Source organism: Dasypus novemcinctus, chromosome 1 (genome assembly GCF_030445035.2).
Source record: "Dasypus novemcinctus isolate mDasNov1 chromosome 1, mDasNov1.1.hap2, whole genome shotgun sequence".
Lineage (NCBI taxonomy): Eukaryota > Metazoa > Chordata > Mammalia > Cingulata > Dasypodidae > Dasypus > Dasypus novemcinctus.
The window spans coordinates 172,554,123-172,698,301 of record NC_080673.1 but is presented as its reverse complement, the minus strand read 5'-3'; the positions used below and the strand labels follow the sequence as shown (position 1 = coordinate 172,698,301).

General features: G+C 35.5%; 1 pseudogene; it reads left to right on the top strand.

Moving 5' to 3' along the window:
- Window positions 1-60,477: 60,477 nt before the first annotated feature.
- LOC111765273 (RAB6A-GEF complex partner protein 2-like) lies at window positions 60,478-108,603 on the top strand (annotated as a pseudogene).
- The last annotated feature ends 35,576 nt before the right edge of the window (window positions 108,604-144,179 follow it).

The window sequence follows — 144,179 nt, the reverse complement described above, 5'->3', positions numbered from 1 at the left end:
ATGGTGTTCTAGTAAAGACTTATTGTGATTTTAGCAATGGAAGAACTTTCATCATTAATGTGCAGGCAGTGGCCACTGGAGGTTTTGAGGGGAAGGAGAGGGAAAAACAGGGATAATATGGAAACATTTTGGGACTTGAGAATTGTCCTGAATGACACTGCAATGACAGATACAAGCCATAACTTACAAAAATTATGTGTGAGAGACTGTAAACTACAAGGTAAACTATAAGCCATGTTTAGTGGCAATGTTCCAAAATGTGTTCATCTCCTATAACAAATGTACCACACAAATGAAGGATGTTGTTAATGTGGGAAAATGTGGGACGGGTTGGAAGCGGGGCATGTGGGAATCCCCTATATTTTTAATGTAATATTTATGTAATCTAAATATCTTTAAAAAAATTTAAAAAACTATATTTTAAAAAATGCAGCTTAAAATGATCTAATTCAATGATAAAGAACAGATATTATCTATCCAAAGAATGATTTAATAATCAAGATTTACCAACAGATTAAATGCAGTTTTAATTTGTGAGAAAGTTTTAATTTGTTTCTTTAGGAGTATATACCTTTTTGTGGGTGTGTACATTTTCTCATTTTTGTTTTATATTTGCCATGCATTTATAAGAACTTTATAATGGTAAATATATAAAAAATTTATGAACAATTTTGAAATTTGAAAAAAAATGACATTAACCTAGAAAAAAATCGTTTTTGTTATCCAGTCAAGGTAGCCATGTAAATGAAAAGAAGAGGACTTGTAAGAAGAAAAAAGAAGAGCAGAGGCTGCTCTATGCAAAATAGAAAGAGCTCCTGAAGGCAATGGCCCTCTCTGAAAAACCCTGAAAATAACTTCATGCTTTCTCCTATTCAGATAGACACTTTAATAGTTTTTAGTGATTTAATAACTCATTGAGTTTGATTTGCATCTTCAGACTTCATAGAGAAAATAATATAGCCATGAGAAACATAAAGTACAATCCACCTTCTGTTCTGATTTTATGTTCAACCCATTCTTGTTTCTGAATCTCAGAAGGAATAGAAAGCTAATTAATTAGATTTTATGAAATATTATGTATACACATTGGAATGCACACATATAAGCAACAGCAATTCTAGGTAGGGCACACTAAGCTTTCCTAAGAACTTCTATTGTCAAGTTCCACTGATGAGGCTATAACTCTACCTAATATTACTGCATGGTGTAAAGGCAGGAAAAGGAATAATATTCTGTTTTTTCTTACAATACCTCTATGAGTCTGAAGTATTTCAGATTTCTCATCTTGAGCCTATTAAACTTCTATCAATTTCACAGAGAAATAATTCAGGGAAGATAGTAAAAGCCCATAAGTCACATACCAGGCTTAGAGTAACTCCATAGTGCACGTAACTGAATATGTCTGACTTGTTACAATTCTTTTTCAGTACAACTTAATTTTTTTTCAAGTAAAACTTTTTAGCACCTATTATGTGACAGAAATATTGTAAGAAATTTGCAAAATAAATGAGTATGTAATATAGATGTTGTGTTTTCAGAATCACAGTCCAGTTTGGGAGAAAGATATAAACAAAAATAAATGGGGATATATGCCCATTGTTAAAATTGCACAGTGTCTATAAAACATGATAGCTTCAGAAAAGAAACTAATTCAGGAAGGTTGTACAATAGAGATGCTATCTGAAATGAAGTTCTTTTATTTATTTTAAGGTTTTCAGGTATTCACTATCACTTAGTTCATATAGATAGATAATTGATTTAGATAATTGTTTATACAAATAGATTGGGGCACAAACTTTTAAAATTATTAATATAACAATAATGACCAGTTTTGTTTTCTTCAGTTCTCCTTTAACTTGAGGTTCAGTTGATGTGGTAGATTGAATTATGTACACCAACAATGATATGTTCTTAACCTGCATTTCTGTGGGTATGAACTAAATTGTAAATGGGGCCCTTTGAAGATGTATTATCTGGTAAGGTGTGGGTTTAATTATGAATAAGATCTAGCATCCTATTTATGTGTGACCAGACTGAATGAGGACAGTCCTTAATAGAAATGATTGGAGACCTTTTTAAGAGAACACATATAGATGTAGTCTCAGGAGTCAGAAGCCAGAAGTCCACGGCAGAAATCAGAATAGCCGCATGAAGGGAGGCAGATGTGCAAGCAAAGGACCTCCAAGGATTGCAGCAAACTAGAACCAGAATGCTACAGACTTTTGGGAGGAGCATGGCCTTGCTGATGCCTTGATTTAGGACTTACAGTCTTTCAAATCATGGTACAATAAATTCTTGTTGTTAAGACAGAACATTGTATGGTATCTGTCATAGCACACTTGGCAAACTAAGACATTTTTTTGTACCAGAATGTGGGGTGCTATTATAGATGCCTAAAAATAGAAAAATGGCTTTGGAATTGGGAATGAGTAGAAATTGGAAGGAATTTGAGGTGCTTGACAAAAAAAGCCTAGATTTATTTGACGAGATTACCAATAGAAATATGGGCTTAAACCATGATTCTGGTAAGGGCTTAGAAAGAAGTACAAAGAGCTATAGATAAAGCTTGTATCATCTTAGAGAATATAGGCATTGTCATCAATAGAATCTTGGGAAAATATGGATTTTTAGGTGCTTCCAGTGAAACCTTAGAAAGAAATGATAAATGTTATTGGAAAGTAGGGAAAAAAAAAGGTGATCCTTATTATAAAGTAAAAGAGCTTGGTGAAACTCTTATATGTTGGATGGAAGACAGAACTTGTAAAAGATAAAGTTGGATCTTTAATTGAGTTGATTTCTAAGCAAAGTGTAGAAAGCACAGCCTCATTCTCCTTGCTGTGAATAATAAAACGAGAGAGGAAAGAAATAAACTACAGAAAAAATTCAGCCTATCTACATAGTACGCCCTGAGAAAGGGTCAAAAATAGCTTTATCTAGACCCTCCCTGAGGAATCAGAAGGTGAGGACTCAGAAAATTGTGCCCCATATGAGAATTTTGTTATCTACCCTTTGCTAAGGAGATTAGGCATATGATTCCTGGATCCAGTCTTAGGAAGTCAGAATGAGAAATGAATTTATCCAGGAAAAATACGTAGAAAATAATTTTGTCTGATGGCCTAGACCCCCTTGAACTTCACACAAAACTGACAAAGTTTACAAGAATTTTATATGAGCAGAAGCACTGCTGGCTTAGACTGAAAAAGAGAGAAATGGGATGAAGTGAAGGAGAAATGATTTCAAGAACAGAATCTTGGAAGCAAGATACTGGAACAAAGATTTCTTTTCATGCAAAGAGAGAGAGGCTTCTGTCCAAGCCCTTGGCTAAAGCAGGGTTTCTGCCCTGGTGCATGGAGGGAGCAAGCCTTGTTTCCCAGTGTTTGAAGAGCACTGGCCACTACCATAATGCATGGGGAAGGTGGGTTTCCAGGCAGAGCATGGACACTACTTCAGTGTCCAGAGAGAGGCAGGCCCAGGCCTTCATGTTTGTGCAGAGCTTGTCCACTGCCCAAACACTGTAAAAGGTAGGGTTGCCACTCTAACAGGTCCAAAGGACAAAGCACTGATCCACAAATGGTTATCAGATCTTGAAATCTAATGATGTTTGCCTTGCTGGATTTCAGACTTGATGGAGAGCCATGGCATTAATTTTCCTTCCAATATCTCCCTTCTGGGATTGGGGTCTATCCTATGCTTGTTCCACCATTGTATTGGTGGAAGCAGATAAATTATTTTCTAGTTTGCATGAGTCCACCAATGGAGAGGAATTTTGCCCCATAACTGATTCTGATGATACTTTGAACTTAAAATTGCCACCTAAATGCCTTAAGAATGATATTGGGAAAGGGAGAATGAAGCTTACACATGTGAAGAGCGTGTACTTTTAGAATCCAGTGGGTGGCAGTGTAGATTGACTTACTTCTCCAAAAAGGCACACTCTTAGTCTTAATGCATATTCCTGAAGAGATGAACTAATATTTAAATAGGATGTTTTGAAGATGTATTATCAGTTAAGGTGAAGACTTATCTATGAATAAGATCTTCTAAGATTCTATTTAGGTGTGACCAAACTGAAGAAGGGTGGAACTCAATCCTCATGACTAGAAGCCTTACTAAGAGAGAAAATTCAGATGCAGCTGGAGAATGCAGAGAAGTCAGCAGAACTGGAAGGGCAAGCACAAGGAGAAAGACTGTCATTTGAGGGGAAGCAGGGATGTAAGTCAAGGAACCACAAAGTTTGTGGCAAGCCAGTATCAGAATACTACAGACTTGGAGAGAAACCATGGCCATGCTGTCACCATGGTTTTGGAGTTCTCACCTTCCAAAACATGAACCAATAAATTCTTTTAAGTCAAGGCCTTGTGTGGCATTTGTAGTAGCATACTTGGCAAACTAAGACAGCTGATATTACAGAAATATCCATATAGATATCTGTCATCATCACTTCAGATATATACAGATTAGTCAGGATTTTAAGTTGTCAATTGTCTAACATGCACCCCCGTAACACACAAATACAGAGGTATATACACCTACACTCAAGAACCAGCATTAGCTTGGGAGTTGACTGTATTCAATGATTTGGAAACTGATTACATGTAGCTTAGAGTGCCTACAACTGCAAGCAGGAAAATTGCATCCATCAATCATGTGGGATTTAAACCCAATCTCAATATAGAGGTGGAGTGGACATCACCATCCGAGGGTCCACAGGATGGAGGGATAAAATATGGATTAGAGTGACTTACTGATATTCTACTATACAACTATTGTGACTAGTAATGGAAGAAATTGTAGCATTGATTGAGAAAGTAGCCACGGTAGTTGCTGAAGGCAGAGAAAGGGAAGAAGAGATGTGATCTGGGACATGGAGTTGTCCTAAATGATATTGCAGGGGCAGATGCTGGACATTACATATCCTGCCATAACCCACTGAGTGTACTGGGGGAAAGTGCAAACTACATGTAAACTACTTTCCATGCAGTGCAGCAGTCCTATAAAATGTATTACCAAATGCAAAGAATGTTCCACAATGATGAAAGAGGCTGTTGATGTGGGAGGAGTGTGTAGGGTGGTAGGGGGTGAGGTACACGGGAACCTCTTATATTTTTTAAGGTAACATTTTTTTGTGATCTATGTATCTTCATAAATACAATTAAAAATAAATAAAAATAATAAAAATAAAATTTACATTTGGCAGCATAGACTCACTTTCTAGTGATAAATGTATTTATATAGTCAGAATATTTTGAACTAAATTCTTAGTTTTTAAAAAGCATGGCTTGTGGATTCCTTTAAAGACTGTTGGACTTAATTACACTTTTCAGTTTTCACTAGAAAATGTCTATGTGGGTTGTAAAAATTTCTTAAGATAAACAACTGCTGAATCATTTTTCTCTTTAAATAAAGGCTGCTTTTTAGCTTTTTAAAATATAAAACATACCATTTTTCTTCACAGATTGAAATAAAAGTCCTACTTCTTTTGGACAGTTTAGGTTCCTGTTGCTTTTAAAAAAATAAGGATGGCATAATAAGCTAAAAATTTGCTTTCTTATTTACCATTTCTGCTATATCTTTCTGGTTTTCTTCATAAATAACTTCAAAAATCCTTCAGCTAAAAGAATGCATAAAGTTCTTTTAATGTCCTTTTCTTTTAAAATGGATACTTCAGTATTCTTAAAAATATTGTCTTGGTTGATCTCCAATATACATATATGATACCTATAATTTAATGAAATAATTGAAAGGATCTTGATTTAGATTTTTTAGATTAACATTAAGTAACAACTTTAAACTCATACAAACAAGTATAAAAGGACAAAGATTACTCAATACATCTTGGAAAATTTACCTTTAAAATTTCTACCATTTAAATGAAATTTAATTCCAAAATAATATTTTTAAAAGAGATACTAAGAACAATAATTTACCACATAGCTTAGCTTTGACAAAACTAGAACTTGTTCTAAAACAAAAACATGCTATTTGATTTGAAAATATGTAGTCTAGAGCAATTAATTTTTTAGAATTATATAGTTTGATTTTCCTCCCCATTAAAGAACTTTACATGACTATCCAGAGTGATTTTCACAATATGAAAGGCTTTAACTCTCTAAAAGTAGAAATCATAAAAAACTGCTCTTGAAAGCCATTGGTAGTTTCACAAATTAGAAAACTCTAAGACTAAGAGGATGGAGAGAGGGGAAAACTTATTTTAAATACATAAAATTCATGAAAATCACATAATTAAAAATAAAGGTTACTTATATGCATGGTTTTATTCTAATCAAATGAAGGAAATACCGGTGGCTAAATAATAAGTCATTACCATTCTCTTACTAAAATAAGCATATAACACTTATCTAATTAGAAAAATAAAACAGTAAAGATATTTTTGAAGAGATAATACAGATAAATAGAATATTTAGAGGATCAGCTGTTTTAATTAAATTAAATTACGATGTACTCTCTGTTGTTAGGTGGAAATGCAAATCCCTAAACCAGAAAAGCCAACACACTGCATATTTGTATGTGACTGGCTCTAACCATTCTACTGAAATAGAATGAGAAACATAAGAAGACATACTGAAATCCAGTGCCTACAAGTCCCACAGACAACAAGCACTGAGTGAAAATTAACAATAATAATCAACAAGCACTGAGTGAAAATTAGAAGTTACATACACAAGAAAGTGATTCAAAAGTGAATTACAACCAGGCTCCAGGCATTATTTAGATTTCGTTAGTTTTCCCACTGTCATATTTCTCTCAGGAGCCCATACAGGATGTCACATTGCATTTAATCATTATGCTGCCCTAATCTCCTCTAGTCTGTGGAAGTTTCTCAGGCTTTCCTCATTTTTAATGACCTTGACCAACTTGAAGAGAGCTTGTGAGATATTTTGTGGAATTTTTCTCAAGTTGGATTTGTCTGAAGTTATTGTTATGAGTATCTGGGTAGAATAATACAGGGATAAGAGAAGTGTCTTCCTTATCCCATCATATAAACATATGTAATGTCCAAATGTCATTTTTTATGTTAACCTTGATCATGGGATCAAGGTAGTATTTGCCAAGTTTCTCTACAATACAGTTACGCCTTTTCTCTTTCCACACTTTGTTTTTTTGGAGGCATAAATAAATTCAGCCCAGATTCACGGGAGAGGAGAGAATAATCTCTACCTCCTAGACCTAGGAGAGATAAGCATCAATACATATTATATGAAATAATTTTGAAGGAATTTCATTTTTAAAAATGGCAGCCAATATAAATAAGCCTTTGACTTTTTTCTTTTATTTGTGTTCTTCATTTTTTCCTTCCTTCTGTTGAAAAATAAGAAGTATAACCTTGCAGAAAAAATGTCTAATCAGCCACTCCTGCCCCTGCTTCTGTAAATCAGCCCGTGAGAACATGGCCATGCAGAATATGAAGCAAATGACTCCTGTCCCCTGTTTCTGTAATCTAACAAACCATTCCAGACTGCTGCTTCTGTAAATCAGCCTTGCACCTGCATTCTGCTTCTGTAACCCTGCTTGCAAAATTTCACCTAGCAATATGTTAGCCAATGAGCAAAAATCATGCTGATTCCACATAAAATTCTATACAAACCTATAAAAATTGAAAAATGGGGCTCAGAATTTGGAGATTTACTCTCCTCTGGGCCTGCACATAATAAATCTGCTCCTCTACCTCTCCGAGTGCTGTCTTGGGTTTCTTCTGCAGTTCAGAACTTCTGGCTTTGCTGCAACATTTGGTTCCCTGACCGGGAAATCCAACCAAGCCAGCCCTTTGAGCCTCCGGTTTGGGACTGGCAGACGCAGCTGGCAGAGATCTCCACACATGAATGAGGTGGCACCACCTGTCCCCTTGATGGGGTCTCCTTTGGGGAAAGGATCCCTGTGGGTTGCGTCCTCCTACCCAGCCTACGTGGAGAGGGGGATTGAATAACATCAGTAGACATCAGTAAGGTAAGGCTCCAGGGTTCTGAGTCCCAGTTAGGTCCGTCTCTGGACGGAAGAAGAGTCTAATCATCTCCCAAAATCTCAAGATTAGAGATTCCAGGATAGGGTAGTCCCTTAGGTGGGACTGTGAATCCTCTGATTGATTGAATGAATGAATGGGAACTGCAGAGGCTTGCCTCTGCTGATCCAGCTTGTAGCTCCATGGTCTGTGCTATGGAGTCTGAGTGGGTCCCAATCGCATTCTGCACTATGTCACATGGGTTAACAGCTAATCTAGACTCTATACAGATGCCTTAGCTAAGATGAGCCTAAATTCTTGCAAAAGACACGGATAGGCGGGCATCTGAGTGGCCTTGTGAGAGGCTCTCCTCCTGTGTTTGTCCTGCAACTCTAGTTCTGGAATGGGATCATCGTAATCAACACTCACAGTCTTAGGTTGTATGTGAAGGGACTGTGTAATCTAAGTGATTGAGCGAATGAGTGGGGATTGCAGAGGCTTGCCTCTGCTGGTCCAGTTTGTGGCTCCACAGCCTGTGCTTTGGAGTCTGAGTGGGCCCTAACCTGAGCTCTGTCACAACGTCATACGGCATAGTGGCTAATCTGGACTCTATATGAACCCCTTAGCTAAAACAATCCTAAATTTTCTTGAGAGATGCAGACAAGGGGGCATCTGTGTGGTCTCATGAGAGGTACCCTCATTGGTTTGTCCTGGGACACTGGTTCAGGGATGGACAATCCAAACTCACAGTCTTACATTATATGTTAAAAATTTCAAAACAAGATTTTTCTGTGGATTATGGTGTCTTTATGTTCCCCAGAACTCTCTGGACTCTGTACAAATTGGATTAGCCTAAATTTGGTGTTAACTAGCTCTCAGAAGAAACCCTAAAGATGACCAAGGTTCATGTAATTTGGCAGCCTGTCACTGGGACCCCCGGCCACCCTGATCAGTTTCCTTATATCAATTCTTGGTTAAAAATTACCCAAACCCTGCCCCTTTAGGTTCAATTCTGTGTTGAAAGGAAGGGTCAGATAGGGTCCTGGTAATTCAAATAGCTGGACCTCAAAAACCTATTATTCTACAAAAATTTCCAGAAGAAAACCCACTACCCTGACTGTATATTCCAGTCATTCCAGGACATCTCCCTGCCCTGGAGCCTCCACAATCAAATCTCCCAGAAACTCCTCCACCTTCAGTCTCCCTGGGCCACCAGCACCCCACCAAGGAGGATGCTGAAATTCCTTTGGCAAAAAAAAAAAAAAATCTGGTCAGTGCAGCCTGCACTTCAGTTGCCCCTCAATGAAACACAAGGTCCAGCCCAGTTCAGTGCAGGTGGAACAGCCCAACCTGGGAGGCCAATCCTGTTTTACCAGCCTTTCAAACTGCAGATCTCCTAAACTGAAAGCACCAAAACCCTTCATTTCAGAAAAGCCTCAGGCTCTAATCAACCTCATGGAGTCCAATTTCCAAACCCATCGCCCCACTTGGAATAATTCCTGCCAACTCCTCTTAACCCTGTTCAATACGAAAGAGAAACGGCCGGATCCTCACGGAAGCCAGAAAGTGATTACAAAAACAGGTCCTCTGCAGGTGTCTTGAAGCCAGAGGAATAGGCTTGAGAAGTGGCACCAGAAGCTCAACTGACCTGGAACTTTAACACAGATCAGGGTCAGGCTGCCTTCAGCAGTATCAAAAAGCCCTCTTCAGGGGGGTACAGGAAGGAGCAAGGTAGCTCACAAACATGTCCAAAACAGCCTCTGTCCCTCGAAAGCCTGAAAAAAATCTCTGGGAAATTTTTATGAGCAACTCTGTATAGCCTTCAAGATTTGCACCCCCTTCAACTCTGAAGCCCTGGAAAGCCAGAGAATGGTCAATTCAGCTTTTGTCACCCAGGCGGCACTGGACATCAAACAAAATCTTCAGAAGCTAAACAGGTTGGCAGAAATAAACATTTCTCAGCTCCTCAAAGTCGTAAACAAAGTATTCCTCAATCGGGACAAGACTGCTGAAGGGGAAGCAAAAAGCAAATAAAACAGCAGGTCTCCCTGTTAGCAACAGCCTTAAAAAACCTAAATCCAATCAACCAAGAAAAGTCACGCCAAAAATGAGGGAAGACTTTGCCTTGAAACACTCTGCTGCTGCCAGTACCATCTAGCGCCACCTGGTTTACATGTCTGGATTTAAAGAACACTTTTTTCTGTGGGTAGCTCCCTAGAGCCAGTCTATTTGCTTTTGAATGGGAGAATTCCCAGGACTCAACAAAAGACAAGAGCTAGCAAAAATGTTAGGAATTAAGTGAAAGCTCCACATAGCATATAGGCCCCAGAGCTGACAGAAAGTAACACTCATAAATGAAATCCTCGAAACCACCCTAGCCAAGTTCTGTAAAAAAAAAAAAAAAAAAAAAAAGCCTTCCCGAAATAAATCTGCTCCCATTATCCCTCCTTAAATTCAGAAACACCCTAGACCCTTCCACCCCCAATTATGCAAACCTCCAAGGGAAAGCTCAGGCTCCTAGGAAAAACTGGACAGGATTCTATTCTCCAGCTGTTAAAAATCCCTAGTCCAAATACCCCAAACTATCCTATCTCAGGATCCCATCCCATTAGGCCACCTTGTATACCTCCAGCCCATCTGGAGGGACCCACATACTGTTATGCTTGTAACCCCCACTGCTTTCAAAGCTTCAGGTATTGCCCCTTGGATTCATCATACTATAGTCAAAAGGACACATTCCAACAAGAAAACAACACAACACGACTGAAAAACTCACCCTGTACCTGACTGTCCCTTGAAAATCCAAATCGCCCAAAGCCACGGAGAATCACTATCACCTGACTAGATAAACTCCTGTTCCCTGTACTTCCTGCTCCTTTTACTGTTTGGGACTGAACTAACAACTACCACTCCCAAAGACTGGAATGTAGTTAAAAAAATACTAATCTTAATAACGTACTTATGTTTTGTAAATTGCTTTATTACTTTAAATTGTTTTTCCACTTAACTCTAGTAACACCCTATAAAAAATTATAAGGACGTTAAAGTGGGGAATTGTTGAAAAATGAAAAGCATAACCTTGCAGAAAAAATATCTAAAAAACCACTCCTGCCCTTGCTTCTGTAAATCACCCCCTGAGAACATGGCCTTGCAGGAGGATGTCAACTGAATGACTCTTGACCCCTGTTTCTGTAAACTAACAAACGACTCCAGCTCCCCCCTTCTGTAAATCAGCCCGCAACCTTGCACCTGCATTCTGCTTCTGTAATCCTGCTTGCAAAATTTTGCCTAGCAATGCATTAGCCAATGAGCAAAAGTCATTCTGATCCCACATAAAATCCTATATAAACCTATAAGAACTGAAAAACGGGGCCCAGAATTTGAAGATTTACTCTCCTCTGGGTCCACAAATAATAAACATATTCCTCCCCATCTCCGAGTGCCATCTTGGGTTTCTTTGGCACTTCAGAACTCCTGCAACACTTCCTTCCATCTTTCCTTCCCCTATCCATATCTCCCTTTTCCATTTTGACACTGTATCTATATTATTTATAAGTACATCTCTATATTCTGTGTGAGTATATTATTACTGTGATTATCACAAAAGCAAGATAATAATACTGCTCATATGATTATGGTGGGACATAAATTTCTCTAGAAATTTGTTTTCCTACAGTAATTGCATATTATTTTACTTTAATATTCTTAAATCACTGACATTTTAATTAGCTGATGTTGAAATAAGAAAAATAATGTAAATAATAGCAGAAGTTATGAGGAGATGTAATTTTAAAACAAAAGTTTTGTAGCAATAAACTAGTAAATATAATGTTTCCCATTTGTTGGGTCCAAAAGTGAAGGATTGGTATTCAATTAAGAATCTCTAATGCTTGGGAAAAGTTTATTCAAACAGGTGACAACTGAAAATTTGATGGTTGGCTGTTGGAATTTGAAAATAGTTTTGTATTCTAAGTAGCAAATATTTGAATATAAAGAATCAATTTAATATGAATTGAGAGAAAAAAAGCTCTATGTACTGACATGATCAAATATGTGTAAAGGAGTAAAAGGTAAGGGATAAGAATTATTTGTATGATGAGAAGACACTCACTATGTACCCCTATTATGGGTTGAATTGTGTCTCTGAAAACGATATACTGAATTCTGAGTCACTGGTACTTGTGAATGTGGCATTTAGAAATAGGATCATTTCAAATGGAATTACTTAAGTGGAGTAATTCTGGAGTAGGGTGGTTCCTTAATCCAATATGACTGGTGTCCTTCTAAGGAAAGCAAATTTGGAGTCAGAAAGAGACACACAATGATGACAATCATGTGATGATTGCAAAGACTGAGTTATTTTGCCACAGTCAAAGAGCAACAAGATTTGCCAACCACCGCCAGAATCCAGGAGACTGGCATGGATCAGATACATTATTACAGATCTCAGAAAAAGTATGCTACTTCTGAAACCTTGATTCTGTACTTCAGACCTGCAACACTGTGAGAATAAGTTTCTGTTGTACTAATGTACCAGGTTTGTACTACTTCGTTATGGAATCTTAGGAATCTAAAGCACCTCTTTTTTGCTACAGTCTGAGAAAGGGAAACGTGTTGTCTTTGGTGAATTTGAGAAGTTTGAAGATTAAATTGAACTATATTTTAAGTAGTTAACTGAAACCTTTTTAAGGGTTCTGAGAGAATAGAGTACTTTACCTGGAAGTGAGCAGAAAAATCCTGGAATTTGGCCTAGTTTAAGTACAAGTATTAAGGAAGAATTAGCTATTCAGAAGATATCTATAGCTCCTCTCATTCTTCAAGTCTCAACTCAAATACACCGGTTGAAGATAACTTGAATAGGCCAGGTGCATTGTAGTCAAAATGGCAATGAAAAGAAGAGTTCAAAGCTGCAAGCAAAAAGCAGATTTGCATGAATGATTTTTGTTGTTGTTGTTAAGGATTTTTGCATCTATATTCAGAAGGGAAATTAGTCTGCAACTTTTTTCTTCTGATGTCTTTACCAAACTTTGGTATCAAGGTAATGTTGACACCATAGAATGAATTAAGACGTGTTCCTGTCTCTTGAATGCTTTGAAAAAGTGTGAGAAGGATTACTCTTAATTCTTCTGTGTTTGATAGAATTCACCATTGAAGCCAACTGGCCCTGGAATTTTCTTTGGTAGAAGGTTTTTGAGTATTGATGCAAATTTGTATTCATTATAGGTTTGTTGAGGTTTCCTATTCTTTTTTGAGTCAATTTGGGAAATTTGTGTATTTTTATGAAATCTTCCCTTTTGTCTAGATTATCTAATTTATCATACAACTGTTCATATTATTCTCCTATACTCCATTTGTTTCTGTAAAGTCAGAGGCATATAAGCATTTTCCGATTCTGACTTGAGTTATATGCATCTTTTGACTTTTATGCTTTGTCAGTCTAGCCAAAGATTTGTCAGTTTCATTGCTTTTTTTTTTTCAAAGAACCAGCTTTTCCTTTTGCTCATTCTCTCAATTGTTTTCTTATTCTCTAATTTACTTATCTCCTCTCTAATTTTAATAATGCCTTCCTTCTGCTAAATTTGTGTTTACTTTGCTCTTCTAATTTCTGCAGATGTGCAGATAGGTTACTAATTTGAGATCTTTCTTTTTTGGTAATATAAATGTACACAGCTATAAATTTCCCTCTGAGCAGTGCCTTGCTGCATCTCATAAGTTTTGGTATTTTGTATCTTCATTTTCATTAATCTCTAGGTATTTTCTAATTTCTGTTGTGATTTATTGTTTAACACCTTCTTTGTTAAAAAGTGTGCTGTTTAATTTCCCCTTATTTTTAAATATTTCCAGTTTTCCTTCTGTTGTAGCTGCTTTCCTTTGTGGTAAGAGAAGTTACTGGTAAGATTTCAATATTTTTCAATATATTGCAATTACATTGTCCTCTAACATATGGTGTATCTTGAAGAATGATCTGTGTGCCCTAAAATAATGTGTAAATGTGTATTCTGCTGTTGTTGGGTGAACTGTTCCATATATTTATGTTATAGCTAGTTATTTTGTATGTTGTTCATTCCTTTATTTCCCTGTTGTAATTCTTTCTTGATGCTCTCTCCATTATTGAAAGTGATATTTTGAGGTCACTGGATATCTGGATATTAATGTACAACTATCTGTTTCTCCCTTCGATTCTGTCAATGTTTGACTCATATATATTTGGTGCCCTATATTAGGTATATATGTGTTTATAATTGATGAATCATCTTGATGGATTAATCCTTTTATTGCTATATAAATTGTCTCTTAAAATAGTGTTGATTTAAAATTTGTTTTGTCTGATATGAATGTAACCATTTCAGCTCCCTTTTTTATTACTATTTGCATAAAATGTTTCCCATTCTTTCATTTTCAACCTATTTGTGCCTATGGATCTATGTTGAATCTCTTGTAAGCACCATGTAGTTGGCTCATATCTCAACCAGTCCTGCCAATTTCTGCTTTTTTAAGGGAGATTTTAATCCATTTATATTTAAGGTAACTAGTGATAAGGCAAGACTTTTGCCAATTTTCTAATTACTTTGCAATTCTTAGAGCATTTTTGTTCTGCCTCCGTACTGCCTACATTTTTATTTAGATGATCTTTCATAATGAGCCATTTTGAATCATTTTTCCTTTTGTTTTGTGTAGATTTTTGAGATACTTTATTCATCATTACCATGGGTATTACATTTAACATTCTAAATATATACATTTTTGTTGGTATTGATACCAACTTGACTTCAACAGGCTTCACAAAGTCTCTTTCTATATTCCTCCATACCTCCCTTTTATGTTGCTTTTGTCACAAATTGTATCTTTGTGCATATGTTCCCAGTAATAAAGATTATTTTTATGCATTTGAGTTTTAAGCCATATAAGAATTAAAAGACAGCATTACACATGAAAAATATAATAATTGGCATTTGTGTTTGCCCATAAACCAGCTATATTAAAGGTGTTTATTGCTTCAGACAGCTCTATATAAGTCTTCAATGTCCCTTTCTGTCAACATGAAGGTGTTCCAATTGCGTATCCTATAAGGCAGGTCTAATGGTAATGAATTCCCTCAGTTTTTATCTGGAAATGTCTTAGTTTCTCTCTCATATTTGAGGACAACATTGTCAGATACATGATTCTTAGTAAATTTTTTCTTTCAGCATTTTAAATGTATCCTAACTACTACCTTCTGGCCTATATAGTTTCTATTGAGAAATCAAGTGTTAATCTTATTAAGGATTTCTTATGTGGGATAAGTCACTTTTCATGTTGTTAATATTTTGTCTTTATCCTTAGAATTTGACAATTTGATTATAATGTGTCTTTGTAGTAGATATCTTTTGGTTCATCTAGCTGGGTGTTCATTGAGCGTCTTGGATTTATATTTTTGCATCTTTCAAAAATTGTGCTGGGGGAGCAGATGTGTCACAACCAATTGGGCTCCCATCTACCAAATGGGAGGCCCTGGGTTAGCTTCCCAGGGCGTCCTTGTGAGGGCAAGCTTGCCCACGCCAGTGGAGAGTTGACAGGCTATGTCCACAGAGAGCTGACGGCCTGTGCCTGCAGAGGTCTAACAACCCATGCCCGCAGAGAGCTGACACCCCACACCTGAAGAAAGCTGGCGCAGCAAGATGACGCAAAAAAGAGAGACAAGCAGACACAGAAGAACAAAGCAAATGGACACAGAGAGCAGACAGCAAACAAATGGCAAGCGGGGAGGGGGGGATAAATGAATGAATGAATGAACGGTTTCAGCCTTGACAGCAAAATCTTCCAGCATCCCTGATCATACCTCAGGGATCTGCCAGATCAAAAACACACACACACACAAAAAAAAAGAAAGGAAAAAAAGATCTTAGAAAAAGAAAGAAAAGAAGAGAAAAGAAGAGAAAGAAGCACTGGTTCTTCATGCCATGGTAGATGCTAACATAAGACCACAAGATATTGCTGCCAAAAGGTCCAAAACGGAGGCTTTTGTTTGCAACAAGCTTTCAGGAATCAAGAGACAAAACTACATGAAACAGGGAAAGAAAAAACCCAACCCCCCCAAAAAAAATTGTGCACTAGTTCTTGAAGTACTGATAGTTATGGGTATAAGGCCTGAAGCCATCTCTGTTGATAGGGCTGAAACCTAGCCTTGTGTCTTGACTGGGTACTCAGGAATCCATCAGACCTAGAAACACCCACTCACAAAATTTTAAAAAAATCAATGAATATACTTTCACTGCCTCTTTATTTCCATTGGATTTTAGTAAAGGGCCCGAAGTGTCTTTTGCCCAGAGAGCGAAAGCCAAGGGTCATTCATGCTGGGTCCTCAGAGACCCACTAGACCCAGAAATACCCAACACTAAAGAGAAAAACCAGGAAATAAAGGTGCACTGGCATTTTACTTCCCGCTCCTTGCTTCCTCTGGAATTTCCGTATTTGTTCTAGATGTTCATTCTGATTCCAGGGTTACCACCTAGTTAATTTTCATCTCTTTTACCAGCTCATTCATTTTTTCTAGTGGAGGGAGCAATCTGTAAAATTGCTGCCATTTTGTGCCTCTGATATGACAACTTCTCTATGTAATAGAAAAATGTCAACAGCAATTTTTCCTAAATAATAAACTTTAAAAGATCATTTTTTCTCAAGAGAGCTCTGATTTCTCAAATGTTCTAATGGTACATTTTTTTTTGGTTTGTCTTATTTTTTAACATCAGGAGAAACTTAACAAAATACCAGTTTCTTATGTTTGGCTATTTGAAAGTTGACAAATGTAATATTCTTTAACTAGTCACATTTTATTCATTTCCTAAGAAAGAAGCATTCTTATTTTCTGGAGCTCAGTCATTTTATTATGTTTAAAATCAAAATGTGTGATAAAACTCTTCATGCTAAGCTTCTTCTTGGATATTATAGGTATTTGTGTGTGGATATATAGAATTTCTGGCAGTGCAGTTATTCATATTTCCTCTGAAAAAGTTGAATAAAATGCACCAAATATACTAAACATTCTAAATCCTGCTTTTCCACAGAAGAAGTTTAAATAAAAGTTCACTGGAATTTCTGCAAAAAGATACAGAGTTCTAATAATATTTCTAAGGAGAAATCATTTTTGTATTATAAAATAATCTGCATATGCACAATTTTGTTTTGCCATATGGAGGCAAAATCCACATTGAGCATGTATTGATAGCTCTATCTAAACTTCCTATTAGAAATAATGGTGTCCTGAATGATAAACTGAGTATGGAAAAACACAAATAGGAATAAGGATATAACATTAGAAATAAATTCTTAAGAAGAAAATATTCAATCAACAAAAGAAGAAAAAAAAGAAGTTGAATTTTGAACTCCAAATAAAGAGAATATGCTTTGGAAGTTTTATTGCAAAAAAAAAAAAGTGACACAATAAGTGCCACATCAAAGTAAAACAAGAGGAATTTACAATTTGCTATCCCCCATAATACACCCAAGTGGCTGCCTACACACTGGAAGCCCATTTGTTAGATTCGCCTCATATAGACTACAATGATGCTGTAACAGACAAGGTGAGTTTAAAAGGGCATGCTTTCCTACTGAGCTTCAGTTTAGCTGAATAGACCTCAGACTCCCTCAACAACCACGACCAACATAGTGAAGACGGGCTTGGTGAAGCATCTGATTTTCAAACACTAGTGCTGTGAAGCATGGACAAACTTATGTAGCGGTTTTATAGATGATAATCACAGAGCATCTCCCTATAAGAAGGTATTGTAAATGAGTATAAAAATAATGAAACTTTCCATACTTATGGAGCCACCATACAGTTTATGGAAACGCCATAGTAGCCTGTCCTTCGAACAATATGTTCAAAGTCATAATTCTTGCCTCCTGGTTATAACAACTTTGAGCTCTAAGTGTAGACAAGAGAGAGTTAATTTCATGTGTCAACTTGACTAGGTTACAGTGTCCAATTTTTTTGATGGGGCAAGCACTGGACCAATTATTAATGTGGGAGTATTTCATAGATAAATTAAAATCATTAGTTATTTGCATACATGGCTAATTGCATCTACAATTAACAAAGAAGCTTGTCCTCAGCAATGAGAAGAATATCCTCATCCAATCAGTTGGAAGCCTTTAAAGAACTGAGGATTTCAACAGTCAGAAAGGAGAATTTCTAGCTCTACTTCAGTTAGTCAGCTTCTCCTCGGGAATTCAAGATCACCTTTATAGTGTTTCCAACACGGGGAATGCCCCAGAGAATACAGACTTGCCAATCCCATGGCCATATGAGTCAATTCCTATAATAAATAAATCTCTCAATATTTATGTTTGTGTATGTATGTATATCCTGTCAGTCCTATTTCTATGGAGAATCCTAATACAGAAGTGCCTAAGATTTGTTTCTAACCAATAATACATGGCAAATATGGAACTATGTGATCTTGCATACATAATTATATTACATGAGATTCTTACCCTTCTCACTAAGATACTCTCTCTACTCCTGGCTTTGAAGAAGCAAGTTGCTTGTTGTAAGCTGCCATATGGAGAAGGCTACACAGCAAAAAAATTGAGGGCAGCCTCCAGCCAAGACCCAGAGAGAAACAAAGACCCTCAGGCCAGCAGCCTCCATGTATTTACCAAATGCTGTCAAGATCCACAAGAGCTTGGAAGCAGGTCCTTCATCAGTTGAATTCGTGTGAGACTACAGTCCTGGCCTATTTGATACAGCCTTATGAGACTCTGAAACAGAAAATTCAGCTAAATCATATCCAGACCATGTCTCTCAGCAACTGTGTTTTAATTCATGTGAGTTATTTTAAGTGCAAAGTTTGTGGTATTATTATTATGCATCAATAGGTAACTAATACAACCTCATATATCATATTTATACCCTATGCACTGGCTTACTGATCAGAAATTTTAATACAAAACAATTAACCTACATACAAAATCATATCCCTGTGTGTGCACCCATCCACACAAACACATAATATTAATATATTCACACACACAAATATTTGACTAGAAAAGAGGTAGTTCTGCTACTAATATAAAAATCTTTACTTATACACTATTAGATTATTCAAATAACATACATTACCTTTATGTTCCTTAGCTCAGAAAAAGAATTGAATTTTTATAAATAATGAGAAACCTGGTAAATATCTTCTAGCAATTTGGCCAAAAAGTTGAGTATCTGAGGCTTTGACAATTACTAGCTTCCAGAAAATGCCAGATTCAGAGGTCAGCGTTGTTATTACAAACTATGAAAATATACAAAAACATTTTAAAATTCTTATTGTGATAAAATGTTAAAAGGTAAAGTATGTGTTGCCATGACAATAGCACTTTGTTTTTAATGTTTGTCTTTTCCAGAACTTGTTCTTTAAATGTAGGAAAGACCACTTAGTCTTAACATTTTATTATACTTGAAGCTTTTGGTAGTGGAATAATGTTTGTTCATTTTATATAGTAAATATAAAGTGTTCCACTGCTCATTTTGTCCATTTATTAAATGACATTGGTAGGCTTATTATTAAACTAAATACCTCTAAAGAAAATGATTATGTACTAGTTAATCCAATTGAATCCATGTAAATACACTACTGCACTCTAAACTTTGGCAAATATAACAAAATACTTCACTAAAATACAGGATAGAATGTGATAGATAATGTTTTGCTTCAAAACCATTCACTATAATGCCAGAGCTATTTCATTTTCTTATTTCTCTTACTTTCTGATAAGCTGTCTTATTCAGGATAGGATAGGCACTGCAATGATAATAACCAACTGTAAAATTCCAGTGCCTTAAAATATCTAGCAAGTATTCCTTGTTTTCACAAAATCTGCAATGGTCTGGTGACACTCCATGTTATACAGTCACCATGCAGTGTTTCAGTGATGGGAGATGCTTTCATTCTATTCTACCATCCCAACGCAAAGCCTCATAGTTGCCCTGGTGGGGTAAGTGAAGAATGTTAGGGGATATTGCACTAGCTCAAAGGGACACACACCATTTCTGCTCAAAGCCCTTTGACCATACATGCCCTTCCTAACTGAAAGGAATCTGGAACAAATACGGAAAACATTTGCCAAGTTTCAGTCATCCTCCCACTTCTATCATCCAGGTAAAATTACTTATTTATGTCATGGGCTATCACATTCTAGGAACATTAACTTTTGGTTTTTGTTTTTCCACTAGTCTCTCTCTTTGGTCACCTATACTTTTGAATCTGCAATGCCAACCTCATCAATTGTAGAAGAAAGCAAATATTTCACTCTATTAGTCTAACAACTGACTGAATTTCCTGAAATGATAAAAATAAAATGGATCTTTTGAATACTGCATATGAATGTATTCATAAAAATATGAACTCAAGGACTGCTATTTCCTTGACTCAGCTTACATTCCCTTTTATTTTTGAGATTACAAATCCATACACTATTTTTTAATACAGTTAATGCTTCAGTGCTGCTTAAATAGAAAGGCTTTTCTTGTCCACCATTTCCTGTTCCATGCTGCCATAATATCATGTGCAATGCAAAGATGTATTATATAATTTATCAAATTTTATTATTCTCTCTTTCATTCCTATCTCCTGACTTACCCTTGCTCTCGTTCTTGTTCTTTAATACTCCACTGTTATATTGTTGCTACACTGTTTTCATTAACATTGTTAAGACCATAGAATGTTAAGTTCTCATGTAATGACTATCAGTGCTTCATAAAGGGTATAGGAAAACACAAACCACATTTTGGATTGTTGGGATAGCTAAAAAGTTTAGCATACTACTTATGCATATTTAAGTGCTCTATAAGTGTTACTTCATTGCCATTAAAACAAAATAATATTTGAAAATGGAAGAGATTCTAACTTAAAATAGCATAGACTTAGAATATCACTTCTGTATACATTCTCTTATTTACAAGGATTATCTTTCAAATACTATAACTCATTTGGTATAACATTTCCTACAAATGAACAGATCAAACATAAATACATTGTTTTATGTTTGTAATTACTTGGTTTCAATTCTTTGATAAGTGAGAGAGAGTATGAACAGAAGTGTAGAATTAGAATTTAAAATTCTGTTTTGGTGAATAAGTTGAGAACTTTTGGAAAAAGATCTCTGATAGGAAATAATTACAAATAATAACATGAAATAACTAGGTAGGTGAATTATTTGAGCCTTTTTAAAAAATTGGTAGGTTGCTACCAAGAGCTGCATAGAGTGTCAACAGCATATTTCCTCAAAATGCAAAACTTAAAAGTTTTCTGAGCTCCCTGATCTTTGCAATCTCTTCTAGTCTAAATATCCTCTAATTTTACATCAATCACCTAATGATCTAGATAGAACATTGCCCACAGCTCCATTTTCATATTTTATATGGTTAAAAGAAAATCAGCTTTTCATTGTGAAAATGCATAGTGTTAGTGAATTGTGAGATTGTGAGGTATAATCCTGTAATTACTGAATATTGGCTCTCCACAAACATGTTGCTTCAACCGAGGAAGATTTGCCAGGGAAATTAAGTTTCTCTCTTCAGTAGTCCATCGTTACAGCAACAATTGTGGAAATCAAGTGAATATGGAACCATTTTTGATTGCTTTAAATGGCACATTTATACATGCCAGTAAGAATCTATGCCTCTGTATAAATGGATAAAGGAAAATGAAACAGTCTGTGGATGTGGACTGTCTCAGGTTGAATGTAGGTGGATCAGCTTGTACTTAACATCTGTTCAGACTGGAAATGCAGGAAAAGCTTAATATGTTTACTCAATCATACTGATTTCCTGGGTGCCAAGGCAGAAAATCTAAAACATATGAATTCTCTTCACACTATGAGGGAGTCATTTAGAACAAAGGTGATGATCCTGGAAGTAAATGTGGAGATGCTATCTTTGATGCCAGCACAGTTGGAATTCATTGCTGCCAGCAATCAACAGCCCTTAAACATCAACATTGCAGGCTTTTGTACAATGTACAATGTAATGTACAGTGCATCTAAAAATATTTAAGAAGGAATGGGAAACAAAATCAGTATATAACTTATAGCAAAAGAATATCAACATATGGCCTCCAAGCTATTTTGACTTTCCCCCAATGACACTATACCAAATTATAATACATTTAATATAATACTCTCAATTGAAATAGTTTGTGATTCTAAAGTTCAGATACTCATAGGAAAATTTTTCTGCACTCAAATATTGTAGCTAGCCAGGTGGCATACTGCTGTAGAATCAAAAGGGGACCTCACAAGCAACACAATTCATATATAATCCTCTTTCCATCAAAAATCTTGTTAGACAATCATAGAATTGAAATTAATATTAGGAAAAAATATCATTAAGTTCTTTAAAATTGTTTTTATAAATATATCGTGCTTCTTACTAGTTACAATTCAGATAATAGAAAGCTAGGGATTTTGTCTTGGTGTTTTTAATCAATTTCCTTCTTACACGCCCAAAATTGTTATCGTTTTGGTTGATGAAACATCAAGATAGTTGATATAATTTGGTGGGATTTAGTACTTTACACTTTTATTTGATTGGGGAGTATAGAAAGGTGTCACAAGCTGGATAGCAAAGAGTATAAGAAAATGAGGGGAGGGTCTTTGGAAAAGTCATGGATGCATTAAAAGCCATAAGATTTTAAATAATGACATTAAGTTGGAATTGGGTATACATTGGGTGGAGGGGTAAATATGGCAGGAAAAATGGCTGAAAGATAGTTGAGAGATTATTGTCAAGGGCTCTGATATCAAACAAAGGATTCTGCATTTTATTGAGGAGAGTGTTCTCCAAAGTGGGGTGTATTAACCTTCATTCTTCTGGCTCCTCTTACTCATGAACAATTTCATCACACTTCTCCCCCCTTTACTTTTTACAGCATACTAACAACATCCTCATTACTTTTTCCCATGTGTAGTATTAGATTAAAACATTCTGGTATATACATTCAAAAGAAAATGTTACATATATTGTATTCTAAGACTAGGCCAGACATAAAAGAACAGATATCATATTATTTCTCTTATATGAAATACTTGGAATAAAACATTCATAGAGACAGAAAGCAAAATAATGGTTAGCAGTGCTGGTGGGACAGGTAATGGGGAATCATTGCTAAATGGGTATGAGTTTAGGTTTAGGGGGATGGAAACAGTCTGGAAATAGATACTGGTGAAAATTCCAAAGTATTGTCTATGCCGTTAATGACAAAGAATTGTCCACTTAAAATATTAAGATTCATTTTATGCTATGCATGTTATTACTCTTTAGTTCCCTTGGCTGCTCAAATCAATTACCATGAAATGGTTTGGCTTAAACAATGGGAATTTATTCACTCACAGTTTTGAGGCTGGGAAAATGTCCAAATCAAGGTATCATCAATGTGATGCTTTGTTCCTGAAAACTGGCTGTTGGTGATCCTTGGCTCCTCTGTCACATTGCAAGGTACATGGCAGTATCTGCTAGTCCCTCCCTTCACTTCTAGGTTTCATTGATCTCAATATCTTGCTTCCATAGCATTCTCTCTCTCTCTCTTTCTCTGTATTCATTCCATTTATAAAGACCTCCAGTGGAAGGATTATGACCCATCCTGAATGAGATAGGTCACACCTTAACTGAAGTTGCCTCATCAAAAGGCCCTACCTTCAATAACCACATCCACAGGAATTGATTAAGTTTTAAGACCATGTTTTTCTGGGGTACACATAGTTCCAAACCACCGCACTTACTACAATTAGAAACAAATAAGGTAATTATTTTTAAAAAAGGTATGAATTTATGTCATTATGATAATGAATAAAATTTTAATTGTTGGGCTTCAGAAAATAGTATTTTCTTGTCATGCCAAAGTTTCAAGAAACTGTGTTTCTCATGGTAGAACAGGGAAAATTTGGAGATTTTTGTAACAGCCAATCAATAGTCAAACTATTTTTATCTATAAATCAACTTTTAGTTCAGGTAGAGAGCTTTAACTGGGAAAAGGTATTTTATAAATATGATTTGAAGAAAATTGGTTAAAATAGTTACTTACATTGTATAAATAAAATATAAATAGGAGGCAACAATATATATCACACACAGAAGCTCTATGTGACGAGTTTTTTAAATTATTAATCTTATAATTTAGAACAGTTTTAGTTTACAGGAAACTTGAGAAGTACATATAGCAAGATGCCATATACTCCAAATCCCCCACTACAAACACACACACATATTCACATACATAATTAGCATAAACACACGCACAGATTCCCTTATTAGCATCTTGCATTAGTGTGGTGCTTTTGTTACAATCAAACTGAAATAATGCATTATTGTTAACCAAAGTCCATAGTTTACATCAGACTTCATCCTTTGTGTTGTATAGTTTGGTGTGTTCTGACAAATTATTGTTATATATCCACAATTACAGTATCATTCAGAATAGTTTCACTATATTAAAAATCCTCTATGTTCCACCTATTCATCCTTCACCCCTCCCCTTTCGTCAAGACCCTGGTAACCACTGATCTTTTTATTGTTATTTTGTCATTTCCAGAATGCCATATAGTTGGAATTATATGGTTTCCTCAGACTGGCTTCTTTCACTTAGCAATATGCTTTTAAGATTCCTCCATGTCAGTTTGTGGCTTTACAGCTAATTTATTTTTAGTGCTGAATAATATTCCATTGTATGGATGTACCAAATTCTTTTTTACCCATCCAGCTATTGAAGGACACCTTAGTAGTTTCCAATTTTGGGAAATTTTGAATAAAGATGTCATAAAAATTCATATTCAGGTATGTGTAGATATCAGTTATTTTTGAAAAATAATTATACTTGAGTAATTCAATTGATGTTTTTAATAAAATTGATGACTTTTTTGATTGACTTTAAGAATATACTTATATAAGCAGACTGTTTTTGTATTTACATATTTTAAAATAATATAAATTAATTCAATTATATTTAATATTTATTCTGTTACCATAAAAACATTCCCCTTTTTAATCACATTCAGATATATATTTCAGTGCTTTTACATTACCATGTTGTGCTACAATCACCACCATCCATTACAAAACATTTCTACATGCACTCACTTTGAAGGAGAATAGACAGACATAGATTGGTAGGTAGGTAAGTAGATAAATGGATGTCTAGATGGATCTACCTATATACACGCATGCATAGGATATATATATAAATTATTTTAATAAGCAAATGAAAATTAAAATATAAACTATAATATCTATGTGATATATAAATATATTTGGGTATGAATCTATTTCTATATCTATGTAACTTCCTATCCACCTATCAGTGTCCATCTATTCTTCAAAGTGAGTACATATATTTGATATAATAAAGGAATAATGGGTGAATAAAATTGAAATCATCGGAGAAAAAGTGATAGAAAAATAAGAAATCTATGCATTATATGAAAACTTCTCTTTCTGGCCTTACATTTTAGACTGTTTTCTCACATTTGCCACACATAAGCAGAGAATAATATTATATTTGAAAATCTGGTAAATACGGACCGCATGGTTTGAGATTAAAATTAAGCAGGCTTTCTCTAAAGGGGTTTCAGTTTGAAATTTGACCTTGTTTAAAACTCATCTCAATGAATGACAGGTATTTAATTACTTAAATGAACAAGCAACACCAACAACAAAACAATATTTTTTTTTTTCCACTGAGGTGACAGTTAAAATATTTTGTGGTAGTGACAAATTAGCATACTTGGCTTTTCCCACAAGTTACCCTTGACTGGCTGTTTGGTATTGTTTATGAATTCCAAAAATAAATATTGGATTGCCTTTTTAAACTAATCTGTTTCTCCGGGCATATTAGATTGTATTAGATTCAGAGGTTTCACTTTTATTTTATTAAATCAAGATTAGGGCTTTTATTCGACTATAGCATTACAGCAATTCAGTCGGCACCCTACCCCTTTGTGGGCTATATAAATGAGTGCTCAATTAAAGACAGATAAGCAGATATGTGAGGAATAAAAATCTCCATTAGACATGGCAGAGGCCTGGGGGAGAGAGATGAGCCTTATAGTCTACAGCTGACCTTGTGAAGAGACAGAGCAGCTGAGCCCAGAAAGAAATGAGCTTCGGGGAGAGTGATGAGCCTTATGCAGGCCTACAGCTGAGATCGGAAGAAGCTGGGACCACGATCCTTAGGAGGAAGAAGGAAGGCTGAACTCTCATAGACATCTCCCTCCATCTTGCTTCAACACGTGGCAAAAGACTTTGGGTGAGAAAATACCTCTTATGACACCTTGAGTTGGACTCCTTAGGGCCTTGTGACTGTGTGCTTCTGACCCTTGTGACTGTAGCACCTCTTTGGCTGACTAATATGTCTTTTAACCAGGGAAAATTCTTAGGACTATTTATAGACATCTGCTATTTTCAATGTACTTGAAACCTTAAATGATTGTTTCATTTTAGAGCAATTTTAAAAAATAACTAAAAGCATGAAAAGCTTTGTTAAAAATTGTATTCACTATTGGGTTAAAACAGCACTTAAAAAATTCCATAGCATACATAGGACTCAATAAATAATAACAGTGTTTACCATTCAGAGGTAGATGGGGTGACTAATATCAGGGCCTGATTATTAATGCCAATATGGTAAGGTATAAATTTGCTATAGGAAGAGGCTAGAGAAAATACCTTGTGGCAAGAAACCAGGATGAGCAATGTGTTTCACACCTACCACAAAGGAATGTATACAAGACAATTCAAAAACTGAAGTAGTTTCTTAACAATATGCACATATGCATTGGGTTTTAATTTTTTTCAACTCTCCTCATGAGGACAATTAGATTACCAGGCTAAACATGCATAAAATATCAATAGATGGACTAACTCTAATATTGCAAAATCTTAAATATAAAAATGAGTTTAATTTTAAATGATGTCATTTTGAATGTGGACAGTCGATATGTTGGAAGCCCAATTTTGAAAATGATTCCATTTTTAAATTGACATGTATTTTATATACTTATGACCAAAATTATATATCTCATAATATTATATATTTATTTGAAAATGTGTTTCTTTATACAAGGAAGTCATGTTCATAGATTGCTGCTGTAGGCAATACAAATCTAGGTATTGGTACTTCACAATTAACAGAGATAATGAATTTCAGAGAGAGAGAGAGGAGAGAGAAAAAAAGAAACATTATTATAGCAATGATCATCAAAGTGAAAAACACTCACCAACACAGACTGTCCCTTTTGTACTGCCTAATGAAAAACTAAAGGCCATCCTATAAATCCATTAAAAGTCAGTGATTGCAAGGCAAATTTATAATTACCAGTTTTGAGATATCTAAACATGTTACTTAAACTAGACTCCATCATAAAATGACATGCTAAATGAGATTTAGACTGGTATAAACAATATACTGATTAAAATTTAAATGTTAAATTGACTATTCATTTTTAAGGATATTTCTTTACAGTTCTTATACCACAGTTTTGCACTCTTTGACAAAAATCATAGTGAATTTAAACCCATGACAGGAAGCAGGATAAAGTCAGTGAAACAGCATTATAATATATTGTCTTGCTCAGTGAAGTAATACTTAAAGAAAAACGACTGCTGAGAAAAAACAAAACAAAACAAATCACTGACACCCGAGAACTGTCAGGCACTTCTGCCTCTTATACAATGTTATTTCAGTTCCACTATATTTGAGGCATAGCCAGCTAAGTACATGTCTTTTAGAATAAGTTAACTTTAAGGGTATTGTCCAGCTCAATATTTTCATTCCATTGAATAATCGTGGTTTGGTAGAATATTATAAAACTGAACATGAAGAAATGCTCTATATGGTTAGGCCTATCCAGATTTTTGCCTGTAAAACTGTTAAAAACTTTTCCAAGGTGCTTTAATTAATTTCCTATAAACTGGGACACTAATACCTACTTTTTCTTCCTAACAAGGCTGTTTTAGGAATGAGATGGAATATTATTGTTGAAAGTGCATTTGAGATAATAATTTTACTGTATCAATAGAAGGAATAGCTATCAAGTCCTTGATGATCACATTACTTTAAATTTTGTGGAATTTTCGAGATTATTAAATTAAAAATTTTTTTGAGATAGCATTCTTTTTTGAGAGAAGAACATACGAACTGTTGTTCTGACCTGGATGGACAAATAACTTAATTCCACACAAAAGTGGAAATTGATGAGTATGTTTTAGAGAAGTGAAGATTGAAAGATATACAGCAACACGTTGTCTTAAGATACATGGCATTTTTTTTTTGAGCTATCTGATGTGTTTGATATTAAACAGTGTCTATTTTCGTGTTTAACTATAAAACTACCAAGCAGACTTTATGGAAAACCTAGGAATCAAATTTTAACTTCCTTACCATTCTATCTTACATTTTTTTTATTTTCAATATAAATTTTAATACCTTTAAACTCCTTGCACATACTCAATTTCTTCTGTTAGACTCTATTACATCTATGGTTACCAAGTAGCTAATCGGGGTCAGTCATTTACATGCTCCTCCCTATCTGGATTTATTTGACTACTCCATTTACTGACTTTTAACCTTTTGGTTCTTGGCCAATTTAAGCTATTGTAAGAATATGTCAATTCCCATCAAAGAAAGCTTGATTATCACCCCATTGTACCATGACAGATCTGTCATTAATCTATCCAATCATTCAAAAACATTTCCTCTTAAATGTCCTTGAAGCTAATTATATTTTCAATTTCACTTTATTTATGGAGAGATGACACAAAAACACATGTGGAATTCCTCATGTTCTTGTTTTTACTCATGGTATTTCCAAGAAACACTTTGAAATCTTGATGTCATTTCAAACCCTTCCTTTTTTTCTCTTCAATTTGAACCTTCATACTTTCCCTTTTATTCCTCCTCTATGCCCAATTAGGTTTTTATGAACTGGTTAATGGGCTTTTAGAATGAACTCCTATTGTTTCAAGCATTTGAGGATCTACCTTTATAATCAATCGAAACCTTCCATATAAGACTAATCTTTCAGAAACAATAACTTGATCACATCTCTCATTCTTTAAAACCCTTCAATCTGTGATCATGCTGATTATCCAAGTTCCATCTTGCTTTGCTAGATACTGAGAATTCTCTGAAAGCCTGTTCTCAATGACCCTTTCCATTCTTAGTTCTGACAAAGTTCCAGTAGATACGTAACTTCCCTCAAAACGAATAGATCATAGTTTTCTGGGTGCTATCTGTACATTCTTAACTATGTATCTGCTAATATTTTCCCCTGGCATCAGTTCTCACTTCTCTCTTTTTAGAACTCTCTTTTTATGAGAATTGTTTATTATCAAATTTCAAGGAGAAGTTCTGCTTAATCACTCCACTGAATACTCAGTGATGTGAAGCAGGAAGTCAGGAAAGAAATAAATAAGGTTACCAATTAAATAAATGCTTTATTGGAGATTGCTGCAGGGAAAATAGAATGCCATGCAAAAAGTGATTGCAGCCATTTGGGTCTCCTCAACAAAATTATATTTCTTTAAGGTAACAGATCACATCATGCCCCTCTTCCTCCTCTTCATCTTATCATTCCTTATTAATCTTCCAATAAAATGCACTCAATATATTGTATTACTACTTAATTGTCTAAGTCCAGAGGTGTGTCCTAAAAAGGCAAAACCCTGGGCAGAATTATTTTAATTTGGTCTCATTTATTGCCTCAAGAGACCCTTCCAAAGCTATATCCATAAAGCTCCCTTTTTATGCTATGTCACCATTAATTAATTATACAAATAATTACTGACAGATTTAGATTGCTGAAGAAATGGTAGTGGGGAATAAAAATGTCCCTGCTTTCAATCAATCATGTTCTTAATGTTTAGCTAATTTTACAATTATATTCATTGATTGATATATATATTTACTCTCCACATCTACATAGTTTTTCCATCCTCAGGGAAGAGATCTGTTTTCACTCCCCACTGGAAAGCCACCATTAATCACAATACTATTTACATAGTACACACTCAGGAAATGCAGTTCTTTTGAACAGCATGAATGAAATGCATGAATATAAATATCACAATCTATATGACTATTTGTAATTAGTCTGATGTCGAGTTCACTGCTGTTCTCAATATGAGAAAATTATCTTACTTGAAGTTAGCATTTTCTCTCTCCTATCAGATATGTTTAAAAGGAATAATTTCTTGTTCAAGATTTTCAAGTTCCTAAGGCTCATCTTGATTAAACACCCCCTAAGCACAAGAAACCTCTTTAGAATGTGTTAGCTTTTAAATAGTAAAGAAATATTTCCAGAGACTATTGGTGATTTCTACAATCAGGTGGATTGGTGCAAATATGTTAACAAAAATACTGAAATTGTAAAAATTGTAATGTGTTTTCTATTGTCTATCATGATAACTACTGAATTACCTCTTTGCTATTAATTACCTTGGAAAAAACACAGCAGAATGCACTCAGCCCACGTGTCCGTAACTCTCTACTTGTCAGGATAACTAATTCTCAAAATTAATTTTAAACTTGCTTGGATAATGAATGAGAATGCTTACTTATTTTGACCTTGAAATCATTCATGACTGCTTTCTTTTTCTCACATTGCTTATTCAATTGATTAGGAAATCCTTTTAACATTACCTTTAGCATAGCTGCAGAATTCAAATAGTCTCACCATCTCCATTGTGTCAAGTCCAGTTTAGAGCCACTGTAATCCCCAAACTAGACTCCAAAAACAGCCTTTTAATACATCTACTTCCAGCCTTGCACTTTTTCTTCGTTGCAGAAATCAAAATGATCTTTTTAAAAAATGAGTTAGTTAATATAACCCAATTGTTCCAAATCCCGCATTCCAATCAACATAAAATCCAACATTTTCCCAAGGCCTATGAGTCTTTCTTTCCTCTCTGCCCCTCTGATCGTGTATGATCCCTCCTCCCCTTGTTCTAACACTCGTCACTCACCATGACATGACTTGGCCTTAAAGCCTTTGTAGGCCTTTTTTTTTTTCTCAGCTAAAACACCCTTCTCCCAGAATGTTGTTGGCTTCTCCTCTCCTTCTGTCTGTAAAGGCCTCATGATCTGAAAGGTCTTAACAGACAACATTATATAAAATAGCATTCACTCTATACTATCTGTGCTTTCTTTCAAGTTTATTCTCCTTCTTTCATTTTTACCACTTGCCTTACCATATTTTCTTATTTATGTGTTTGTTGGTTCGTTCATTCATTCATTCATTCATTCATTGTTTCCTTCTGTTCCTTTTGTCAGGAAAGGAATGTTTTGCTTTTGTGTTACTTTTGTATAATCAATGTTTAGAAGGATGATTTGTGAAAAGTAGGAAATTGATGAATATTTCTTGATTTAAATATATTTATGTTTGAAAAGTGTGGTAATCTTTACTTTTTACTTAAGTAATTTTAATTCAAAAGCTTTTTCTGTGATTTCAAGTAAGATTGGCCTGTCATTTAAGTGAAATAAAGGTTTTAATAGTCCAAATGTTAACCACTGTAAAGAAATACATTTCTGAACTTGTATAAATCAACAACAATGAACTATGGACTGGAACCACCCAACCAATGAAATAGATCTAGAGTTCTTGATCTAAGTCATGTAGTAGACATTTTATAAAGTCATGTACTTTGAAATGCTTTGCAATGCTAGTGGTTATCTACAGTTAAGACCAGTGAAATTGCCTAGTACTGTCATTATAATCTTCTCCATTTTTAAGATTGGCATTATTTTTAAAAGTTTTAGAATTGGCAGAATTTGGAAAGTAAAACAAAACAAAATTTGAAAATACAAGAGTTAAAATGTATTAAAAATGTGCTTGCCTTGAATATGTATATGCTTGTGTGTGTATAATATATACATAAGAACATAATACATATATGAGAGAAAATGAGAAAGTTATTTTGCTATTCATTAAAATAAGATTATATCATACACAGTTTCTTAGGGAGAATTTTGTTACCATATTGTAATCTAGCTGAGCTCTATAAAAATTCTCAGATTGTGCAACATAAACAACAGTCTTTTTATGATTTTTACTGATCTGACATTTACTGTCAAGATCTTCATGACAGAAATCTATCTTCCATACTCAACTGTTTCCAATAGCCTTTCTCATTTACAGTGTTACATTTTTTTTGAGAATGAACTTTATATTTCATTGTGTAATGTGTCAAGTCTTGCTGGAAACTCAAGTCTGTTTCATTAGAAGTAGATAGATAAAACTTCACCTTTACATAACAAATAACAGGAATATTATGTCTTTCTTTGATAGAAAATATCTTAATTTTTATATATTTTTATAAAAATTATTTTTATATAGAATACTAACTTTAAATAGAATGGTGACACTTAAAATATTATGAATAAAAATATATCAGTCAAATGAGGGTGTATAGATCTCTATTATTTTATGAATAGTTACTATATTAATTTTTGATCATGGAAAAATCACGAAATCTGCATAAGAGCTAATACTAATTATTAATTTATTAGGAACATGCAGTTATCAGTAACATTGCCTTTCCTATGATTTGACTAGAGTTATTTACTGACTGTTCATTTTCTGGATAGCTGGAAATGGGAAAACTCATCTGGAAGTAGCATTTTTTCATTTTTTATGAAATATGAGGAGTGAAATAACTTCTAAAGTCTAAAATCGCCTTGATAATTGTATATATTATCATTGCAGATAAATTCACCGTTCATTTTATAATTGTAGGTCTGGCAATCACTTAAAAACATTGCTTCTATGTTAAAGTATATGTTATCAAATGATACCCAAAATTACAACACCTTGAAATAATTACAGCAGACAATAAAAACACCTTATATTCCTTTAATATCAAAGAATCTTAATGCACATGGTAAGTGTCTATCAGAACATCAGCCAAAAGGCATTGACATATGTATTTCCTATTGAAAAATTTAACCTCCCCCCCTTTTTTTTTCTTGGACTACTGCTTAAGAGCAATGATTTTTGATGAGCTATGAAGGTGCATGAAATTTGCTGAAATGATTAGGCAAGAGAGAGAATGATAAAGAGAGAAGAAGAAATAATATTAGGAAAAAATGGAACTTCCTTATATCTGAACAAATTTAGTACATACATGTATTGATATGTAATACTACAATTGATAGAAATGATGGTTAACAAAAATACAAAGATGTATGATATCTAGATGTTATAAAATCGAAAATATACCTCTTAATGCATTTACAATTTGTTTTTTATAAGGTTAATATTTAGGGAGTACTTGCACATTTCTGAGTGGATGTACGTGTAATAATGTTTAGGTGATTGGCATAGAATCTGGACTTGTGTGCAAACCTACTGTTCTTATATAGTAAAAGTCTATTAATAATTAGTTATTATTTCAAATAGCAAAAACATTATCCTTGAGTAAACTCCTTTTATCAAATTAAATACATAAAATATAGATTAATCTTTTAGACAACTAAGGTATCTTTTTTCAAAAATAGAACTGGCAAAATTACTAAAGTGTTTGACATACCATATTGGTCATGGCCAACAAAGTTGTGACTGACAGCCTGCCTAGCACCCCAGAGACAAATCTTTAGAAGAAGGGTAGTATCCAAAGGCAGAGTTCAAGGAAAAGGTCTAGAACAGAGCAAGACTAATACCTCAGAGGATAACAAAAGCTGTCAAGGTCAAATTAAAATCAATCCATCAGTTTACAGGCAACTCATGTGGCAAATACAAGGCCAGAACCCTATGACTCCATCCCCACACAAGCAATAAAAAGCCATTTTTATAAATACTACAGAGAGTAAGATATCTTGTGATAGTAACTGGCAAACTGTCAGTCTGTCTCAGGTGTTTGAGATGCTCTCTCCTTTCTGCCCCAGGAAGACATTTAATTTTGTAGAATCAATTGGTGAGACCATTTCAGTGTTCCTTGGAGATCTTTTAACAGATCTTTAAAAATGATAATCCCTTATTTCATAATCTATATCATATCAGAAAGTTAGAACTGTATGGCTGATATCCTTGGCTTTAAGGAAAACTTTGGTTTGAATTACATCTCTGCCACTTAAGAATTAAATAATCTTGAGCTTCAGCTTTACTCCCTCAAAAATGATGAGGGTGACAAATGACTAGCAATGTTGACATGAAGATTAACTGAGAAAATGAAAGTAAAATATTTTAAGAGAACCTTGAAAAGAACTAAGTTGGCTATTATTTCATTGCATATTTCTCTTGCAGGCTTTTGAGAAACTAATATTCAGTTGCTACACGTAATTCTGTTGGTGGAAGATAAAAATTATAGACTTAGGATGGCATAGAGCTTTCACTTCAAGTGTTAATGCCAATATATTTCTAGTGATTGCCTCCTGCCTTGTGTTATGAAAAGTTGTGGAGTAACATGAAAGACTATCATGAAGCATTTCTGATTAACCGTACTTGATGAAAAGGGGTAATGGCATAACCTTATATGTAGACCCTGATGTAGAGAGTCAGATTGAATTTATCCAGTAGAAATTAACTTTTCTTCTATCTAAATTACCTAATATGGAGTGTTTAGAATTGATTGATTATGTAGGTTTCATATTAGCTATGTCTCTAGGAATCAGATAAGCACACAAAGGCAAAATAATCCAAATATTTACAGCATTGGCCATCAATGCTGTAAATATCACCACAATTAATCATTTAGATTTCTCCACGAGCTATCTGGGTACTTTCTCTTGGAAATAAGAAAGAAAAAGGATGCTTAGAACAATGCTTCTCAATTCAGCCCTAAATCAATAGAAAACTGTGAACATTTAGAATATTAAAAATACTTGGAAACCACTTAGGATAGTTTGAATTAGGTAAGGTGTTTCTCTAAATACCTAAGGTAATTCTCATGTTGAAGAAGTTTCCTTCTAAATTTTATCATTCATGTAGAGGTAGTGGCCACTGGAGGTTCTGAGGTCAGGGAGAAGGAAAAACAGGTGTGATATGGGAGCATTTTCAGGACTTGGGCATTGCAATGACAGATACAGGCTATTACATATCTTGTAAACTGTAATCCAGGCTTAGTGGCAATGCTCCAAAATGTGTTCATTAATTGTAATAGATGTACCACACTAATGAGGGATGTTGTTACGGGGGAAAGTATGGGAGATATGAGGAGCTGGGCATGTGGAAATCCCCTATATATATTTTTTAATTTATTTTTTCATTATTATCTTTCTTTTTAAAGATACATAGCTCATACAAAATGTTACATTAAAAAATATAAGATGTTCCCATATATCCATACTCCCCCTCCGCTGCTTCTCCCATATCAACAATCTCTTTCATCAGTGTGGCACATTCATTGCATTTGATGTAATTTTTGGAGCACTGCTACACAGCATGGATTACAGTTTACACTCTCTCCCAGTCCATTCAGTGGGTTATGGCAGGATATATAATGTCCTGCATCTGTTCCTGCAATATCATTCAGGACAACTCCAAATCCTGAAAATGCCCCCATATCATTTATGTAACATTTTGTTATCCAAGTATCTATAAAAGATGAAAATCTAAAAAATAAAATAAAATAAAGTAGAATGTGGAGATTGGTTTGATTTTTAAAAAAGTTTCTTTTTCTAGTTTGATAAGAGTTTTTACTGAAAGGGGTTTTGGATTTTGTCAAGTACATCTTCTGTAGCAATAGAAATCATGTTTTGTGTTTTTTCCCCTTCATCCTGTTATTGTTATTTTTTATATTAATTGATTTTCTTATATTGAACCACCCTTGCATATGTGAGATAAATTCCATTAATTGCAATGTGTAATCTTTTAATAAGCTGGTTGGATTTGATTTGCTAATTTTTTGTTCAGAATATTTGAACCTACATTCATAAGAGATATTGGTATGTAGTTCCCTTTTCTTATGGTATTCTTATCTGACTTTAGTATGAAGGTGATGTTGACCTTGTAGAATGAATTAAGGATCATTCTCTTCACTTATTTATTTTTTTGTGTGGAAGAATTTGAGTACGATTGGTGTTTAATTTCCTTGGAATGTTTGGTAAAATTTCCCTGAGATAACATCTGGTCCTCTGCTTTTCTTTGTTGGGAGGTTTTGGTTACTGATTCTATCTCTTTTCTATGTATTGATTTGTTGAAATCTTTTATTTCTTCTTGAGTCAGTGAATATAGTTCTTATGTTTGAAGAAATTTGTCCATTCATCTAAGTTATCTAATTTATTGGTGTACTGCTCTCTATAGTATCCTCTTAAAATCCTTTTAATTTCAGGGATGTTGGTAGTAATTTCTTTTCATTTTTTATTTTAATTATTTGGAATCTCTCTTTTTTTTCATCAGTCCAGCAGAATGTTTGTCAGTTTTATAGATCTTTGCAAAGAACCAACTATTGGTTTTGCTGATTCTCTCTTTTTTTTAATTCTCTATTTTATTCATCTACTTCCTGCTTTCTTTTATTTCTTTCCTTCTGCTAGCTTTGGGTTTAGATAGCTACTTTTTTTTTTTTCTAGTTCTTTGGGTTTTTAGTTTAGGTCTCTGATTTGAAATCTTTCTACCCCAAATCTTGAGGAAGAGCATTTTTATGTCCCTTTCTTGCTTCAGCAAAGTATGCCATGGACCAGACCCCACTGTGGTCTGCTGTGAGAGTGGGCGATTGGGCACTCATAACCACAATGTGGACAGAGCAGTGTTTTTAATGTAATTTACCAGTCTCTTCCTTCGAATCTTCTTTGAACATTATACTGTGCTCTACTTGAGTTTGGGGTTTTGACATAGTTGATTCTGACAGTTTCTGCCCCTTTTATATTTGTTATGTTGGAGGTACTGATTCCTGGAGCTTCCTACTCCACTATCATCTGACAATCCTCCTGTATAATCTTTTGATCCCACAAAAGAATGTATTTCATGCTAATTATTTCCCTAATGGATGCTTCTTCACATTTTATGAATATTGGAAATATACAATTGAACCTTATCCAGGATTAGGATTTTGAAATTTTTCTTACCAAAAAAATATGTAATTTAAAAAATTTATTCCTAGGCTTTTATTTACCTCTATTCTTGGTTATATATATGCCTGTGTTTATACATATACACATATGTAATCACACATATGTATCTATTTATCAATATTCATACTTGCAAATGTATATTCACTTAATTTGAGGATCATATGTTTTAACCTATATTAAGTCAATAAGCCACACACACACACACATTGTAGGCACAATAATGTTCTCCATAGGTATTTTATATATTGATTAAATGATTGAGTGGATAATTATAATAAGCATATAAACAAAGGATCAAACATAGCATCTGAATAATAATTTTTAAACAAGGAATTCTAAAACCTATGAGTAAATAATTTAAAAATGCTAAATTCCTTGCTATTATATACAAATCTCCTTTATAACTCCCTAACTCCTCTCTCTTCTCAGCCTATATCAGTTTGGGCCATCTTAAGATACTTGTGTTATTCCAAATTAATTAAATTTTCCTTTCAATTCTTGCTCATGGTACTTTCTCAGGAACAACATTCACTTACATCTTTCATATTTGACTATCATTTTTTCTGATTCTAGTGTGATAAAATGCATTCTGAGATGTCATTTCTGAATATCTGAGCCTGACTTTAGTTAGGTTCTGAAGGGTTTGCAAAGTACTTTGTGGATAATTCTCTCATAGAACACATCGTCTATAAGAAGTACTACAGGACCCTCATTATTTTTCTATTCTTTTTGTTGCAACGTAAGCATTTAAGTGCAGAATATTTGCTTTATTTATTAGAAGATATCTCAGAGCCTAGTGTGATATCTGGCAATTCACTCACTCAAAGTATTATTTTCTTAATTTATAGGAAATGAATAATAATAATAATAACGTATTAGTCAAAGGGGAACTGATGCAAAATATCAGAAGTATGTTGGTTTTTATAAACGGTATTTATTTCAGGTAGAAGCTTACAGTTACCAGGCCATAAAATGTAAGTTTTTTCTCTCACCAAAGTCTGTTGCCACGTGTTGGAGCAAGATGGCTGCCAACATCTGCAAGAGTTAGGCTTCCTTGGTTCCTCTTTTCTCGGGGCTAGTTTCTCTTCAGGCTCAGCTGCTCTGCTCTCTCCACAAGGCCAGCTGTAAACTATTAGGTGAAAGGCTCATCTCTCTTCCAGGGGCCTCTGCCATGTCTACTGGAGACTTCTCTTGTTCCTCACATATCTGCTTATCTGTGTGCTTACTTCCAGGCTCCAGATCAAAACTCCAACCTGCCTTCTCTGTGGTGCAGTTTCTCTGTGAGTCCTTACCCACCAAGGGGGCAGGAACTCAGAGTCCTACTAACATGACCCAATCAAAGCTTTAATCATTATTTAATCAAGTAAAAATGAAACGTCTGAATTCAATATCTATTTTTGGTATTCATAAACAATATCAACCTGGTACAAATAGCAATGCTACTTTATAATATATGTAAAAATTACTCTGTTGACTTCATCCAATCTTTCATCTATTCATGAATTAATTCAATAAATATTTATAAGGTGTCTAATAGTTTTCAGTCACTGTGCTAGAAGATGAGACTACAGCTCTTAACAATAACAACAACGAAATAAACAGATCTGTGTCATTGTATTAGTCAGCCAAAGGGGTGCTGATGCAAAATACCAGAAATTGGTTGGTTTTTACAAAGGGTATTTATTTGGGGTAGGAGCTTACAGATACCAGGCCACAAAGCGTAAGTTACTTTTCTCACCAAAGTCTATTTTCACTTCTTGGAGCAAGATGGCTGCCAACGGTTGTGAGGGTCCAGGCTTCCTGGATTCCTCCCTTCCAGGGTCTTGCTTCTCTCTGGGTTTAAGATTCCTTTCTTCCTGGGGCTGGCTTCTTTTTCCTCTGCGAGCTTAATTCCTGGGGCTCCAGCTTAAGTCTTCAGCATCAAACTCCAACATCAAAACTCCAATATCAGAAACCCTCAATTCTGTTCTTTGCTATACCTTTTATCTGTGAGCCCCACACACCAAGGGGGGGACTCAATTGCCCTAATCTTAATCATGCCCTGGTACAGATCAGATTACAAACATAATCCAATACATATTTTTGGAATTCATAACCATATCAAACTGCTACAGCTATTATTGAATTTTCCAGTGAGGTGAGACAGACAGTGGAAAAATATGATAAGTAAATAAGACAATTTAAAATTTAATTAAATGCTGTGAAGAAAAAAAACAACAACATGATAGTGAGATTTTATGATCATAGGGTCCAATTTACAAAAGGAAGTCATCTCTGAGGAGATAGCATCTGTGTTAAGATTAGGATAATAAAATGGTGACAGGGAATAAATATTCAACCAGTGGGAGCAGCAAGCCCATCATTCCTATGACATTCATAAGAATTGTGGGTTCAAGTAAATGACAGAGGGCCAGGATGTCCAGAACACTGTGAATAAGGACAAAATTGAGAGTGAATTTTGCTCTTGCTCTAACTTTTACTAATTATAAACATAAGAATAATATGTTTTACCTTTTCAGAACAGTAATTTAAATTCCCTAAAATAAATATCTATTCATGAATCATAAGCAAATTAAGGAAAATATTAATAGTTTCCATTTATTTAAAGTCAGTTCTCCTTATTTAAAAAATGATTCATTAGCACCCTATACAAGAAGACCACAATTTAGGAAAGGAAAACAAACTTTCTGAAGTACCTAAGGGTGCACAAGTAGTTGGAATCAAAATGTGTAACAGTAAAATCAATCCTTCAGAAATAACAGAATAAACTTTAAGTATAAAACTGTTTTAATGACTTTACTAGCATACATTTCTGATTTGAATAATACAAAGACGTCAATGTTTTATAGATAAAGCAATGAAATTCAATATATCTAATAACGAAAATATACCAATTGTAAGAAATGGGTGACCAAAAATAACAGTTCACTTAAAGTGGCTTGGGTTTGGCATTGAAATTCTTCATGTATTGTTAATGGTGTTGTTGCTAGAAAGAGGTATTTACAAGTGAATTATCTTTCTTCTCAGAGCTCATTGGATTGTATTTTTCCTAAAATAATATTAAATGTTCCTTTTAGAAATATTCATTATCCAGAGAAATATGTTTGATCTACAAATGCATAATTTAAATCTATAATTTTTATTTTTAGAACAGAAGGTAATGTATTTTCATTTAAGTTTTTAATGAGACATTTTCCTATAGAATCTTGAATAGTCATGATTTCCAAAGTCAGTGCTGAGTACATAAAATGTTTTTTTTAATTATAGAATTTTTGGGTTTGCAGAAAAATCATGCATAAAATACAGAGGTCCCATATACCACCTCTTTATTAACACCTTGCATTAATGTAGAACACTTCTTAAAATTAATAAAAGTACATTTAAAAAATATATATTTTATTTATTTCCCCCCACCCTCTCATTGTTTGCACTTGCTGTGTGCTATGTCTTTAGGAGGCCCTGGGAGCTGAACCCAGGACCTCAGATGTGGGAGGGAGGTGCCTAATTGCTTGAGCCACCTCCATTCCCTGGCTAGTTGTATCTCTCATTATGTTTTTTCATCTTGTGTCTCTTGCCGCTTCAGCTTGCTGTCTTGCTCATTTTTCTTTAGGCGGAACCAGGAATCTCTGCTCCCTGCTTTGTTGTATCTCTAATTATGTTTTTCTTCTTGTGTCTCTTGTTGCATCATCTTGTGTCAGCTTGCTGTCCCTGCCATCACACCAGCTTGCTGTCTTCTTTGGGAGGCATCAGGAACTGAACAATGCACCTCCCACGTGGTAGGCAGGAGCTCAGTTGCCTGAGCCACCTCCACTTCCCAAAAGCACATTTTTATAATTTTACCATTAACTATAGTCCATTGTTTACAGTGGTGTTCACTGTTTGTGTGGTACAGACCCATCCCATGTTGTTTTTTAAAAATTTTATTCTAGTAGCATATATACCCTAAAATTTCTCCCTTTAACCACATGCATATCTATAATTCATTTGCAATGTTGTGCTGCCATCACCACCATCGATTAGCAAAATGTTACAATCAACCCAAATAGAAGTGCTATATATTTTAAGCATTGCCTGTCCATTCCTTACCCCTAACTGGCCACTGCTAACCTGTTATATTCAGACTCTATGAGTTTGTTTATCCTAATTATTTCATATGACTATGATCATACAATATTTTCCTTTTGTTTCTGGAATATTTCCTTCAACATGTGTCTTCAAAGTTCATCCATACTGTTTCATGTATCAGAACTTCATGTCTTTTTAAGGCTGAATAATATTCATTGTATGTATACACCACATATTATTTATCCATTCATTGGTGGTCAGATACTTGAGTTGCTTCCATCTTTTGGTAATTGTGAATAATGCTTCTGTAAACACTGATGTGTAAATATTTGATCAAATCCCTGCTAATAAAACTTCTGTGTATATACATAAAAGTGTGACTGTTGGGTCATGTGATAATTCAATACTTTACTTTCCACAGAACTGCCTAAATGTCTTGCACAGTGGCTGCATCATTAAACATTCCTAACAATAATTATTAAGTATTCCTATTTCTCCACATCCTCACCAAAACTTGTAATTTTATATTTTTCCTTCCTTTCTTCCTTCCTTCCTTTCTTCCTTCCCTCCTTCCACCCTTCCCTCCTTCCACCCTTCCCTCCTTCCACCCTTCCCCCTTTCTCCGTCTCCCTTCTTCTGTTCCTCCCTTCCTTCCCTTCCTCCCTCCCTTCCTTTTTATGTTAAAAGAAGTTTTAGATTATATAAATATTGCATAAAAAATATAGGAGGAGGAAGCAGATATGACTCAACCAGTTGAGCAACCACCTACCACATGGAAGGTCCCAGTGCCTCCTAAAGATGAGCAGATGCCCACACCCACTAAAATGAGCAAACACCTAAATGAACAGATGCCACAAGCCAGCAGACATCACAGCCCTTGGGGAGCATATGTGGCTCAGGCCTTTGGGCACTCGCATCCCATGTGGGAGGTTTCCAGTGCCTTCTGCAGAAGGTGAGCAAACAATGAGCAGATAGACAAGAGAACCATCTGGGGGGGGGGGGTGGATAACAAATAATAAATTAATTAAGTAAATAAATCTGTAAAAAATATAGGGGATTCCCATATGCCCCATCTCACCCCCTTTGCACTCTTTCCTCCAGTAAGAGCACTTTCATTAGTGAGATAGGGTTCCAAATTTCTAAGCATGTCTGTCCTGTTTATAGCACCTAGATGTCTCTAGAGCCCCCAGGAGCCCTGCCATTTGAGGCACTGTTTAGTGTGGCAGTCAATGAGATCCTGCTGAGACATGCATAAACGTTACCTCTGAAATGACTTACCTACTCACTTTGAAATCTCAGTATTATTCAATACAAATTAATTTCCCCATTTTGGTCAGGGTCTTTTTCCAGATACATTGCTACTTGGTTCTTGGTAATTATCTCTTGGTGCCAAGGAGACTCATTCTCAGGAATCAAGTCCCATGCTGGGAGAAAGGTAATGCATTTATTTGCTGAGTTTAGAAGTCATTCTAGTGGGTGTGAAATGGTATCTCATTGTGACTTTGATTTGCATTTCTTTAATACATAATGATGTTGACCAACTTTTAATGTGTTTTTTGGTGATTTGTATATCTTCCTTGGAGAAATGTCTATTCAAGTTTTGCCCAACTTTTAAATGAGGTTCGTTGTCAATTTTTAAGATTTCTTTATATATCCTGGATATTAAACCCTTACCAGATATGTGGTTTCCAAATATTTACTCCCATACACTTTCATGATAAAATCCTTTGATACACAAAAGTTTTTAACTTTGATGAGGTCCCTTTTATCTATGTTTTTATTTTGTCACTTGTGCTTTGGATGTAAAGTCATAGAAAATACTGCCAAATACAAGATCCTGAAGATGCTTCCCACATTATCTTCTATGAGTGTTATAGTCCTGATTTTTATATTTCGGTTTTGGACAATTTTTAGTAAAGTTAAATATATGGGGTGAATTAGGGTCTTCCTTCATTCACTTGTTGACAAGAATTTTCCTTCCTAATTGAGTGGACTTGGCAATCTTATCAAAAATCAATTGGCCTTAGATGTTGTGGCATTTGATATTATTGATGAATTCCAAAAAGAAATATTGCATTATATTTGTAAAGTGATCTTTTCCTCTGGGCATATTAGATTATATTGGGTTCATAGGTTTCTTTGATTAAGTAATCATGTAAGCCTCTTATGCCAGTAGGGCGTTATGTCCTACTGGTACAAGATGAAAGATATGGCAAAGGCAAATAAAAGGCATGACAAAGAACAGAGTTGAGGTCTTTTAATGTTGGAGTTTTGATGTTGGAGTTTGATCCTGAAGCTGGAGACCCAGGGAGAGAGACAGAACTATTTACCTGATAGTCTACAGCTGACCTAGTGGAGAAAACAGAGGAACTGAGCCTGGAGGAACCCAGGAAGCCTGAACCCTAGCAGATGCTAGTAACCATCTTGTTCCAATACATGAAAATAAACTTTGGTGAGGGAAGTAACTTAAGCTTTATGGCCTGGTATCTGTTAGCTCCTACCCCAAATAAATACCCTTTATGAAAATCAACAAATTTCTGGTATTTTGCATTAGCACACCTTTTGCTGACTAATAAAGATGTGAAGGTCTTTCAGAAACCTCAATTAGATTCCATTTGTCTATACATATATCCTTTTGCCAGTTCTATGCTGAAATCTCAGTTATATTCCATTAGCTTATGTATCTATCCTTTTGCCAGTACTATGCTGTTTTGACTACAGTACATTTGTAAAAGTGTTAAAGTGAGGAAGTGTGAGTTATACCTTGTTATTTCCAAGATGTTATTGGTTATTCAGGCCTCTTACTTTTAAAAATTTTTAATTATTAACTTTCCATTTAATCAAAGAGTGTTGTTGAAATTTTGAATGAGATTTCCTTGAATCTGTAAATCATTTTCAGTAAAATTGACATCTTAACTATTTAGTGTTCCTTTCCATGAACATGGAATATCCTTCCATTTATTTAGGTCTTCTTTGATTTCCTTTGGGAAACTTTTGTAGTTTTTGTTGTTCTTGTTCTTTTGTATAAGTCCTTTATTTCCTTGGTTAAATTTATTCTAATATATTTTATTCATTTAGTTGCTATTTATTTATTTCCTTCTCAACTTGTTCATTGATAGTGTGTAGAAACACTAATGATCTTTGCTTGTTTACCTTCAACCCTGCTTTTTTGATGAATTTATTTCTTAGTCTAGCAGTTTTATTGTAGATTTCTTAGCACTGTCTATATATATGTACAAAAATAAAAGTAAAACTGTCAAGCAATAATTTTAAATCCTATCAAAAATGAAGGGTAAATTGACATTCCATATAATCAAAATCTTCATTAGTTCATTATTACTAGACTTACTGTATAAAAATGCTAAAGGTAAGCTGATATGAAAGGACACTAGATAATAAATTGAAGTTATATAAAGTAGTAAATAACCTCAAATAAGGTAATTTAATGGGTAAACATGAAGTCCAGTATTTTTGTGTTTTTGATAATTTCTATTTTGTTTTTTATTTGGTATAAAATAATAAATATGGCTATGTTAATGGGTACATAATATATAATGATGCACTTTGTAACAGTAACTTAAAGGGGTGGCATATAAAGATGTATATGAGCAAAAATTTTATATGATATGATAAACTGGTATCAATTACAACCAGATTGTTATAAATTTAGGATGTTAACTGTATTTCCCATTGAAAGTGTAAAACCTGTCTTTGTTTCCTAGGTCTAATTTAACAAAAGTCCACAAGTTGGGTGATTTGCAACAACCAAAATTTATTGTCTCATAATTCTGGAGGCTAGAGTCTGAAATTAATGACTCCTCAAGGCCATGTTTCCCGTGAATCCTGTAGATGAGACTACTCCCTTGTCTCTTCCCTTCTTGTAGTGGTTTTCTGTCAATCCTTGGCATTCCTTGGCTTGCAGCTATAGTACTTCGGTCTCTGCCTCCATAATAACATCATGACTACCCTGTCATGTCTGTCTATTTCTGTACTCAAATTTCCTCTTCTTATAGGGACACTGGTCATATTGATTTTGGACCCACACTAATCCAATTTGGCCTCATTTTAATTAATCAGAATTAAGTGATTTTAATTTAAATAGTCACACTTTCAGGACCAGGAGTTAACAACTAGAATAAAAGTTTTGGGGGGACAGAATTCAATACACAACAAAAGTAAATTAAGGGAAGTAGATTTGGCTCAACAGATAGAGTATCCGCCTACCACATGGGAGGTCCAAGGTTTAAACCCAGGGCCTCCTGACCTGTGTGATAAGCTGGCCCACACACAGTGCTGATGTGTGCAAGGAGTGCTGTGCCATGCAGGGGTGTCCCCCATGTAGAGGAGCCCCACGTACAAGGAGTGCGCCCTGTGAGGAGAGCTACCCAGTGCAAAAAAAAATGCAGCCTGCCCATGAGTGGCACTGTACACACGGAGAGCTGATGCAGCAAGATGATGCAACAGAAAGAAACACAGATTCCCGGTGCTGCTGACAAGAATATAAGCAGACGCAGAAGAACACACAGCAAATGGACACAGAGAGCAGATAACTGGGTGGGGGGAGGGTGGGGAAGGGGAGAGAAATAAATAAAAAACAAAATCTTAAAAAAAAAGTAAATTAAAAATATCCAGGAAAGAAAATGAGGGAATCAAAAGGGTATAATAAAAAATAAATAAAATCCCCCCAAAACAGTATTGGAGGCATTGAAGAAAAGTGATGTGATGCAGAGAAAACAAATAGAAAAATGGTAAAGAGAAAAATCATCCTTTACCAATAACTGATTTATGTCATCAGTTAAAAGACAGAGAATTACAGAATGAATTTAGAAAATAAAAACCACAACAATGATAACATGCTTTGATGCTTACAGAAGACTAAATTTAGTACCAACTTTAGTGAAAGTGAAAGAGTTGAAAATGGTCAATAAAAGTAAGCCGAGCTGACTAGGTTATTGCCAGACATAATAGACATTAAGACAAAATTATTACAAGAGAAAAAGTCATGACATACCGATAACAGTGTCAACTGAGCAAGAAAATGCAATGATTATAAATATATAAGCACCTAACAATAAAACCCCCAAAATATTAAGCAATCATTGACAGAACTGAAGGAAGAAATAGTTCTACAGTGACTGTTGGAGACATAAACTACTTTGAATAATGTGTAGAAAATCTAGATAGAAGAACAATAAGGAAACTGAGGATCTGAGCAAAACTATAAACCAACTAAACTTAACAGACATATGGAGAAAACTTTACTCAACAGTAGTAGAATATAATATACATTCTTCTCAAGTGCATAGCAAATATTCTCCAGGATAAATGTAATGTTAGGCCACAAAGTGGGTTTGAATAAATTTTAAAAGTTTAAATAATACAAAGCACAATGGAATGAAATTAGAAAACAATAGCAGAACAAAACTGAAAATGTACAGAGCTATAGAAATTGAACAACACACTCTTAAGCAATAAATGCATGAAAGGAAAAATCTCAAGGGAAATTAGAAAATACATAAAGATGAATGCAAATGAAAAATAACATACCCAATTTGTAGTATGCTCTGAAAGAAAAGCTCCAAGGAAATTTATAACTGCAAATGCCTACATTACAAAAATAAGAAACTTCTCAAATCAGTAACCTACCTTTACACCTTAAGGAACTAGAAAAGATGAGCCAACGAAAGTCTATGCTAGCATCCCAAGGAACAGAGTGTCTGCAACTGCAAGCAAGCTTCCTCTCAATTAGAAGCAGAGTGGACATCACCATCCCCAAATCCTCAAACATGGGGAATGAACAGTGGGCTAAAGTAGACATTATTATTCTACTATAGACTTATTATTATTCTAGCAATGGAAGAACTCTTAATATTGATATAAAGGCAATGGTTACCAGAGGTTCTGAGGGATGAGAGAGGGAAAAATAGGTGTAATATGGGAGATTTTGAGAATATTGGAATTGTCCTGCATGACATTGCAGTGGTGGATACATTGTATCCATTGCATATTTTGTCATAACCTACAAAATTGCGCAGGCAGAGTATAAACTATAGTGTAAACTATAATCTATAGTTAGTAGCAATGCTTCAATATGTGTTCATCACTTGTAACAAATATACAATACTAATGAGGGACGTTGTTGATATGGGAAAGTGTGAGAGGGAGAGGGAGTGGGGCATATGGGAATCCCTTATTTTTTTATATATTACATTTATGTAATCTTCTTTTAAAATAATAAAAAATAATTTAAAACAACAAAACACAAAAACAAAAATCAAAAAAAAATAAAGTCTATGCAAGCAGAAGGAAGAAATAGTAAAGACTGGAAAAGAATGAAACAAAGACTTGAAATTTTAAAAAAAATAGCAAGTCAAGAAAAAAATACATATTGATTCTTTGAAAAGATCAATAATGTTGGCAAACCTTAAGCAAAACTGAAAAAGATAAAAAAGAGGATACACGTAAATAAAATTAGAACTGAAAGTAGGGTATTACTACTGACCTAATACAACATATTGCAAGTCCTAACCAGAGCAATTCAACTAGAAAATAAAGAACATCCAAAATGAAAAGGAAAAATTCAAAGTACCTCTTCATAGGTGACATGATCCTATGTAGAGAAAATCTCAAAGAAGCCACAAAAAAACTACTAGATGTAGTAAATGAATCATTTAGGGTACATGAAAATATCAGTTATTTCCATATACAATCAATGAAAAGAGAAAATAAGCATATGATTCCATTTATAATAGCATCCAAAAGAATATCTATATCCATATCCATATCTATATCTAAGCTATTTCTTTTTCTATTTATTTCTATTTCTAGAACTAACCTCTGTCTGTCTATCTATCTATCTGTCTGTCTATCTATCTACCTATCTATCTACCTAAACAAACAAAAATAGGAATAAAATTTAACCTACAGAGTAAAATTATTGTGTACTGAAAACTATAAAACATTGATGAAAGGAATTTAAGAAACTCTAACTAAATGGAAGGACATCTTGGGTAATTGCTTGGAAGACTTGCTATTCTTAAGAGTCCACTACTTCCTAAATCAATCTACAGATCAATGCAATCCCTACCAAAATCTTAAATGCCTTTTATTTGCTGATATGGATATCTTCAATTTCATATGGAATTTAACAATGAATGGAAAAATAGAAATGACTCACATTTCTTAATTAAAAACTTTGTAGAATGCCAGACTATCAAAACAAACTAGGATAGAGTGAGACAGACCAAGGGTATATACTTGAGAGTCTGGAAATGAGATGGGACACCTATACTTAACCATATACAAAAATTAACTGAAAATAAAGAAAAAACTAAATTAAGAGCTAAGACCATAAATTTCTTAATGAAAATATAGAGGTGAAATCATCATATCCTTGATTTGGCAATGAATACTAAAAAGATGAATAATATAAGAAAAAAATTAATTGTACATACTCAAAATTTAAAACTTTTGTGTTTTGAAATACATTATCAAGTAATGGAAATGATCTTTTGAATGGGAAAAATATTTGGAAATCATACTCTCATATGGGTCTATTATAATGCAGTATATATAACGAAACCAGGTAGCTTGCCAGCAATCCATAACTCAATCTCTGCTTCTGTCTGTAGCCATCTTTGTCCCAAACTGTCTCCTCTTCCTCTGTCCCAATTTCCTCTGCTTAGCAGGATTCCAGTTATATTGGACTAAGGTCCACCCTGATTCAGTGTGGCCTTGCCTTAACTAATAACATTTTCAAAAATTCTATATAAATAATGGGCTCACATCCACAGGACCAAGGCTTAGGATTTATCATGTCTTTCTGGGCAATATGAGTAAATCCATAATGGCCATTAAAAAAAAAAAAGGAAAACCACAAAAATCTGAGAAATTAGCACAACCAATAGGACCCAAAGTTGACATGATTACTAATGTAATAGTGTGCCTAGAACAGTATATTGTAAAAATTTATGTAATCTATAAAATGTATTGACATAAATTAATTATAATGTAACAATATTGGTTCAATAATTGTGATAAAAATGCCTCACTAATATAAGAGGTCATTATGGGGGCAGTTGGTTGTGGGATATGTGGGACCTCTCTGTACCATCTCTGCAATAATTCTATAAAACTAAAATTGCTCTAAAACAAAATGTTTATTTAAAAAATCAAACTTCAAATATCTGAAAGTGGTGAGAAATTTATAACATGTACTGAAGAACTGGATGATGGAATCTAGGTAACATCAATATTAAAATATTATGATTTTTAGAGAATAATTTTCTAAGGATAGGGCAAAAACAGAACACATAATTTTTCTTTCTCCCTCCCTCCAAACTCATATTCTATGTAAGGAGTTAGACTGGAGTACAGCCAATACTCCTAATAGATAAATTTCTTATTTTTTACAACTCCAATTTCCCCTCACTTTGGTCTTTGGCTCTGCTATCACATGGCAATTCACAACATTAGGTCTCCTTTCTCCTCTGGGAACCTTGGACTTCTGGCTTCTTTCTAAGGCTGTGTGTGTGTGTGTGTGTGTGTGTGTGTGTGTGTGTGTGTGTGTGAATTTCATTCTGTTTACAAAGGACTCCATTAACATAGGTTAAAGTCTGAAGTGATTCAGTTGACCATCCCTTACATCTTCAAAGGTCCTATTTATAATGAGTTCATACCCATAGGAATAGATTAAGAACACATTCAGGGTGGTGGACTTGGCCCAGTGGTTAGGGCATCCGTTTATCACATGGGAGGTCCGTGGTTCAAACCCCAAGCCTCCTTGACCCGTGTGCAGCTGGCCCATGCGCAGTGCTGATGGGTGCAAGGAGTGCCCTGCCATGCAGGGGTGTCCCCGTCCGTGTAGGGGAGCCCCACGTGCAAGGAATGCACCCCGTAAGGAGAGCCGCCCAGCACGAAAGAAAGTGCAGCCTGCCCAGGAATGGTGCTGCACGCACAGAGAACTGACACGACAAGATGACGCAACAAAAAAAAATACAGATTCCCATGCTGCTGACAACAGAAGCGGACAAAGAACACACAGCAAATAGACACAGAGAACAGACAACCGGGGTGAGGGAGGAAGGGGAGAGAAATTTAAAAAAAGCAAAGAACATGTTCAAACTCGCTTATGTAATTCAATCTCCAACAGTGATAGTTAAGTTTTCTGAAATAAAAACTGTTTGCTTTCAAGTCACTTATTTCTCCATACTTGCATGACCATACACACTTTATTAATATATTTGATAGCTTTACCTATAAAATGGGCATGAAATAATATTTACACGGTGTGGCAGCTTGAGATTATTTTAGTGACTCCCCCAAAAAAAGAAAGATTATGTTTGTAAACTGGTCTGTTCCTCTGGGTGTGATACCCTTTAATTGTATTAAATGTAAAGGTTTTAAGTTCACTTAATAAAATCAATTTAGGACTTTTGATATGACCACGTCAGTAAGATGTGACTTAAGTTGTGTCTCTGCCCCTTGGTGGGCATATTTAAATGGACACACACTCAAGAAGATACACAGGAAGAGGAGAGCCCTGTTATATTGAATCCTGGGGCCCCAGAGGTAGCTGAGCTATTTGCCTGATAGTTTGCTGCTGAGTAGCAGAGCAACTGAGAAAACCTGGAAAGAAATGAACCCTATGCCAGACTGATGAGAAACCCTGAGAGACAAGCTCTATGTCCACCTAGAACTGATATCAGAAGAAACTGGGCCCACAGAGCCTAAAGAGGAAGAGGGAAGTTTAGACCAAGCAGAGATGGCCCACCATCTTGCTTCAACACATGGCATTGACTTTGGTTAGAAAGCAATCTTGAGTCAGACTCTTTAGGGCCTTGTAACTGTAAGCTTTTACCCCAAATAAATACCCCTTATAAAAGCCAACGGATTTCTGATACTTTGCTTCAGCACCACTTTGACTGACTAATACACATGGTAGAGTTGTTGTGGGTATAAAATTAGGCAATACACAAACATCTGCTGAAATGCTCAATCATTATTATCTATACATATTTTAAAGAAAATATTATCGTTAATGATTTTTCACTAAACTGACACTGACACCAACCATCTGATTGACTAGGAAGTGGAGTATCCAGCCTCAGTCAAACCTTAAGATGACTTCATCACTTGTGAACAGCAAGACTTCAAATTTGTAGGTATCCTGGGTCAGAAGAGCCCAGATATACTGTTTGCAGATCTCTTACCTTCAGACATTATGTGAGATAATAAATTTCTGTTATTTTAAGATGATAAATTTTGGGACAATTTTTACATACAATAGATAATTAATACAAATGTTGGTAACTGAATAGGGGTTGCTGTTTTAAGGAAACCTAAGTATGGGAATAGCTTTGAACTGGGAATAGAGAAGAGAGTGTTAGTAAAAGCCTAAAGTACATTTAAGACATTAATAGGCCCCTAAAGATCTTTGATAAAGTTGTGAATGATAGGTTGTATGTAACAGAGGTAAATATTACCTGAAAGTAGAGGAAGGAGATTCCTTGATATGTAGTAGCAGAAGTTTATCAACATTATTGTCTGCATTTGTATGGAAGGTAGAAAATACACCTAATGTAATGGGAGGTCTAGCCAAGGTTTTCAACCAGAATATTGAAGCTGTAACCTACTTTGTTCCTGTTGATTGAATTAAATTGTGAAAGAAGGGAAAGAAATGAAGCAAAAGGCTATTGAACATAATGGAACCAGAACTTGATGACTGTGAAAATTTTTGGTCTTTACAAATGACAGTTAATGTTAAACCTAAGAAATGGGATTTGCACAAAGATCAAATTCAGAGCTAGTCAAGAAAAAGTTGAAAATTTCAAAATGAAGGTGAGTGGGTAAATTTGTCAATATATCAAAAAGAGGAAAGGTAGTCATCTCAATTTCCCAGGCTGTTAAGACAAACATCACTCCATTGTTTAGCTTAACAGCAGGAATGTATTGAAGCTAGAAGGCTTGCTTCCTCCTGGGGCTGGTAGTGTTCTGGCTCACTAGCCATCCTTGAATTCCTTGGTTTTCCTATCACATAATGATATTCTCTCCTTTCTCTGCCACATTCTGTTGACTTTCAGCTTACAGCTCCTCCCAATGGCTTTCTGTTTTTTAAGGTCTTCTTTAATAGGTTTAAGATACATTCTGGTTTGGTTGGCCCCATCCTAAATAAAAATAACATCTTCAAAAGATCCTATTTACAATAGGTTGACATCTACAGGGATGGAATTAAGATAAAGAACTTGCTTTTTTTCTGGAATATATATTTCAAATTACCCAATAGTGGTACCTTTGAAGAGGTCCACATGGCAAGGAGTTGAGGGGGCGTGTGGCCAACAGCCAGCAACAAACTGTGGCCCTCAATTCTATGCCTACCAGGACCAGAGTTCTGCCTGTAATGTGAATTAGTTTGTAAATGGATCTTCTCTGAGATGAGTAAAATAAATCTGCAGCCCCAGTCAATAGTTCTGGTGCAACTTCATAAGGCACCCTGAGATATTCTGAATTTCAGATATTGTTTAAACTAATAAATATTTAATATAAAACTCCTAAGTGTTGAGATAATTTGCTACATTACAATAAATAAATAATTATGTAGAGTTGTTATGAATGTAGAACTAGATAATGCTTGAAGCCCCTGCCACAGCATAAATGCTCAATCTATGTTATCAATGGCTATTTTTAATATACTTATTTTTAAAGAGATTCTCTATTTACTAACATATTACAAGAATATTGAGAGAATTTTTTTAATGTTATTAAATTTTCCAGAACTTCTCAATAGGCTACATCACATGAATCAAACAAACAAAAAACATAAAATTAACTTTAGAAAAATTAGACAAGCTATTATCCATATTTTACAAAATTATATATCCTTTAGTTTCCTGAATCTTGTTCCTATACTGGTTCACTTTGATAAGTTTACCATACCTTATTCATCTATCCATAATATGAGAAATAATTTCAACTACATATCTCAGAGAATGTTGTGGAAATAAATTACATAATATGTATAAAATTCTATATTTTTATACATTTAAAATGGTACTATAAATTTGTATTTGATCCCTGTGGATGGGCCCTATCATTTGGCATCGATTCAGCTTTTAGCATAGTGATAAAACAGATGAACAGATAATTGCATAGGTAACAGATGGATGAGAAGGGAGGAGAGAGAGAAAAAAATAGAATAAGGAATGAAAATAGATATTGATGACTTTGAAATTTTAATGTAATTTTCTCTGTTGCTTACTGACTTATAAATTTTCAAGTATATACAAACAACTAATATTTGACAATTACCTGGTTTCTTTTTGGTCTTTTCAGACTAATCTAAGATGACTTTAGTTTTAAAATTCTCCTTCCAATAATTGTGCAATTTTCTTTTTACAATGAATAAAACCTACTGAGAATAACCCCATTCTTTTTATTTTATCACTCTTTCTTCTCTGCTTATACAGTCTTTATTTTGAGTATTATTGAATTTTAATATTTCTACCTTATGTACATATGTGTTTGTTTTGTGTATGTAAACATAAAGATATGTAATAGACTACTAAAATGCAACATTTTCTGGATCATATTTTGCAATGTACTAAGAACGAGAATAATCCCATAAGTGATAAGTTATACAAAATTTTTAAAAGGAGATAGGCCATCTAAGCAAGATTTGCAAATGATTCACAGCTAAATACATGCTCACTGAAATCCAGGCTAGTAAAGATTCATAAGCAACCATGAATGAGACCGGAAATTAGAGTGTACCTTTAGAGAGTACAGTTTGTGAGTTTTGTGAATTAACATAGGGTAGGGATAGAAGAATTTCTTCCTTATCAAAAACCTCAAGGGGTCAATACAGAGAATTTATACATATTCCCCAGCATGTACAGAACATGGTTTGGCAATGCAATTCATAATTTGTCATTCCATAGGATATATGTCCACTCTCCATTGAAATAGATGACATAATTTCTAAAGCAATTGCACTCACAATGACCAGGGCTTAAAGTTGCATGTTTCCCATGGGCTAGAGGCAGTGAACTTACAGATCATAAAAACTACCTAGAAAGGTAAAAAAAAATACCTTGAAATATACAATTGAATCTTCAGAGGCTGAGTGAGCTTCCTCTTATGTCATCTGCCAGAAGATGCTTATAACTCTTAAGAGCATGTGAGAGATCCCCAGTGAATGGAGAGGTGTTACCTAAAAACAGCACATAAGTGCTCCAACCAGGGTGGGGCCAACTACCTGCTATGGCTGTTTATAGTATTTCTGTCCACCCATTCTGATTTTTGCTTATCTTATCTCAGCACTGAATCCTTGGTGAGTACAGGGGTAGACTAGTGAATGTGGGAAAGAAGACTAGACACCCTGATGGGGAAATAGCACAAAAGTACCTTAGCTTCTTCATTCTCTTGCAGTTGCCTCAGTTTTGTAGTAGTTCAGAGTTATGAACAGAGAGAAGCTTTAAATTTGAAATTTAGAGTTCTGAAACTCCAAGAATCTGGACTTATTGAAATAAGTCTTTTTTCTCACATTCACTGGAATGTTTTTAAATACCTGAGGGACATGCATCCATTAAAGTTTAAACAATAGGAACAATTCCAACTGGAACAATTTCCAAAGTAGTTTGAACTTGAAGGGTGAAAGGAAAGAAATCAAGTTGTTTTCAGTTGTACATGTCTCCACCTTCCACATCTATCAATATACACACATACCCACAAAAACATATATACTTTATACATATGTATGTGTGCAAGTGTTCATGTATTCATATATATATACACATTTATTTGTAATGGGTATATGGAACATATTATGTGCCAAGTACTAAGTACCTTAGCATTTTATGTACATTAACACAGTTAAACCTCAAAATATCATAGAGGTATGCCATATCTTATTGTTGTTTTAATTTAATAGATAAGGAAATTAAATACCAGAATGACTAAAATCACTTGTAAAATTTCACATAGGTGTAAATGGAAAGAGACAGTATTAAAATTCTGGCTATCTGACTTTAGAATTTATACTCTTAACTAGCACAGTATATAATGCAACTCTTTTGTTCAGGTTTTTTTTTTACATAAGTATATATATACATTTATGCATATATGTATGTGTATGTATTGGCAATTGCATATATACGTGTTTAAAATAATACTATATATTCATTTTTGTTAATTATTTAATAATGCAATCATTGTAGAGAAATACTTAGGTGCTTTGTCTATTACATTTTCACCAGAGATTTTACTCTAGATTAGCCTTCTACATAAACTTTATTAAAATGAAATGGAATCATCTACTATTTATAGATGGAAAAAGGGAAAAGTAGAAAAGAGCATAGAATACTTAAGCCTTAAATCTTAAGTTTGCGTAGAAGATGTTTGGGTGATACTTCAGATTGGCTTATATTTTAAAATAAATGGAGGTTTTATGAAAATCTCTTCAAAGTTTCTTTTGCTCATTTCCTTTTAGAAGGAAAATGATTAGATGTAGATTGATTTTTATTTGACCTAAATTACTTGAGATGAATTTAATACACATAGAAATATACTTCCTTCATCTGTCTAATCAAGAAAGGATGGGTAGACTTTTCATATTAGTATGCCTTAGTAAAAGACACTACCTAAGTACTTTATGTGATATAAATGCATTTGGATCTCCTCAATAACCCCTTGGGTGAGGTTTTAATAAGAGACTTCTACTATTTAAACTAGATTTAAAATGGTTTTCCTTACATCTACTTTGCTTTTTGTGTGTAATCACATTATCCATTTTAAAATGCTGCTATTATCAATGGATAATTAATCAATTTCAGGTGTTAAAAATGGAAAAGCAGGACTGAGAAACATCATAGCATTTTATAGCATTAAGGCAAGTGATTTAAACTCAGTGTGCCCTAATTTCTGCAAGTGTGCAACGGTGATAATAGCAACCAACCCATAGGGCTGTGATAAGCATATGCATTAAGTGAGTTGATATTTATGTAGTTCTTACATAAGATCTTTATGTAGTTCTTGTTTATTATGCCAAGCACATAATAAACAAGAAGGAATGAAAACACTTTATTGATAAATATATTTGATAATAATGTACTTAATGTATTTATTTGGTAAAAAAAGCAAGATTTTTGTATTTTTCTGCTACAAAAAGAATGTAAGAGCTCCCTAGAAGATAAATATTGATAGAAAGAGATTATTCCATGCCCTTGGAGCTTAATATTTTCCTTTGTTTGCTTGTTTAATTTTTGCAGAGTGCTGTATTCTATCATTCTTATCTTTCACTTGAAGCTTTGAAACTCTGTTCATCCCTCTCCTGTAGATAGACTCAGTCCCAAATAACTGAGACTTTTGAACATATCATTAAATCTATAATGTTGAGTAGAAGAGAGAGAGAAAAAGAGAAAAAGACTGAGAGAAATTAGAAATATTAAACAGTAAAGAATTTTCTTTCAGGATATTGAATTATGGTATGAAAAATGAGAAGAGTACCTAGAAAGGGATATAAGAGAAGATTTTTACTTGTTTTTGTTTTTAATGGGAACAACTATTCCAACAATGTTTTGTTCACTAGTATGTTTTAAATAGTATAGGATCAAATGAAAATGAGAAGACATTCTAACAATGGGAACATTTGTGTAGTTGATACTGTGAGACTTGAAGAACACTGATTCTGGATTATCAATAAGAAATTTTTAAAAAAGACATCAGAAAATAAAATCTTGACTAAATTAGCATATAACATGATCTTATTTCTAATAGCAAGGTATACATTTACCTTTTTTATTTTGTGGAAGATTTATATTCATTTCTTTTAAAGAATAATAGGCTTCCAGTTCATCAACTACTTGTAAACTTAGATAGATCAAAATTATATTTTACATTAAGATACAATATCAGAGAAGGAAACAGAGTCATTTTTTTTTTCCTTAACAATTTGTGAGATGTCTATCTTAAAGATTGTTACATGCCATTTTGGTTATTTGTACATAAATAGATCAAGCAGTAAAAAGAACACATATTGGGAACCTAAAGATTACATATCTTAACACAGCCAATTATTTAATCAAGTTATTTAGTGTACTATACCCACAATATACTCTTTCTCTGACTCTTAACCTGACCCTCTTTTTGGTCCTTGATTACTTCCTTGTTGGAATGTCCACTTAATATATTTATCCTACCTACCCTATTTGCCTTGTCTCTAAAAAACTAGCTTTCTTAGCTTTTCTTAGCTAGTTTTTCTTTCTCCATGTAGAAAGAAAACTAGCTTTCTTTCTACCTGGGGCTGAGATTTCATCTTCTGCTTGCTCTCTTTGTGCCCATCAAAGGAGAAAATAAGGGGGTAGGTGAGGACTGGGATATGACACTGTGTATGTGACACTCGGAGCAACTTCTGAACTCAGACCACGCTGTTGCTTGTAGGATCTTGATTCCCCAATGGCTACTCAGAGGTGTGAATCCTAGAAGTGTGGAGGAGCTAATACCACATGTGCTAAAGTATAATTAATGAGAGACAGGAGATTGGAAGGAACTGGCAAAAAAATCCCTCAACTTCCCTCATTCTGAAAGATTCTTTCATGTTACAAGGATCTACATGGTTGGTCTGAAAATCATTCTGACAGATCAAGAAGCCAGTTGTTCTTTCAGCTGAAACTGAGGCCAACTCCATAATCTCCCCATTTTTGCTATCTGAGCTTTGTACCTCAGAGCAAAGCTTAAGCATACAGCTTCTTCTCAGGTTGTTTGCTAAGGAAACTTGTGCTAAGACATTTTGCAACAATAAACTCAGAATATAATAAGATGAGATTAAATTCCTGGACTGGAAATTATTATGAGATGCACTATTGTTGGCAGAAGAAATTTGTATAAATCAGAAGAGGTTGGGCATCATTAGGATAACATATGGGGTCAAACTTGGTTTTCTCTTTACATTGCATAAAAGCATATATTTTATCAAGATAGTAATCAGAATTCTATGATTTGTTAAAATTATATTCATCTGCTATTATAATCACAAATGTAATAGGCATCTCTAGGTCAGCAATAGACTTCCCCATGAAGAAACCTATATTGGCAGTTTGAGATTATTTATGAATTCCAAAAGGAGAGATTATGTTAGTAAACTGGTTTATTCCTCTAGGCATAATAACTGTTTGATTGTATTAGATTCAGCTGAGAAGTCTAATTAAATTATGTTTAGATTAGGGCTGTGATTCAACCACATTATTAGAGTACAACTCAGCATTGAGCCCCAGCACCCATGGTGGACTGATAAAACAGACACTCACATGGAAGCAGACACACAGAGAAGAACACAGAGGAAAAGAGAGAATTTATTAGGCATGGGAGAAGCTCTGGGAAGAGAGATGAGCCTGATAGTCTACAGCTGACCTTGTAAAGAGACTAAAGCAGCTGAGCCCAGAAAGAAATGATTCCAAGGGAGAGAGACAAAACTTGTGCCATCCTCCAGCTGAAATCAGAAAAGGCTGGACCCATGGAGCCTTAAGAGGGGAGAGGAAGGCTGAGCTCTAGCATATGTCACCTGCCATCTTGCATCAATATGTAGCAACAGACTTCAGATGAGAAAGTACCTCCTGTGGTACCTTGAGCTGCACTCTTTAGGGCCCTGCAACTGTAAGCTTCTACCCCAAATAAATACCTTTTATAAAAACCAACTGATTTCTGGTACGTCACACCAGCATCCCTTTGGCTGATTAATATACCTATATATCCATTTATATATATGCATAAAATGTGTGGAAATACAGATTGAAAAATAGATAAAACCGGTTTGTGTAATATGGTTGAGTTAGATATAATATTCCTTTTTTATAAAAAGTTTTTTAGATGTTATAAGATAAAAGTGGTTCTCATGGAATGCACAATTTTTATTGATAGTTATGTACATAAGTCTAATTAAAAAGTTCATGTACAAAGTAATGATATGAAGAAAGTATTGAGTTATGCATAAGTTTTAATTTCATATTTATTTGGCATACCCATTCTAAAAATAAAGATTTAACATAGTGTAATGGATAATGTGGCAATTTGACATTGTTTATGAATTCCAAAAATAGATATTGGAATGTGTTTGTAAACTGGTCTGTTCCTCTGGGCATATTAGATTGCATTAAATTAAGAGGTTTCACTTTAATTGATTAAATTATTATTAGGGGGTTGATTCAGCCATCAATAGGATGTTGAGTCCCTGACCCCTTGGTGGCAGGGACTCACAGAGAGAATGACATGGTAGAGGAGAGGGTTTTAGTTTTGATGCTGGAACCCCAGGGAGAGAGCCAAGCCTTTCAACTGACAGTTTACAGCTGGCCTTGTGGAGACACGAGAACAGTGAACCCAGAAAGAAATGAGCCCTGGCAACAGTGATGAGCCTTATGCCAGCCTGTATCTGAGATGGGAAGAAGCTGAACCCATGGAGACTTAGGGAAGAAGGAAGGCTGAACCTTCCCAGACATTGCCCACTATCATGTTTCAACACGTGGCAACAGATTTTGGGTGAAGAAGTAACTTTGTGTTGGAGTCTTTAGGACCTTGTGACTGCATGCTTGCTTCAACCCCAAATAAATACCTTTTATAAAAGCCAACAGATTTCTGGTACTTTGCATCAGCATCCCTGACTAATACAGGTAACATCAGTGGATTTCAAATGCATTTTCAGTTCTGCTCCTGGTAACTACTAAATAATAATGAGACCTTGATGAAGTTACTTAAATTCTCTCTTTCTCAGTTTTGTCATTACTTAATAAAATTAATAACTTGATTTATATTTCACTTCTAATATAATAATTTCGATTAGGTTGCTTATTTGGTACAGTATAATATAATATATAGCTGATGGTCAAGATTGTGTAGTCTTTCCTAAATCAAGGCAGCTGCCCACTATCAAACTATTGATTTCATTCAGGAATACTTCTAAAATGTTAAATGACATAAATGAGGTTAATGATTATTATGCTCATTCTAGATAACTAAGACTATGCTGGGCAATGAAAATTAAATTATAAAGTAGGATATATTTGTTAAGTCATTCAACAAATATTTTGGACATATACTGCAAGTTAGCATTTGTACTTGACACTGATGATACAGTTGTGTAAAAGAGAAATGTGAACCCTATCCTCAAGCCACTGGCACATAAATGACTCACAAAGAAATAAAAGAATTTGAGCTACTTCACACCAACATGGAATTGGTGGTTCATAAACTCTTAAAGAAAAAGGCAGGTTGGGGTTCAGAAGCAAATGAAAGCAGGCTTTCTTATTCCCTTTATCTTTACTTCACTCCACATCTTGACTTCATTCTTACTTACTGCACCTGGTTTACTCCACAAGAGAGAAAACATCACTCCAGTGTCTGGTGTGTTCTACATATTACTGTTCCAACCTCTAGAGAGAGACTGATATGGGACACTCTTTTTTGTCTTGTCCAAGTCCAGAGAGTATAGGAAAAGGAAGTAACTGTCACAGTTTGACTAAGGTATACATCCTGAAGGAAACTCTGCTGCCCTATAGAGAGACCACCTTCCTTCAGGGTCAGCCAGTCTACAAACTGATCATTGACTGCCAGCATGTCAACTACCATAGGGTAGTTTATCAGGGTCCATTTGAGAGTCTTTGTGATAATTGGCCCCTCAAATTGTCCTGTTTCCTCAGAATGAGGTTGTAGCACCATCTAATACTTTCCTGGAGAAGGAGGAAGGTGAGAAAAAGGATTCATGGCTGCTGAGCTGGGCACTGAGGCACTGCAGAGTGCCTCATGGCTGTCCTATCCTCAGGCAGCCTCCTCTTGCAGTCACAATATCAGTGAATGCTAAGTATAAGTTGAGGCATTTGGCATCTTTATATCTGTATACAGATTTGGCAAGGATATGTTGGGAAAATTTAATGCAGGGGAATGAACTGTTTTCAGTAATTTACAGATCAAAGAGCCACAAGGAAAGGGGCCTTCCCTGTTGCATTTGACTCACACCTGATTCCAGGAGCTCTGCCTACAGTAAACCAGAAACATCCCTCCCCATCCCTCTCAGCAACACCCCTGATTTCTACACAGCCTTTGTGGTCCTGAAGTGTTGAATGCATTTTTTTTCCAAGAGTAACAAATTACTCTTAAAATTTATTTATTTTTTTATTTCTCCCTACTCCCTTTTTGTTTGCACTTGCTGTGTCTGTTCATCTTCTTTGTTTCTTTAGGAGGCACTGGGAACTGAACATTGGAGCTCTGATGTGGGAGGGAGGTGCCCAATCGTTTAAGCCACCTCCATTCCAAGCTTTGTTTAGTCTCTCATTATGTTCTTCCTCCTGTGTCTCTTGTTGCATCATCTTCTTGTATCAGCTTGCTTTGCCTGAGATCAGGTTACCCTTCTTGGAATAGCTAGAGCTTGTTACCTGGACAGGGCCTCAGTAAGGGCCTGTCAACAACTTTAGTTGTGACTTCCCTAACAAGGTGCTGCCTACAAGCCTCAACCTAGCCTCATATACCATCCCAGGCCCCAATATCAGCACCATAATCATCTAAAATAGGCCCCAAAACACACAGAGGCACTGCTTGTCTTCTGGATGCTGAGAACATAGTACCTGGACTCCAGTTAAGCCCACTTTTTCCAACTTGGTCCTAATGGCACAGACAATGAGAGATGGACTTTTAGCTGTAGAATTATTTGTTCAATATAAATTGACATAATAAAAGTCCATATCATTCAGAAAAGTCAAGCAGAAAAGTGTAGAAGCATTGAAAGACAATATTTCACAATATAAAATTGGATTATCAAAATTGGTATAAACAAAACAATGATGATACTATTCTTGGGATGCAAAGTAAGGGATTAAGAAAATATGTTCTATTGGATACCTAATAGCAAGGAGCAAATATACATAAACGGGCTGAGTTTGCAAAGATTTTCACTTTATTACATAAAAAAAAATTGTTTATTTTTAATAGTCACTAGTTGACAATTCTTGGACCAAAAAGCATGTTATCTGATTATTATAGAGCAGTTTTATGTTCTATTAAATTAGCTCTTTATAATGAAAAAATAGCATGATCAAGGGAAATTATCTGTATAGGTTTTTTAAAACTACGTTTTTGTATTTATAAAGGTGACTCACTATACAATCCAAATACAGATAACTTTGAATCCTTTAAATGTTACATGACTAATACTCATAACTGTGAAAAACATGCTACATGTTCTCTTAAATTCTTCTCCTCATGGCATTTCAACTACATTTTTTTGATCACTAAGAATGCTATAGCATAGCTTTAGAGAATGCTTTTCTCATTAAAATTTACCCTGCTGCAAGTTCAGAGTATGTATAATTTTATTTCCACTAGGTGATTTTTGTAATGTGTACAAACCATTCTCTCTAATGGAAAGTGCAATAGTAAGGCACTTTAAATAGGCATTAATCCTCACAATGCATTTGCAAGTTAGGTAAGCAACATGAAGCGGAGAGCCATAATAAACATTATCCACATTCATCCACCTTCACAGCCTGTGAAACTAGAAATCACATATCACGAACAAAGAATATTTGCAAAAGGAAAAGCAAAGATAGATGCATGTGGTTTAGTTCCTTTATGGTTGTCATAGACAGAAGTAAAAGATGAGCAAAAAAAGACATGCACCTTTTAGAATAAAAAATACCATAAATAATAAAGCTATGCAAGCTAATTGGCATGTAAGAGAAGAAATAAGATCTAATTAGACTTTTTTCAAGACACTGACATTTGCATATTTATACCAAAAAAATGTTTATGTACTCTAACCCTATTGCTATGGTGCTTCTTTTGTTTTGTATTTTAATTGATATGCAAATTTATTCTCCCTACATGAGTCAGTTGAGATGGACTATTGAATTATTTTGGGTGGATGCTTAAAAACAAGCAAAATCAAAAAATAAAACAACAAAAATGACTTTTAGGTTGTAAGCAGGTCCATGAGCAAGGGTTCCTGTATATTTTACCTGCATATACTAGCACAGAAATTCCACTGAATCGCCTAAGTATGGTGCTGTCTTAATGAATAATTTATTTTTCTTATTCTGAATACAGAACAAATGCTGTAAGCCTTAAAGAAGGTATTTGGAATCAACTAGAATAAAATATGTTTTAAACATATTTGGAATACAGAAAAAGCCACATTAAAACTCAAAGATATTTTTTAAAACTAAAAGACAGTAAAAATAGTAGAAATAAGAAATACAATAAATTAGGTTGCATTTATACAAGTGAAATCACTAGGTTAAAATAGCCTAGTAGTTTTCAGCTATCATTTCAATTACATTTAAATATTTGCCTAATGCTTGACTGGGCAAAGATCTGTCAACAGTACACTAAGTTAATATTCAACAACAAATTGCTTATTAATATCCCATGTGGGTTTGTTTATACATCTGGGTAACGCCTCCATTTAAGTAAACTTAGATTGTTTTATAATGCCCTATATTCAATATTTTACTATGATCACTGATATTATTTAAAATGATTGTGCATGTACATTTTAAATTATTCAACACCTGGAATCTTTTGAATCATTACCTCCATTTTTTCATATTTCTCTACACAAAAGAATAGAATTCCTAACAAATTCCTGTAATTTTTTCCAATAATATAACAAATGGAATACACACTTAGATTAACAGTATGAAAGATGAGCATCCAAGAAAAACTTCATTCATTACCATGCCCTAGCATGCTTCTCTTGCTGATTCAACAGAGCTTCCATTTTCAAAGACAGACTTTAAATCTCCATCAAATAATTCAACCAAACAAAATATGACATTTAAAATATCATTCTTTATAATGAGTATTTGAAACTTTATGCCAACAGCAAACTGTTACATATAATATCAGAAGGAGAAGAAACATTACAGAAACATGAATTGAACAACAAAGATATGAGAATCAAAGTATTTCTGAAAATTTATCTCAATGGAAGATATATAATGTCAATTTCTTCACCTACAATTTTTCTGTTTATTTTTTAATATGGCATAATTAAAAACAACCTCATCAAAATATTCCTAAAGTCAATAGTTTCCTTAATATAGGGCCAAAGCATATTCAAAGTTAACAAAATAACATATCAAACTTTTAACACTAGCATTAAGAAATCTATGGTTTTACATATATTTCATTTGGTCAGTTTGGGAATTGTTTGTACCAAGATACTGTCTCTTTATTTCATCCTTTGGAAATCTTATGAAAACTTTAAAAAGATTGTCTATGTTTAGAACAACATCAGTTTGAGAACTGTATGATAGATTATACAGAGACCATTTATTCATCTTAACTATGTGAACTTTAACCCAACATGCACTGGTTTTTGGTTGGACACAAAAACAAATATGAACATAGTATGACTGGAATACCTGGGAAAGAACCTCAGATTTCAAGTAAACAGATGATTTCAGCTGTGAAGTACCACAGCCCTTAACTGAGGCGTCATTCATGGGATCATGTCAAGTGGTAAGATTTCTGAGTATTTGGCTTTCTAGATGCCTGGCTGATCTTCTCCAAGGACACTGTAAGGTCAGCAATCAAGCTCCTCAGGTGATTGACCCCTTCTGAGAAAAGCAGCAGAGTGTGTTTGAGAAACTCATTTAGTTTTCTTTGATTCTATACATTTCCAGAATGGGAAGATAGGTCAGATAGGTATGGCTGTCTTGGGCCTTAAAAATATGGTTTTTTAAAGTTCCAGCTGAAGGTCTAAGGTAATAGAGGGCAGCTTTGCAACAGGCTGCAACTTTTGAACTGAAAGTTATTTAAAGCAAACAAACAGACAAAAAACGTGTAGCAAAAGCCAGGAAATCTAAAACTTAAGTAATAGAAAATAAATTGGAAAAGAACAAAATTTAACAAAATATTGTGAGAAAGATATTTATTGTAAGATAGAATTTACTGAGGTTTGAGCAGGCAAAGAATGCAGGGAAACAGAATATACACCCTTACTTTCCATAAGGAAAAAAAAAATCACATTTTTCTGTCCAAAATTGGCTATTCATTGTCCTTCCAATTTTCCTTGAATATTCTTACCTCTGAGTCTCTACCAACTGCTCCTCTCTCAGTAAGAATCACCATGTTCTGTCAGTTTGTTTAAAGGCTTTTCTTTAATGTTTACTTCAAAAACTTGTCATTCACATGAAGCTGGCTCCAACTATTTCCATCAGCAGAAATTAATCTTTTAAAAAATTTTGTTGTTACTCTGTGCCTTCTATTGGAAACTTGTTTCTTATTGCCCTTTGAATGGTTAGTTATCTTAATATGTGTGAGTTCAGTTTTGGACATATTTATGTAAAGTGTTCACCTGTAATTCAGGTGGAGATGTCAGCAGACAACTTAAATGGGAACATGAAACTCCAAAGGATAATTAGAGTTATAAGCACAGTTCTGTGGCTTGTATACACAACCTAATGGAAACAGTGCCAGTGAGCTGAATGCAAGGGAATAAATTCAGAGATAGAGAGCAGAAGACTGTTTTTCCTTCAAAAGAGAATTCTCTGCTTTGTTAAGGATCCTTATGAGACTGCAAAAAGTTTGGGCTATGAAGGATATTGGAAATCCTGCATCAGTGATAGCGTCAGTGATGGTTAGCCATTAGCTATGTGGTAACTGTCTCTGCCTTCGTTCTGGGGGGAAAAATAATAACTTAATAAACTTCCCTGGGAGAACATAGCACTTAAGCTGTGTCATCTATAAGAGATAATAAGTTTAAATTTCAACAAGGGCATGAGATATTCTTGAATCTTTAATCTGAGAATTTTTGTATAATTTTATTTGTAGTATCTCTGTTGAGGATTGAGGAACTTAATAAGAAAATAAAATAAACAGTGACAAGATTTTGTCCATGGAAACGGAGATAGAAGTTTCTTTGTTGTTGTTGTTGTTGTTTTTGTCACTCATTCCTCAAACCAACATGGTGGTGGGAATGGAGTTATTTCTCCAGTTTCGCTTAGAATTTTGAGAAAATTCAAGGAAAAGAACTTGACTAACAGATGTGAAACCAATGTAATACGGATTTATTATTTGATATTATTGAATATTATCCCTAATAGTAAGTCATATGGGTGTTTTAAAAATGATTCAGTAAACTATCTTTCTCTTAGAGCTTGAAATTTTTAGTTCATCTCTTATAAAGAGAACATAATGATGAATTTAAATTTGGCAAGTGACTGGACACACCTTGACCAAGCATTCTCCTAAAACATCAGTTCATCAAATCCAAATGTATAGTCTTACAAATCGCTGTGGTTTGTCCTGAGTGAGGCCAAAGCAAGCCTAGGCAACATGCAAAGAATAGTAATAATTTTTCACATTTCCCAAGTGCTGACTATTTGCCTTACATTTTACTTACATGATCTGTTATGTAACACTGGCAAGATAGTATCTCGGATTTATCAATAAGGAAAACACAAGACTGGATGCTAAGTACGTTATTTGCAGAAGTTGAATTTGAACTCAGCAGGTCCAAAACTGGGCTTGTTGAGGATATTGAACATGAAGAAGGCTAACCTTGTAAAGTCCTGTGATGCAGTTCTATTTAACATGCCTGGTTTTTTGTCATTACTTGGAAGTGAGGGAATAGGTGGACATTTAGCCAGATGCTCCAAAAAACATGCACAAGGTAGAAGGGTAGGAAAAACAAAAGTGAGATTTGGAGGTGAGCAGCAGTGTTACCATGGAGCACTGTGAAAACAGGGAGACAAATTGAAGTTGTTCCTCCGATGGTGAGAATGCTGTGGAGACTTTTATTGTCACTGTAATCTCTGAGCACATCTTTCTTGCTTCCTTTGGCTTTGTCTGCTGCAATCTTTCCTAAGTCATTAGTAACTCTTATTAGTTGCCTAGGGCTGCTGTAATAAATTACCACCACTTGGTGGCTTAGAAAATAGAAAATTGTTCTTCCACAATACTGGAGGCCAGAAGTCTAAATCAATATTACCAGAATGGTGGAAATTAAGTCAGCTGGACTGCACTTCCCCTGGGGGCTTCAGAAGAGAATTCATTACTTGCCTCTTCCAATTTCTGTTGGTTGCCCTGGCATTCCTATGATTGTAGTTGCGTTGCTCTAATCTTTGTCCCTGTCTTTACATTGGTTTTTTGTCTGTGTGCCCTTTATAGGGAAACATGAGATTGCATTTAAGAGCTACCCAAGGATAAGTTCTTCTCAGGATCCTTAACTTAGTCATATATTTTGCCTGAAAAGGTGATATTCACAGGTTTCAGGTATTAGAATGTGGACAAATCCATTTGGAATCCTCCCTGCAGTCCAGCGGAGTAACCATGTGACAAAAGGACACCTGTACATAATTTAACGATATCTTTAGGCCTCATTCTGAATTCCTTTGGTTTTACAGTTTGGTGGTGATATAGTACTGGTGGACAGACATTAGAATTAAAATGTTATGATTCAAATACAATTGCTCTAGGAAATAGGAGTTTGAAGGAGGAGGAACATAAGACTCCCCCAAGTTATAGTTTTCTTTCTCTTGTTTTGAGTGTATTACCATGTGTGCATTATCCAATGACAAAGGGGAATATATCAATAAATAATGTCCTGTTAAATAAGTTACCAAATAAGTACTTCATATAGTTTGAGTAGAAAAAGCAAACATTATGAAACAATATATTCAGCAAAATTTATAATAAATTTGATAATTATATGCATCATGAAAAAAATAGAAAATCAAGTATAAAAGGTTTACCAATCCAGCCCTCATTTTTTTAATTTATAAGAAGTTCATAATAATATTTTCTACAGTTGTCAAGACTTCAAAAGAATCATTTCTCTAACACATATTTTTTTTTCTAAAATAGTTATTAACTTTTGAAGAATTTGATCCCCTCCCTATTTTGTCTGAATTTCTTAAATTGGCACAAACAAATCAACAAATAACAGAGATGGTGACAAAGGGATATGAACAATAGCTCTATGGAATCCCTGGAGCTGTGTAACATGGATAGTAAAGTATTGGTTTGTTGAAGGAAGAAATAAAAGAGGAAACTGAAGCCTTGAACTTCCAGGGTAGAATAATGATTACAGCTATGGGAGTTTATAGGGAAAATTACAGAGACAGTGTCAAGAATGGTAACCTGACAGAAAGTTTTGTAAATATAAATTTAGATCCAACTCACAGGAGTTGACAAAACTTACTGCAAATGAAGCACTGTAATTCTGATCTTCTCAACATAAGTATATGCAAGAGGTTTAAAGAAATTTAGCTGTTCCTATTATTTTGATTAATAGCTTTCCCATCTTTTGAAGTATTATAAAGACACTTCATGCTGCACATTATTATTAAAAAAAAAAAAATCAAGGAGGTATATTACAAAAAATCTTGTTTTATGCAACATTATATAGTAAGAGGAGTAAAAATGAGTCTGTTTATGTTTTAAAGATCACAAACAACAAATACAAAATAAGATTTTTTTTGAAATACTTATAATTCTTCATAAAAATTTAAATTTCTGCACATCATTTTTGTTATATACATATGCCCACAAGCTAGGATCTTGAATTCATTATATTAGGAGATATAGTTGATACATTTTTCAATCAAGATTTTTCTTTCTGCTAAGTTTGATGTGAATATATGTTAAGGAAAATTTCACGCACTATGTTCTTAGTAATAGATAGTAATGATAATAATAAAATAAAGATAAATAATAAAGTAATAATAAAAGCATAAAGACAATGAAGTAATAATAATGATAAAAATATATTAATGAAATATCTTATACATATGGTGCTTACTATATGCCCAAGTCTATTCTAGTACAGACTATGTTAAAAAAATAGAATAAAATAAATTTAAAAATAAACAATTTTAAAACCCACTGCAGCAGCAGGCATGTTTATCTTGTTCCTGATCTTAGAAGAAAGGCTTTCAATACTTAAGTATTTTGTTGCATGATATTAACTTTGGGTGTTTCATATATTCCCTCTATCACATTGAAAGAATTTCCTTCCTAATTTTCTAAGTGTTTATATCAAAAAGGGGCACTAGATTTTATCAAATCCCTTCCTTTGTTGTAACAATTGAGATGATTATATTTTGTATTATACCTTCGTTTGGTTATATTAATCGACTTTATTATGTCAAATCACCCTTGCATAACTGGGATAAATCACACTTGATCATTGTGTTTAATCCTTTAAATGGGCACTTGGGATGCAGTTTGCTAGGATTTTTTTAGGACTTTTACACCTATATTCATAAGAGATATTGGCCTGTAATTTTCTTTTCTTATCTTATCTTTATCTGGCTTTGGTATTAGGGTGATGTTGGCCTCATAAAATGAATTAGGTAGTGTTCCCTTCTCTTTAAATTTTGGAAAAGTATGGGCAGGATCGGTGTTAATTCTTCTTGGAACATTTGCCCAAATTCTTTGTTGAAGCCTTCAGGTCCTGGGTTTTCTTTGAGGGGAGTTATTTGATTACTGATTCAATCTCTTTACTTGTAATTGTTTTGCTGATGTATTCAATTGCTTCTAGAGTCAGGGTAGATAGTTTGTATAGTGTATATTTCTAGGAATTTCACTATTTCATCTGAGTTTCCAATTTGTTGATTGACAGTTATTGATACAATCCCCTTCTATTCCTGTTATTTCATTTCTTACTTTAGTTATTTGTTTCATCTCTCTTTTTTTATGAGTCTAGTTAAGGTTTGTCAATTTTAAAAAATTTTTTCAATGAGTCATCTTTTGGTTTTGTGACTTTTATCTATTGGTTTATTTAAATCTCTATTTCTTTTATCTCCTCTCTAACATATTGTTATTTTCTTCTTTCTGTAAGTTTTGGATTTAGTTTGCTCTTCTTTTTCTAGTTCTTCAAGTATTGCAGTTAGGTCTCTGATTTTAGATTTTCATTTTATTAAATGCAAGTATTTGTAGGTGTAAATTTTCTTCTCTGCACTGCCTTTGCTACATTTCATAAGGTTGGAAATATATTCTCATTTTCATTTACCTCAACTTATTTCCTATTTTCCCTTTTGATTTACTCTTTAGCACACTCGGTGATTAAGAGTATGTTGTTTAATTTCCCCATAATTGTGAATTTCCCATTTCTCCTTTTACTGTTTCTTAGCTTTATTCCATTGTGGTTGGAGAAAATACATTGTCTGTTTTCCATACTTTAAAAAAATTTAATGAGAATTAAATTGTGACAAGATATGTTCTATCCTGGAGAATGATCCATGTGCTCTCAAGAAGAAGGTATTTCCTGATTTTGTTGAGTGAAGTTCTCTTATATGCCTTTTTAATTTTATTTATTTTTTGGGTTTTTTTGTATATGCCTTTTTAAAAATATACTTTTATTGTATTTTTTAAAGATTCTTAGATTACATAAATGCCACACTCCCTACACCTCCTACATTTTCCTACATTAACAATATCTTCTTCCTCAGTGTGGTGCAGTCATTACAATTGATGAAAACATTTTAAAACGTTGCCACTAAGCATGGATTAGAGTTTACATTGTAGTTTACACTCTCTCCTGCACAATTGTGTAGGTTATGGCAAGATATGTAATGTCCTGTACCCATCATTGTAATGTCATTACACCTGTGTTTCCCTCTTCCGCCTCAGAACCTCCAACGGCCACCACCTCCACATCAGTGATATAATTTCTTCCAATGCTAGAATCACAATAAATCTATAGTAGAATACAAGTAAGTCTACTTTAGTCCATATTCATTTCCCAAACATGAGGATTCTGGGACGGTGATGCCCACTCCAGCTCTAATTGAAGGGGGCCTTCGATCCCATGGGCCAGATGGATGGGACTCTCTTGCTTACAGTTACAGACTCTCTCAGTTCCTTGGTTGTTGTCCATCATCATCTCCTTTTTAGTTGTCCTGGGTGAGTCTAATGAACTGGAGAGTAGGTGTTGCAACTCTGTTGAGATTCAGGGCCCAGCTGGCTCATGGACAGTCCAAAGATTTTAGTCTCTTTGATGAACACCTATCAACCCTAGTACTAATTATGGATTCAAATAAAAGGGTCAGAAGAGCCATGTGTAGGGAAAGCACAACTGAGTCCAATTCTGTCACACTGGGGAACATAAATTCTAAAGTAGGCCCTTTGGCAAGGCATCAGACTCCTGAGATATCTGCCCTGACTACAGTATCTGGATATGTCCAGAGCCTTCAGAAGTCCCACTATTTAAGGTAGTATTTACTTTGGCATAAATGAGATCCTGCTGAGACATGCATAAGCATAACCTCTGAAATGAATTCCCAACTCACTTTGAAGTCTCTTAGCCACATAAAAGCATTTGTCTTAACCCTTTTCCCCTTTTGATCAAGGTCTTTTTCCAGTCACCTTGCTAGTTGTTGTTTGGTAGTAATCCCTGGGTTTCAGGGAGTCTCATCCCCGGGGGGGGGGGGGGGGGGGGGTCATGTCCCATGCTGGGGGGAAGATAATGCCTTTATATGCTGATTTCAGCTTAGAGAGAGGGCACATTTGAGCAACAAGGAAGCTCTCAGGAGGTAGTCTTTGACACCCTATAATACTAGGTTGTTTCAAATTCAAGAGTAAAAGTTCATAAGTACATTCTTCAATATTAATGGCCCATCAATGGATCATCTTCCTTCACAAGTCATTGCCTGTACTCAGGGAATTCTTGCTTTTCCATTAGATAATGTGGCAGAGCTCCCCAGGATGGGAATTTGATATTCTTTTGATTATTTTGTGCATCTCCACCCAATGTGACAATGCCCCATGGATGCCATGAATATGTGAACACATAGGCAGTGCCTAGTAGGGGAGAACAGAGCAATATGTCAAGCCCTCAATGTTGCAAGTAAGTATGAATATTGTTCTTCAAGGAGTTAAACCGGTTGGTTGCCATGGGTCCTGAGGGGTAGGAGAAGGAGGAATAGAATAGACAGTACATGGGGCATTTTCAGGGTCATGGAAGTGTTCTCTATGATCTTGCAATCATGGATACAGGTCATATTAAATTTTATCCAAATTTATAAAACTATGTTGTCCAAAATGTAAACTATAATGTAAACCATTGACCATGGTCAGTAGCTATGTTTCAATATTTGTACATCAATTGTAACAAATGTACCATCCAAATATTAAACATTATTAATAAGTGAAAGGGGGAAAGGGGGAAGATGTTAGTTATATAGGAATACCCTATAATCTGTACGTGACTTTTCTGTAAGCTAAAATTTCTTTGAAGACAAAATGAAAAAAGCAAAACACTGGGAGAATCAACAGAAGATAATGTCACTATACCTAGAAGACATCAGAGCTTACAGTGATGAAAGACATAATGTCAAAATTTTATTTTTTAAAGAAATTTTACACTATTTTTTATTATTCCAAATTTTCTTTTAATTTTTTTTTGTATTTTATTACTTATTTTTAAAAAATCATTATTACTTCATTTTATTCTTCTTTGTATTTGACTATTTCATTGGCTTCATTTTTTTCCTTTATTGAAGTATATCACTCGTACATAAACATGTAAACAATAATTGTATAGTAAAGATTGCAAACTTACAAAATAGATATACATAACATTACACAGGTGTCTCATACATCACCCCTCCACCAACTCTTTGCATTGGTGTGAAACATTTGTTACAAATTACGTAAAAGCATTGTCATAATATTACTACCAACTATATTCCTTATCTTACATTTTACATTTTGGATCACAGAAAGTTTAAAACTATGACAGGGGAGGATTGTTTGTCAGTGATGGGGATATATGGGAGGAGGTTCACCTGGGCATATATATAAAGCATATAGATGTGTATATGTCTTTTATATATAGTTGATTTAGAGCAAGGGTTCTTAATCTTTTTTGTTCACAGACCCCTTTGCCAGTCAGGTGAAAACTATGGACCCCTCACTAAAAGTCTACACTATACTATGTATTATTTAATAAATTAATCACAACCCCACCAACACATCCCACAGTAATAATGCTTTTTGAATTTTTAATTCAAGCTCATGGTCCACCTAAAGTCTTCTCATGGACTCCTTGGGGGTCCAGGGACCCCCAGTTAAGATCCCCTGGTTTAGGGTATCATTCAAGCATGTATGTCCTTTTGATCTGCTGCCTGGATGTTCTATCCATTATTTGAAAGTAACATATAAAAGTATGCTATAAGTAACAAAGAATCATCAATTTCTCCTCTCAAATCTGTCAGTATTTGCTTCACATATTTTGTGGCTTTGATGTTAGGTGCATCTATATTTATAGATGTTACATCTTGTTGAATTGACCTCTTTATCAGTGTATAATGACCACCTTTCTCCCTCATAACCACTTTTTATTTAAAGACTATTTTTTTCTGAAATCAGTATAGCTATGCCAGCTCTCTTTTTGTTACTAGTTACATGGTGTATTTTTTAATTCTTTCACTTTCGACCTAATTATGTCTTTGAATTTAAGGTGATTTTCTTGCAGACAGCATATACTTGGGCCAAGTTTTTTCATCCATTCTGCTAATCTCTGACAGGAGCTTTTAAATCCATTTACATTTAAAGTCCCTACTGATAATGCAGGATTTCTCTGCCATTTTGCTATTTAGGCTTTGGAAGTCTAATAGCTTTGTTTCCTTTAATTCTTCTACTAATGCCTACTTCCATATATATTTTGTTTTTTTAAATTTTTGTGGGTTTTTTTTGTATTGTATTGTTGAGTATTGAGTCCCTTCTCATTTCTCTGTCACTGTAATGTTCATTTATTTTCCTTGTGGCTATAATGGTGTTAAAATTTAACATCCTAAATATATAGCAATCATAACTGATTTGATACCAACTTGACTTCCTTAGTATACACATATATTGTTCCTTCCCCCTTCTGCCCCCAGCTTTTTTTGGACAGTTTACAAATTCTATTTTTATTTCTATGTCCTACTCCATCGATTTATCATTATTTTTATGCATATGTATTTTAGCACCTGTAGGAATTATGAATTATAGTTACATATCAAAAAATACAATACAATAGCAGTGATTTTTTTCTAAATGATTTTCTTTACAAGAAGTCTTAATTTCTTATGCTGATGTGAATCACTGTCTAGTGTTATTTCTTTTCAGTATGAAGTAAAATCTTTAGCATTGCTTGTAGGGTAGGTCTAATGGTGATGAACTCCCTTAGCTTTTATTTATCTGGGAATGTCTTAATCTATCTTTCACTTTCGAAAGAAAGTCTCACTGGGCATAAACTTAGTTGGCAATTCTTTTCTTTCACCACCTTAACTTTTCTACACACTGCTTCCTTCATCCAAAGTTTTTGAAGAGAAATAAGCACTTAATCTAATTGGTACTCCATTTTACATTGGCATGATACTTTTCTTTTGAAGCTTTAAGCACACTCTCCTTATCCTTTGCATTCAACAGCCTGATCAGTTTGTGACCATGCATAGTTTTCTTCAACTTTATTCTAATGGTTTTCTCTGGGTTCATTGATGTGCATATTCTTTTACTATATTTGGGAAATTTTCTGTCATTTATTTCTTTGACTATTCCTTCTGCCACTCTATTTTTTCTTCTTCTGGAACTCCCATATTGCATGTATTTTTATGCCTGATGGCCAGAGGTCTCTTGGGCTATTTTTTTTTCCTTTTATAATTCTTTTTAATTTCTGCTTCTCAGGCTGACTCATTTTAATTGTCTTCAAGTTTATTGATTCTATCTTCTGTAAGCTCCAATTTGCTGGTGATCCTTCCTGGAATTTTTTATTTCATTTATTATAGTCTTCAACTCCAGTGTTCTGTTTGGTTCTTCTTTAAAACATCTATCTCTTTATTGAGATTCTCATATTGTTCATGAATGGTTTCCTGAATCCTTTTGTTCTTTCTCTGTATTCGTCTATATCTCCTTGAGCATATTGAGAAATGTGTTTTAAAGTCTCTGTGTGGTATGTCCACAATTTCATCTTCTTTGTTGTTGTTTTCTGGATTTTTATCCTTTTCCTTTGGATAGGCCATTATCTCCTGTTATATTGTCTTCTAATCTTTTGTTGCAAATTGTACATTTTAATATTGTAAAACGTTAGCTCTGGGGTTATTCCCTGAGATGTCTGTTTCTGCTTTTGTATCCAGCTATTGATATGACAGGAAATTCTTGAGTATCAGATCTGAAGTAGCTAATCAGAAGCAGTAATTGGACCACCCCCATTCATACTCCCCAGATCATGGGACTCTTGACTTTATGTCCTTTTCTGTTACTAGTAAACTGTGCAAGGGGTCAGATGCCATTACTGCCAGCCTTGAGAGTGGAGAATGGGCAATGATAACCACCTGTAGTAGCAGTTTGAGTTTATTTATGAATTCCGAAAAGAGAGATTGTTTGTAAACTAATCTATTCCTTTGGGTGTGATACCCTTTGAATGCATCAAATTTAGCTGGCATGTTTTGATTAAATTACCTTTGGAGTTTAGGGCTTTGATTAACCACATCTTGTAAAGTATGACTCAGATTGAGTTCCCACCACATTAGTGGGCTGATATAAAGAGACACTCACTCAAGAAGACACACAGGTAGAGAGTGAGCTCCATAGATGCCAGAGGAAAGATCCTTGTCATGTGACAGAAAGGAGAAGGCTCAAACAGCTAAAGTCCTGGGAGAGATGAGCCACTCACCTGATAGTTTGAAGCTGAAGAGAGTAGAGCAGCTGAGCAACTGAGAAGGCCTAGAATGAAGCAACCCCTATGCCAGGGACTGATATAGGAAGCCCTGGAAGACCAGGCAAAGATTGCCTACCTTCTTGCTTCAACATGTGGTAACTGAACTTTAGTGATAAAGCAACCTTGAGTTGTACTCTTTAGGGCCTTGTAATTATATGCTTTTAGGCCAAATAAATACCCTTTATAAAAGCCAACAGATTTCTGATATTTTGCATCAACACCCCTTTGGTTGATGAATACACTGCTTCATAAATAGAACAATTTACTCGTTTTTACTGATATTTTCCAGATCTTCATCTTGATGTACAGTATACTACTGAATTCTAGCATATTTATATAGTCTCAGAGAGTTTCCTTCTTTAATAATTTTTCTGGTAAAGGGACTGATTTCTGGAAGTAACTATTCATCTACCTTCCCACAATTCCCTGCAATATATAATTTTGAATATATTATAATGCATCCTACCTCGCTTTTTAAACTAAAGTTGCATTAATGGAAACTTTGAAGTTTGTCCATTACCTTTAATGATAATGAATAGTCACTTATGTCATTTTTGTCATAAGCAAAATATTCTAACACATTTTGATTGCATAGAAGGGCTAAGTATATTTTGGAATGTATGAGCATATCTATGAACATATATGGATATTATATCCTGCATCTATATCTGTATATCTAAATACTGAGAGAAAAAGAAAAAAAAATTAAGATAGGTACTAGGAGATCAAAAGAGTTATCAATTGTTAACACATAAAATATCTTTCATTTGAAAATCTTTTGATATGAGGCCAAGTGTTTAACTTTGGGTTACAGATCCAAGTCTTATGTTATTTTTAATTTATAAGCCATATTCATGAAATATAAACTATAATTTGGAGTTATATCTTATAAAGTGGATTAGAACTTAAAAACACATGAAAAGCAATTTAATAAAAAATTGATATTTTTATATTTTTCAAATTCCATAGCATTTTATTTATTTCCCAATTTTGATAATATATTTTAATTTTAAAATTTACTTTTCTTTTTTTGGACTTTCATTAAACATTTCCAAAACTTTCATTCTAGCTTTTAAATTGCAATAGTCATTTTCCTTTACTTACTTATGTTTTAATTATTTATATGAAATTCATCTTAATGGTATATTACACTAACACAGAACAACTGGAACTGACAAAATAGGTTTGGGATAAATCCAAGCTTGCTGTAAATGGTAAACGTAGTACTCAACTGGTAAGAGCAGAAATGAGCAGGAACAATAGAGTGTAATGTCTGGTCTTAAACATTCAGTTTGAAGGCATTCTTTATTCAAAGGAAATTAAAAATCTGAGTTATTTTTTTTAAATCCATTTTCTGTATAATCCTATTATAGTTGCAAGTATTCTTTGTAATTTTAAACCTTACAATGTAAATAAGCACAAGAGAAATGAGAAAATACAAGCTCAAACATAAAGGTGTATAAAGTTATATAAATATTATATTACAATATTCTATTATTCTATAAGTGAACATTCCTTGAAAGCATAAGAAAAGGTATAGGAAAATTGTGTTATATGTCTTCATTCCTTATAGCCTGTGAGTGGGTGTTCAAAGTTCTCATTGTTGGTTTCATTTTGAAAGTATGTAAGTATCCTGGTTTGAGTGTTTTGTAGAACCCAGAAAGTCCCATTCTTAAAGCAAGCTCACACCTGTGCCTATAAAGCTATTTTATGTGGAATCTTTTGGTTAGATTCAGTTAAGAGACCTTTTGATCATATCATTTTTTATTTGATCACTTCATTTAGGGGCCTTTGATTAGATTGTGAGTCCCTAGGATTGGCTTGAATTCAGTCGGGGGTCTTGGATTAGAGTATTTCAGTGAGATGCAACACAGTGTGGGTTTTGGCGCTCCTGCTGGAACCCTTTATAAATGGGAGAAGCTGCAGAAATGCAGAGAAAGAGAGCTGCCATTTTTTACCCTGCCATGTGAGAGAGGACTCAGGATCGCCTACAGACTCAGAAAGATGGAGAAACCCTGAAAAGATGAGAGAGAGACTGGTATCTGGAATCAGTCAAGAAGCTCAAAGCCGAAGAGAAAAAGCTGTATACCTGATTACCTATAGCTGAGCTTGGGAAGAGCATGAGCCTGGAGGAGAAACCAGAGACAAGCCACCATTTCACATTGCCATATGTCAGGATTCTAGGGGCACCAGCATCTTTGATGGATGCCTTGATTTGGTCATTTCCTCAACCTTGGGACTGTAAGATTTACCCTAATAAATTTCCACTATAAAAACCACCCCATTTCTGGTGTTTTACATTGGCAGTCTTTGGCAAACTAAAACAGTAAGTAAAATGAAAATTTTCAGTAAATACAAATATGATAATTAAATATCAAGACAGTGAACCCATAAAAATTGTTATAAAATTAGGTAGCACATGTTGAAAATTTTTCCAATTAATTAAGTAGTAATCTAGAAAAATAAAAAATGAAATAATGCAAGGAGCACAGATTACCTGACCAGAAATTTGGGCTCTAGTTTCAGATGGTCCAGGTTCAATTCAGGGTTGAAATAATATCATTTAAGACATATAACCTCTCTCAAGTTTTTTCATCTGAAATAATGTGATTACAGTAAAATCATTTTTTTTTCAAATTCTACTCAATTTATTCATTTTTTTAAAAGATATTACATTAAAAAAATATGAGGTCCCCATTCGCCCCCACCTCACCACTCCCCCCCCAATAACACTCTCCCCCATCATCATGTCACATTCATTGCGTCTGGTGAGTACATCTCCAGGCATTGCTGCACCCCATGTCCCGTGTTCCACATCATAACCTACACTTTCCCTCGTTCCATCCAGTGGGCCATGGGGGGACATACAACATCCGGCAATTGTCCCTGGGGCACCACCCAGGACAACTCCAAGTCCTGAGAATGCCTCCACATCTCTTCTCTTCCTCCCCTTGCCCACACCCAGCAGCCACCATGGCCACTTTTTCCACATCAATGCCACATTTTCTTGATTATTAACCACAATAGTTCATGAATAGAATATCATTAAGTCCACTCTGATCTTTACTGTATTCCTCCTTCCTGTGGACCTTGGCTTGGTTGTGTCCATTCCACATCTATGTCAAGAGGGGATTTAGATCCCACATGGATATTGGATGCAATCCTCCTGCTTTCAGCTGTAGGCACTCTAGGCTCCATGGTGTGGTGGTTGACATTCTTCAACTCCATGTTAGCTGAGTGGAGTAAGTCCAATAAATCAGAGTGTAGGAGCTGAAGTCTATTGAGGTCAGGGCCTGGCTATCATATTGTCAGTCCAGAGATTCAAATCCCCTAGATATATCTTAAGCCCCAGCACCAACTACAATTCCAGTAAAATAGCATGAAAGGCTTGTGAAAAGAGATCCCATCTGAGTCCAGCTCCATCACGCAGAAACACCAGCTCCAAAGAAGGGCCAACCGACATGGCACTGAACTCCATCTGCCATGACCATAAAGCCTGTGGGTCTCTGTATCCCTCAGAAGAACCAATACCTGGGGTTGTATCTACTTTATCTGTCTCTGGGACTCTGCTTAGGTGTGCATAAGGGCAACCCCTCTGATAACCTCCAGACTCTTTTGGAGACTCATAGCCATATAAACTCATTTGTCCTTTCTATTTCCCCCTTGATTTAGGTCAAACAGCATTTTTAACTCCTGTTATTATATGTAGACAGGGATATTCTGCTGGTCCGCATTGAACCTTTAATTCAAGGTCATTTTCTAGTTTCATCATCAGCTGGTACTTGGTAGTGATCCCTCAGTGCCAGGGAGGCTCATCCCCGGGTGTCATGTCCCATGCTGGGGGGAAGGCATTGCATTTACATGCTGAGTTTGGCTTCAAGACTGGCCACATTTGAGTAACATGGAGGCTGTCAGGAGGGAACTCCTAGGCACAGTGCTGCTCTAGGCCTTGTTCTTATTTCAGGTGTATAGACTCACAAGCATAGTCATTAGTATCAGGGGCTCACTGTTGGACCCTCATTCCTTCCTGGTCCTTACTGTTGCACCTGGGGGACTGCCACTGCTCCCCTAGGGACCACGACAGAACCCCCACTCCCTGGCCAGTAACCCAGTAGTACCCCCCAGCTGTTGTTTTTAATTGTTTCCACTATGAGTATATCCAAACATTTCCATGCCCCCTGGACATATACCCTGTATAACTCCCTGTCAACCAAATATTGCCTGTCCATAACATCCCATACCAGTATTCCTCCGCTGCCATTGTTGAACCACTCTGTGATCCAAAACTTCCTGAAAAGTGAAGTCCAATATAATGTCAGGTTCCCTTACTAGTAAAATGGAAAATAGTGATGAGTTTAAAGGTTAGATATAGAATACATATTGATTTGGAAAAATTCTACATCCTATCTGAGGGCGCACTGCAGACAGCGGGCGGTGTCAAGGGCGGATGCACAGCGGCGCGAAGAATGCTGCGGAGACGGAGAGTGGTGGCAACGCGTCTGCTTTATTGAGGAAGACAAGCATTTATATAGGCTAGGGCGCTGGCGGTAGCAAGGCTAAGCCAAATAAGGCAATGTATGTGAGGGGAGGCCGCTAATTGGCTGGGGGACGGTTGGGGGTGAGGTACGAGGGTAAGCGGCGACGTGTGGGGTGCGGATTGGCTTAAGCTGAAGGCGACCTCCGATTGGTTGTTGGAGGCTGTTGCTAGGTAAAGGGGCAGAGGCGAGGTTATCATTCTGGCGGGGGGTGTATGGGGGCTGGGGCAGAAGATAAGGGGAAGTTGTGGGTTGGGTTCTGGTGAGGCGCGGGAGAGGCAGGTCGATTACCCTAGGGCGGCCCCTATGGAGACCGGATGCTGGGTGGAGATAGAGGAGGCAGCCCTTACGGGCAAGAGTAGCAGGGGGGACAATCTACCCGCGCCAAGCACTCACCCAGCAGGAGACGAGGCCTCATCTCAACGTGCTGGGCCTGCCCAATGATGGTAGCATGCTTGTTACCTCACCTATCTTTTTCTTTTCTTTTTTTCCTAATTATTGAGCTTCTCTTCACAGGAGCCCTAGATCACAGTAATTCATATATACAATATACAGTACTCCCACACACCCACCATAAAACCTTTTCCCTTCCACAGCGATAATCTTTTAACTTATTCATATCATATTTACTGAAACTGATGTACAGACTCCAAGACAATAGCTTTCAAACAAGGTGACATCTGTGCTTACATTGTGGTTCATACTTTAGGATATACAGTTTTCTAAATTTTTTAGTTATCCTATGTTTTACATTACGGTTTACATTATTAGTCTGTTGTCCCCTATATGTTTTTGGTGTAATATTACATGTTTTATATTCATCCTTGTGTACTCTCATGAAACTCCTCTCTTGCCCCCACATTTACCTTGGTTCCATCCATTCAACATCCATTTTCCCCTCCCCTTGGGGCCCACAGCAACAGCCAATCTCCATTTCCCAAGGAACCACGTCCAGAGATACTTGCAACAGTGTTCAGAGCCTGACTTGCTCAACTGCCCTAATGCCCTGGGAGCCACCCTTTTTCTCACAGTAAAATCAATTTTATATGTTTGCTGGATAGAATAAATGAGATAATAAATGCAAAACCAGAACAATGCTTATTACACATAAAATGATAGGAGCAGAGAAATTAGGCAAAAAGTAAAAGACAGGGTATACTGGTTTAAAATGTAATTCAAAAGAGATTTTACTCAGAAAAATCATTTGTACCATAAATAACCACTGTTTGAGCAAAAATTGTTTAATTTTCAGTAAAAGTAGGTAATAAATCTCAGGGAATTTCTAAGGATTTCCTTTACCAGACAGTTCTACAATGGTATTGGGATCTAGATTTCCACCATGATTGATTCTGGCCTCTGGGTACCTTGACAGTCTCTGATTGCTTTTTTCCCTTTTTAATAAAGCAACTGTTTACTGAAGTTTTCAGTAACATTTGGATTTATAATTAGAAGTAAATGGGCAATGATTTTCAGTGTAGTCCCTGCTTTAGCACATCAACTTTGGAAATGGCATCTTTCAAATGAGAATGAAATAAAAAGGAAAAAAAAAAAAAATAGTGGGGGCAGGTAGCTAACTAGGAGAGAAAAAAGAAAGCAGAAGATCCAAAGCCAAAATTTTCACTTGCACAATTTGTCCATCTTCTCACCTACTGTGTTTATCTTTTAATTTTTTTATCTCCCTTATTATATCCCCATCAGGGAGCATTCCATGCTTCATTGCTTGATGCTATTAGAATTTAGGTTGAAAAATAATTTCAAAGCTATTCCATTGTTCACCTTTCCTATCCAGACCCCAAGGTTGATTGGTATATGAAGAGAAAACAAATTTACTGTGTGTGTGCAGTATGTGTTTGTGCAACATATACATCAATGCTTTTGAGTTTTTAGGGTTCAAATTGTTTTCTATATCTGGCCTCCCACTCCATAAACAACCCAATTGATATACTAGAGTTAAGTTGTGAATTAATTTCTATCTCTTTATATATTTGGGAATTGATTGGGCAGGTAGTGCACTTGAGATAGCAGGTAGCGGAGGAGTCCCTTAGGAATCACCCTCATTTACCTGATGCCTTCATTTCTCAGACCATTTGAGATGCTAATTACAAATTGTTTTTGATCACGATGATGACCCAAAAAGTGACACTGTGAGAAGAAATTACCATTTGAATATATCTCTGCTCTAATGAAGGTTACTCACTCAGGAACCATTAGCAAAGAATAAATAGAGCAACACATAGGCTGTTTTCTTTGTGTTCCTAAGTAGCTATACTGGTGAACATAAAAAAGCAAAAATAGACATAAAAAACAACTTACAATGATTTGATTTTCATGATGCCTTGATTAGATTTTCATAGATTACAAAAACCTTGCAAAAACAAAGACATTTGATTATGTAAAATGACTTTTATTTTCAGATCTAGGAGTGGTAAGCAGTGGAACAAAAGTATGTGAGTCATTTTTATCGTTTCTAGCCATGTTTATAGACTTGTTCATTGACTATTTTACTTCAGTTTACTCACTGAAACTCCTAAAAAAGTACTAAATGAGACCTGAGTTTTCAACTCAAATCCCAAAACATGACTGCCTGATGTGTGACTTGAGGTTTGAGAAAACTTATTTATTAAGCAAAAACCTCCTGGTGTGAAAAAAAAACATTTGATGTGCTTTTCTTGATGTCTCATTCATTTCTAGTTATCTTTTACCCACAGAAGCAACTGGCTAATCACTTAATATCCTTGATACCTGATGTGATAGTCTAATGTATTTCTGCTTTCAAACATGAGAAGAAACCTTTCAAAACCAACAATAGGTAAGCAGATGACCAATAAATCCTTTAGACCTTTGGGCTTATGAAAAAAGAAGCCTCATTCACACTTCCCTTCTATCATTTTAATATGGCTGAACAAAGGAACAAAAGCCCAGCAGCTGACAGTACTGTCATCTCTCTCCAACTCAGTGAAAGCACACATTTTCCAGGTTTTCTGGCTGTGCATTAATGAGGAAATTGTCAGAGGAAAAGAAGAAGTGAGTGAGTTCATGGTTCTCAGTTCCATATGTCAATTCTTCAGCTACCAACCCACTGTATTATGGCTTCTAGAAAATATGTTCCAGTCATTAGCAAATGGATATTTAGAGAACATTTATGTTTTTACTATATTATCTTATTGATTCTCCCCAATGAAATTCATTTAGATTTTGGGCATGGAGTTGCTTTCCTAATACTATCCAACAGTGTCTCCTCTCCTCAGTTGCAGACATATGTTGGCAAGGAGCCACCTTTAATTACTTCTCATTACTTTTGTTCTTCTTGTTGCATGTTCTCACTGCGTGGAGCATTGCCAATTGCTGACAAAAGCCAAATAGAAAAAAGAGGAAGTTACTTTGATGAGTAATCCATTTCAGCAGCACAGTAGCACCACTCTAAACTCTACTGGTGTCTGCTTGTTGCCAGAGATCATACCTGCTGCCTGCAATGTTGAACACAGGAAACCTGCTGTTGCCTCTACGCTGGCTGTTGCTACCTCAGTTGACCACAGAAGCACCTCAAGAGGAGAAAGGCAAGGCAAAGATACACCTATTTATTTAAGTGCACATGTAATGGGAAGATTTCACTATCAATTTCTCATCTCTGCTGGTGTTAAACTGTTAAGGAAAAGTAAATGGATTTTCATTCTTTAAACAAATGCCTATTTGTTTTTTTTGCAAAGAACTGGGATAGGTACATGGAGGTAAACCACCTACTTAAGGACAACTAAAATGTAGTCTCTGCTGAGAAAATATTTGCATAATGTAGGGAGGATAATGGATAAGTGATAATGAGATGGCAAGGACAATGATAATAGTAATAATGATGGCTAAAGGTATGTTGCAATAATATATTTGGGAGTTCAAAAGAAAAAAACATCATTTCCTGGGTAGTGTTTGAGAAAGGTGCCAGTTGATCTATACTTTGAAGGATAGCTAGATTTCAATACAAAGAGAATAAAAATTTTATGTAGAGTAGTAACATGTCCGATAAGTATTTCAGAAATATTCAGATGGAAAATTATAAGAAGTATTGATGATCATGGAGAGAAAATTAGATATGGGAGACAGTGTTAGCAGGCTTGGGAATAGACAGAGCAAGTGTTCTTAATGGCTTGGGGCATGATGGTGGCAATGATAAAGGTAAGGCTGAGCCATATTTGAGAGAGGAGAATTCAATCGACACTGTTGACTACGTAGATGGGAGAATCAGAGAAGAGCCAAATATAAGATTTTTCTATTTACTCAAAAAGAGATGAGTCCCTCTGCCTATATAGTCCACCCAAATATTCCTCTTATTGTTGTGTTAAGGTTTAGGGAATTCTGAAGATTTGCTGCATAAATGGGAACTATGGAAAAGGGATGCAGGCCCCTTCTGTTGTCTGATCCAAAAAAAATCTGTGTGGGAATTCTGTGTTCCTACCTATAACCACCTGGGATATGGCTCAGAACACCTCCAAAAGAACTTTCTAGCATCACCATTAACTTCTTTACCACTTATTTCTTACTTTCTAATTTGAGTTAGCAAAATAAAATAAAATACAACTCCATCTAAGTGAGGTGGTCAAAAAGAAGAGGCCAGGGGAAAAGTAGCTCTGATTATATGATTCCTGAATCATTTATCTTGAATCCTGCCCCCCTCCTTTGAGGAAGAAAGTCCAACAATTTGAATGCATTGTGTTCTAGTTGACCAAATGGGTCACAAATACTAAGTATTCAGGATGGAGGGAGTGAGAAGAGAACAACGGTTATCAGAAGATAATGAGCATACCTTCTGTTCTTGAACAGCTCATATGAATAGAAATGTTTTTGCTTGACCATTCTTCCTGCCTCCCAATTTTGTCTCTCAACCTGCTACCATGGTCCTGCCACTGTAATAGAAATAATGAAAGTGATACAATGTAGTCTTAGCAGAAAAACTCAAATCTTGGTCAGTTAAATTATGCGCAGCACACCAGGTGTCCTTGCAGTTAGGAGAGCATCAGCCTCAGGGCCCAATCTCAGTCTTTCATGTGAAGTTCAGCATTGAAGAACTATTTATAATGGGATATCAGTAGGGATTTTCTTATGATTGATGAAATAACCAAAACTAGAACTCAAATCATTTCATGTAGTACTCTCTTTTCTCTTTCAGATAATCTATGGAATGAAGGTATGTCCTCTTCTGTTTTTATGAAGTTTTAGGGGCCTGATATTCTTTTTTGTTGATCTCCAAAAAGCCGTAAAGGATAAAATTATATTACAATGAGTTTTTTTAAGTGATATCCAGTCCAAATTATATGCACACTATGAGTTAATCAAAGCAAAAATATCAAAGTCAACTGAATTTATTGTATGGAAATGGAAAAATAAATACCAAACACATTAAAAAAGGAGTGAAATAAATAAACCTAAGGTGAAATTATAGGAAGTACATTTTTTTTTTTATGATAGTTTAACAATGTGGGAAGCGGACTTGGCCCAATGGATAGGGCATCTGCCTACCACATGGGAGGTCTGGGGTTCAAACCCCAGGCCTCCCTGACCTGTATGGAGCTGGCCCATGTGCAGTGTCAATGCGCGCAAGGAGTGCCCTGCCATGCAGGGGTGTCCCCGCGTAGGGGAGCCCCACACGCAAGGAGTGCACCCTATAAGGAGAGCCGCCCAGCACAGAAGAAAGTGCAGCCTGCCCAAGAATGGTGCCACATACCCGGAGAGCTGACACAAGATGATGCAACAAAAAGAAACACAGATTTCCAGTGCCACTGATAAAGATAGAAGCGGTCACAGAAGAAGACACAGCGAATGGAGGCAGAAAGCAGACAACTGGGTGGAGAGGGGAGAGAAATAAATTTTTTTTTCAACATAATATCCTGTACCTGTGGAGTTATGTTTAGTTGATACAGAGGCAAATCTATGCTACATAAAAGTGAAAAACCAAGTGTTGGGATCTTCAGATATATTGATTTTATGCCATTTCTATTTAGGAGCATTGTCTTTACATTCTTATATAGACACATGAATGGTAGTAAGACTTAGTATAGAGTATGGCCCACCACGTTTCTTAGGCCCAACATATGAATGGATGTTCCCTTTGGCTAAATCACACTGTAGAGTGGGGGCTCTCTTGATAGCTGCTAACTTCTTTGAATGCAGGGACAAAACTGAAAGTAATGTGAGAAATATCAGCCTTGGTATATGAGAAGGAAGTTTTGGGTTCTGACAAAAGAAAACACTTAAAATAGGTCCTGATGAAGATAAAATAGATCTAGTACCAAATCACTGTAGTAGACAAGTTGGCCATTTTATTGGAAAAAGTGTAGTGATTAACACTATAACACATCACATAACAATCCCAAGGTTTTTTGAAAACTATGTAAAAAGCCATTCATCTTTAGCCATATAATTAGAAAGTGTAGTGAAATAAGATTTTGAAAAACATAGGCATTACAGCTAAAAAAAGAAAGAAAAAAACCCTGCTTCCCAATCCTGCCTCAGTCATTTAATGTGTGACCATCTGTAAGTTATTTTACTTATCTAATACTCTTTTGAATATAAAAATAATCAGTTTATCTTCAATTTATTTTGAAGATTAAATGAGATAAGTTATGAAAGCAATACTAGAGTGCTGATAGTGTTCAATGTATGGTAGCTATTAATTTTTTTAATAATTATTTCCAGTATTATTGAATTTCAACTTGCAGTAAAAGTTAACTAGATATTTTTATTCAAATATGATCTTCTGAGATTAGAAAAATTTAAATTTTTAAAAAAGCTCATTTATAACCTGTGGATTACCTTTTTCTGCCTCAAGCAAGATTATATATATACCAGAAACAACTAGAATATGGAATCTTGTGTTCAGGAATAGCTCATATTTGTTGTAATTGTTTTCCTTTCCTTTCCTTTGAGTTGGTCATCCTCCAATACTTACAAGGTCTCAGTATTTCAAGCGTATTCAAGATACTACTTAAGTATTGTTATAAACTGGGGTAAATGTATCTCTTAAGATCAAGAGTTGAGAAACTAGATAAAACTGACTAGTAAGTGCTCCTTGTTTCTGTACCTTCCCATTAGAAAACTATTTTCTTTATATAATAGGCTTTATTCCTAACATCACTCCCTTAATATAGGCTATCTTTCAGCATAGGCTAATTTCAATAAATCCCAGGTGCTCCAAAGCTTCCTTTTCATTTCATCAAAACTGCATGTCAATTAATAGAATTTGTTTGTTTTTTAAACTTGTGACCATGTATTAGTTAAAGGAAAAACTAATCCTTTCTCCAATAAGGATCAATCATAGTGTATTACATATTTACCTACAGTTGGATCATTCACATTCAATTCCTTAATCCATGGGTATAATATTGGATGACGATTTGCTCTGGAAACAGAATTCATGCCAGTTATATTAAAGAAAATTTAAAGTAAAAATTTTTAAGCTAAAGGATTTAAAAATACATATTTTGGATATGAAACCGTTATCAGATATGTGATTTCCAAATATTTTCTCCTGCTCGGCAGGTTGTCATATTACTTTCATGATAAAGTCCTTTAGAGCACAAAAGTTAAACCATGGACTGTAGTTAATAGTATGATTACAAAAATGTGCTTTCATGAACTACACCAACACAAGGTGTTAATAATAGGGCATTTAAGGGGTATCTTGTTTGTTTTTTGTTTTTGCATGATTGTTCTGTAAACCCACAACTTTTCTAATAAAAAGTGTTAAGTAGATGTAAGAGAGGTGAAGAGGATTACACAATGGCATTACAGAGGCATTAACTGAAGGAAACAGGACTGAAGGAACAAAAGGAATAGGTTGAAATTGTTAAAGCTTGGTGGAGGGCTCCTCCAGAACAGAGATTCAGATCTCTCTGAGTAAGGTGGGGGTTGGAGGGTAGGGAGGGATGTGCTGGTGAGCTGATGTTCAAACCTCAGGTACTAAATCTCAGGTGCTCAAATGAGGGACCTGTAGAGCTGAGACCCAAGACCTCTAAAAGGATGGTTGACTGGTTGCTTAGAAAATGGTGTGAGATGTGAGTGATTCTGGAAGTATGAGGATAACTATAAACTGAAATTAACTGCTTTTGCTGTAAGGAAAGATCCTTTCCTATTGAGGAAGCACCACTGGAGTGAGACTATAGGAAAACAGGAAAGATCAATCCCCTGCTAGGTTTCCAGTTTTTTGTCACTGTCCCTGCTTTGTGGGATTGAACAGGTGGCAAAGAAGAAATGTGTTTTGCAGATTCCCAGTCCCCACATCACAAATAGAATATGGCAGGGTAGGTGGAAATAAGAGAAGTACAGGAGGTTCTGAAATATTTAAGAGCAGATGGGTTTTTGTTGTTTGTTTCAAAGTACAAAACATGAATATATGCCCATAACAGCATTTCTGAACTTTCTTTTAAAACAACAATGATAATAGAATAAAAAACACCTTGATTTGAGTATTTCAGATTTCTTAATCATGGAAACATGATTATTCCTAAAGTTGATTGAAAGTCTGATCAGATGCTGCTCAAGAGGGATTGAAATAAATATTCAACCAGGAAAACACTAATTCCAGTTGAAAAAGCATATAGTCATAGAAACTAAAATCACCTAATTCATTACTTAATCGCATTCACATTTTACAAGATAAATAATATACATCAATATTTTCATGAACTCTTATAACTATGGTTTTTATTTTTCAGATACTACTTTTAGCTACAAAAAAAAAGATTTAGAAAAATGAAAATGCATAAGAAAACATCATTTCAGGAAAGTACCATTATGTAGCATTATCATAACTATATAAAATGTCATATTTTCAAAATATGCAAGAAATTTACATATAATTCCATATTTTTCTTATAGTGTTATAATCTTATATTTACTTTGCATAATGAAAAGCTCTTGGAGGGAAGAGTAAATACTCTGAAATTCATATATGTAGTTCATAACTGACAATAAGTAAAAATGAATTGAAAACTTGAAACTATCTTTGTAATAGTACCAGAATCTTAAATCGGTTCGAATCTAGCATATGAATAAAGAAATATTATTAAAGTTTAAATCTGACTTGGAAAACTAGGAGTATGTTAAGTTTCAGGCACTGTACCTAAAATGATTAAGAATTTATATCTCTCATCTGCTTTATATTAAAATTGCTTTAACGTGTACTACTGTATCTTGCTGCATTTGATACTAATCCTTTTCCCCCTCTCAGATGAACACCAGTTTGCTAACATTTTAAATAGAAAACATCTTTTTCCAAAGGGGAATATTTCTCATTAATCAATGCAATCTTTCAGATCATTGAGAAAATAAATGGCCTTACTAAAATTCTGGGGCAGGTGTCTAAATAAACCTGAAAGCATATTTTAAAACATTGTGATAAAGGGCTTAAATATAAATGGTACAGAATGAATACACTAGCATCTGAATTCAGCTAGATCCCACATAAGCACCCTAGTAGCACAAGTCTAATAATGTATATACCAGGATATTTTACTCGCGGTTATCACCACTGTGCTTCCAAAATCTGAAATTCAGAGAATATAATGAATCTTTAAAGAAGTGATAAATGTAAAAAGTGGAATAAGTAGTCTGGGGTTGAATCCTTGACCCTTGCACCATGTTTCTGTGGCATCTTGGCACTTCATGAGTTACCCAAATGTCATATTCCCTTTAAAGATTGAAGCCTTCTTTCCCCCTTATAATTATTTATGTAAATTAAATAAATGTCCTCTTCTACTTTTTAGGCCGATGTTCCTCTTTGAAATGGAGGGGTCTAAGAATAGGTTATATGGACAAAGAGAAACTTATTATGTCCATAGCTTATTAAGGACAAAGAGAAGAATTTCTCCTTCCTACACAGAAACTCCTGGCCAAGCCTTAAAACCCTTCAAATTCCCACACAGATCTTATTCACAATTGCCAGCTGATGCTACATAACTGGGCATAGCTGTGAAATACACACAATGACAGATGCTTCAGATCAGTATCTTTTGTTATTTTTACCAAATCAATTTTATTGATACATATTAATAAAACTTAAATCAATCTTAAGTGTACAATCAAAACGGCATTTGGTATAGTCATGCCTTCTTCACTTCAATTATTATTAGATATTTTCGTTATTCTAATGATAATAATAAACAAAAAACAGACAAACAGTAAAAAAACCCATCACTTCTGTATTAGCCAAAAGGGTACTAATGCAAAATACCAGAAATTGGTTGGTTTTTATAAAGGGTATTTATTTGGGGTAGGTGCTTACAGATACCAGGCCATAAAGCATAAGTCACTTCCTTCACCAAAGACTGTTTGGAGCAAGATGACTGCCAATGTCTGCGAGGGTTCAGGCTCCTGGGGTCCTACGTTCTTGGGGCTTGCTTTTCTCTGGTTTCAAGGTTCCTTTCTTCCTGGGGCTGGCTTCTCTTTCCTCTATGACCTTACTTCCCAAGTCTCCAGCTTAAGTCTTTAGCATCAAATGACAACATCAGAAACCCTCGCATCAAAAGCTCCATCCCTGTCCTTTACCATGCCTTTTATCTGTGAGTCTCCACCCACCAAGGAGCGGGGAGTCAACACCCTAATCAACTCGATCATGCCCAGGTACAGATCGGATTACAATCATAATCCAATATTTCTTTTTGGAATTCATCAATAATATTAAACTGCTACAAGTTCTCAATCTTTCTCTACTTTCCCTGACATGCATAGCTGCTATCCTATTTCCATCTCTCTAGTTATTTGTATTTATATTTTGTAAAAATAGTCTTATATAGACAATATTACCCATATTCTTATTTCACACAAGGTTTCACTGTTATACAGTCCCATGTTATATTTTTTTTTAGTCTTCCTTCCAGTAATGTACATGTCCAGATCAGTATATTATATCAATGATCCCTAGGGTTGGGAAACAATAAACCTAACTAAAAGAATGTGCAATTTTATCTTTCTGGCCACCAGTAGAAACTGGGACTTACCCTACACAGAGTGATGTCCTGCCTCTGGCAAGAGTAGAATTACACCATTTCTCTCTTCTATAGTGCCTTCTTACACTGTTTCTCTCTTGAGAAAGTTCCATCCTGTTAATCCTGCTAATCCTTTATGATTGTCCAGGTGATTTTTTAATTTAAAATTTTGACTTTCAAAGTATAAAAGCAGACTCAAAGAAATGGATAAAAATAGTGTATAAAATTGTAACTAATATTTATTTTAAGTGGTGTAGAGGGCTATCATTCACTGCTGATCTGTCTCCAATGTGGAATATTTCATTTATGTGAGTCAGAAGGAGAGATACCTAAAGAGATATCAGCCCCTTTCAATATTGTGTCATGATCATCAGCAAAAGCATGACACATAGATTCTGAAAGACATTTTGCTAACCTAGAAAAGAGAGAGAACAAGGTCAGTTTCACTAATAGGTGTCAGTTCCTCATAGCCAGTGGTTCTCAGTCCATGGCCAAGGCAGGGAGATTTCTCATGTACAGCACCCTCTCTTGTGTTTTTGTGCCTTAGGGAACCTTATTCCCTCACTGCCAGAGACAATGTACCCCTTGGGTATGGGCTATATATCATAAAACATGCCCACCAGAATCTAACTGTCTCCAGTGACTCTTTACATGTGTTCAGGATAATAGGGAAGGAATTATCAGCAGTCCTCTTGTCTACTAAGGGCTTGTGTTTTATCCCACTCGGCTAACATACCTGGTCCTGATCCCAGGTTGTGTTTGTGGGTCCTCCGGAAAGGTAATAGGCTGCTCTAGGACTATCTACTATCATAATTAAACACGTTGATAGACGATATAGGATATTCATCTAAGATCACTTTAGGACGTGAATGGGAGAACTGGGCAAAGCAACCCAAATTCTACAAAATCCCACATATACTGTTCTTTTTTCTCAGTGAGTCTCATTATCCCACTTATGAGACTGCAATCAAGATAGTCATGCTTCATAAGAGAGTATAAGGTGTATGACTAGCTGAAAATTTATATGCTGAGTCATACTCTAATGATGTTGGATCAGAGCCCTAATCTTAACATAATTTAATCAGGCATTTCAGCTGAATCTAATACAATCAAAGGGTTATCATACCAGAGGAAAAGACCAGTTTACAAACATAACCTATATTTATTTTTGGAATTCATAAGTAATATCAAACTGCTATACATACTAAGACAAATAACACATTAATGGGTTTCCTACAGGTTGAGACTAAACTTCCCAGCCTCCTAAAACATGAAGAAGACTCATACCACTTCTGTGGTATGAGACCAAAACTATGGCCAGGTATAATGTGCTAACCTGACATCTGATGAAGCAAGGAGGCCCTTAAATGAACTAACCACAAATTTCCCTACACAAACTGCTCCCAAGGATAAAGTACTACAGTCCAAAAACCTCTCATTAAGGGGACAAGGTATCCCTGCTTACCCCTGTTCATCAGTTCCCTGTGTGCCCATGGAATTACTCAAACCAGTCAAACACAACCTCCTATAGGAACCAGTGGTCACTCCTTCCTCTTAATACTATAAAGCATGCTTCTCACAGCCTCTGTTAGTTCACTCTGTCCCAAATGCAATCTCAATGTGACCCCACAAGTCATGCTGGTTCTCCTCTTCCATGCTTTGAGTATATGTGACTGATAAAGTACTGTCAATCTCCTCTGTCCTTTGTCAGGTGTCTTATGTTTGTCCATCTCTACAAGACTAGGAATAGAGTCTTACTCACAAATGCAGTGGCTAAGACTGGGTTATCTCCTCTTCTTAAGGTTATGCCATATAATACACATAATAACAGGACTTTAACCTCCTTACATTCAAAGGTTCTGCTGGATCTGAGAGTGTAAAAAGAAGCTGGATACTGGGGAAAAAACAAACAACAAAGATTCTACTAGAATAACTTACCCTGTTTGAGATAAGGTCTTTGCCGAGTTATAGCTAATAATAGGAATACAACAGTATGAAGTATTTCCATGTAGTACTTTCTGTTGACAAAACTGCAATCGGGATCCAGGTAGCAAAAGAGAAATGTAGCTTGCAGAAGTCCAGGTCCACCATTACAAGGCATAGTATAGAAGCATAGGTTTGGAAGGAAGAGACAATAACTTAATAATGGTACAAGGTAGAACACCTCAAGCCAAAGTGAGAGCTAATTTAAAGACCCAAGCTTTGGAAAACTTTGGAATGTTTTAGGTAAAAAAAAAAAAAAAGAAAAAAGAAAAGTGTGTTTAATGGGTGACAAAGAGGAACAAAAGCTAGATCAGCCAGACTTAGTAAGCACATCTAAGGAGTTTCTATTTTTCATGAGAAGCTTTAAGAGAATATTAAGCAAGCGACATACATAATTTATTTGTTTCTATAAATTTACTTTGGAAACTATTTAGTGAATGAGTACCAGGGAGGCAAAAGAGGAAGGAGGAAAAATATTTAGAAAGCCATTGCCATAATCCAGGCAGAGAGTACCTTTGGTTAAAGTCTTCATTCTACAAGTGAAGAGCTGTGATTGAACTGTGATGTTGTTTGGAAGTAGAGTTGCTAATAAATTGGATACAGGGTTTAATGGAAGAGAAGGAATAAAAACTATAACCTAGATTCCTGGAATGCATCCAGTAGATGGGAATGGTTGCCAATTTATTGAAATACATAAACCATAGAGAGTAGATTTAGACATATTTTCAGTAGTTCTCCTTTGCAATGTTAATTTTAAGATGCTTGTTACCTTTCCAGCTGCACACATTAGATTGACAGTTGAATATGTAAATCTTGTTATCTGGGGAAAATTGAGATTGAGATACAATTTTTGAGTCATCATCATACGAATGATATTTGTAACCAAGAGTTAGAATGAGGTCACCTGGGGATAATTTTTAGATAACCCCTGGAGAACTCTTTACAAATAAGGATTCCTAAATAGAAGATGTGTCTTCAATATGGCCAAAAATATTTTCCTCAATTAGATGGAGATTCCAGAAGGGTGTTTGGAAGGTTTGGAACATGGGAGTTTACACATTTATACATTATACATGTCTTTATATTCATTTATGCTATCTTTATCTAATTTCACATCATATATTTTGCCACAGGAACCCTGCAATACATAAGGATATTATATGTTTCACTTACCATCATGTTTCTATTCATATTTTGGATAGAGTGTTTTTTAAAATTTCATGTCTAGGTGACTTTTAATGTAAATATGCCCAATACTTGATAATAAATTAATGGTTTTATATTGGATGGCTTAGATGCAATACTGGTGCATCAGCCTATTAGTTTATCAAGAAGTGTTTAAAGGGAATGTGTGTCAGTACAGCATAGTCCCTGCAGGAGTTTGATTTGAAAGGCAGGAGGTTGAGAAACAGGGGATCTGCAAAAAGAACAAATAAATAAAATGGGGTCCTTCAGCACAAAATGGCCCTAAGAGAAATAGTACTGCAAAGTCATTAAAGGAGCAATAAACAGGGAATGTGTTGATCAGACACATGGGGTACTTATCAAGGCTTTAACAGCTTATAAGTGTCCGAGGCAAGATAGGTGAAAGGAAAAATCAGCAGAACAAAGTTGTAATGTGAAGATTTCATGGAAGCGAATCACACAGAAGCTGGTGCTTTGCTGATTCTGGGAAAGGTGGAAAGAATGTATCAGCAGGTAACTGCCCTCAACCTCTATCTTGACAATTTTTGTTTAAACATTGACAACTGAATCGACAGCACTCATACCCCCTGCCCATCTTCTCTGACCATGTTTGTGCTCTGTTGAGTGCTTGTGAACAAATCAAACTTTAGTCTGGCCTCCTTAGAATTAATTGATTCTCTTCCACTTAGCTCAGTGAAAATTCTTTCTAAATGATGGCATTAACTTCAGTAATTAATAGAAAAACTCATCATCAGCAGGTTACTAAATTTCCATTACAATGTATTTCATGCTTTATTCTTGAAGACTTTTTCATATTTAGCAAAGTATTCTCCCAAAATTTTGATCATCTTTCTTCTCCCAATTCTTGTTACTCACTACTTCTGTAAAGATTTACTAGGTATATTAGCAGGTGTACTATACTAGATATAAGAATGATTTGTTCTAGTCTCTAAGCAATGTCATCTTCTTTGTAACCGGGAAAAAAAATGAAACTATTTTTTCCATTTGGCTTCAGGGAACTATTTTACTTGCACTATGGTATACTTGATAAGAATCTAATAGTCTTAAGTTCAAACTCATTTCTGTCATATACTTATATGATTATGGAACAGTAACATAATATTTTATTACACAATTATTGCTATTTAGTAAACATGGTGTGGCAGTTTGAGTTTATTTATGAATCCCAAAATAGAAGAATTATGTTTGTAAACTGGTTCCTCTAGGTGTGATACCCTTTGATTGCATTAGATTTAGTGACAGGCCTCTGATTAAGTTTACTTGATAAAATCAATTTAGGGCTTCTAACTGGACTGTGTCAGTAAGGTGTAGCTTGGTTTGAGCCCCAACCCCTGTGGTCTGTATAAATGGACACTCACTCAAGAAGACACACAGAAGATGACACAAGAAGACAGAGAGCTCCATAGACACAGAAGAGGAGAGAACTTTGATCCTTGTAGCCTCGGGAATCAAGATGACCCATTCACCTGATAGTTTGCAACTGAGCAGGGAGAAACCCCATAAAGAAACAAACCCTATGCCAGAAGCTGCATCTAGGAAGCCCTGAGAGACAAGCCCTATGCCAGTTTACAGCTGAGGTCGGGAAGAACCAGTTCCACAGAGCCTCAAGAGGAAGACGAAGTCTTAGGAAAGACCAGAGAGAGATCGCCTGTCCTCTTGCTTCATCACATGGCAATTGACTTTGTGAGAAAGCAAGCTTGAGTTGGACTCTTTAAAGCCTTATAACTGTAACCTTTTACCCTAAATAAATACCCTTTATAAAAACCAACAGACTTCTGGTACTTAGCATTAGCACCCCTTTGGCTGACTCATACACATGGCTATTATGAAAATCAGAATAATCATATGCCCCAAAATGAAATAAAAGGGTATAATTTTCTAAAAACACCAGGTGTAATCAGTATATTATTTATTTTATTTTAAAACTTTGCCTCTATTCTTGTGATTTAATAAGTTTTCCAATGTGAATTGATCTAACAATAAGATTGTGTCACTGAAGAGTAAATAGGGAGCAGAGTAAGGGCAAGTCACTTTTTAAATTTGTGGGAAAATGTGAGATCTGTAAAGAGACCTCTTGGAAACAAAGATAGAATTAAAGAGCACAGATAGCAGTAAGGACAACACCCCTTTGTTTCCCTACTGAGGTGCCAATGTCCATTACTCTCGTAAAAATTGGCAGTAGATCTTATAAAATCATAAATGAATCATTTTGCAGAAGTTTTACAGGTGGAATTGGAGCACCTTCCTGTTTATGACTCAGAAGGAAAATACAGTTCTGAAAATTACTATAGGAAAAATAAAAATAATTTAGAATGGGACCTCACATACACTCTATAAAGTATAGCTGTCATCATTTCATGAGCTAATTTATTGTTATACATTGAGGCCTCTGTAATGCAAGTAGAGACCCTGGCCTGCTGTCTATGCCCATTGAAATGCAGGCAGTCAAGCCCCAACAACTAATTAGATATTCCAGAGAAACCACATGGGAGCCCAGTGAGGGTCATGCCTTTATTACTTACTCACACGCAGAACCCAGTGGCAGGAAGCTGGGGGAAGCTCTGCCCTTAGCACTTACAGACCCCAGTGGTTGCTCTTTACCCTACTCTGTGCCACCTAACAGACATGGTCAGCTTTTATAAGGTTACAAAGAGTAGAACACAAGGGTTACTAGTTAACAATTACCAGACCTCCTGATTATTATAATCACAGGTGTTCTTTTAATGCTTACATTCAGACCAACCTATCCTTATCCAGGGCCATAGGTTCACGGAAAGGGCATTCTGTCATCATTTACCTTACAGCCTCCAGCATATATTTGTTGATATATCCAGTTTTGATCCATAAGAACCAGTGGTTCTTAACCTTTTTTTGTACCAGAGACTCTTTTGCCAGTCAGGAGAAAGCCACAGACCCCTTACTATGTCCACACTATACTGTATATTATTTAATAAATATATCACATCCACATTAACATCCCCATAACAATAATGATTTTTGAATTTTCAATTCAAATTTGTGAGCCCTTTAACCTCTTTCCACAGATCCCTCAGGGGGTCTGTGGACTCCTGGTTGAGAACCCCAGATATGAACAGGCATTATCCTTTATTCTCTCATGTTACTATATACTTATATACTCAGTCTTTTAAAGCAAAGCCATATGTTTATTTCAATAATCATGCTCTGAGCAGAATAATTTTGGAGTGATAGAAAATAAATACGTTGTGCCACACTTGGATATGAATTCCTCCTGACATGGATTTAGAAAAGTAATATCAAGGGTGGTAGGTAGAAAAATCATCCCTAATCACCAGAACCTGTGAATATGTTAATTTTTATGACCAGGGAAAGTTAAGGTTGCAAATGGATTAGGATTAATTATCAGCTGACCTTAAAATGGAAAGATTTTACTGGGTTATTGCCATTCTTAAAAGTGGAGGAGAGAATCAGAAGACAGTACCAGAAATATGGTAGCCTAAGAAAGTCTTGGTCCAACATTGATTGATTTGAAGATGGAGAAAGAGAGAAACAAGCCATGGAATGCAAATCTGGCTTCTAAAAGCTGGGCTGGGAAAGGAAGCTGTTTCTCCCCCAAGAACCTCCAGAAGGAAACACAAGTTTTTGTTTTCACTTGATTTTAACCAACACTCACTTTAGGCTTCTCTGAAATACAGAACTGAAAATTAATAAATCTGTATTGTTCCCAGCCACCTAGGTTGTGGTGATATATTATATCATCAACAGAAAACTAATACAGATTTTCTCCCTCCTCCCCATTAACATTCTTGCATTATTTCCTGCAAAACACAAATGAGTTTCTTAAACTGTCATTTATGGTATGGCATTTGATACACTCTTTATGCAGCCATCATACACCCCAAATTGCTAATCTTTGCCAAATAATTGACATACTGACTTCACATTAGCTTCCTGAAACTGAAAGATTTAATTGCTAATTTAACAAATGTGCTCAAGATTTGATTTGTAAACTTAATAAAACTTCCTTCTCACAAAACTATGCTATTCTATGCTATTTATCACTACAATATTCATCATGGTAAACTTAAGGGCCATTAATATAGATTTCATAATACCTAACAAGGAATTCCCTCTATAGAAAATATACCAACATGGTTCAGTTAAACATAACACAAACCACGTAAGTAAGTTTACATTGTCTAGGAGCAGTATTAAAAAACAAAAGAAACAAATTAAATTTAAAAATATATTTCATTTAACTCAATATATCCAAAATGTTATCATTTCATCATGTGACTGATATAATGAAAATTTAGTGAGATATTGGTTGTTCTTTTTCCATTCTAAGTCTTCAAAATCCAGTTTGTATTTTATCTTTTATCACTCAATTCTGACAAGTCACATTTTAAGTGTTCTGTAATGACATGTAGGTAGTGATTACAATATAAGACAATGCAGTTATAGATATTATTGTCAATTAAAACAGAAGTAGTGATTTGTTACTATACATTATGTTTCTCCATTTTCCAAACATATTGAGCAAGCTAATTTCCTTCAAGTTATTTAGAAAGAGAGTGTGTGGTGGTAAAGAGTTCAGAGTTAGAACCAGACCACCTGAGTTCAAGAACTTGCCCTTACTAGTTGTACAATCTTGGACAAGTTATTCTTTCTGATTCATTTTCTTGATTTGTAAAAAGGATTTAATAGTACTAAAATTTCATAGCGTGTTACTATTAAAAGCCATAATGAGTATTAGTCATGTTAACTGTTATCATTGTTAAGCAAAATCCAATAAATCTAAACACTTTGTGAACCTATTTGATATATATGATACGAACATTTCAAATTTCTCCATCTTCAGACATGTAGGACTAATTTCACCACCATAAGAGGTATTGAATGCTTCCTTTCTCTAATGTTCTGACACAACATACTTAGAGTAATATATGATTCAACTGCAATCTTTGCCTGCACACAGAATCAAGCACCAACTCTAACTCAGGCCTTGCTGCCATTGTATAAGAATCAATGTTTCGTGAGATTGGCCTAATTCAATCATGTGAACCCTTGAAACCAAAATTTTTCTTTGGCTCATGTCAGATGAGGAAGGCAAAAGGAGAAATCAGAGGGATTTGAAGAATGAAAAGGATTTGTCATCCCATTGCTGAATTGAAGATTAAGGAGCAAGTGTTAAAGAAAGTAGATGATAGCCAGGAGTTATAACAGCCTCTAGCTGACAGCCAACAAGAAACGAGGAACTTCAGATTCAAAGGGAGGAGACCTGTATTCTGCCAACAATCTAAGTAAGCTTGGGAGTGATTCTCATAGTCTGAATTAAGAGAATTGTCAGCTGTAGCAGTTTGATATTATCGATGAATTCCAAAAAGAAATATTGGATTATGTTTGTAAACTGATCTTTTTCTCTGGGTATATTAGATTATATTGGATTAATAAGTTTCCTTGATTAAATGATCATGTAAACCTCTTGTGCCAGTAGGGCATTGAGTCCCCACCATTTGGTGGGTGATGACTCACAGATAAAAGACATAGGAAAGGACAGAGTTGAGGGCTTTTAGTGTTGGAGTTTTGATGTTGGAGTTTGATGTTAAAGCTGGAGCCCCAGGAAGAGAGACAGAGCCATTTGCGTGATAGTCTAAAGCTGAACTTGTGGAGAGAGGCAAAGCCTAGAGAACCTCATAGCCTACAGCTGACCTTGTGGAGAAAACAGAGGAGCTGAGCCCAGAGGAATCCAGGAAGACTGAACCCTCGCAGACATCAGCAGTCCATCTTTCTCCAACATGTGAAAATAGACTTTGGTGAGGGAAGTAACTTATGCTCTATGGCCTGGTATCTGTAAGCTCCTACCCCAAATAAATACCCTTTATAAAAACCAACCAATTTCTGGTATTTTGCATCAGAACACTTTTGGCTGACTAATACATCTGCCAACACTTTGACTTTGCCCTTGTGACACCATGAACATAAAATGGATTCTGAGTTACAAAACTGTGAGATAAGAAGTGAAAGTTGTTTTAGGAAACTAATTTTGTGGTAATTGCAATGCAGAAATAGAAAAACAATGCACTCCCTTCAGAGGTGCTAGCAGCATACACAAAACATCCTCTTCTCAGATGTCTTAGTCCCAACTCCTTGAGTTTCTTCTGCAAACCTCTTGTGGTACTATCAATAACTATGAAGCAAGCACTTCTTTCTCGAATCTTTGTTCTTAGTATTCCAACCTTTTTCCTTGTTTCCCCAAGCCCTTAGAGTGTTAACTATTTCCTATAGTTATTTTTTCTGTGTTAGTTCAGTATTTCCTTTCTGCTATTAGACTACTGTTCACCATTTCCTGTTTAACCAGTTCCTTTCTCAAAATCTTTCTGGTAAAATAATAGCCGTAGTTTCTGTATGCCTGAGTGAACCATGTCTTACACACACTGATCTTCACATAGTTGGATTCTTTTTTGTCATTTCCCCAGAAAAAAGTAAAACAACTCAGTCACTCTATGCAACAATACCAATTTTAATTATCTTTATAGCTTAATTTCTAATAACATTTTAGTTTGTGTGCTTGTTGACTTTTTTTAAATCTCTATTCTTTCACTAGAATGAAGTCCACCTGAAAGCAAAGATATTGTATGTTTTGAATACAGTTGCTGTGTCTGCATATGTTCTAATTAATGGTAGCAGATGCAAGGTGCATAGCACTTGCTCTAACTCTCAGAAGCAATTTAGGGCAGATCAGATTTAGTTTTGCTAACACTGTTAGAACTTGCTTCAAAATCACTTTAAAACACAGAGCAGCCAATAATGGGACCAGATACTGAATACTGAAGTGCTCTGACTTAACATTTCCCAAAGTATGTTTTACTGAAAAATAGTTTAGAAAACTGTATCATATACTCATTTGAAAATTTAGAATGAGCATTTTCATATAGTATATGAAATGATAAGCCTTATATTAGAAATTTTATAATCAGAAAGCTCCCTATACCATTAATTTAGTCCAACTCTTCAAAAACTTACTTGGAAATGGACCCCCTTTTCAAGTAAAATCTTAGAATTTATTTTGGAAATAACGTTATCAATTAGATCAAGTATTATAATGGGTCATGGTAATCCTCTCTGATCTCCTAGTCTTCTTTTCTCATCTCCAACACAGGAAGAACTATGCTTCTCTATCCTTTATTTCATATGATATTGCCTTGGTGAAAACTGATGCATTCTCCAAGAACTGGTTGCTTTCCATTTTAAATATATAGATGTTAGACTTCTGGACAAATAATATGTGATTTTATAGCTTTGAGTAGTACTGATTCTGTGACCCAGTAAAATAATGGAAATTTCTAATAAATGAAACCAAAATAACTGCAGTATATTATTGTTTCAATGTATCCATTTTACAACATGATGTTGTAAATAGAATATTGGAAGTTACTCTTTTGAAAAATCTCATGTCTTTGGCTCTTCCTACAATATCTTGAATGCATTACTATTCAAATCATTAATTTCATTCTATTAGTAACAGCAAACCATGCATTCAAGGACTTTTTCAATTTTGTTTATCTATTTCTAGTACTTAGAACACGGTAGGCATATGTAATTCACTCAATATCTCTTTTTGAATGATTTAATATATAAATGCAGAAATGAATTCCCAGATATTTTTCTCATCTCTCAAACCAGAAGAAATGTTTGGATAAATAACTTATAAATAATTCCCCACCCTCACAAAATTTTTAGATGTAGATTTAACAGTCTATAGAGCACAAAATATAATAGAGCATGGATTAGATAAACTACATAATTGCTAAAAATACATATTCTAACCAAAGCAATTCTCTTTTTTGTCTCTTGTATTAATCTGATAATCTTAATAAGTATAAAATCTTCATTTCGTTTTGGTTTGTATAGACATAATCTTAACTGACTCTTTACATAATCATCACCAAGTAATTACATTCCAGCTGAATGCTTTGTGACTCTCCTTTGACCAAAAATCAGTTTGCAAAATATGGCGTAGACCATATTGTGTAGCATCTTTTATTACTTCCAGTCACTGACATGTAGCTGAGAACAATGAACACATTTTAGAAAAGAATAGCATTGTTATGTGGATGGCCAAATGAAAACCTGCCCAACAACAAAGGTCTAAATAATAATTTTGGATATATTTTTCTGACACATCTTATCTCTCATAATTAAAGTAATTAATTACTAGCAGTGTTTTTACAAATATAAAGGATTCTTAAAACATTGTCTGGTAACCATATATTTGCCTATTTCCCTTCAAGACTTTTCCCTTAGGTCCTGTGGAAAATTGTCTGTTTCCCTTTAGAACCTAATTAGTGATGGCAAGGTTTTAATTATAAATGTTATTTTAGTTTACCTGCATTACCTGCATCCTTTACCTATTTTATATTTTCAAACATTGCTGTTACTGGTGACCATTTATTTGCCTCAGATGGTTTTTGTCAGCTTTTATAGCCCATTTGTTTGATGTAGTTTCTTTACTTGTTATTTTATGTTAATTAAGTTAACCCTATAGTAAGCTGTAATCCAATGCTTACCCCAGTTGTCTTTTGTCAATCTTAAAAAAATTTATCGGCCTGCTCTTTCACATGTCCAATTAAATACAATCAATCAATACCTCCAGCATCACTATCCCCACCTCCTTATGTTCAAATCTAATAAAAAACCTTAAGCTCTTTAGACTCAGGGAGATAGATCTGAGCTTGCTTCTATACTCCTGTCTCCTTATCAGCAAATGTGTATTGAACCTCTTTCTTTGACACCCTAATGTCACAGAAGAGATCCCTGTGTGTATCAGGAAATGAGTCTACTTTGTCTAACAACATTACCTTCTCAGTCCCTCACCCCCTCAATAAACCAAACTTACACATGAAGTATTAATAATTAAATCAATAGCTCCAAGCAGGAAATCATCATGCTGAGATCTTTCCCTACTTCAGTGATGGCACAAGGCCACTTTTCAGCAATTTCTGATCATGTAACTTACAAGGAAACAGAGCATGAGGGGAATAACCTCCTTGAGACTATGACAGTCAAAACACCCAGTCAGCATTTTAAAATATTTTATGATGAGCCATTTTCTTGTACAGAAAAGAAACCCAACTAGCAATCTTTTCATAATTGCAATATCTCTTATATCTGCTCACAGTGTAAAGAAAAAAATCACCATCTTCCAAAGGATTATTTTAAATATCATCTCATGAATAAGAAAAAATAAGAGCAAATTGTATTTCCTATTTACTAACATTTTAAAATTAATTAATGAACCAAAGCAACATATACAATGTAGATATAAACATATAGCAAGTGCTATACAACAAGACGATAATATAAGTGAATGAAAACTATTTAGAATTATTTAACTGAATTTATACTGAAAGCTTTTAATATGGCCTGTGCATAAATTCAAACTTATTCTATATCCAAGTACGCCTAGTTCTCTGGAAAGCCAATTGAAAAGTATAAACTTTGGATATTCAGGGAGGATGCAAACTAAATGTGTTAATTAAAGCTTACCTGGAATGTGGGGGGTTCATGTTAAAAGCTTACCTGGGGGAAGCAGACTTGGCCCAGTTAGGGCATCTGCCTACCACATGGGAGGTCCGTGGTTCAAACCCTGGGCCTCCTTGACCCATGAGCAGCTGGCCTATGTGCAGTGCTGATGCATGTGAGGAGTGCCATGCCACGCAGGGGTGTCCCCGCGTAGGGGAGCCCCACGTGCAAGGAGTGCACCCCGTAAGGAGAGCCACCCAGCATGAAAGAAAGTGCCGCATGCCCAGGAATGGTGCTGCACACACGGAGAGCTGACACAACAAGATGATGCAACAAAAAGAAACACAGATTCCCATGCCGCTGACAACAACAGAAGCAGACTAAGAACATGCAGTGAATAGGCACAGGGAACAGACAACTGGGGCGGGTAAATAAATAAATAAATGTTTAAAAAAAAAAAGCTTACCTGGAATGTGGGGGGTTATTGTGAAAAGCTTACCTGGAATGTGGGGGATATGTGCTAATTTAAGCTTACCTAGAAGATACAACTGATCTAAAATGTAGATAAAACACTTGGAGTAACTAATAAAAAGCTCTTTTTGCAAATAAGCACCATTTGACTCCCCACTCCTATATCCTCTGTATAAAAGGGACCAAAAAATCCTATTTGGGGCTCAGTTTTTATTAGGACAAGTGTGCTGTGTCTAGCTGGTTGTAATAAATCTTCCATCTCCGAATTTTCATATTCTAGCCTTCAATACCATATACACCTGACTTCTGTCTGTTACAAATATCTCTGGTGGCTCACCTGGGATATGCTGAGAAGGCCAGAGGTGGGAATGGTTGATTGCCCCCCTGGACATCTCTGAGGAAGCTGGGAAGGCCCAGGTGAATCCCAGCCCTGGACTCCCCTTAGTCCAGAAAGAGGTTGTGAGTCCTCTTGGCCAGAGTCCTCCTGGCATAGCACAGGAAAAGCCTAATTCTAAAAAAAATTAGGAGGGGCGCCTGATCAGCTCTTGAAAGAAGGCCCTAGTACTACTGAGGAAAAGGGAGGAAGTATCTTCTCTAGGTCTGAGAAAGGAAAAGGGGTGGCTTTGTGCATGTGAATGTGGAGACTGAGTGAGATGCAGAAACACACTTCTGTGGGGTGAGTGCAGAGTCCTGATGCATGGTTCCATGTGACCTCATCTGGTCAAGGGTGGTAGGGAGGGCCTCCCTGCAAAGGGATCCTCTTCAAAGTGTGGGGTTTATACTGACCCACTAAGGCTAAGAGGCATCTTAAGCTCCTGGGGGGATGTGACCAGAAATGGATGAAGCATAAGGCTGAGTGACTGTTTGCAGTGTTGGCGCAGAGTGGAAACATGGGAAACATGCAAAATAGGACCCTATTAGGTTGTAAGCTGAAAAATTTTCCCTGAACATTCCATGAAGATGTATATGGCATAAAATTCCAGCCAGGAAAGCTTAGAATGCTTTGTGAATTAGAATGGCCAGCTTTCAGTGTGGGCTGTCCCCAGGAGGGCACTTTTGACCCCCAGATCATCCATAAAGTTCATGATATAGTAACCAGAAAACTAGGGCACCCTGACCAGTTCCCCTACATCGAAGCCTGGCAGGATGCTGTTAGTAAAAGTCTGCCCTGGTTAGGGAAATATATGACTAAAGAAGCCAGGATTTGCCTAATAAAAAAACCCAGAAATTCTGTCCCAGGAACCAGCCGAAACAAGCACTGTGCAAAGGGTCCAGAGGAAGGGAGCCCCAAATCCAGTGCCGACCCACCCATTCTAGAAGCACCAGATTAAAATGACCTCCCACCACCCTATGTGATTGCTCCTACTGTACCAGTGCTGAGGAATGGGAATGAGCCAATTTCCCTAAGCAGCACTCCCCCATCACCATCTGTGCTAGGAAGTGCACCCACACCATCTCCACAGCTGCCTTTGTCACCGTCTGCACCAGGAACTGCACCCACACCATCCCTGAAGCTGCCTTTGGCACCATCCACACAAGGAAATGCACTCACACTTTCCCCACAGTTGTCTTTGTCACCATCCACACTGAGAAAGGCAGCACAGCCACTTCCACAGCCATTTGCCCCTGGCAGTGGAGTGCCAACCGTCAGTCAGATCCACAAACCCACCTGGGCTAATTATAAATAGCTCATCATGACCTTACTCAACTTTGAAGAGAAAATGTGGGTCACACAAGGGGTAACCTGGCTCAGAGAGTACCCACCTGAGGGAACCCTGGACAGTAACCAATATGCCCACACATAGTTCCCAGACGAGGACTCCCAATGGGATCCCCATAACGTGACCGGGCTCAACCAACCAGAAACTTTCCATAGGGTCTTAGTTGAAGGATTCAGAGCTGGAGCTGAAAAGCAGTAAACATGGCAAAAACCACCCAAATCCTAAAAACTCTTGATGAAGGTCCAGCTCAATTCGATGAGAGACTGTGCAAGGCATTGTGTGTATACATGTCCTTTAACCCAGACACTCCCAAAAGCCAAACAATGGTCAATGCTGCAGTCATTGCCCAATCACAGACTGATATCTGAAGAAAGCTACAGAAGTTGGATGGCTTCACTGGTACGAACATTTCTCAGCTCATGGAAATAGCCACCAAGTTTTATGTCAACTGCAAGGTACAGACCAGGAGGGAAGAAAACCAGAAGATGATAAAAAAAATAGCAGACCTTCTCACAGCATCAATAGTTGAAAAAAACAATCCTTTGTCAAGGAAGATAAACTGGGAAACCCCTGCCCCAAGGAGGGGCAGGGGCCCACACCTAGGGCAAAATCAGTGTGAGTACTGCAAAGAGGAGGGGCATTGGAAGCAGATGTGTACCAGCAGGCCACTCAACCCTGTCGCTGCAAAAGAAGCAGCCAAAATATTAGCCAGGAAAGCTAGTGGAGTATTGCAAAACAAATCCTGGGTTCGCAAAAATTCAGAAGGAAGACCTGCAAGCCAGCTCATTGGACTTGTGGGAATAGAAGACTGATAGAGATTATTAGAACAGACCAGGCTCCTATTCTCTCATCCCTACAGAGCCTATGGTTGGAGTCCAAATTGGGGGCCTCACCATACATATGATGGCCAACACTGGGGCTCAACACTCTGTAATGACCAAGCCAGTTGGGTCATTATCAAAAAGACAAGGCATTATCATAGGGGCAAGCCAGGACCTGCAACATTGGAGGTAAGGAGGTCATTCATGAATTCCTGTATCTCCCAGAGTGCCCAGTCCCCTTTCTGAGTAAAGATCTACTGTCTAAACTACAGGCTGAAATTATCTTTAACACCACAGGGCACTCTACAGCAACACTGGGAGCTCTAAACTCTCTGAAAATAGTGCTAACCCTCCCTCTGCAGGAGGAATGGAGACTGTTTTGCCCCAGTGAAGCTGGCCAATCTAAGCCACACAGCTTCCCTTTGAAGATGTGCCTGAAGTATGGGCAGAGGGCAACCCAACAGGGATGGCACATGACATTCCTCCAATTATTATTGAAATAAAGCCCACAGTCAGCCCAGTGAGCATAAAGCAATAGGCAGTTCCACAGTCGGGTTACATATTCAGAGATTGCTGAATGAAAGCATACTAAAACTGTGCCATTCTCCATGGAATACCTCACTCTTCCCAGTTAAAAAAGCTAATGGAGATTACTGCCTGGTCCAGGACTTATGAGCAGTCAACTCAGCAGTAATAACTCTCTATCCTGCAGTCCCTAATCTGTACACTCTCCTCAGCTTGATTTCTTCATTGGCAATCTACTTTTCAAGCCCGGATCTTTTTTTTTTTTTGAAGATTTATTTTTTTATTTATTTCTCTCCCCTTCCCTGCCCCCTCCCAGTTGTCTGCTCTCTATATCCATTTGCTGTGTGTTCTTCTGTGACCACTTCTATCCTTATCAGCAACAGGGAATTTGTGTTTCTTTTTATTGCATCATCTTGTTGTGTCAGCTCTCCATGTGTGCAGCACCATTCTTGGGTAGGCTGCACTTTCATGCTGGGCTGCTCTCCTTATGGGGCGCACTCCTTGCACGTGGGGTTCCCCTATGTGGAGGACACCCCTTTGTGGTATGGCACTCCTTGTGTTCATCAGCACTGCACATGGGCCAGCTCCACACTGGTCAAGGAGGCCCAGTGTTTGAACCGTGGACCTCCCATGTAGTAGACAGATGCCCTATCCATTGGGCCAAGTCTGCTTCCCTCAAACCTGGATCTTAAAGATGACTTCTTCTGCATTTGGGTAGCACCCCAGAGTCAACCGATTTTTGCCTTTACATGGGACAATCCAAGCTCTGGAGAAAAGCAACAGCTAACATGGACATGACACCCTCAGAGATTTAAAAATCCACCCACTATTTTTGGGCAAGCCCTGGCCAGTGATCTCAAATCCTTTAAATTAGAAAGCCATAACTGTTTTCTCCTCCAATATGTAGATGACCTCATCCTTGGAAGTCCTACCTACCAAGACTGTGCTAGTGGAACCCATGACCAAAGTGTTGCGGTAGGAATACTCACTCAATACCTCATGGCAAAGACCCATAGTATATCTATCCAAACAACTGGACATCATAGCCCAGGGACAGCCCTCATGCCTGAGAGCTGTAGCAGCTACAACAATGCCAACACTAGAAGCCATAAAATTAACTCAGGCAGCCTGTAATTGTTCAGGTTCCGCATGCAGTAATCACAATTTTAGAAGCCTAAGCAACACACTGGCTTACTAACAGCTGCCTGATTAAATAACAAACCCTATTATGTGAAAATCCATCCGTCCAACTGGAACTTGTAAAAACCCTAAATCCTGCTACCATGCTACCCATTAAGCCTGGAAGTCCAACCCATAACTGCCTGGAAACATTGCAAGAAGTATATTCCAGCTGGTCAGACCTCTAAGACCAGCCATTACCAAATTGACATAGAGTTCTTCATGGATGGGAGTAGCTTTATTCAGAGCAGTGATCGGCGAGTGGGATATGCTGTAGTAACATCCAAAACCACAGCAGAGACCCAGCACCTCCCGGATGACACCATCAGTGCAAAAAGCCGAACTCATTGTCCTCATCTGAGCCCTACAACTTGTGGGTGGGGCCAAGGTTAACATCTGCTCAGAAAAAATAAATAAATAAAGTGATAGATCCCTGGGAAAAAAAAAAACAAACATCTGCTCAGATGCCATATATGCCTTCCTTACCCTACACACATGGAGCCTTATACAAACAAAAAGGACTTATTAACTCAGGAGGAAAGAGCTTTAAATATGGCACACAGATTCTGGAACTACTAGAAACACTTTGGGAGCCTACCAAAGTGGCCGTGATGCACTGCAAGGGACACCAGACAAGCCACAGCCCCATCTCTCAAGGAAATCAGAGAGCAAACACTGAGGTAAAAAGAGTGGCATGGGAAGGATCCCTATCTGAAAACCTGGCTGCCGCTCTCATTCCTCAACCTCTTAATTATCAGAAATTCCAGTAAACACTGCCTGCTCTTGACCCACAGCCTCTGAATCACCAGGAACTTCAATACACTCAAACTGAGAGAGAATGGATACTCATTGAGAGCGGGACACAAGGAGCAAATGGGTGGTGGACATTGCCCAATCACACAATAGTCATGCCTCAAATATTAGCTGCAACTATAGTTCAAGACTACCACGAAAACACACACTTGGGAAAAACCCATCTTGAAGTGTTAGAAGGATTTTTCTACATCCCAAGTCTAGCTGTTATCATCCATGCCATATGCCTGCAGTGCATGACATGTGCAAAGAATAACCCTGGCCAGGGACCCACAGGAACCCCAGGAGTCGAAAGAATCAGCAGTATGACTCTTGAATATCTAGTAGTTGATTTCACTGAAATGCCACAATCCAGAAGCTATAAATATCTCCTAGTTCTCATTTGCACCGTTTCCAGCTGGGTTGAAGTCTTCCCCACTCAAACAGAAAAAGCTGAAGAAGTAGTCAAAGTTCTCCTTGGGGAAATCATTCCTGCATATGGGCTACCCCTCTCAGTTGGCTCTGACAACAGACCCACCTTCATCTCCGAAATCACTCAAAAGATTGCCAAAACTCTGCACATCCAATGGAAACTGCACACCGCTTACTGTCCTCAAAACTCAGGGAAAGTAGAGTGAATGAACTGTACAATAAAGACTTATCTTGCCAAGATTTGCCAAGAAACTGGGCTAACATGGGTGCAAGTACTACCGAGTGCTCTCCTCCAAATTCGGGCCATCTCAAGCTGAAAGCTAAGCCTAACCCCTTATGAAATACTCTTTGTGAGCTCCCCCACCCTTAATCCTAAGTATAGAAAGGGTCTCAGAGAAAGAGGAAACTTATCAATAGCTAAGCAAATGATCAACTTAGGAAAAACCCTACAAAACCTGCATCACTGGGTCCAAGAATGGGCCCACATTAGCTTAAGCAGCTCCATACACCCATACAAGCCAGGAGATGCAGTCTGTGTCAAAGACTGGAAGTCAGCTCCACTAACCCCTCTTATCATTTTATCCACCCCCAGTGCAATTAAAGTACCTGAAATCACTCCACGGATATACCATAGAGGGGTCAAGTGAGCTGCCCCAGAGTTCTGTATTCCAGATACCCACAACTCAACCAAACTCATCTTGTAAAAGAACAAAACACCAAGCCCTGCTCCAGTCACACGCCAGAAGCTGACTGTTCCAGGCACAGCCAAAGGTTGAGGACAGAACACTGAGTTCTGCTCCAGTCACACTGGTGAAGCTGATTGGTCTACACATAGTCAAAGAATAGGAATCCAGCTTACTCACAGTTGTAATGCCCCTTCAGTTATTTTCCCTACTCCTAACCCTGACCCTCCCCTGATCTCAGGTCAGCACCACAGAGTATAAGCCATGTATCCAAGAAGTGTCAACAGGGCCCATGTCAATACCACATTAATATATCATAGCCATTACACCGGCAAGGGCCATATAACCACCTACCAGTTTCAGGAAATCTCCTATAGTGTCTGTAATGTATCTGGCCAAATAACCTGCTATGACCCCAAGTCCCCAACAATCTCCCATAAATAGAAAATAAGAGTGTTTAATCAAAACGACGAGCTACTTAACTCCACCCCAGTCACTAGCCAGAACCAACGAGTGTCCTTCCTATTCGACGAATGTCAAGTTATAGGCTCCAGATTCCATGAAACACCAAATGTGGAGGGCCTCAGCTGGGAGCAGAAATATACTCTTAACAATAAGTATATTTGCACTCCAGAAATTAAAAGTGCAGCCCAAGTGTGGGGCTTCTGGTGCAAATACATAACTGCATATAACTGCCCCTACTGGTCCTGTGTCACCTGGGCCACCTGTAACACAGACACAACTAAACAAACAACCACCCTCACCAAAGTTATGGCCCTAGCTACCTGTCCATGCAGTCATTGTAACCCCTTAAACCTCACCTTCCTTAACCCTGAAACCTGGCAGACTCAAGGAGTCCAAATGGACCTTGCATTGATGGAGGGGAATAAAACCAGGAGCCTACTTCTTGGTTGGGTATCAGGAACACCGACTCACAAGTAAAGCCCACTCTGTGTTCCACTCCTTCTATGAAGAAATGGAAAAGTCCTTTTCCATTCCACAAGCAGCAAAAAGCCTCTTCATAATCCTAGCTGAAGTAGTAAAGGCAGCCTTACGTGTCTCATCATGCTATGTATGTGGAGGTACTAATATGGGAGACCAATGGCCCTGGGAAACTAGAAAATACAATTACAGCCAAACATATAACGAAACTGCCCTCCTGGCCATCCCCCAAGATAGCATGTGGTCCTTGCAAGCTTCTGTCATAGGACACTATTGTGCTTCAGGGGCCTGCCTAAACTCCTCTACATCTGTTGGAACCCTAATATGTATAGGGGAAAAATTCTAAAATTACACCACCAAAACAACAGGGCCTTGGGGAACATGGAATGAATCTGACCTCTTTCTCATAAATCATACTTTCCCTAAATTAATCACAGTGGAATTCCATCACAAAGGGCCCCTTTATTGCCCCAAATGGTCTGTACTGGATTTGTGGAAAAGTTGCATTCCGAGAACTTCCCCAAAACTGCTGTGGTACTTGTATGCTCGGTACAATAAAACCCTCCTTCTTCCTCATTCCCTTAGCAGAAGGGAAAGAGCTAAGCCAACCAGCATATCAAAATATAAAAGAAAAAAGAGTTGTCATTACCTGGGGAGGTGAAGAATGCCCCTGAGCATATAATCCAGTACTATGGGCTGCAACTTGGGCGGAGGATGGCATATGGGGTTGTCGAACCCCTGTCTATATGCTCAAGCAAATGATCCACTTCCAAGCCATGGCAGATATAATAACTAATGAAACCGCCCATGCTCTAAACTTACTAGCCCAATAGCAAACTAAATTCGGAAATGCTATTAAAACTGTCTTGCCCTAGACTATCTCCTGGCAACTGAAGGGGGAGTTTGTGGAAAACTCAATCTCTCTAACTGCTGCCTTGAACTAGACAAAAATGGAAAAGTTATTGATGAAATTACAAGCAAGATGGTAAAAATTGGGAAACGGACTTGGCCCAGTGGTTAGGGCGACCGTCTACCATATGGGAGGTCCGCGGTTCAAACCCCGGGCCTCCTCGACCCGTGTGGAGCTGGCCATGCGCAGTGCTGATGCGCGCAAGGAGTGCCGTGCCACGCAAGGGTGTCCCCCGCATGGGGAAGCCCCCATGCGCAAGGAGTGCGCCCGTGAGGAAAGCCGCCCAGCGTGAAAAGAAAGTGCAGCCTGCCCAGGAATGGCGCCACCCACACTTCCTGTGCCGCTGACGACAACAGAAGCGGACAAAGAAACAAAAGCAGACAAAGAAACAAGACGCAACAAATAGACACCAAGAACAGACAACCAGGGGAGGGGGGGAAATTAAATAAATAAATAAATAAATCTTTAAAAAAAAAAAAAAAAGATGGTAAAAATTGCTCATGTTCCAGTGCAGATCTGGAATGGTTGGAATTTAAGTAATCCCTTTGGAAGCTGGTAATCAATAGCAAACAATTTCAAGCTTCTACTGGGAATAAATAAATGTCTTCTTCATAGGAGGATGCACCATACTTCCTTGCCTCCTCCCTTTTATTGTAAACAGAATATGCGCCCTAATGAATGGTACAGTAAAAATGCAGACAGCTGCCCATCTCATGGCTCTATATACATACCAGTCAGTCCAGAGAGACTCTGACAATAGTTATGCCCTAGTTTAATAACCTTAAGCAGACATCAAAGAGAGGAAGTAATATGGCCTATGCATAAATTCAAACTTGTTCTATATCCAAGTATGCTTAGTTACCTTGAAAGCCAATTGAAAAGTATAAACTCTATAGGCTTTGGATATTCAGGGAGGATGCAAACTAAATGTATTAATTAAAGCTTACCTGGAATGTGGAGCATTTCTGTTAAAAGCTTACCTGGAATGTGGGGAATTCATGTTAAAAGCTTACCTGGAATGTGGGGGATATGTTTTAATTCATGCTTATCTGGAGGGCGTAACCTATCTGATACTCAGATAAAACACTTGAAGAAACTAACAAAAAGATCTTTTTGCACATAAGCACCATTTGACTCCCCACTCCTATATCCTCTGTATAAAAGAGACCCAAAAATTCTATTCAGGGCTCAGATAAGAGTCCTTCGAGTCCAGCTGGTTATAATAAATTTTCCTTCTCAGAATTCACTTTTCCTGGCTTTCAATACTGCATACACCCAGCTTCTCTCTGCTACAACACTTTTACATCAATATCTCAGTGCGTGACTGAGTAATAGGAAAAATGGAACTCATTTTTCAATTCAAAAATATACTTAATTAATCATAGTTTATTGAAAAAAATCAGTGGAAATCAAAGATATTTACAATAAAAAATCAAACATAACAATGATAAATAGCAAAAAAATACTTTAGAAAATTCTCAGGAGAGCTTTAGAAACATATAGCATCACTTTTAATATTTTATCTTGAGAATAAAATATTCTTGGAGATAAGACAAAAGTTTTCAATAGAATTATATTTAGTGTAAACATGTAGAATTTAAAAGTTTTTATAATTAATTGCCATATGTAATGAAAAGAATATTTTTAAAAATCTGTAGCTTTAACAAGTTTTACTGTTTTCTGTGTTCTCAAAATCAAAAGGTGAAGGAGTATTCTTTAAATATTCTGCATATTTTTGTGATGCTGCACAAACCTTGCTAAAGTGGGTTTTATAAATATAAAATCTCATGTCTGAATTTGCTCTAATTAGGTCTCATTTTTCTTACAAATGAGTATATTTTAAGCCTCAAATTCATGTATAACAGAATATGCTGAACAAGACTGTATTCTACTTTTATCTTTTCAAGTTGAAATTTCCTTTATGTTCACTTAATGTAACTGTGCATGGCTTTATATCTTATCATAATCTTTAAGTTTTCATTTTCTTTCCTTCTTATTCATTTGTTCTATCCATTCCTTGATGTTATGCCTCTCAATACCCTTTCAATCCTTTTACTTCTAAAGCTCCCCCTCCCTGCAACAATTTTCCTGCGAAGACATTCCTTCTTAAAGTCATGTAATGAGACAACCTTAACTTCAAGTTCTGTCACTGAATTAATAATAGGATACAAGCAAAATAATGCTGCAATTCTGTGCCCTGGAATTAGAAAAAGTGCTATTCTTTTCTGCAACATTTCATACCCCCTGATGTTCAGAGAGTAAGAATTTAGGAAGACAATAAAGGAGTTAATTGCAATAGTCAAGATGGGAAGTGATTAAAGCATTTAATGGAACCATTTTACATGATTGTATTCATTGTCATAGTACTGCTAAGTCTTGCAAGGATCACCAATGTGTATGAATGCATGGGTAATAAAAACATATGGCTCAATAGTTTATTTTTATTGTTTCCAATTGTAATTTCCTAAAATATAACCACATAATGATTGTTAATGTATAGTGTGTAATGTATACTTTAGGGTAGTAAACATTTTTTCTTAACTTCAAAAACTCCTCTCTCATCATACCTTTTCTTCCTAATTTTGCCATCCAACTGAACTAGTAAGATTATGGTCAACCAAAAAAATAATAAATTAAGTCCAGGAAAAAATAGAACACACTAGTTAAAGGAAACAATAAAAGTAGCCCTATATTAATTTTGTTTGAAGAATTTCAGGTGAATAGAATTTTTTGACGTTGCATTGGGATAGTGGTTTGTATTTAATATTCATCTTTATTAATTTTATCCTGAATGTGAACATAATGAGTTCTGGGATGGGAGTCAAAATTCTTGTTAATTCACAGTTCATGAATGTGTCCTTACTCCCAACGAGCTATGACGAGAGCCGAAGGGAATTTTTCTAACATGAATATCCAGACACTACAGAGGTTAGGGCTAAGGAAAGATGTATTTTTCTTTTCTTATAAAGGGTAAGGAGGCATCTAACTCCTTCTGCTTCTGAAAGGATCTCTTCTGTACTCTAGCTTTTTGGCATATCTTTCCAAGGAGCCAGAGAACTTGGACCCACATGTGTTTCCAAGACCTGTGCTACTTCCCTTTGAGTACATATAAATACCTAAACTTTTGTTTCCCAGGCACCTTGGGGCTTAACCTAGGGAAAAATTCCAGGGGGAAGATAAATTTTATCATTTTGTACTAGAGCAATTAACTAGAAAAATGAGTACAAATAAAGTTCTTATGGTATGTGAAATGTTTATACAGAAGTGAAAGCAAACATTCTCACACTATGTAGTGTATGTTTCAGTCACTCAAGAGACTATAGAGTTTTTTACAGGAACACTGAAAAATCCATTACATTTTATTTTCCCACAAATGGTCAATCCAATTCAACACCAAAATTACGGTCAAATTCCAATAACAGCCACTGTGGACCAATTTTCAGGGCCATAACGCACAACGGTTGTCTTCAAGGAGTTTATAATCCCATAATGTCATTGAAGCCAAAGACGAACATACAAATCCAATATAAAGTAGAATATAAAATATTATAAATGGGAATACATTTATAGAACTGTGTTTTTTAACTTTATTTTTATAGAAGTTTTAGTTTACATTTACAGAAAAAACAGACCGAAAATGTAGGGAATTTCCATGTAACACACAGAATTACCCTTATTTATTGATCTCTTAGATTAGTGTGATGCATTTGTTACAGTTGATAAACTAATATTGATACATTGCTACTAACCAATGTCTACAGTTTACATTATGGTTTACACTTTGTGTTGTAGAGTTCCTCAGGCCCTGACAAATGTATAATGTCATGTGTCCATCATTGCAGTATTAAATGGAAGTATCTCACTACCCCAGGTATGTTTTGTTCCACCCATTTATTTCCTCTCTCCTTTCTGAACCCCTGGCAACCACTATCTTTATATCAATGTTACAAGTTATTCTACCAACACATGATAGCATCCAACTAACCTACTTTGGTCCATGGGCACACACACACAAACACACACACACACTCCTCCCTACCCAACCCCAAATTGTTCATTCCCAAATCCTGGGGGACCTGAGATTATATCTGCTTTGACAGCCCCAGGTTAAGAGGGAACTGTGGGGCAGATGGAAAGAATTATCCTGTTTGCCACGGCAAAACTCCCCATTTTGGGGGATGAGACCTGTACATCATCATTGTTTTGTTGGTTGTCTAGGGCATGCCTAAAGAACCAATAATAGCAGTTATCTGCTACTCTGCCGGGATTCACATTTTGAATATTAATAGGAAGAAGAAATAAAATCGATGTGTAATAACTCAAAAATCCTTCATAAGGGTGATACTTGAAATAGATTGTAAAGACTGTAAAATGCCAAAAAGACAAAATTTCCAAGTGTATATTTCAGATATAAGAATTACATGGATAAAGCAACTGCATAAGAAATTAGAGCATGAGCCAATTCTTATTACCTCTCAATTTATATTTTACCCCCATTTATGGTCCAATTGACTACTTATATTTTTCATTCATTCACTCAATAAATATAGATTTTTTAGTATCTATCATGTAACAGGAATCATTCTATGTAATCAACAGGAATGGGAAAAGCAGAACAATGTGACAGAATTTAGTTAATTAATTAACAAATTGCTATATCTATAGTATGGATATATATATTATATATATATATATAAAGTAAAATAAAGTAAGGTAAGTAGACAGAGTCCTTGATTATATAATTCATAGGATATTTAGGAAAACTCTGCTAAGGTGACTGATTATTTGATGAAAAAGGTTAATAAAATAAGGGAGCAAATCATGCAAGAAACTAGGAAAAGAGATTACTAGTATTTATGAAGATATTCTAAGCTGTATTCCTATGTTGTAGAAAAGAAAACTACAAGTAACTGACTCCAAGCTTCATGTATTTGATTATAAGAAAGATTGTGTCCTACTATTCATAATTTCTTAAGATTCAGTATAAGAAGAAATGGACTTTCATTGGAGCAAGAAGTACTACGGTTTCATCCAAGACAGAATGCCTTGATAGTATAATAATGCTTGATAGTATAATAATTCAAGATTTCATTATTGAATAAGCATTGCTAATATAGGCTGTAAAATCCCATCAAGATCACCATATGGCTGGAAAATATGTGGAGCCAGGAAAGTTGCCAACAGGTCTTTCTCTCTAAAGGGCTAATATCTTTCTGTTATATTTGGAATAGGTATAAGGGAATTCATTCTTTTAGTTGTCTGAGGATAGTTCTTCTGATTTGGATAATGTAGCATATTTGTGGATGTCCTTGAAAATAGTTCATCCCAAAGAGATTAATTACTGCAATTTATGGAATGAATTATTCCACGAAGAAAGTTTAAAGAAGATTGAAGAAGGTTGATAGCACAACTGCTTTAGCCAATAATCAAACATTCACACTGTTAGAAAACACAGATCCATGTTCATTGTGGCCTAGCCTTGAATACACTTCATGTCTTAGCTGAGATTCTACGTCTAAGAGTCACTTTTCAGTTATACACCATGTATTTAAGAAAGTAAGCATCATAAAGAGACAAGGAATAACTGAGAAGTTGTATAAATGACTGTGTCCCTGTATAAAGCAACAGGATGGAAAGTAGCTACATTCATTTCTTGGAAAAAGATGAACAAACCGGTTGCTAAGCCGATGAATGTCAACATGGAAAGGAAAACCAAAGTACAATGTAATTTACCTTGTTCTGTCTCAATGCAAGGAAAAACAGCCTTTCCTATTCGGATCATGCAAAACTTGAGCAAAGGTGATGCCTCTAAATGACTGCAGAAGCCTCCCCAGCAATCCTCGTGCCTTTCCACTAGTGAGGTTACTCATTTAAAAACTTCTTTTCTTTGTATCTCAGAAGTTTGCAAATGTCTTCCACATAGCATTTTCAGTTTACAGTCCCAAATACAAGATGCACAATGAATTCTGCATGGAATTCTACAAAATCAGTAAATTTTGCTTATTGATGGAGCAAACACATTGGGATTTTGACAACACTGCCCCCCCCCCAAAAAAAAAAAAAAGCAGAGGAAAGCTGATTATCTTCCACCCTTGCTGCCGATTTAGGACTGCGATAAAACCAAGGATATCACAGACCTATTAAGAGGGTTGTTGATGGCTGTTCTTGAAGCCTTTCCACTGAAGGTGAACTGGGAGAAGTTGTAGCAGTGTACCCATAAGACAGTGAGTCCCTGTTTAAGTTTCCTTGGCTGCTGAAGCAAATACCATGCAATGGGTGGCCTAAACATTGGGAATTTACTAGTTTACTGTTTTGAGGCTAAGAGAAGTTCAAATCAAGGCATGATTAAAGCAATACTTTTGTCCAAAGACTGTTGTATTAGTCAGGGTTATCTGGGAAGATAGAACTGACAGAAGGTATCTAAATATTTTGAAATTTTATAGAATTTTCTTATATGACTGTGGGAATGCAAAAGTCCAAATTCTGTAGGGCAGGCTGCAAGCTGGGAACTCTGATGAAGGTTTTCAAGGAATTCTTCAGGAAGAACTGGTGGATGAAATAGAGATGAAATTCTCTCTTGTTACTGAAATCATCTCTTCTTTTAAGGTCTCCAACTATTTGGATAAGAAGGCTCTCATTGCTAAAGGCAGTTGATTGTGGATATAACCAGCTATAGATGCAATTAACTTACTAATGATTTGAGTTCACAAAATGTCTTCAGAGTAACAATAAGGCCAGCACTTGCTTAATGAAACACCCAGCACCATTACCCAACCAAGTTGACAGCTGAGCCTAACTATCAAAAGTGGTACTCTGGGGCTGGCTGCTGCTGATCCTTGGTCCTTAACTTGACACATATCAAGGTCTCTACCTTCTCTTCAGGATTTTGTTAACTTTTAGTTTCTGGCTACTCCCTCTGTAGTTTTCTTTCTGTGTCTGAATTCCATTCCACTCATAAAGGAATCCAGTGATTGCATTAAGACCCATCCTAAATGAGTTAGGCCATACCTTAACTGAAGTAAACTTCATCAAAATGTCCTACTTAAAATGAATTCCATACCCACATAATTGGATTGAGTTTAAGGGCATGTGTTTTTCTGGGATACATGGCTACAAACCACCACAGTCCTACACTGATTTCTATCAGCCTTTTTTTTTGAGTCTTTCTAAAAATGTATCACATGGATTCAAGCACTAATCAAAATCACCATGTAGCCCTAACCAAATTTTTCTTGACTCTCTTGCTAGCTATCCAAATTTATGAAAGGGAAAAGGTAGTAGGATAGCAAAGACAGTCTGTTATCCAAATCTTAGCATCTGCTACTTAGTTTTGAGACCATCTAGAGAAAGGCAAAGAGGATAAGAAGAGCACTTATGTGTTAGATGCTGAATTAAACCTTTTAATTGATGGGAAGAATCTCTACATTGGCTAATTTATAGAAAGAATAAAGAAGGAAAATCGTACGTCATTATTGAAAGAAATCAGGATGCTTAGAGAAGAATTAAAGGAAGAGACTTGGAGAATCATAAATGGAAGGAACAAGGGAATCAAGAATATCCAGAAAGCTAGGGAGTAATTTGCAAAGAGCATCTAATTGACAGGTGCAAAATTATAGATGCAATTTTCTCAGGAATTTCTCATTTTCCATCTGGTGATATATCAATACTGGATGTTGGCATTTCAGGTCAGACATAATCCTTTTTATATTTGTTCCTTTTCCTCTGCAGTTGCATACAGATAGGTCCTTTGACTGAAGAACATATTTTCTTACTTCCTCCTGGTTCTCTTGTAAGTTCACTAGGAAAAACCTTCTGTGAAACCTAAAGGCTACCACATTTTGCTCTCTTGATGCAATGTCTATTGAGATCCTTGGAGGAAAAAATGCATTTGACTTGGTTACTATGTGTCTTCAGAAATTTTAGGGGTATGACAGAGAGTTGCAGTCTGGCTCCATGCTGAAAAAGCACCCCAAGTGGAAACAAATCAATAGCATCACCATGGGCCTTAGGAAAAAATGATATTGGTTTAATTTGAAGTATTGAACCAAAAAAATAGCTTACTTAAAGGATGAGCTATGGTTTTGTGTAAAATGATATCCTTAAGAGATGAATTAGAAGAAATAAAACTAGTTATAATAGATTGTTTTTAATAAAGGGAAAATTTGAACACTCACCCTGAAATATGTCCATGCTTTCCTATAAAGAAGGAAGATGAATTTGATAAAGATGTTCAACATCTATATAACTTTGTATGAGGTCTCAGAGAAATAAAGATGTTCTTCCATTAACCCTTATAATTCCTAATCCTGCATATATTCTGATTCTGGTACCATGGTTTGCAAAGTTTCTCTGTAGTTGATCTTTTCTCCCTGTCCCTTTGGAGGACTGGTCTAAGTCTTTGTTTGATTTTACTTAAGAAGGAGTCCAATTTTTATGTCAAAGGATTCCTAAAAGTTTCAGGACTGCCCTATTATTTACTCAAGTCTTAAGGAAAACATAGAGAAATATGTTTCATCATAGGGTTATATAATTACTCAACATGAGATGATTTGATAGTAGCCTCAGAAACTAAAGAGCAACATAAAGCACATATAATACGTTGGCTTTATTACAATATTTTGCTTCACAGGAGCATAAGGTATCACTAAGAAAATTGCAGTATTGATTGCCAAACTGAGATACAATAATTAGGATATCTTGTGTCAGCTGAAGTTCACAAAATGTTACAATCTGGGAATCAGGCCATTTTTCAGATAAAAATGGCCCATTTCGAGTCATAATGGGTGTTTGATAATCTCTACAAATGGGTCATTTGTTCAGGGTAACATGTACTGTTTCAGTCCTTCATAAACTTAGTAAATTTTGGAAGTTTATGTTTTGTCTGGAATTACTACCGTACAAGAAGAGTTAAGACTCGTATCTGAGCTGAAATTCTTGGTGTTGGAATTAAAATAAATAATGATAATAAACATGTATTTGTCATGCAACAGGACAAATTTTAAAGAATAGGGGATTATTAACTTCAATAGAAATTAAAATATCTCATGAAAATTGATAGCTATAGTTGTTAGAGACTTTACAACTATCTATTCAAATATCAGTGATACATTTTAGAACTTGCACAGAGCAGAAAGATGAAATTTCTAAAGGCAATGATCTTGCTGACAATGCTGCAAAGGCCATTGCTAAAACATGGCAGACTCCAAACTTAGAAGCCCCATTTTTAATATAAGAAGAAACTTTTGTTCATTTTCAAAACTATACTTCACACACACACAAAAATGGACAAATGGATTTTTGAAAGGTTCTAAAAGGATTGTGACTGGACTATGGGAATTACCTGACAATGTAATTCCTATATTGCAGTACTTATTTTACTTGGTTAATGTTATGTCATCAACAAAATCATCTGAGTAAATTTTAAAGATACTATACTCTTATGCCTAGCAAATGATTAACTTATTTAAAACATACTAAAAAGATGTGCTATTTGGAAGCAGAATTCATTACAGCATACTTCTGGGGTAAGCAGAGGAAGTATTCCCTGACCTTTGCCTGGGACCTGGTGGTAACCAGGTTTCAGAGAGTTAGGGACTGTAAAATGTAAGAAATTTTGTCTAGTTATGGTGTGTGCAATATCTGGCCTAAAGTTGTTTTCCTTTTCAAAAGCTGATGCTCAACCCATAGTAAAGGCTCTCTTAATACTTATAATTCCATTTTTATGATACTGGAACATGCTAAATCAGACGGGGAAAGTCATTTTGTTTCAACTGTTGTTCAGGAATTATGCAAATGTTTGCAGATTTCTATAAACCACCATACACCCTATCATTCTCAATCTTGGACAAGTAGTAGAACAGGAAGATTAGAATTCTAAAAGAGTCCATTGATTACAATTCAGAAATTTTCTGGATTCAAAAGGCCTAGAGTTTTACCACTGGCTTTATAAAAATTTAGAGTGACCCCTGAAAGCAATCACAAATCTCTTTTAACTTATTATGTGTGACAGGCCTATAAATTTGAGTCTGAGGCCATGGCCTGTGCCTGATTTAATTCAATCCACTCATAACCATGTTCAATACTGAAAAGGACTTCTCTTCCATGGAAGATCAGAGACTTAAGGTCATATTGACCTGCTGGAAGAGTATGGCCACCCTATTTACCAGGAGATTTCATCTACATAAAAGTGTTCCAGAGGAGAGACAGGCTGTCACTGCATTGGAAGAAACACGTCCATATGCTGCTGATCACCCAGACAGTTATCAAAAAAACAAAACAAAAAACCCAAAAACAAACAAACAAACAAAAAACAATCACAACAAAAATCTCAGCTGGATTCAGTCTTACTATGTGAAGTTAGCACTCCAGGAGGACTAGAGTATGGTTTGTACAAAGGATATTTGGAACTTAAGTTTTCTAGAATCACTAATATTGACACTGAATTCAACTGAAAGGAGGTATGCTAATGAACTTATTCCTATTTTCATAGATGGCCTTGCTATCCTATTCACAGTAATAACTATTTCAATTACTTCATCATATTTCACTTAAAAATGCCATTTGTTAAAATTTGAATTTAGACTTTGTGGAATATTTTAGTGTGGGAAAATATTTCTGACAAAGCTCTCAGAGGTACTCACACTTGTACCTAGAAAAAATTAATTATAAAGCAGTTCCAAGGTGTCATTACTAGTTCAGAATTACAAAGTTGTTCATATTTAAGGTAATAATTGAGTGTTGTAACATGACTACCCAAAGAAACAGTTGTATGGTGCAGAAAAGAGAAACATCTAACAGATAAACACAAATCTGGCATTCACAGATAGAGAAAGCAGAAGATAGTCTAATTTTGCTATATTAAAGTTCTCTCTAGTCCCAGTGTGGATGGATAAACAAAGGTGAATGTCTGTTATTCATGGAGATTTAGTTGACTATTATAAAATGTAACTATTGATTTGGATCAATGTGAAAAATAGTCCATAGGATGGGTTTGTCCCCAAGACCTAAAACAAATAGAGTCATGCATATTATATATTGAAAGTTCAGTATGTACTCTTCAATCAGTGCCTCATAATAAGACTTTACTATTCTATAACGGCTATGGGTGTATTAGTGTTTCACATCTAGAGAAAATTATTTGAGTAGATGGAACAATTACTGGAGGATCTAAACTATCATTTAAATGTAATATTACTTATGTGACTGATGAGAATTCAGGAGAAATGCATTGAAACTTACACGAAAAACTCAATTAAAATTTTGAGTCATCAGGCTCCAGAGTTAAGCTATGGGGTGGGATTAGGCAAAACTTTGGCAGAAATTGAAAAACAATACTTAAATAGTTAATCATTTGAAAACACAGATATAAGGATGTTTAAACAGCTTGAAAATTAATATATGATTAAAGAAAATTTGTCTGCATTGCTTATTAAGAAACTGATTGAACTGTTCATCACTGGTATAATGTATTTAAAGGTTATTCCCTTAAGGCAAATATTATTCTGAATTTTTTAATTCATCCTATTCTAATCTTGAAAATTATTTTGCTTTGCATCTTACTCTAGACTTCCTGGATATTTAGCTGTCTCTCACTTGCCTAGCAAAAGAAAGGAAATTGTAGTGTTTCTATTTTATAGTAGCAAAGATGAAATTGTAAGGGTAATAAAAATATAAAATTAAATATATATATATATAGATAATGGAGACCCCTTTCCCTCTTCTTACAGCATTCTTTAGAAAACATAAAGATTATCTCAATTACCAGGTGAATTTAAGATGAACTATGTTTGGCAAGTAGTGATATCAAGCCCTCTTCTGCATGGCTATACAAAAATGTAACCTTTCTTTCATTCTTTACAGTCTCTTTAGGGGTTTGACTGAGATGCATCACATTCTATTTTAATGTTTATTCAATAATAAAATTACTTTTCTTTCTCTTCTAGCTTTGTGGAGAGGTTTTCTGATTTAGGAAAAGATTTTGTTTTTAATTATATTTCCCCAATAAGGCTAAGTTATTAACCATTATACAATGTGTTCTCTCTCTCTCTTTCTCTTTTTCCCTCTCTTCTCATTACCCAAATCACATATACTAACATCCGCATACCAAATTAGATTTTTCAGTACCCAGAAACTAGAAAGATTTCCTTCCTATTGACTATCAATTTTAGATTGCGCTTGGCACCCAATAAGTAAGATTACTTTGAATACTGGAAGTCACACAGTTTTCTTTTTAAAATATCTCATGTATCAAGTCTTCCAAGATTAGAGAAATAACTGAGCTGAATTGAAATGATCATTCTTACAGAAAAAAGCATTAAGCATTCAATCATGAAAATGAAGGAAAAGATGACAAGAACATTTATAATTAGATACATATATATATGTTAGAATGATTATTTTTGTTTTATCCATTTTAATAAATATGGAACTATTGTGTCCATGATAATTTCAGCTTTCAATCCTCTATTAAATTCAAACAAGTATTTTAAAACGTGGTGCCCAGTTAATACTTGGTACTGAAAAACAAAGCGATGTTAGCATCGACATGGTATCTAGTGTTATAAATAGATACAGAGTGAGACAGCATTACTTGACTACCTGCTCTTGGCTTGTTTGATATTTGGCCTCAATAGTAACCCCCTTTACTGAATATTTTGACATGATTTTTTGATGCTGCCTTCATGAGCTATGAAGAAGAAAATAGTGCTTCCAAGAAACCATTTGAATCATTATTTCTCTCCTTGGATTCACATTCACAAATTCCATTTAAAAGGAAAATATTCCAAATAAAAACTATAACAACACTGGAAACTAGAAGACCAGTAGTGAACCTGAAGAAGCTACAATTGTTACACACACATGCAATCAGGTATGTGTTTAATATTCCCCCAATCACTGCCCGTCCCCCCAAAAAACTTTTCTGACTAAAACCTTCTATGCAGAGTCTTTAAAAAGTGAAACACTAACTTAACTCTTGATCTCACCTAGATAGCAAAAATTTGGTAGTTCAGAGAGTGACTTGACTCTTGTGCAGGTGAAATGGCACCTTAATAGCCAGAAGAGTTAATATGCTCCCTGTTATATTTAAGTACCTGTGTTAACCTTACCAGGTTATTGTGTCCAGTTTTTTGGTCAAGGAAGCACTGCCCTGGTTGCTACTATGATGCTATTTTTTTTTGGATTTTAATCATAAGTGAATTGATTGCATCTATGACTGATTACATCTACAATCAACTGAGGAGTTTGCCTCTAAAATTGAGAGAAATCTCACCTAATCAGCTGAAAGTCTTAAAAAGAGAAGTGATGATTTTATCATGTAGAAGAGAGAATTCCCATCTCTACTTCAGCCAGCTAGCTCTTCTTGAGGTATTCATTGAAAATATTCTCCGGAGTTCCCAGATTGTGGCTAATTATGGAATTTTGACTTTCCCATTCCCATAGTCTTGGGGCCAGTACCTTTTTTAAAAGTGTATATATATCATCAATTCTGATTCCTTAGAGAATGCCCTTAACACCCTTCTGCTGACTCAAAGATGCCCTAGTGATCCAAAAAATTTCATATTCAAGTACAGCTTTTAACACATGTATGGGAAGAAATAATTCAGCTACTGAGGGAAATTTAAATCATGTCTACCTCCATTGTCTAAATTATTTTCAGTGAGCAAACTTAACAATTTTCAAAGCTGCATTAACTTAATAGAAAAAATATATGTACAAGAAATTTGTGGCCTGAAACACCCAATGCTCATGTTTCTACTAATGTCTAATCATTTCCCTTATGGTAAAGACCTCGACAGAGTCTCTGTTTCTGGGTCAGAATGCACAAAGGTAGTCAGTAGCAGTTGGTGTGGAAAAATTGGGTAATAAGGAAAGATGATGGCAGGAATTAATGAATCCCTTCCAGCACCATTCTGTATGGTTGAAGTTCTTTTACATATTAATAATTGGTAGCTTAAATATATTAATGCTAAAACTCCTATGACTTTTAACTTCTGACGTAGAATAATTTGATACTGGGGAAGAGAACAAAGTTTTCTTCTTTTTGAAATATGTAGAAAAGGAACCAGCAGCTCTGTTGATGCTACAGCTTATTAAAGATGCAAATTAAAAATATCAAAAGCATGGAGATTTGCTTAACCTTTTACCAAGTGTAAATCTTTAATCTGATCTTAATGTGAACTTCGTTGATTTGCTTAAAGTTTAATAACACTGAACTTGCAAGGTGTTAACAATACCTTTAGTGGTCAAGTATTACATATTAGTATTGATAGAAAAAGTTTAATTTGAAATCCAGTCAGGAAATTATATTATATCACACAGCATATATATACTTTAGTGAAAAACTGACAAACTGCAAATGCCTCAGAGAAAAAATTCCGCTGAATTAAAAGCAAAAGATTAATGTACTTGGAAATGAATTTGCATTCAACTGTAAAAACAATACCATTATGCTTTATTTTTTGGTATAACCAGTCATTTCTGAAGCTCTAGTTACTAAATTAGAAGGTTATATAATGCAAATGGAATTGAAGTCACTTTGAATTAAAGCAAAAATCCAGTGGAAAGTTTATTTATTTATAAAGGCTAGCTCTCGCTAAGTATTTTATTGTTGGGTTACTTTTGAACTTGTATTTTTAAAAATTTTATAATAAAGTTAAATTAGCCATGCTTCATTAAAAATTAAAATCATACCATGCAAGAAAATAGCTACAGCCATAGCCTTTAGAATGTGATTTAATTTAGCAATTTCAGAAGTAGTATTAATAAAAACAGTATAATATCCAACTGACAAAAAGATAAGGTAGTCTCTCATGCTTGTATGAGCCATTCCTTTCATCTCTTTTAATTGGAATCGCAAAACATGTCATAATTACCTGAAATCATGTGCAATATCAGAAAGATAGTTTAAAGTCATTTTATCATATGACAAACCACAGTCTATCTCTGACAATGCAAATTAGTCACTACTAAAAATAAGGGATGATGATTAATTATCTCAGAGAATACCTGTCAGTGGTACCCATCACCAGAACCAGAATTTCTTACTGACAAACACCCTGCAATAATTTAGGCACATGCTTCATTACTTCACCTAGTCTAAGACATAATATGAATAATCTGAAAAGATAAAATAAATAAAATGCCCCTTAGATAAATCTTGATTGGACTGAAAGAGAAGGTAGATAAGTGAGCAGTTATATAAAAGATCATCTGTAGATATCAAATGTTAATTTTACTCATGTCTTACACTATCTCAAAATGGCTCATCATTGTGGTTTATTTCACTGGTATGACTTCCATCTTGAAATCTCTATGTGTTTATTTTTGCCAATCATTCAGTTATCTTTATTTATTTATTTATTTATTTTTGCATTCAAAAGAAACTCAATTCTTCTAGTAGGATGACCATAAAATACTTATTGGATTAGTATATACTAGTTTCTAGAATAATATCTAGTGGCATGGAAGATCAGTTTCCTAAGCATTACCTTTGTAATTTAAAGAGGTTTCAGTTTCTGACAATTGAGCCATTTATTTAGTCATTTTATCAGATAAAATATTTAATATTTTGGTGATTGTAGGTTTAATTGAATTCTGGTTTGCAATTCCAAATGCATACAGTTTGTGAACATTTTATTTCTATAGATTTGCAGTTTTTATTGTTTGTCGTGTTAAAGTATTCTGCTAATAACAAAATGCTGCTTACTGAAAACCCTCTAAACAGCATTGAATATATTTCTGCAGGAAAGGCTCTTCTGTGTGGAAATTATTTAGCTCCTAGAGATGGAAATATATTCAAATGCTCTAGTAGTTTTCCTCCTCCCTCATTCGAATCCATTTTTCACAGGGTACCTGGACCAATCTTCTTTTTTGAATGAGTAAATCTTTTTTTTTTTTTAAAGATTTAAATGAAAACTCTTCAAAATGACTTATGATTTTGTTTATAATATAATACAAAAACTTTAACATAGACTCAATGACCTACTGTCATCTAACCAATGCCTCTCTCCTAGACCCGTTTCTATCCCTAGTCTCATTCAGTTACTCTATGAAAGCCAGTAGTCTTTCCTATTAAAAAATGCCTAGTCTTCTAGGGCCTCTGGCTGTGCTACTTATTTCATCCACTTGAATCACTTCATTTTCTTCCTTTGCCCCTCCACTCTTCACCTGTTCAATTAATATTCATTTTAAATGCTACTTCCCATTTCTAACTCCATTTGTCTCTCACAACCACTACCCTCAGCCACTCCCATAAAATAATTCTGTTAACTTCTACTACAACAATGTTAAGTTTTTCTGTTTGTCCTTCATAATGCTATGCTGTTTCCTTCCTCAGGCATAGAAATGTATGCAATTCTGTATGTATTTTTGCTGTGTGTGCTGTATCATATTATTTTGTAGATTTATTAGCAAGTAAATATAATTAGAGGATTCAGTATAAAATTTAAAAAAAGACTCATGAAGAATGACATGTCCTTTTAAAAGGAAAAAACAAACAAAAGACTTTGCTCAGGAAAAAGCAGCATGTATATAAGCAAGATATCACCTAATCTGAAAATTACATAAATACAGAAAATAAACAAAAACAGCTATTGAGGAAGGTACTGCAAACAAGGCAGTTCAAATGGTGAAAAGTTTGGTGATATTGGAAATATTAATATAATGATAGAATATAAATGAATTCAGGTAATCATTCTCCTGAAAAGCTGAATATCCTTAAAAATATTATTCAATATTTGTAACCTCATAGATAAAATAAAGGGATAAAATTAATGATCTCTAAGCACCTTTTAAGATCTAAAATTATATAAATCTTTTAAAAAGTATTCCTAAATACCTTCCCAGGACAGTGACATATAACAGAAATAAACATATGGGAAGATAGTTCAGAGATAGTTCAGAGAATAAAGGTTCTAAAGAAATAAAATGAACATTAGGTTGAAAGAAAGGATAAAAGAGAGAAAAGTTTAAAAAAGATGAAAACAATGCTCTTAGACAATAAGAAATGAAAAGTTAGATTGAGACAAGTCACAAAGACAAAAGGTAAAAGGAGAAAAAAATAAGAGAACAGTTAGTTTAAAGGTCAATTTAACCTTCACATGAAAGTTTTACTGAATTTCCTGGATACATTTTGAAGTTAGTAATGCCTTATTAACTTAGTTTTTTTTCTGAATGCACCTAGAATCTAAATGTGATTTTTAAGAGTACAAAACCCAGAAAGGTGTAGAATTGGAAGTCTTACAATCACACTCAGCTAGCAGCTGCCACAGTCATTTCATCAGACTCAGGGGAAAATGGCATACTTAAATAAAGTCTAATGTGACCAGTACATAAGATTCCTTGCTGTGCCATGAGGAATCATCTCATTTGGAGCAGTATTTCATTTCCAGCTCAGTAGGGTAGAAACTTCTGTGGTAGAACTGTGGTTTACATGAAGGTATCCTGGCCTAGGAATTCCAAGTTAAATTACAACCTAGCTGTATATTGGCCTTGAGACATTTTCTGAACCACCTAGCTTCTATGAACCTGTTTCCTTATCTATGGAAAGCAATTATATCTCTTTTTTATTTTAAGGATTATAAAGGATGATGAGTGTGAACATACTCTACATTTCAACTATGACTTACTTCATTAGTCATCTTAGTTTTGTTTAAAGGCTAGCAGCTGTCACCATTCCACTTGGCATTAACTTTGTCTTGCACAGGAGAAAGTATTAATATCAATCCTTGGTTTGTCTGTATCCAGCACTTGTAACACACTTCATGAGGATCAGCACATTCTAACACCAACTCAGTGAGGTGGGTACTATGGCTATCCCCAATTTACTGAGTTGAATTATTGAGTGTTTGCTAATGAGAACTTGAGACAAAAGAAGATTATGTATTAATATGCCCACTAATACCACACCAGTATTCACACAGGATTTGAATTTCATTGTTTTTAAAACCCACTGCAATTTTATACTTCATCCCCATATATTTCAAAAAGGGAAATCATACTATTTCTTCTTTCAAGATCTTTTTCAGGCATTCACCAAGGTCTCTGCTTTAAAAATGTATAAATTCATGCTGAAAATATATTCATAAGATCAGAGTCTTCCCTCTATCCTCCCTCTATGGATAATATCAGCTTAGGGTATCAAAAGACTTACATAAATTAAACGGAGCTACTGAAAATGAGGTTAATATCTGTGTCATTCTTTCCGGAATGTATATATAGTATGATGATGATTCTAATTTGAGACTTTTTAGTAGCCTCACTGTCATGGGAAGATACTCTTTCAGTAATGAATATATTTAGGCAGTCACATTCATGAGAGTACTAGAAATTTTTAAATTCACTAATACCTGAAATTACACAATTTTGACTTTCTCTCTTCAGCTAAAGATTACATGCCTTAAAAGTAAGTAAGTCCTTAGAGAAGCAGTATGTAGAAGCTTAGTAGTCATTTTAGCCAACATAAAATAGCTTTTTAGATCCTCTGCAGATAGAAGGGTTTTGTTTGAAGATGGTATGAGCTAAATATTCCCGTGGGTGCTAAGCATTGGAGAAGATGGATGAAGATATGTTATTGATGTGAAATAAACTCTAGGAGAACAGAGATGGATGACAGTGACAGTAAATGTTCCCTGATTCCAGTTTCACTTATGACCTGCCTTGGCCCCACTGCTTTCTCATCCCACCAGGAGATGACAAGTTCAGTGGAAATTGATGTATTTTAGAGAAATTCTAAAATAAACCTCAAACACTTGTTTAGAGAATTCAAGTGGTTTAAGTAATATGTGACAATGGATCAAAACCTGACTGTTAAAAGTGGTATCATTGCCTAAAAGAGTCATTTGAAAGAGATTACTTTTATCTCAAGAGGCTACAGTCTCAAATTTGAGTTGTTGAATCAGGGTTTCCAATCTTGCTTTACCAGTTCAGTTCCAAATGCAAGAGACCTTGGTGCAGATCTAACCTAATTAAGTTTCAAAATGAATTCTTTCAGTTGCATGAATCATTGTTTTAGGAGCTTTGGTAGTCCTTATATATAAATAAAACTGTTATCTAGGGATTGAATTTTTGTTCAATTTTCTTAGGCTGGCTGAAAAAATTACTTTTCCATTTCATCTACATTTCATATTTTAGCCCACAATTTGAGGGTGCTTTCTGGTCTCAGTGAAAATTTATTTGTAATTTTGGTAAGTTGCCAAATCAGAAAATATCATATGTTTCCTCTGTAATAACTCAGCCAGGTACTCAGGAAAACTAACAAAAAATGTCTTAGCCTGAAAAGCCATAAAATCTGTAGCAAATGTTCTATCAATTTTATTACTTGTGAAAAGTGAAATGCATACTGACATCATTGTGGCAAGATGAAAAATAATGGGAAGATTTACCTTTTTGCCATTTTTTCAAAATAGCATGAAGTCTGGTCAAACAAAATGTTGTTATACTCAGTATAAACTGTTGACTTTTACATCATGTTTTGATTTCAGAGCAAGTCTTGCCTGAGGGCCAAATTCGTATATGTTGTCCACTCCTTTGAAATTTGATTGGGCTGATGGTCAAGGACACTGAATTGTAGCTATGAGACATTGCCCATGCTTGTGGACTTCTACAGTGACCTATAATTGGTCTTAGCAGCTGCTTAATGACGTGATGGTAAATTTGGATAATTTTACAGATACTAATTTTTAAACTTGGTTAAAATTAGTAAAATCAATGAATATCATTTGCTCTAGAAGTGAAATTAGATACTAATGCATCCATTCAGATGTCAAATACTATTTGATTTCTTATTGTGTCAAGTAGTGTACCAAATACTGGGAACACATGTCAAAGTTCTCTGACCTCAGACAGTTGTAGTCTCATGGAAGGAAGCAGATATTAAAAAATAATAAACATGAAAATGTATTTGTTGGTAGTGTCATTATTTTCTACACTTTTTTTTTTACATTTCTCCTATAAGTTCTGTATTTTTTATAGAAGCTATATCTAACACACCTCTATTCTTTATGCCTGAGTAGTAGCCAGACTTTTCTTTCACCTAAATTATTTGTATTTTGATTAAGTATTCAGGGTACAATGGAAAATACATAAATTTTATTTACAACCAAAAATTATTTAAAGGAAGCTCTGTACTCCTGACTTTATTCTGGATGTTTTGTACTCTTGAAAGTTTTTTTTTAAAATTTTTGATGTATACATCAAAAAAATAATTTTTGATGTATAATCTACGTGTAATAAGATCTGTTTTAAACATAAACGCTCAGTGAATATGGCCAAATATACACTACTATCACCATTATAAAGATATAGAATATTTTCTCACTCCAAAATATTATCTCATACCCATTTGTGTTCTGTCCGTCATATCACCAACCTCAAGTTACCACTGAACTAATTTATTTCCACTAAAGATTAGTTTTGTTTAAACTAAAGATTAGTTTTGATTAGGTTTAAAGATTAGAAATAAAATGCATAATAATTTAGAAAAGCTAAAATAAAGTAAAAATAAATTGGGGTATTAAAAGATGGAAAAATCATAAAGCTTTTTTTTGACATTTTTCTTTTCATCACTGTAATTGCTGTTGCCCTATATGTACAGTGGCAAGGCAATCTCTTTTATTTCTTCCTCAGTGGCTATCCTTTAAAAATAAATTATCATGTATTCAAAAAAGTTTTAGGTCATAGTAAAGTCACATATAGAATATAGGGAACTCCCATGTACCCAACATCAAACCCTATCCCCCTTCCCCAGCAATGATCTTTTTACATGTGAATGTTACATTTGCTACAACTAATGTACATAGCTACTGAACATGCTTACATTATGGTTTACACTATGGTTTACATTTTAGACTATATACTTTTATAAATTTTTAGTCTCTAGCTCTCTGACACAGCTTGATTTGCTTAATTCATATCAGAAAGGTCACATAGTGTTTGTCCTTCTAATGCCTGTCTTGCTTCACTCAACATAAGATTCTCAAGATTCATCCATGTTATCACATGTGTTAATACTGTATTCCTTCTTACAGCTGAGTAGTATTCCATTGTATATATTTACCACATTTTGTTTATTCATTCTTCTGTTGATGGGCATTTGGGCTGATTCCAACTTTTGGCAATAGTGAATAATACCACTATGAATATTGGTGTGCATGTACATGTTCGTATCCATGTTTTCAGTTCTGGGTATTTATGCTGCAGTAGAATTGCTGGGTCATATGGTGAATCTATACCTAGTTTTTTGAGGAACCATAAAACTGTCCTCCGCAATGACTGGATCCTTCTATATTCCCACCAGCAATGGATGTGGGTTCCCATTCCTCCACATCCTCCCCAATACTTGTTGTCCTCTGTTTGTTTTTTTTTTTTTTTTCATAGCCACCAGTCTAATGGGTGTAAGATGGTATCTCACTGTAGTTTTGATTTGTATTTTCCTAACAGCTAGTGATGTTGAGCATCTTTTCATGTGCTTTTTAGTCATTTGTATTTCTTCTTTGGAGAAGCATCTGTTCAAATCTCTTGCCCATTTTTTAAATGGGTTGTCTGACTTTTTGCTTTTGAGATATAGAATTTCTTTATATATGCTGGATATTAGGCTCTGTAGCAGTTTGATATGGTTATGAATTCCAAAAATAGATATTGGATTATGTTTGCAATCTAATCTGTACGTGGGCATGATTGAATTATGATTGAGGCATTGAGTCCCCACCCCTTTGTGGCATGGCAAAGAACAGAACAGAGTTGAGGGTTTCTGATGTTGGAGTTTTGATGTTGGAGTTTGATGCTGAAGACTTAAGCTGGAGCCCCAGGAAGTAAGCTCACGGAGGAAAGAGAAGCAAGCCCCAGGAAAAAAAAGAACCTTGAACCCAGAGAAAAGCAAGGCCCTGGAAGGGAGGAATCCAGAAAGCCTGAACCCTCACAGCTGCTGGCAGTCATCTTGCTCCAAGAAGCGAAAATAGACTTTGGTGAGGGAAGTAACTTATGCTTTTTGGCCTGGTATCTGTACCAGCACCAAATAAATAAATAAATACTTTCTATATGAAACAACCAATTTCTGGTCTTATGCACCAGCACCACTTTGGCTGACTAATACAGGCTCCTATCAGATATATGGTTACCAAATATATTCTCCCATTGGGTAGGATGTTTTCATTTTCTTTATAAGCTCCTCTGAGGTGCAAAGGCTTTAATTTTGAGAAAGTCCCATTTATCTATTTTTTTCTTTGGTAACTCATGCTTTGTGTGTGAAGTTCATGAAGCCATTTCCTATTATAAGGTCCTGTAGATGCTTCCTTACATTTTCTTCCAATGTCTTTATGGTCTTAGCTCTTATATTAAGATCTTTGATCCATCTTGAATTGATTTTTGTGCAAGGTGTGAATTGATATTCTTCTCTCATTCTTTTGAATATGGATACCCAGTTCTCCAAGCACCATTTGTTGAAGAGGCCATTCTTCTCAGTTGAGTGGGCTTGGTGGCCTTGTCGAATATCTGATGACTGTATATGTGAGCATCTATATCAGAACTCTCAATTTGGTTCCTTTGCTCAATATGTCTGTCCTTGTGCCAATACCATGCCATTTTCACTACTGTACTTTTGTATTATGTTTAAAGTAAGGTAGTGTGATTCTTCTGATTTCATTTTTCTTTTTCAATATGTCTTTGGCTATTTGGGGTCTTTTTTCCTTCCAGATAAATTTCATAGTTTTTCCAGTTCATTAAAAAAATACTGTGTTGGCAGCAGACTTGGCCCAGTGGTTAGGGCATCCGTCTACCACATGGGAAGTCCATGGTTCAAATCTGGGCCTCCTTCACCCATGTGGAGGGGCCCATGTGCAGTGCTGATGCACGCAAGGAGTGCCGTGCCATGCAGGGGTGTCCCCCGCATAGGGGAGCCCCACAAGCAAGGAGTACACCCTTTAACTAGAACCACCGAGCACAAAAGAAAATACAGCCTGCTCAGGAATGGTGCTGCACACACGGAGAGTGTGACACAACAAGATGCCGCAACAAAAAGAAACACAGATTCCCGTGCTACTGACAACAACAGAAGCAGACAAAGAAGACATGGCAAAATAGACACAGAACAGACAACCGGGGTGGAGGGGGAGAAGGAAAGAGAAATAAATAAATAAATCTTTTAAAAAAATACTGTGTTGATTTTTATTGGGATTGCATTATATCTGTAGATCAGTTTCAGTATGATAGACATCTTAATGATATTTAGTCTTCCTATCCATTCACAGGGAATATTCTTCCATTTGCTTAAGTCTTCTTTGATATCCTTTAACAGTGTTTTGTAGTTTTCTGTATATAAGTCTTTTACATCTTTAGTTAAATTTATTCATAGGTATATGATTTTTTAATTTACTACTGTAAATGGTATTTTTTCTTTATTTCCTCCTCAGATTGTTCATTAAAGGTGCACATAAATGCTATTGATTTTTGTGCATTGATTTTATAACCTATGACTTCACTGAACTCATAAGTAATAGAAGCTTTGTTGTATATTTCTCAGGGCTTTCTACGTATAGGATCATGTCATCTGCAAATACTGGTTCTTGCCTCAGTGCTTGAGCATATACTTCTAACACAATGTTAAATAGTAGGGTTGATAGTGAGCATCTTTGTCTTGTTCCTGATCTTAGAGGGAAAGATTATAGTATTTCACCATTGAATATGATGTTAGCTGTGGGTTTTTCATATGTACCCTTTATCATATTCAGAAAGTTTCCTTCTATTCCTATCTATTGCAGTGTTTTTATTAGGAAAGTGTGCTGTATTTTGTCAAATGCTTTTTCTACATCTATAAATATGATCATGTGATTTTTTCCCTTCGATCTGTTTATGTAGTGTATTGCATTGATTGATTTTCTTATGTTGATACATCCCTGCATACCAGGGATGAAACCTACTTGGTCATGGTGTATAATTCATTTTATGTGTTGGTGAATAAGAATAGCAAGTATTTTTTGAGGACTTTAGTGTCTAGGTTCATTAGAGGGATTGGTCTGTAATTTTCCTTTCTTGTGGTATCTTTGTTTGGGTTTGGTATTAGGGTAATATTGGTATCATAGAATGAGTTAGGCAATGCTCCTTGTATTTCAATTTTTTAAAAGAGTTTAAGCAAGATTCATGTTAGTTCTTTCCAGAATGTTTGGTAGAAGTCACCTGTGAAGCCATTTTGCCCAGGGATCTTCATATTTGGGGGGTTTTTAACTACTGATTCTATCTCTTTACTTGTGATTTTTTTGTTGTTGAGATCATCAATTTCTGCTTATGTGTTTCTAGGAATTGTCCTTCCTATTGGCACATAGTTTCTCAAAGTATCCTCTTATGATAGTCTTTAGTTCTGTGGAGTCAGTCATGATATCCCCTTTCTCATTATTTATTTTTTGTATTTGCATATTCATTCTTTTTTTATTTGTTAGTCTGGCTAAGGGTTTTTCAATTTTGTTGATATTCACAAAGAACCAACTATTGGTTTTATTTTTTCTATTGTTTTCTTATTTTTTATGTCATTTACTTCTGATTTTTGTTCTTTCTTTCATCTTTCTTTGGGGTTAGTTTGTTGTTTTTTTAATTAATTCCTCCAAGTGCGCAGTTAGCTCTTTCTTCTTTTTTGATGTATGAATTTATGGCTATGAATCTCCCTCTCAGTAAAGCTTTTGCAGCATCCCATAAGTTTTGATGTGTTGTCATTTTCATTGGTTCCGAGGTAGTTACTGATTTCTTCTGAGATTTCGTCCTTGACTCACTGCTTGTCTAGGAGTGTGTTGCTTAACTTCCATATCTTTGTGCCTAATCTTGTTCTCTGAGCCTTGTAGATTTCCAACTTTATTCCACTGTGGTCAGAGAAATTATTTTTCATGATTTCACTGAGACTTTCTCTGTGACCTAGCATGTAGTCTATCTTGGAGAATGATCCATGTGCAGTTGAGAAGAATGTATATCCTGCTGTATTTGAGTGTAAAATTCTGTATATGTCTGTTTGATCCAGATCCTCTCATATATTATTCAAAGTCTTTGTTTCTTTATTTACTCTCTGTTGAGATGTCTGTCTCATTTTGGTAATGGTGTATTAAAGTCCCCAACTATAATTGTGGAGGCATCTATTCCTCCACTTATTTTTTCCAGTGTTTGCCTCACATAGTTGGACACACCCTGGTTAGGAGCATAAATGCTTATGATTATTCTTTCTTCTTAAAAGATTACCCTTTTTACTAGTATGTAGTGTCCATCCTTGTCTTTTGCAATAGTTTTGCATTTAAAGTCTATTTTATCAATGTTAGTATAGCTACTCCTGTTCTTTTTTGGTTATTGTTTGATTATAAGATTATTTTCCAGCCATTCAATTTCAACCTCTTTGACTCCCTGGGTTTAATGTGGTTTTCTTGTAGACAGCGTATAGATAGGTTATATTCCCTTATCCATTATGCCAATCTGTTCAGTCTCTTTCTCTTGACAAGTGGCTTTAATCCATTAATATTTAGTGTTATTACTCTCAAGGAATTACTTATATTAACCATGTTTTCATTGAATTTGTGTATGTCATATAATTTTTATTTCTCTTTTTGTGTTTTTAGTTGTTCTTACACTCTCCTCCAATTCTTTCTCTCCTGTTTTGTTTTATTCTTTCAACCTGCAGAACTCCCTTTAGTATTTCTTGAAGGGCAGGTTTCTTATGGCATACTCTCTTACTTTCTGTTTATGTGTGAATATTTTGAACTCTCCATCATTTTTTAATCCCAACTTTGCTGGACAGAGTATTCTTGGCTGGGATTTTTTTTTTTTCTTAGCACCTTCACTATGTCTTACCAGTCCCTTCTTGCTTTCATGGTTTCAAATGAGAAATCAGCACTTAAACTTATTGAGCTTCCCTTGTATGTGATGGTTCTCTTTTTTCTTGCTGCCTTCATTATTTTCTCTTCATCTTGAGCATTGGATAATTTGAGAAGTATATATCTTGGAGAAGGCCTGTTGGTATTCTTACTCTTTGTTGTGTGCTGCACTTCCTGGACATGTACATCCATCTTCCTCAATAAATTTGGGATGTTTTCAGCCATTATTTCCTCCAAAACCCCTTCTGTTCTCTTTCCCTTCTCTTCTCTTTCTGGGATGCCTATAATGAATATGTTTGTGTATTTTGCGTTGTCATTCAGATCCCTAAGTCCCTGCTGGATTTTTTCTATCTTTTTATCTATCAATTCTGTTTGATTTCAGATGTACTATCTTCCATATTACTAATTCTTTCCTCTACCTCTTCAAATCTGCTGTTATTTTCTAAGAATGTATTTTTGATTTCTTGGATTAAGCCATTCATCACCATCATATCTGTTATCTTTTTGTGTATGTTTACAATTTTTTTCCTTATGCTCTCTAAGTGCTTTCTTAATATCCTTAATCTCTTCCTTCACTTAATTGAGTTGGTCCATGATATTTGTTTGGAGTGCTTTGATTAGTTACTTCATGTTCTGCTCCTATTCCTGGTTTTTAGTTTGTTCATTGGACTGGGCCATGTCTTCCTGATTATTTGTATGGTTTGCAATTTTTTGTTTCTGTTTGGTCATCATTTTATCTTGATTGGTTTGTTCAGTTGATTAGCTTCTCCCTCTATTCACAGGTTTTATTTAGTTGCTGTTTTTGTGTGTGTGTTAAGTGTTCTCTCTGAATCTTTGTTCTTCTTGTTCTATTTCCTTGTTGTTGTCTAAGTTCCCTTGAAGGAAAATGATTAGGGTCAAGGAAAAAAAGAGGTAAGAAAAGAAAAAGTATAAAAGCAGTATTGATAGTAAATGTTAGCAGAAGAACCATGTAGGACCTAGGAGAATGAATATTAAACTCATGTAATCAGTAAAGTTATATGAATTTAAAAAGTACATTACCTAAAATGAAATGGGAAACTGAATATGGAGAAAAATATAGTATGAATTAAAAGGCCAGTATGATGAGAAGAGAGGGAAAGAGAAAAGAACAGACAATAACAAAAAGAGTTAATAAAAGATAGAAAACAGAATAGAAATGTTATAAATAAAAAGCCAGAAAAATTGGTGGCTAAATAAAGATAGGATAATGTAAGAGCAAGAACAGAATGTGGAAGATATAAAGATATAGGAAGGAAAAGAAAGTGTTGGTAGCCAAAATCCATACACACAGAAAAAAGATTGAGGAAGTACAAACACATCAAGCTGTAAAAAGTGGTAGCACCTAATTTAAAAAAAAAGGGGGGGGGAGGGGATAAAGAGGAAGGAATGCCAAGAAAACAAAGAAACAGACAAACCCACAGACAAGGAGTCAACCAAATATTAAGAAAAAAACAGACTTTCTCTTAAGCCCCTGTGGAGCTTGTTAGGCTGCTGGTATTTATCAACCAATTACCCTGCAGCTTTCTTGCCGCAGATTTGAAGTGGGTTTTAGTGAATAAACTAAGTTAGATTATGTAACAAAAGTAATTTTTTTTTTTTTTTAGGAAAAATAAGAGGCCCAAAGGAAGCTAATATAAGGATTTTGTCTATGTTTTCCCTGTCCTAAAGTATCAGCTAAATATTTTATATCCCATGGGTCACTCCTCTCAGAGGAGGTGGAAATTGAAATAGAGACCTTGCACATTCAAGGCTGAAAGTCCTCCACTGACCTAATTTTCTTTTTGGATTGATTTGCTCTTCAAAAAGAATCCCTTTCAGTGAGGACAGGATCAACTCTTTTCAATAGGGTAAACTGCTGATAAGGAATCTGTCCTCCCCACCCTTTTTTTTTTTCTAACTGCTTCCTCTCCCAGGGCAGCCCAAAGCCTGTGTGTGAGCTGCCTTTTGAAATTCGACTGGGACCCTGGTGACCCTGGTTAAGTCACCACAGAAAATAATGACTCTCAGTATTTTTGAGAGAGAGGGCTCACACCTTTCTGGGAACCCTAAATATGCTCTTGGAAGCTTTTCAAGCACTTCCTACTGTCCCCCATCCCTTAGCTGTGTTGCACAGGACTAATTGATTGCCTGACTCCACCTTCTTCCAGACCAATTTTCCCTATCCCAAGGTGGTTTGTTAAATCTGGCTTCCTCAGCAGATTCACCTCCCCTGCTTCCTGGTTTCTCTTCAAGCCAGCTGGTATGTTCCTCAAAGCTCAAAAAAGGGGATTCAGACAATTGAACCCTCACTTGTGGGAACCCTCTCCACCCTTCACAAGAACCCTCCCACTCTCAGAGTTTGTCCCCCATACTTGTCTACATGACCAGCAAGACTTGGGAACTCTGTGGCTTCCTGACCCAAGGGCGGGGCTCAGCCATCCCATGCCTCCAGCCCCAAGCACCAGAAACTCACAGCTTCAACCTAAGCAACCACTCTCTTTGTTGCACTCCAGATGTCCTGAGGACTCCCCCATGGGCCCCCAAAACAGCTCCCTCAGGCAGGATCCTGTCCTCACTCAGCTGTTCCCTTGCAGGAGAGATGATGTGGGTGCACTTTCTCAGACACCATCTTGCCCCTTAATTAGCCTTTGACTTTCAAAAATAAGTAAACCAATTGAATTTAATAATTTGCTTAAATGTTTGAAATACTAGAATTCTAATTTCTAATTTCACTTCAATTTTAACAGAATTAAAATTTTAGAGTAAATCACTTTAAAATGTGAAACCAGATTACTAAGAAATAGTAAATTAAGTAGTACTATATTTCCTGATTCTAAAGCTAGAGCTTTTGGACATATATGGCTCCTGCTAGGATGGTGAGTTACTATAGGTTATTTTTTTCTCTTCAAAAGGAAGCTAAAAAGTGACAAGAAACAGGGATTCCCCAAAATAACCAAGAAATATCAGAATCTCCATGAGAAGGCTTAAGGCTGTCTTGTCCATGTCTGTGTTGCTGAAATTTGAAGAGGGCAACCAGTAGGGCCAGAGGTAGGGTATGTTGAAATGAGACTTGTGAGTTTTGTTATTGCAACACATTGTCTCCAGAAAATCATTGCAAGCACCTTCATTGCTGAAATCAGCAACAATAGCTCAAAAATGAACTGACTAAATATACTATCAGGTAGCCCTAAATGAGAGATGAGATGATTAAAATATATGTGGATCACCTAGTTGCCTTCAGGCATTCTCATCTGAACCTTTCTAACTCTAATCTCTAAATGTTGGTAGATTACAAATGAAATTGAGGTTGTTGAAATTGCTTAGTAGAGTGGCAACTAACAGGTTCTATTGCATTGCATGTGTAATGGCTGTGTCTCTCTTTACTCATGTCTTAAAATTCACCAGGGCAAATTGGCTTCAAATTATGCACCACCTTTAGAATAGCAGATGCCCAAAGGGCAATATGAGCTCACCACAAAATAATTAGGCACCAGAAAAAAAAATATCCCTAAGGAAAGGTAACAAACTATGCAGTGTATTCCATCTGAAGCAGAAATATTGAAACAAGTAGATCAGACTTAAAAATAAAATAAAAATAAATGCTCTTAAAGAAAAAATAATAATAAAAGGAAATCTAGTGCTCTTTCTACCCTCTCTATAAGAGCCAACAGGAATCATTTTTCTCTAGCTCTTCTCCCCTTTCCTTCAACAATATTTATAGACCATCCTTACAGTCATCTGGACAAATGGTGAACAACCCATTGATATCTTTACTACTATGGGGCAGAACCTGAATCAGGATTCAGAAGACTGATTAACAAATGCCACTCTGCCCCATGAACACTTGCCTGACTTAGGCACAATTTTTCATTTTCTTGATCCTAAACATGTTAGTTAAAATAGTAGTAAAGACAACTTTTCACATGCCATACAGAATTCTTGTAATAATATTTGGTTTATAAGTGAGTTTATAAACGAAATAAATAGGTAAAAATAGGTTGCTAATCAAAGGCATGTGTCTCCAAATAGTATAAATTATAATTAACACACAACATGCATTAAAAATTATCTCCTATGCGTAGGGAAATGTTTCATTTTTAAGTAATCAATAATACAATAATGATCAAAATATGATTATTGAATCTAACAAATATTTGTTCAAATAACTTCTTTACTGTCTGAAATAATTTGTTAGCTTAAAAGTATGTTTAGTTTAGAAAGTAGATTTCTTATCTTATGTAGAGAAACTTTATGTAGTTTTATCAACTTAATTTTCATAAAATATATTTAATAATATATAAAAACTGAGTGTTAAAATGTATTTGTATTTCAAAGTGTACCTGTACTAGACATTTGTCTTTTTTCCCTAACTTATCCCCTTCCTCTTCTCAACTCATTTTATGTTTGAAAAATCCGTTATGGTATTTATCCTTAGTGTATACTTGCAATCTTCTTATCTCCATGTGGTATTTCTCTCCAGTGGAAAGTGTATACGTACTATCTTATCTCTATGTGATATTTCTCTCCAGTGGAACATTTCTCTGCAACAGAACAAGACTTCCTTGTAAGATGGTGGGGCAGGGGGTTCTATGAGAGTGAAAGCAGAGATTTTAAAACTGTAATTTGAAGACTTGAATTTGCATACCTTTACTTCTTGTACAAAGTAAGAAAACAAGTCACAAGGCCAGCCCAGATCCAAGTGGAGACAAAGTTAGACTCCAACTTTTGATAGGAGGAGCAGCACATGGATATAAGTTGTGAATGAAATAGAAGTGGTCTTATTTGGAGATGGTATACCATGCCATTTAATAAATTCCTTATATTTATATTAACAAATATGATTGAGCATCTACTATGTACTAGGCATTTTCTCTATATCCTTGGGGTAGGGAGATGTAAAATCAGATGTTTATCTTATCTAATGGAGCTAATAATCTAGTGGTACAGATGGTTTATATGCAAAAGAAATAAAGAAGGAGTAAAGAAATATAAAGGGATAAATTATTGAAAGTCAAATAGAGCTGTTGTATTAGAAAAGATAAGAAAGATCTTTTGGAAGTGATAATAGTTGAGAAACAATCTGCTTAAATAAATGAAAGGCTCTTTCTAATTTTTATAACAAAATGAGTAGGAAAATGGGTTGAACATCAGCACTTTGTTATCTGGTTTCAATAATGCTGAAGACAGTAGAAACCCAGTTAATATTAAACATATTTGTCTGACAATGATGTGTAGAAACAAATTGGAAAATAGATTTTCTATGGACACATAGAATGAAGTGTCCATTAATGGCAAGAATCTGGGGAACAAATGCCTGTTTCCATAGAGAATAAGTGGTACCAAGAATTTAAGAACTACAGATCAGTGCGGTTATTCATAAAAGATAAATACAGCTTTAACAATGTTTTGGACTGAAACCCTGGGACATGCATCTGTAATATCTCCTTCAGCTACTGGACTGATTAATTAAATGCCATATATATGTGTGTGTGTGTTTCTGTATGTGTGTGTGTGTGTGTGTATTCCTACTATTGGTAAATATCAGTTGTACTCAGTCTTACAAGATGTTTAATATAACAGTTATGATATGCATTGGCAAAGAATGGATTCTCAAAATCAGACTCATGTATTTGAGGGATTCATAAACCCTGATTTAGGTTTGGGAACTCACACTGTCTTGCATCCCTTATAAGTGTCCACTTATTACCTACTTAAATAGACTACTTCTGCCTTTCTAGAAAATCCTTTAAAACCAATGCTTAAGCATCCACCCAAGAGACTTTCATTTAATTGCTTTGTTCTATGGCCTTGGCATCAGTTGTTTTTACATGCTCCCTAGGTAATTATAATTTGCAGCCAAGGTTGAGATTCACTAACTCTGAGATTTTTTTTTTTTTCCAGTGAGCAAATTGGAGCAGCTGAGAGTAGTTTTAA